General features: G+C 39.0%; 1 protein-coding gene and 1 long non-coding RNA gene across 14 annotated transcripts; both read right to left on the reverse strand.

Moving 5' to 3' along the window:
* Positions 1-12198: 12198 nt before the first annotated feature.
* On the reverse strand, positions 12199-111497 carry lrrfip1a (leucine rich repeat (in FLII) interacting protein 1a). Of its 9 annotated transcripts, XM_066686898.1 has the most exons (19): positions 111024-111497; positions 93140-93226; positions 86782-86799; positions 86087-86143; positions 84087-84125; positions 83719-83778; positions 64846-64968; positions 61669-61794; positions 43000-43071; positions 41946-42116; positions 37838-37930; positions 37582-37674; positions 37129-37221; positions 35601-35700; positions 31115-31164; positions 14027-14147; positions 13721-13800; positions 13531-13635; positions 12199-12457 (listed from the first exon to the last, which is right to left on the reverse strand). In XM_066686898.1, exons 1-19 carry the CDS (start codon positions 111111-111113, stop codon positions 12362-12364), a joined length of 1674 nt encoding a protein of 557 aa, XP_066542995.1. In that variant the 5' UTR covers positions 111114-111497; the 3' UTR covers positions 12199-12361. The 9 variants fall into 9 exon arrangements, with proteins under 9 accessions (XP_066542995.1, XP_066542996.1, XP_066542988.1 ...); XM_066686899.1 differs by lacking the exon at positions 43000-43071; XM_066686891.1 differs by lacking the exons at positions 12199-12457; positions 13531-13635; positions 13721-13800; positions 14027-14147; positions 31115-31164 and adding an exon at positions 32696-34942.
* A 3076-nt stretch (positions 111498-114573) lies between these two features.
* Positions 114574-118076, reverse strand: LOC136710854 (uncharacterized). Of its 5 annotated transcripts, none has more exons than XR_010804672.1 (6): positions 117628-118076; positions 117263-117421; positions 117027-117107; positions 116757-116852; positions 116183-116485; positions 114574-115752 (listed from the first exon to the last, which is right to left on the reverse strand). It is a non-coding gene; the product is annotated as an uncharacterized lncRNA (long non-coding RNA). The 5 variants fall into 5 exon arrangements; XR_010804674.1 differs by having other exon boundaries at positions 114574-115094; positions 115606-115752; positions 116183-116852; XR_010804675.1 differs by having other exon boundaries at positions 116183-116852; positions 117263-117418.
* Positions 118077-142978: the final 24902 nt, after the last annotated feature.

Genomic DNA, 142978 nt, shown 5'->3' on the forward strand with positions numbered 1-142978 from the left:
CAATAGTTATCAAATTGGTGATTGGACCATTATCTCTCTGTATGTTAAGTTTTTTCCCATTTCTTCCGTTCACGAGTCGCCCAACGTGTAGTCGGATTCCAATTAACATGTGTTGACCTCATCACATCATTCCACTTGTTACAGGGTCTAGCCTTATTAGCTGCTTGGTCGGTGTTTTGATTACATTTAGTATTGTCGTCACGAGACCAACACAAATACACCGACTCCCCCTTTTGCCCCAGCTGATTTGTACCACATTTAACCACTTCACATAAGTTCACTGTCCATGCGGTTGTCTCACCCCAATGATAGTCTAATTCTATACCTCCCCAGCGTGTGATGCATTTTGATTTAGGCTGAGAGATGGTTGATCGTTTAGTTCTATTTAGCTGTGATGTCAGGTCTTTAATTGTCGCGTTTGCCGGGCGTACGATTGCTGAAATATTGACAACTGTTCCCTCTACCGTTGTTAATTGTTCCTGTGTGAAAACCATAGCCAGTGTTATTATCATTATACTCAATAGAGTAATTGTTATGGTTACCTGGAGCCATATCGGAATATCAGGAGGAAGTACTGGTTGGTAAATGTTCTCTGTATTTTATCCTGTCACACCCCCTTTTACCATACCAAGCCATCATTAAACAATCAATGTGTTTCCCCACTAAGTTCCCTTCTAATTAAGAAAATATTATCTAGACCCTTATATGTTTAAGTGTTAAATTTACAGGGTGTGTTTTTTTTTTTTTTTTTTTTTTTTTTTTTTTTTTACAATGTGTTTAGAAAGTTCAACCTGCAAAAAAAGGAAAAAATTAACAGTCCAAGCAACCTGTAAAAAGAAGAACAGTCCACGACAACCGGTAAAGAAAATAATAATATGTTCTGGATCTTCAACAGCTTCAGACAGCACTCCGTTGACACCTGTTGTTCGCAGAGTGTCCAGCAGGCACTTGTTACTAATTAGATGCTTGCTACTCCGTCTGGTGCTCCTCTGGTGGCAGTGCTGGCTTGCACTGAGACAGGTGGTACCATGAGCTGCCTTTACCCTTGAGTCGTACCGCGTGGCTGGTTCTCTCTGTCACCTGGTAGGGTCCTGTCCAGCGAGGTTCTAACCACTTTCGCTTGATGGCTCTCAGATACACCCATGGAGCGACGGCCACCTCAGGAGGTATCTCATTCTCCTCGTCTCCTCCTCTGTTTCTCCGTACCTGCACAGATAGTTCCTCACACACTGATTTTAGTTTCAAAAACAGTTGACGATACTCATCTGTGTTTATCCCAGGCGAGCCCACATCAGGACTCAGCCTTGTTTTTGGACCTGGGAATGCTACGCCTCTGACCAGTTCAAATGGGGAGAAGCCTGTGCTTCTATTTATTGAAGTCCGAATACTGATCAGGGCAATTGGTAGGGCATCGAGCCAATTCATGCCCGTGGTCAGTGTAATCTTAGCTAATTTTGATTTCAAATTTTGATTCATCCTCTCCACCTGATCTTGTGAAGCAGGATGATACACACAACCAAAGCTATGGCGCAGCCCCAACGACTGCTCCACCCACTGCAGTGTTTTGCTCGTGAAATGACTCCCGTTATCTGAAAAAATTTTCCTAGGAAACCCATGGTTCGGAATCCAACAATTAATCAGAAACTTACAGACTGATTTTGCATCTTCCCTCAGAGTGGGGACTGCCTCTACCCACCCCGAGAATCTATCTACAACGACCAGGAGATATCTATATCTCCTAATGGAGTCAATCATATCTGTGTAATCCATTTGAATCTCATGTCCATGAGAATCTGGCAATGGAAATCTTCCTGGAGCTAGTTTAAATGCTTTTGCTACGTTCTGCGTGTTACAAATCTGACATTTAGTGATGTGATCAACCACCAATGCTGACATGTATGGGTGCCACCATTGTTTTAAATTTTCCAGTGTCTGTTGTATTCCTACGTGTGCCACGGTGTGTGATTCTTCTAAAACTGCTTCTGCTAGTGACATTGGTAAAACTACTTGTCCTTCTTGTGACGTCCACACCTGACTGTTTGGGCTAGCTCCCTTTGCTAGCCATACTGACTTTTCTTCTGGACTTGCCTGATCCTGTATGTATCTAAGCTCTTGCCCTGTGGGAATCGGTTCCCAGGGTACACTGGAGTCCAAAACAAGCATGTTGTTGGGTTCCGTGTATCCTGCTGCTCTTTTTGCTGCCTCATCTGCAGCCTCATTCCCTCTGTTTATTATTGTTTTGATGTCCTTTACACTTCACAATCGCTACCTTATTTGGTTTGTGTATAGCTGCTTCTAATCGCATCAGTTCTGTCTTGTGTTTGACTGGTTTCCCTGTGCTTGTGACATATCCAACCTGCTTCCAGTGTGGAAGGTCTACGTGCGCAGCGGTGACTACGTACGCTGAGTCACTAAAAATAGTGACGTCCCTTCCTTCTGCCACTTCTAGTGCTGAAATTACTGCTAGCAGTTTTGCCTTCTGCGCCGATGGGTTTTGTTTCACTTCGTCTGCAATAACTGTCTGAAACTCATGCGTTTCCCCCTTCGCTTCCTGAACTACTGCGTATCCTGCTCTGACTTCACCTGTATCTGCCCTGTACCCACACCCATCCGTCCATAAATTCCATGACCCTGGAATGGGTGTGGCTTGTAAGTCTGGTCTTACTTTTCCTTGCCTTTCCACCTGTTCCTCACACTCATGTGGTGGACCTTCCAACATCCCATCTGCCATATTAACTCCTTCGTGTGTGTAGGTGATGTTGGGTGCAGTCAATGCTTTGTGAATGCGTCTCTGTCTCAATGGAGTGAGTGTGAACATCTGTGAGTTTATGTACGCTACTACTTCATGTGTGGTTAGAATGCGCAATGGATATCCTGCTACCAAATGTGCTGTTTTCTGTACTAATTTGGTCAGTCCTGCTACATGTCTTGTGCACTGTGGTTGTCTCCTCTCTATAAGGTCCAATGGGACACTTAAATACATTAGTACTGCTCTACCTTCCCCCTTTTTCTGAAACAGTACACCATTAATCACAGTGTCCGTTTCAGAAACATCCATGTAAAAAGGTAATGAATAGTCAGGTCTGGCTAAGTCAACTGCAACGGATAAGGCTTGTTTAACGTCTATAAACGCCTGTTCCGACTCCACCGTCCAGGTGAGCTTACCAGAAAAATTTCTCATCCCCAGAGATTTCACCATGTCTCTAAGAGGTTGTGTACGTCTGACAAAGTCAGGAATGTATTGTCTGCTGTAGCCAGTCAGTCCTAAAAATGCTAACATGTCTTTCACAGTTTCAGGTTCTGTGTGTCACAGTATAGCGGACCGGTGTGTGGCAGACAAGCCCATGGAACCCTGTGTTACTACTCTCCCTAAGAAAGTAACCCTAGATCTGCAGCACTGTAATTTCTGTTTAGATACCTTGTACCCTGCGTCTGCTAAGCATTGAAGAACCACCTTGGTTGCTTCAAGGCAGATTTCCAGTGTTTTAGCCGCCAAAGCAATATCATCAACATATTGTATCAATAAGGAGCCTTCTGGCAGTTGGCATGAGTCCAGACTCTGCCTCAGGGCCTGATTAAACAATCCTGGAGACAGAGTAAAACCTTGAGGTAATCTAGTGTATCTGTATTGTATACCTTTATGTGTGAATGCACATATATCTCTGCAGTGTTCTGCCAGTGGTATACAGAAAAATGCGTTAGCCAAATCAATGCAAGTGAACCATTTCATGTCTGGACCTAGTTCCGACAGAGCGGTGTACGGGTTAGGAACCGGAACAGTGGCAGTAGCCAAAGCTGCATTCACGGCTCTTAAATCATGTGCCATCCGATATTGGCCAGGCTCCTTTTTCGGAACCGGCAGAACTGGTGTGTTCCAAGCTGATTGACACGGTTCCAGGACTCCGGCCTCCACCAAAGCCTGGACCGTTTTATCCAAAGATTCAACAGCGTCTGGCTTGTGTTTATATTGGGGAATCCAAATTGGTTGTGTAATATTCATACAAAAAGAGACAGGTGTCTGATTAGTGTATCCTACATCATCTGGTCCTGCGGACCACAATGTGTCAGGTAGTGATGCTAATAATGCCTCCGTCTGTGGATGATCAGTGTCCTCACAACCATGATGTCTAGGCAGCAATTGATGGTGCAATGTGACTAGGATGGGTGTCAGTGATGTGATATGTCTGTGTTGACTGTGAAAACATGACACCAGGCAGCTGGGTCCGGACCCAATCCGTGGTCTCATTTGCTCTTTTTACCATGGGGCCCAACTGCTTGGCCTCATGTTTCGGATGGAGAGCTAATGAAATGTGTGGTGCCGCTGTGTCAGACAGTTTGTACCAATTGTGTTGTTGTGGTGTTAGTGAAACAGGAGATGCCACCCCTTCAGGACCCACATAAATCCCTGTGGTGTCAACCGACCACTGTATGCCCTCTAATTCTGTTTGAAAAGATTCATAATAAGTTAAATCTCCCCCTATATCATAAAACAGGGTGACATGGAATGGGTCGGGCGGAGGGACGTAGGGTGCCATGGCTGTAATCCAAGGCGACCACTGGTGGAACAAAGCAATGAGTCGTGGTGACGGGTCCGTCTGTCCAGTCACTAAACCCCAATAAATGTCTACCGACTCATCCTGCTGAGGTCTCATCAGATATATACCATCAGTGTACCCCACCACTGCCACAGTTTTGTGTCCGTCCAACCACGTAAGTGTGATCCCATCTGGTTGGCATAAAATAGTAACTCCCATTTTCATCAACAAGTCTCTACCACAAATGTTCAAAGGTGCTTGTTGTGCAATTAAAAATGAATGTGACACAGTCTGTGTACCAGTACTGACTGGCAAATGTCTTGTTTTTGGCAGTGATGTAGATGTCCCCGAGAAGCCCCTTACTTGCACAGTGTGTTCGCTCATCAGATGTGCAGGTAATACTGTATTGATGGCTGACCATGTGGCTCCCGTGTCTACCAGAAAAAGGATTTCGGAGGCCCCCACAGTTAATGACAGCATGGGTCCTGCCCTGGCCCTGCTGTCCTGGTGCTCCTCTGGGCCCCGTCAATGTCCACCCCACGGCTCCATGCTGTATTGGCCAGCAGGAAGATGTGATGGCTCCGGTTTTGGTGCCGCCTGTGGGTGTGGTGCCTGGTGTGGATAGCTGGTGTCAGTAGAGAGTGGTGCCCTACATTGTGCTGCCCAGTGGTCCAAAGCTCCACATCTTAGACACGCCCTTGTCCGACGGCGGGCCCTTCCCCTCCACCTACCATTACCGCACCCCCTGCCCCATGAGTAGGGCTGATATGAGAAATATTGACTTGATCCATAATTATACGGTGGGTTTTGTGGTGGCCCTGATTGGGTAGGCATGTATGTGTTTGTGTTCATAAATGTTTGTGGTGATTGCATTTTAGGTGATGGTGCAGTCATAGGCATCATGGTATCAGACTTTGTTAGCTTTTTATTATTTTTTACAGATTTCCTGGCTTCTGCTAATTGAACAGTTAGTAGGTCTCTTTGTAACTTAAGTGTCTCCTTGTCTTTGTTATCTAATTTTTCCTTATATTTGTTCATATGGAACAAAACGTGTCTAACCCACAAGTCATGTGGTGCGTCAGGGCCCATATTAGGATCGTCCTCAATTTTATCCTTTATGAGGGCTGGCAAGCCTTTCACAACTGCAGTCCTAAACCAAACCACCTGCTGCCCCCTAGCAGGGTGAACCCCTGTAGTGTTAGTCCAATCCTCAACTGCTTTACCCATATATTCCCTGGGCTAAGCTTTTCATCCCAGGCATATAATGGGATTGTGGACGCTGCTCTGGTTGGCCACATCTCTCTCATAACATCAGTAAGGCGCTGTGAGTGAATGTGGAAAAGATCATAATTAGGTTGAGTAGATGTCTGAGCCTGTCTCTCTATTTCAGCTGCTTCCATGGAAGTAGTCGATCTTTTAATAATGTTTCTAAAATCCCCCAGTGCTAAAGTCATGCCACCTGTCAGACTGTCCAGCTTTCTTATCCAGGCAGCTGCTCCACTACATAAAGGCGGAAGCTGATCGACCAAAGTCTGTGCATCAGTCAGTGATAATGGTACATATTTATATGTTCCAGTACTAGTGGCCACTAATGGAAGCATAGTGTCAACGTTAGTGCTTTGTCTCAAAATGTCCGTGTTGTCTGAAGTTTTCATGTCGCATTCTAAAGTCTGTTTTTTTAAGCCCAATTGTCTCTGTTCTTCTAATATGAGTTTTTCCATGGCACGCAATGTTTTGTTCAAATCAGAAATCTGTCTACCACCACATCGTCCATTCGCACTGTCCTCATCATCTTCTATATGTCCGTCATCCTGATCCGAGTCATCCGTTGTGACATGGCCCTCTAAATCAGCTTTAATCCTGATTTTTTGTTTATTTTTACGTGGCATCGAGTTCTTAAATGGAGTTGTCAGTGTTTGTTTATCGACAAGGCGCGGTTTATCCTGTTCTACATGCTTTCCCGTGTCATCTATAATGTCAGAACAGTCGGTGTTAATATCCGTGTGTGTATTTAAAATTGACTCATGTGGCTTTCACAATTGGAATGGGTCGTCTGTGTGTGCGTTTGTATGTGTGTCACTTTGAGCTGGCTGCTCACAAGCAAAATCCCGGCCTCTTGTGTCTGTCTGTACGCTCACTTTGCCGGAATCAACACTGAAAACAGGGAGGACATTATCAACTGGTGGGACATTATCAACTGGTGTGATGTGACCTATGTTATATGGGGGAGGCGGAGCTGTAGGCTCCTCCCCCTTGTGGTTCATATAGGCAATTTCCACTTCCGGCTTCTCGGCAGTGAGTGATACAGCGCTTGAAGGTGACGGACCTGGTGTTTTCAATACCACGAGCTGCGGAATGAGACTGAGGAACCCCATTTTAAAATTTTGAAGCTCCGCAATGTCCGTTTTGGCTATATTTAAACTTGTGTTCGCCTTAGGTCTTTGGAAAAGGCTAGCCTTAGTAACCTCTGCTTCAGCCTAATATTTCGTCCAACTCTCTTTTTAACTGATTAATACAGGTGATTAAAGAAGTTTTCTCCCCTGTGTGTAATTTAGCCCACATTTCAAATCTCTGGAGCACACTTTTGTGCACAATATCCCGCTTTTTCAAATGTATTTCTCCCAGTTTTAATCCCTCAGTTATTATGTCAATTTGTTGTACAAACGGTTTCCATTCCCAATTCCCCACGCCGTAAATGGCGTTTAATTCATTATGCAAGTCTCTAGGAGTAGCCATAGTGTCTGTAAGAAGCTGATTAAAAAATTGGACCTTACCTGAATGCGTCTTCGTTCTAGTTCACCCTTTAATTGCAAATCAATTATCACCGCTAGGTTTCATCACAATTCAGAGTGAACTAAAACAGTTTCCCAGCACCCACGCAACCTCGGACGATATATAGAAAAGAAGAGAAAAAAATCTAAGTTTTAAAGTCAGGTTCTGAAACACAGCCAATAAAAGCAGGACCACCTCAGCCCTGTGAATAATTTCACAGGTGGATAGAAAACATAAGTTTGTCTTCAAGTAGTCAGAAGCAAATAACACGCCAATATATGAAATAAAATTTGTAGTAAATGGAAAAAGCAAGAAAAGCAGGACTAAAATCTCACAACACAGAATTAAACCAACGACTATATTTTAGGAACAAAAACAAGTTTCCAGACACACTCAACAGTCCACAAGCCACAGTGAAATCACAAAATATATTATAACAAGCGAAAACACACTTTTGAGAACTACTGAAATAGCAAGCAGGTTACAAAATATGTTATGATGAACGAAAAATTCAAACCGAGGCAGAAAATAAAATGGAACACAAACTACCACAGTCAAAAAATGCAAAGTGAACCGGAAAATAAGATTATTAGAACAATAAGCAGGAAACGAAATATTATTTATATTACCACAAGAAGTCAAAGTGACCAATATATGCAAATAAACCCCAAAAAGAAAGAAACTGAATTTTTTAATTTGAGCAGGCGCTCTTATTAAAAAATCAACCAGTTTATGCAATCCTCTATCGCCCTCTAGCGAGCAAAAACATACACGACAGTCATATAACAGCCTCTAAGAATAACACAAGCTCTCAGAACTGACATAAAACATGAATACACAATTAAATTTCATTAAAATACACAACAAACTGTGGCGGGAACAACTTCCGCTCTTTTTATTTTTAATTATTTCGCGGGGACAACTTCCGCTCGCGGGTACAATGTCCGCGAATATTAATATACTTAACCTGCGGGAACAACTTCCGCTCGCGGGTACAACGTCCGCGAATATTAATATACTTAACCTGTGGGAACAACTTCCGCTTATGAATATACTTCAGAGGGAACCACCCCTCTCGGACGGCCTTTCCGACCGGGCAATTAACTCGATACCTCGTCAGGTTCCGAGTGGAGGACGCCACTACTCAGTTTTGAAAGATGGGAAACCAACATCCATCTATTATATTTTAAATTCCATAACCAAGCAACCCCAAATGTATAAACCAATAACAAATTATAAAAACATATTTAAAATAAATTGATTTGCTCAATACTCCACTCTGGACCGCCGTCGGACCTCCTCACCACTTCCAATTTAAAAAGTCCAATATGCAGAATTTGAATAAACAGGGTCTGCGCACCCACCTTATTTCATTGCGGCCGCGAGTGGAAAGGAAATCCGAAGCCGTCCAAAGTCACCAGCTTCCCGCACGTCCGGGGTCACCAATTGAAGATTAAAGATATTATTTTGGACCGTTCTCAAAGTAATTAAAATTTAAACATATCCAAAAGGTCCAAAATACACCCCATACACGTGCTCGTTCCGGGAGCTTTGCAAAAACCAGTCGAGTGAAGTTCAAAGCAAATCAAAGTATTTATTGGATCCAAGAGAACTAATACATGAAAAAGTCTAATAGCCTTCCCATTAGAGTTCTGACTCTTCGCATCTGACTCCACAGTTTTATACCTGACGTATTATGACGTATACCCTGCTGGCAGGGCGTTTCTGGCTGATTAACATATATTAATATGCATAATAAGACATGTTAGTACTCATGTTTCTCGCGTGCAGGTTTCCCATGCACCTGTGACCTCAAAACACTCATCATAGCCTTCTGACACTGTAGGTTTTGTTTCCCACACTCCTTTTCTGTCACCAAGATTCAGAGGAGTCACTAATGGACTTAAGGTCACTGAGATGCCCTAAAGTTCAACTGTCCTAACTAACACTTGTAATTTATACTACAAGCCTTAGTGCAGATCTGTTCAATGTTAGAGGTCTAAGAATTTAGAAAGGTGCTAATACTGAGTCAACATGCCAGTTAGTGTGCAGATTCTAAACTGTTTAAATGCATGGTTAAAATACTGGTTAATCATTCATATGAGTACATATAAGATACAAGTTCTCATACAATGTATATGTAATTATACTTTCTAATTTTAACTAATCATTTAAGGATATTTGTCCACTAACACAAAGTAATAAAATTGTTTTCTACAACAGTATCGATCCTTTTACACGAGTATTGGTCAATATCAATACCAGCGTTGGTATCAATATTATCAATATTTGGATCGATCCGCCCACCTCTAAAAGCCATTAAGAAACAGCCAGCAACAGGAACTCGAAAATCTACAACAGCAATCCTCCTAGAAATACTCTGACCTCCTAAAAAGAACTGGCTCTATCTTAAATATTGGACATTCTGCAGAAAGATAATATTTTTAATTATTTGTTTTATTTTCTGTTTAATTTATTGGTTCGTTCTGCTCCCACGCTACGCCTTGCAAACTTTGTTTGGCCAAACAAGTGAGCACGTCTGAGATTAGTTTATAGATGTTGGCTTTCCCGCAGGAGCAAGCACTTCATTGAGCTGCAGCCCACCATCCAGAGCACCGAAAGACCAACCAGCCCAGACTGAGAACGGTCGGTGGACCCGAAAACGCTCGACCCAGACAGCAAGCATATATCCGCCAACTATCATTAAAAAGCTGGCACACCACTGACTGTAGACCACTGCTGGTCCACCATGGGACCACTCAGATTACTGTCCTGTACAGGATATAACTAATTTTTAATCTCCTCACACAGATTTAAAATTCACAGAGACTTTTACTCTGTAAAAAAACTAATACAAATATTACCAACAACTGTGAGATATAATAATGAGTATAAGCCTGATATAAAATAATTATGCTAAAAATGTTGACACTGTGCTGGATTAAAATTATTTACTAATCTTATTTATAAAGGATAACAAAAGAACCTAATGAAGGAAAAAGTGTAAATTGGACTCAGACTGGAACTTCATCTGGAGCAAACTGATGTGAAAATCTTATCCTTCGGTGGTCCGGTAGGCTCTCGTGTGTGCTTTCAGGGTGAATGCCAGATTCAATTTAACTTTAACGAGGACACACTTCTTTTAGTTACCAGTCATAATTAATCTCTTCATAGTCTCAGTTAACGCACTCTACACATTAATTTTCTTCCCACGCACGTTATTGAAGTGATTGGTTTTCTAATTAGCTCATCTATTAAATTTTGATAATTTGTCCCATGTTGTGACAGCTATTGTTATCTAAATAAACAACGTTTCTATACAATACAAGTGTTCTGTTTTTGTGTTGAATTTGCTCATAAAGGTCAAGTGTAAATCCAGGTCCAAGAACTCACCTAGTCTCAGTAAATTACATATTCATGCTTGAATAAAGTGATATGTTTTACTAGAACAGCGGAAGAACATTTTATTAAAAACGAATAAGTAATTAATTAGCTCATTCGCCTACTACATGCTTTTAATGCTACAAGACTACACTTTCATCAGTTAAATGTAAACACAGTGCTTTCAGTTAGCATCAACGGTAATATCCATGGTAGTAATATAATTTTCTCTGAATCTTTAATTTCCAACCTCAAACTGACTGAGCTAGGGTTGTTTTCAGCCACATGTCCAGTAAGATGAAAGTGCACTCTGAGATATCTAAAAATAAACCTTTGAATGTTATAAAATTAAGAAGTAAATATCTCTAATAGAAATAGGTTTGTAATCACCATATAAAGAGGGTTTTTTGTTACTTTGCAGCAAACAAACAAAACACGAATGCAACACAAAACAAATTTATTTAATTGCTGGAGATTTTGGCTTCATGAAACACAAAAATTCTGTTAAATTATTTTATTCAATGGCTTATTTTTCCAGTATTTGTGTAAGATAAATGATGGACTCAATGTTGAGGAACAAATATGGAACTGATTTGTAATTTTACTTAACTTTGTAATTCTAATACCAGCTCATATCTAAAAATGCAAATTAGTCTGCAGTTAAAAGGGAGTGCTTCCAGACCTTAACAAGTTGCTGGACTTGACTAATTGAAAGAAAATATTAGCCCAAAAATAGAGTTGTCAATCTGAAGCATTAAAACACTCTTTTAAAAGGCCATTTAACTTTGACAGTGGCATAAAATGTTGTTTTTTCCAAGTCAGCTGTGTCTAAAATGTGGTGCAAACATAAACTAAATGGGAAAGTTATAATATTTTTTGTAAACCAAGAAATATTTCAAAGCATATTTATATGTGTAGCAGTATGACTTAAATAGAAAATGAACAAAACAATTTGGAATTAGAATTATGTTACACAAAAACACCTTAAAACCCTAACCTATTAAATGAATGACTGAAGAAAACTCACCTCACTATTCTTCTGGACAGGCTCATCAGTAATCCTGATAATAAATCCGGACTGCAAACTGTCACAACAAATTATCTGTCAACCGCTATTCCAGACAGTTCGAACCAGCTTAATATGGAATATTGTTTTTCATTATGAAGTCCAGGGATTAAAGAACTCAGGCCTTCATAACACCAGGGGAAAGAAAATCAATGAGTTTTTTATGATTTCATGTTTCACTTTTTTTTCAAATATGGGTGTTTGATGTGATCTAGAAAAATTATGCCATTAAAATTTGCTACAAAGTAAAATAAAAACTGAACATCCTCTATAAGATAATTCCATCCTTTGTGTTATTTAGTATTAAAAAATTATAATAAAACAATAAAATAAAAGTAATATTTTGGAGTCTAGAAGTTAGAAACATTCATGTTTCCTCAAAATCTACTACAAAGAGTTGGATGGCTTAGTTATGGTTAAACAAACAATTCTTAAAATGCTTATAATGTTTCAATATACAGATAAATACAAAAATGGCTCTTTATTTTGTGTTTGTGCTTTTTTTCTATTATTTTATTGCTCTTGCTGAATCATGGAGAGAAAGACCATAGAAAAGGTTGCAGTCAACAAGTGAAATAAGGGCACTGGATTTGGGGATGAAATAGCATCAGCTATGAAGATTTGCCTTCATCTTCTCTAGTCGTTTGATCAGGTGGCAGTTGCTTCCTTCTAATTCCTCAATCTTGTCCAGGGCTGACCGGAGCTGCCATTTAAAAAGACACAAATGAACTTATTGTTCCCAAACCCACTTAACTTTAGTGCATAACATTTATCAAATTACATAAAATCAAATCTAGATGTATTTGTATAGTGCTTTTTAGAACTGATGTGTCCCGGTTTAACAGTTCCAAAATCTCCCTATATGGTTTATACTTAGATCTTTATCATTTGTACCGCTTATTCAACCCCCTGTGTTATAGCACAGTTTATAAGGGTTCAGCTGTTGGTAATAAAAGAATCTAATAAACAGTTTATACAGTTCAACACAAAACAATAACAAGTAATTTCTCCAATTTCTCTGTTTTGAGTTTGAAATGAAAAGCAATAAGATGGCAGCATTGAGAATTGTTACATTGCTATGAGCCATCCAGTCTCTGTATAAACAGAGCAGGAGTCTGGTTCGTATGGCTGGCAGTAAGTGTTTTCCAGTCGGACTTGGACTCCGTCAGGGCTGCCCGTTGTCACCGGTTCTGTTCATAACCTTTATGGACAGAATTTATCAGTGTGGCCAAGTGGCGGAAGGTGTCCGGTCCAGTGGTCTCAGGATCCGATGTCTGCTTTTTGTGGATGATATGGTCTTGTTGGCTTCATCGAGCCGGGATCTCCTCTTGCTGGACTAGTTTGCAGCCAAGTGTGAAGTGGCAGGGATGAGAATCAGCACCTCCAAATATGAGTCCATGGTACTTAGCTGGAAAAGGATGGAGTGCTCTCTCCAGGTTGGAAGTGAGCTCCTGCCTCAATTGGAGGAGTTCAAGTATCTCTGGGTCTTTTTCACAAGTCAGGGAAATTCCTGATTTCTGAGGAAAACCCCTGCCATTTATATATAAACATATATTGCAAAAAAAAAACTAAATATTGCAATGCTGTGCAAGACATTTTTGTTGAATTTGGAGAAAACAATTGTCATATTTAAATAGCTCTTGTTTTATTGGTTTATTTCAAACCGCTGAAATCTGTACATTGTGTAAATATATTATTTACAAAAAATAAGCATATAAATCAAAAGATCACAATAAAACTGTATAGACAAAATAAATTTAAATAGATCTGTCAGACCTCTCGTTGCAGTTTCCGTTTCTCAGCTTTAAGTTCATCCTCCTCTTTCTCTGCACTCTCTGCTGCTGATTTGTAACGAGTCACCAGACTTTCCAATCTTGTAACCTGTGAAATTGAATTCAATTCAAATTCTTCAAACCATAGGAGAATGACATAATTGTCATTAAAAAAAAATATAAACATAACTCACATTTTGTTCCAAAGCAGTGACTTCCTGCTCTGATTTGGCCAGCTTATATTTGAGATCACTGATTTGTCTGTTGGTATCTCCTTCAAAAGCATGAATAAATACACTTATTCAAGTGAAGAATATCCAAATGTATGTGTGTGAGTGATATATAATAACTCAGTTATTCCATTATTGTACAGTGTATGGAGCACCCATAACTCTTAGTTTAGTAAGAACCCATTATTTACAAGAGCTTTATACTGTTCCAGTATCAGTATTTGTGTGTGTGTGTGTGTGTGTGTGTGTGTGTGCACATGCAGTTCTTACTCTGTAGGTCCATGACAACAGGGTCAGTGCCATTGTCTATAAACCTTTGATCTGGCTTTGAGCTATCCTCTGTATCATGTTGTCTATTTTTATTATCAAGTTGTCCTTTAAGCTTCTTTACCTAAATAAAAAGATCACTGGTAAATATAAATTACAATTTATTTTTAATTTTTGAAACATGTGAAAAATATTTTGTTGTATTTCATGGTTCTCATAAATGGGATTTCAACAAAGGTGTGAAGGCCTTGTATCCACATTCATATGTCAGTATAATGCTTTCAACTGAACAAAGTCTAGATTTCAGAATTTAATTCACTATTTTTATTAAATTGATTTTTTTACTTTCTCAAAACAGTAATTTTTTTAATGACATATATCCACAAATAAAAATATATAATTTACTATCATATTTAGATTTTTAAGAAATCAGGCATTATTTAAGTCAATATTTGATATTTCAAAGTCAAATAACTCAATACATTTGTCAATAAAAAAAGTCAATACATTTGTCTCAGGCGTAAATTTTAAAACAAAAGAAGCAAATAATCACACCAATCATGTTATAGGATACACTTAAAAGTTAAAAGTGAGTTGGCCTACACAAAGCTATCCAGTTCAACATCAATGCAGCAGCATCGAGTGCCTGCAGGAGTGTATAAGCTGAAAGGATGGACGAAAATCCTAACTTGCTACAGCATCCCTGGCCTTACTGTTTTGCACATTTTTGTGAATTTATACAAGCTTCCATGTTTTGGCTAGTTTGTTTATGGAAAAAGGCCTACAATGCTTAAAGGAGCAATCTGTAAAACTGACACCAAGTGTTTAAAATCTGAACTATAATACAGTTTCAAAAGACTGGAGAGAGCTGTTTGCCTCCTCCCCAGATGTGAAGCTTGACCAGGTTGCCAGTTTGAGGAAAACTGAATGAACAAGCAAGTAACAAATTAAAGAACTTGGGCCATAATCATAACCATAATTTACACAGAAAATATTCATCACTTCACTAAAACTACGCAAAAAAGTGAACATGCGGCTGCCACTTCCCAGCATTTTTTTTAAGCCTTTACTATCCAAATCTACCTGAAATATTGAGAGTAGACAAGGCTGGTGTTACTTTTTTCCACCATAAATGTATTTTAGGAGGCAGATCTTATCCTCAATTTTCGTAGTCAAACATTTCATTCCACATTATGAGACCTTGGTTCTTTGTTCCACCTTAAGAGCTGAAACTAGCGCTATAGTATTGCTGTTACCTGTTGAGGATCAAATTAGCCAGCTCTTGTTCTGTTCTGTAATGTTGCTGCTTGTAAACTGCCTTCACTTTTCAAACACAGGGCCAATATTTCCTCTCATTTTACACTGTCCCTGGCCATGGAGATTTTTAGAAGGGCAATGGGGCTTTTTGGGTCCGGAAAAATATACTAACCGGAATCCAAAAAAGTTGGGACACTAAACAAATTGTGAATAAAAACTGAATGCAATGATGTGGAGATGACAAATGTCAATATTTTATTCGTAATAGAACATAGATGACAGATCAAAAGTTTAATCTGAGTAAATGTAACATTTTAAACGAAAAATACGTTGATTCACAATTTCACAGTGTCAATCCCAAAAAAGTTGGGACAAGTAGCAATAAGTGGCCGGAAAAAGGATATTTCAGAGAGACAATAAACATATAACGAACAACTGGAAGACCAATTAACACTAATCAGGTCAGTTGACAGCATGATTGGGTATAAAAAGAGCTTCTCAGAGTGTCAGTGTCTCTCTGAAGCCAAAATGGTAAGAGGATCACCAATTCCACCATTGTCGCGCAGAAAGATAGTGCAGCAATACCAGAATGGTGTTACCCAGCGTAAAATAACAAAGACTTTTAAGTTATCATCATCAACAGTGCATAACATCATCAAAAGATTCAGAGAATCTGGAACAATTGCTGTGCGTAAGGGTCAAGGCTGTAAAACTCTACTGGATGCTCGTGATCTCCGGGCCCTTAAACGTCACTGCACCTCAAACAGGAATGCCACTGTCAAGGAAATAACAGAATGGGCTCAGGAATACTTTCAGAAAGCATTGTCAGTGAACACAATCCACCGTGCCATCCACCGTTGCCAGCTAAAACTCTAGAGTGCAAAGAGGAAGCAATTTCTAAGCAAGCTCCACAAGCTCAGACATTTGCACTGGGCCAGGGGTCTTTTAAAATGGAGTGTGGGAAAATGGTAGACTGTTCTGTGGCCAGATGAATTACGATTTGAAGTTCTTTATGGAACACTGGGACGCCATGTCATCCGGACCAGAGAGGACAAGGATAACCCAAGTTGTTATCAACGCTCCGTTCAGAAGCCTGCATCACTGATGGTATGGGCTTGCATGAGTGCTTGTGGCATGGGCAGCTTGCATGTCTGAAAAGGCACCATTAATGCAGAGAACTATGTTCAGGTTCTAGAACAACATATGCTCCGATCTAGACATCATCTCTTTCAGGGAAGACCCTGCATTTTTCAACAAGATGCCTGACCACATTCTGCAGCAAATCACAACTTCATGGCTACGTAGGAGAGGGATCCAGGTACTGAAATGGCCAGCCTGCAGTCCAGATCTTTCACCTATAGAGAACATTTGGCGCATCATAAAGAGGAAGGTGCAATAAAGAAGGCCCAAGACGACTGAACAGTTAGAGGCCTGTATTAGACATGAATGGAAGAGCATTCCTATTTCTAAACTTGACAAACTGGTGTCCTCTGTCCCCAGACGTCTGTTGAGTGTTGTAAGAAGAAGGGGGATGCCACACAGTGATAAAAAATGGCCTTGTCCCAACTTTTTTGGGATTTGTTAACCCCATGAAATTTTGAAACAACATATTTTTCCCTTAAAATTATATATTCTCTAAGTTTAAACTTTTGATCTGTGATTTGTTTTCTATTCTGAATAAAATATTAGATGTTGGCACCTCCACATCATTGCATTCAGTTTTTATTCACAATTTGATTAGTGTCCCAACTTTTTTGAAATCCGGTTTGTAACATTAACTATGTTCACTTGGTAATTTCATGGCTGCGAGACACTGTTTGTAGACCTGGCCACACTGTGCACTGCAAAATGATTGGACGGAGGAGTGGGATGACAGGCTGGACCTCGTAGGGCAGGATCTAGGGTTGCCACATCTGAGTAGTGGAGAACCAGGACAGTTTGGGAGGGGAGTAATTGTCATACTACTGACAGGTTAGAGTTTGGACACTATCTAGCTGTCTAGGTAGCGAGTTTTCACTACATTTCCAAACACAGCATACATAACCAATCAAATAAAACTATCCGTCCACTACAGCAACACAGAGACCAGCACGCCCACACCTATGTGGGTGCAGGGTGTGGGGAAGAGAACACTGATGCAACAGCAGAATATATGTTTATTTAAAGGTGAATGAAAATGTGAATGGAAGTGTGTTTTCACAAAAAAACAGGACAATAGGCATCCTAAGAAGGATGATTAATTTTCCGGGACAGACAAAAAATAAAAAGAGAACAATCCCAGGAAAACCAGGACGTGTAGCAACACTAGCAGGATCATATGAGCTCCGTTCCTGACTGGGCACATCTCAAGGAGAACATACTGCTTTAACAATGCTGTGAGAGGCAGCAGTGTTTTAGCTTTGACTGTTTCCTTAATCTATGATCACACAACCTGGACATTTTATGACTAAATACAGTAAATTTCCTACATATTGCTGCTTTAAGTTTTTTTTTTTAGTTTTTTGTTGTTTATTTTTTTTCCACACAGCAATTTAGTTCTACTTAATGCCTTCAATGTATTATACTTTATGATATTTTCATAGACATCAGTGTCAGAATAATTAATAACATCTATCTATCTATCTATCTATCTATCTAACTTTCTACATCATACTGAAATATTGGTTTACCCAGCGTGACTTTTTATCGAAATATTTTTACCTAAAATATAATGTTACATTAGAACCATAATAAATCATGATACTTTTGATTTGATTCTTAAGTACATTTCAAAGCAAATACTTTTGTACTTTTACTCAACTGAAAATCTAAACTGAGGACTTTTACTGGAGTATTTTTTACCCTGGGTATGTGTACTTTAACTCTAGTATATTTAAGGGTTCAAACAAGTGTTTTAAAGGTGATCCTTGGTGTTCTGGTATCTCTGTGAAGATGGCATGTAAAAGGGAGAGGTAGCTGTTGAGTGGGGGACTTTCTGGTCTGCAGAAAGATGAAGGTGGGGCTGGGTCACAGAGAGCACCGAACTCAGTCTGGAATTTCAATGTACTGGTGCACACAAATATTTGAGCATGAACTTGTCCCTGGATTCTCATCCAGTGGTCAGGACTCTCACAGAGCAGATATGATTGAGTAGTGGAGTGAAGTTGCTTTTGGAGTTTTTAAATTCTGTGTCCAATCACTGTTTACACGGTTAAATACACCTACCTTGATGGTCCACCTTGCAGATGTAAAGTAAAAGACAGTAGCTCATCTGTTGCTGCACAGTTTGTGTTGGTCATCCTCTAGTCCTTCATTATTCTAAGTCCAGCACTGAAACCAAGAGGGTTTAACCCTCTGGAATTGGCAATCCTGCTGGCGGGTACATCAAAACTTGCACCAAAACTCTTATGCAAGTGAGCGAGTTTTTGTTCTAGAAAACATAATAAGCATACCGCTAGAAACCTTTATGGTCCTGTTTTTTAATATATGGGGGTTTAAAATATATATATATATATATTTTAGCTTGTTGTTATAGGAAGATAAGTAACAAGAGGTGCGTTTCTCTCTGAGACTTAGACGTTGATGGCCCACCCCATCATATTCATATGATAATAGCATTCTAATTCGGCCACCCCTATTCAAGGATTACAACAGTAACAAAATATGTGAAAATGCCCATTTTAGTCATATTAACAGAAGCACATAGCTATGTTTTCACACTGAGCACAGAGCTTCAACATGGCACAGTAATGCATTCATTTCAGCTACCTCATTATTTTGGGCAACGTGTTGATCCCAAAGAGGACTGTGATGAGTAAGTGAACTATGTATGACTTGTTTTTCTGCAGCATGTTTGGCACAGATTAGCTTCTATGCTAATAGTTCAGTAGTATATTCCAGCGACGGAATTAGTGAAGCTGACGGTAAATGTTTATTAACTGCACAGAGGCACAGAGCTCAGCTGCTTGTGGTAAAGTTTGGATGCTCTCTGTTGCTTTCAAGCAGTCATATTTATGGCTTTGTTGCTCCAAAGCACTCTTTGTAATTGTTAAATAACTAAAATACCACTAATTATAACCAAACGATTCAGTCCAAGCTGTTGGTCTGATGGGGTATGTTTGGGGCTAATGGGCTATTATCTTTGACAGTGGGGAGGGAATAGTCAATGTGTCACACACAGGTATTGAGAAAAACGGTGTCACATCAGGTTTATGGCAATATAGAAGTAAAACTAAATAAAATAAAAAAAGAAGAATTTATAAATGTTCACATGTTTTTTTCCACTATTTATGAGCACATCTGAAAATAGGTTTTTGTCCATGTTTAGAGTTAATTTAAACAAAAATATATGAATGACATACATCCCATCACATTATTGTTGCTTGGTTTCAGCTGAATATTAGATTGTGTAGCTTTTTGGGAAGCTGTGAAGGCATGTCAGATTAACTCAGATGTGGCTGAAAGTCCTCAGATTCCAAAGGGTTAAAACCTCCAACATGCAAATCTTACCTGTTCTCTGAGGGTTCTTTTGGGGCCCTGACCATTGAATAACAGGGTGAAAGGGAGCACTAAAAAGTACCCATGTGAACAGTGGAGCTGAGAGAATGAGCAGTGAGTGTAGGAACAAGGAGGTGGTCATAATGTTATGGTTGATTGATATATATGCAGCATGACTGGGTCTGTGTTCTCTGGGCCTCTATCACTCAGTGTAGAGGGGACAAAAAGGAGGAGTGAATGGCCTCTCAGTCAGCATGTGTGGAGGAGTAGGAATGGGACAGTTGAAGGGAATTCTTCATAACAGACTGTGGTTTGAATGCACTGGTGAGCCCACATATTTTGAGCACAAACTTATCTCTGAAGTATAATCCAAAATGGACATGTATGGTATCACCAGAATCGTAAGAACCAGAACTTTAATAGTTATCAATAAAATGTTGAATTTTCAACACCCTATAAGTCACAGGCTCTTCTTATAAACAGCTGTGCAGCTTGCATTCTATACATCACACAAATACAGCTGTAACTTTGAAATGCTTTTGCCATATGTATTGAAAATGCTCAAGCTCCTTTCCCATGAGCTTCAGAAAATATCTTTCTTATTGCGGTGTTACTGCATTCATAGGTGGCACCATAATCAATAAAAACCTATGCAAATAGTTACTGTACAATTGTAGCACCCCCTTTTATGTGCATTTTGATGTTTTTTTTTTTCTTATAGTGCCCCCCCCCTAGACATTCAATTACATGAAATTATGTAATTATATCCAGTAAATCCTATAGAGATTAAGCATGTGACGTATTGTAACATTTGGGAAAAGAGTTTCTGAGTTAAAGCTGTATTAATCTAATTTTTGGAAAACAAGCTCTACCCCTGTTATTGGGCAGAGTCTGGAAGCCAAACAAGGATGAAATTCCAACATTTTTTAATATTTAATTACTAATGTTCAGGTTCTTAGGATTCTGTTGATATCTCATATGTCCATATTGGGTTAATATCCAGGGACTAGTTTGTGCTCCAAATGTAACATATTATGCAAATGAATTAAAATGTAGGTGAAACTTATAGCTTCTTCAGGCTTTTTTTTGTAGGGTCTGACCTTGAGGAAAGAAAGAAAAAAATGATTTGACGATTCATCAGGGAGAAGGGTGAAACAAGGTATGAAAGAAAAAGGACTTGGGCAGAGAATAAAAGTAAAATAGCCAGCTTCCGTAGATAAAGTAGGGTGGAAATGTATAAAAGATTATTTGAAAGGTAATATTGACTGGTTTGGAGGAATCAGCAGAGAAGGAATTGAATATTTTAGGTATAGTTATTTATGAATATGGAATGGCAAGGTTTGGTAGGTTGCAGAAAACGCAAAGGGGACAAGATATAGTAAAGTCAAGACTGCAAGTAGAAATTGATAAACTAATACAGGACATAAGGGCTCTTAGAAAGCAGTGGAGGTGAGTAGGGGAAGAGGTACTACACAAAGAGCTCAAGGGTAGGTTGGCAGTGTTGAGAAGAGCAGAGAGATTGATGAAAAGGAAGAAAAAGAAGGAACATGCTAGAGCTTTAGGAATCCTTTTAATTTTGTGAAGTCCTTATTTGGTAAGGAGAAGTCTGGGAGCTTACATGTTGGAAAAGGGGAATTAGAGGAGCGTTTCAATGACATGTACATTCATAGGGACAAAGCAAGGGGCTAGAGTTGCCATAAGATATTCCATCACTAGGTGAAATAGAGCGGCAAATAGAGGTTAGCCCACCAAAATGTAGTGAGGTTCAAGATGTGATGCATCATACAAAGGCAGGTTCTGCACCAGGGCCTAATGGTGTGCCTTATCGGGTGTACAAATATGCACCTGATGTCTTGAAGTTTTTGTGGAGGTTAATGGTCATAGTTTGGAAAAAAGGGATCATTCCAAAAGAGTGGACAAGTGCAGGCGGTATACTTATTCCCTAAGGAAAATGGAAAGTATTCTTAATGTGGAGGGTAAGATTTTATTTAGTGTGATAGCGCGGAGCCTTGCTACTTATTTGAAAACAAACAAATTCAACAAATTCAGACAGCAAAGAAGGAGGGTAGAGATCTACATGTTGTTTTCCTAGATTTAGCAAAGGCATTTTGGCTCAGTGCCACATACATTTATGTGGAAAGTTTTTAAATTTTCCAGGTTCCAGATCAGGTTACTAGGCTTGTTACTAGGTTCCAGATCATGTTACTAGGCTTGTTGCTGGGGAAGTTAAATGATAATCTAAGGTTGGCTAGGTTGAAATTAAGTCTGTCAATGTTAAAAAGAATACTTGTACAGAAAATGTTTGGATGAAAGGAGAAATTATTCCTATAGTACTGGAGAGATCAGTGAAGAGTTTAGGTAGATGGTATAGTGCAGCACTAAATGATACCAACCAAGTTGTGGGAGTAAAACTGGATTTTAAGGCTATTAATAGCATTGATATATCATGTCTGCCAGGGAAGTTGAAATTGTGGTGTCTACAGTTTGGCTTACTGCCTCGTATTAGATGGCCGTGGACAGTTTATGATGTTTCAATCCTAGAAGTAGAGAGGATGAAAAGAGTTATGAACAAGGTTATAAGGAAGTGGCTATGGGTGCCACGGTGTTTAACTAATGTGGCATGGTATGGGAGGGGGTACTGGTGCTACCACTCACAAGTTTAGTTGAGGAATTTAAATATGCAAAGGTGAGTCGTAACATGATTTTGTCAGAATCAAAAGATGTAGTGGTGAAGTCTCTAGTTGTAGATTATGTACAGAGGTTGGCACACTGAAGCAAATTCTATCAGCTTGTAAGGTTCGTTTGTCCTTACAAGACATAATCAGGTGCTAAGGGGTTTAGCATGTTTGTTGGACAGTAAACACTTAGAGGTAAACGCATTAACGAGTGGTTGTCAGTAATAAAGTGATTAGATTTGTGTGTGAGGGTGAACGTATTCCAGAGCATACACAGGCTATAAATATTGCATTAACTACACTGAGGCTAGATATGGTGCTGTACCCTGAAAGTAAACGGGTAGTTTATTTTATAGAGTTAACAGTTCCATTTGAGGCTGCAGTAGACGAAGCATTCGAAAGGAAGAAACTGAAGTATGCGGACATGCTTGTGCATTTCGGCATCAGTGCTGGAAACTAAGGGAGCTCTGAAGGAGTTATCAAAAACAGCTGAAAGGTCTAGTCAGTAATTGTGGAAACGGAGAACACAGTCTAGTTGGGGAAATGCATTGTAGAGGGGCTGTTGTGGTGGTTGGTGATCTAGCACGTAAAGATCACATAGAATTTGATTGAATTTAATTGAATTGAAATGCACTTATTGTCACATACAAAGTTATACAAGTACAACTTGTAGCGAAATTACATTTCCGTCTGTCCACTCACCCAAACAGGGGTTAGGTGTGCACAACAGACGCGACGGCAGCAGGTGCCCCGCGCCATCTTACAGTTAGAAGAAACAGCTGGATTACAACAGCGAAGTGGTTGTATGGTAGGACTGTAAACCTAGCTTGGAGGAGTGTGGGTCTGGGACGCCAGTGGTGACAAGTGGTAAAACACTGAAAAGTGGTGCCTACCTAATGACCCCTGTGAAGAGCTAGTGATGCAGTGGGTGGTTTGGGTACTCATGTGATAGGTTCAATGAGTAACCGTAGATGTTAAGGCTTAAGGTTGCTGTGTCATAAATGGCCATGTAGCTGTAGGATTGAAATAATGTAAATTATGTGGCGGCCGGTAGGAAGAAAGAGAGTGTATGTGTGTGTGTGTGTGTGTGTGTGTGTGTCTGTGTGGAGGGGGGGTCCCTATGTGATAGCTCTAATGGATTGGCATAGGATATTTTACATCTTATCTTGTGTATTATTATAATACCTATGCCACATGGGGTAGGAGATATTTGTTATCAACAGAATGTTCTGTGGGTTCAGCTGCAAGTGATGCTTCACATTTTACTTAAATATATCTATTCATTCCTGCCTCTAAATGCAACTAAATGGTAGTGTCCATAGGAATTGTTTTTTCCCCAAAACAACAGGGATCCCAGTAAACAAGGAACGTCAAAGACATATTTTAAACATCAGTGGACATCCAAAATGAATTGAAAACAAATCAGTTATTTCAGGATTAATTGAGAACATCAATGGACGTCCGAAATGCGTTGAAAACAAGTCCGTCATTTCGGGACCAATTGACAACGTCAATGGACGTCAGAAATGCATTGAAAACAAGTCAGTTATTTCGGGACCAATTGATAACGTCAATGGACGTCCGAAATGCGTTGAAACAAGTCAGTTAACCCATTCTGTATAAAAATTCAAAGTAATATTACATTATTAACAGTAATGTTTTTGACATTTATTTCAGCAGGTCTGGGTTGCAGTTAAATGCAAGCCACCTTGCTAACAATGCGAATGTTAACCAAATATCAAAAGAAGTGCTGAGCTGGAAAGTAAAATCAATACCATTTGCGCAGGCCACATTTGTGCTTTTCCAAATATGTGAAAATCATCAGATGAACGGTATTTTATCTGAAGTTGTGTGTAAAATATCAATGTATTGTACTCTTATTACTTTTACTTAGAAAATCAATACATATAATTTTATCAGGTGCACCAAAACATTTACATATGATACAATATTTTGTTAGACTGACAATTTTTTTTCCCACACAGGTATCCAACTAACTTGGAGTATGTTCATGTTCCCAAAGATTTAACTGTGAAATATGAATGTTGTGTGGAACACTAATGCAAGTATGTATTTTATTATATTGTAGAATTAGTAATAATATTTTAAAACTTATAAGCTGTGATCTGATTATTAATGAAAGCATACATGTTTTGAGTCAACTGTCCATCCTCCAGCACACCTTGCATATGTCACTCAAGCAAAAGCTGTAAAATGTGCCACTTTTCAATGTTGCAAAGATCTGAAGCTTTCAGTAATTTTATCAGGCAAGGAAGTCAATGCATCAGCAGCATTGTCACCAAATGCCCAATGCTGGTAGCAAGTGAACCAACATCATATAAGTATTATTGTATCATTTATAATTCTGAAAATACTATATATAATATTTATAATATAATACTATAATATAATACTAGATTTATATTAGTTTTTTACTGTAAGACCATTATTAATATTCTTTTGTGTAATATGGTTTCCTTATTCTAGCTTATTTGTGATACACTATTGTCTTTTTTGATATAATTTATTGGATTATTATAATGAAGCTTTCATCTATTGTGTTCTGCTTTGTTTTTACAGTTGTTTGATGAGGTTGATGGAATCCATACTCTAACAGTGAACAAAATTAACCAGTTCAGCAATGGATTTACAGCTGTACTCCCTAAAATACACATCGCCACACTGACATTGAGATGAGAGAGGACTTCAAAGATTACAGGTTTGATTTAAACATTTGACCTAAATAATAATTTAACAATTATTGCATAAATGTGGCTTCTGTGCTTTCATTCATTCATTGTCTGCTTGTCCAGTTCAAGGTCGTGGTGGGTACAAAATATTTAAAAACTACATGGAGTCACTCTGTGCAAGGTGGGGACACACCTTAGACAGGACACTAGTCTTTCACAGGGCACCACACACCCACAATTTCACTCATGCACTCACACAATGGACACTTTTGAGTAGCCAATCCACCTGCCAATGTATGTTTGGATCATGGGAGGAAACCAGGAGCACACAGAGGAAACCCATACAGACACAGTAAGAAAACACCAAACTCCAGAGGGGGGGCAACAATGTAAATTAATAGTTAATTGGTATGGGATCATTATTAAAGCATTTTTCTTCATGATGTATAGGCATTGACTTCAAGAATAAACTTGTTTTTCTTGACTTACAACTCTGACCCCCTCATTAAATATGATAAAGTAAACTGTTGCCACACCAACTGAAACCATACATTCGCACGGCTTCTCCTATCACTGCTATGCAGATGACACACAGCTCTATTTATCCTTTCCTCCAGGAGACACTTCAGTGGCAACTCGAATCTCTGACTGTCTCTCTGACATATCTACATGGATAAAGGAACATCACCTCCAATTGAATTTATCCAAAACTGAACTACTGGTCCTCCCAGCCAAGCAAGCTATTCTCCACAACATCAGCATTAAGCTAGAGTCCCTATCAGTGGCTCCCACCAAGGTTGTAAGAAACCTAGATGTCATGGTTGATGACCAGCTGACCTTCACAGATCACGTTACCGCTGTAGCTCGATCGTGCCGCTTCTCCCTATTCAACATAAGGAAGATTAGGCCATACCTAACACAACATACAACACAGCTCCTCGTTCAGACGTTAGTAATCTCCCATCTAGACTATTGCAACGCCCTCCTGACAGGTCTTCCGGCCTGTGCTGTGAGACCGCTACAGATGATCCAGAATGCGTCAGCACGCCTGGTCTTCAACCAACCTAAAAGAGCACATGTCACGCCCCTATTAGTTGAGCTGCATTGCCTAGCCTTAGCTGCTCGCATCAAATTTAAATCACTAATGATGGCCTTCAGAGTATTCACTGGTTCTGCTCCCATCTACCTCAATAGACTCTTAAAACCATACGTTAGCGCCAACTAACACGACCAACCCCCCGTAGAGGTCAGTTGAGGTTATTCTCATCTCTGGTACCACACTGGTGGAACGAGCTTCCAAGCACTATCAGAGCAACAGGAACCCTCTCCGCATTCAAGAAATCCTTGAAAACCCAGCTCTTCCGAGAGTATCTTTTGCACTGAATGTCTTTCTTTAATGCACTTATTACTTCCTGGCATATTGCACTTAATGTAAGGTATAATTTTTGTATAATTTGTGCTGTAGTTCGAATGTTAGATCCTCTTTTGTAAGTCGCTTTGGATAAAAGCGTCTGCCAAATGCATAAATGTAAATGTAAATAGTCACAGTCAACAGAAAGTCAGTATTATGTCTTAGTGTGTCATGCCAAGTCTATTTCTGTTTTTCTGTAGGGTGAACCTACAACATTATATCTGATAATTCAGCTGAAAGATCCGGACTGGGAAACTGGTGTTTCCAGAGGAAGCCAGAGGTGGTGAAAGCTGAGTTGACATTTAGGTACATGATTTCAACGTTGAAATAACGGCTTTATAAGGATGTCTTTAATGTGACTTTATTAGTCGTCTTTTCAATGTCTGTATTTGGACATCTTTTCAACTTTCATTTTCAACCTTAAAAAAACGCTGTTTGAACGACATTTAGGTACATTATTTCAATGTTGAAATAACGGCTTTAAAAGGACATCTTTAATGTGACTTTTTTAGTCGTCTTTTCAATGTTTGTGTTTGGACGTCTTTTCAACTTTCATTTTCAACCTTAAAAAAACGCTGATTGAACGACATTTAGGTATGTGATTTCAACATTGAAATAACGGCTTTAAAAGGACGTATTTAATGTGACTTTTTTAGTCGTCTTTTCAACGTTTGTGTTTGGACGTCTTTTCAACTTTCATTTTCAACCTTAAAAAAACGCTGATTGAACGACATTTAGGTATGTGATTTCAACGTTTAAATAACGGCTTTAAAAGGACGTATTTAATGTGACTTTTTTAGTCGTCTTTTCAACGTTTGTGTTTGGATGTCTTTTCAACTTTCATTTTCAACCTTAAGAAAACGTTGATTAGACGACAGTCAAGTACGTTATTTCAACATTGAATCAATGGCTAAATGTTTACTGGGATCTTCCTTAAGTCTTTGTCTTGTCAAGAGTTTTACGTTATTTTATGTGATGTCACTACCAAGGGAGGTTCTGGTCTACAGGAGGCATTCAGTCAGAGGTAGGAGATGCTCCAATCCTCAATCCCTGAGGACCAATCAGGCTTTCAATGCGGGTCTCCTAAAATCTAGTTAAAACCAGTGGCGCAGAATTTGAATACACAGAGTTTTACAGAGTTTGCTCAAGTTAGAGTAGTAAGTTTTTCAGCAAATGCTCCTCTCTTCTGAGTTCAGCTCTAGAGAAACCACTTCAGCTCTCTTGAAGTTTATTCAGAAGCTCTTCAGATCTCTCTTATGGCTCTCTCCTATAACTGGCTTAGGCTCTTCGAGCTGGGTCCAGGCCAGAACATAGAAGGAAAATATAGAGAGATAAGGAAAGAGGAGGGGCAGAATGAAGGAGAAACCCAAAGATGAATCTGCTCCCAGCCCAGAAGCTCAGCTAAGAGAGCCCAGAAATTCCAACCTGAAGTTTTATTTTTATTTCAAGTAGGAAAATCTATAGTTAAGAAAAACTATAATTGAAATCCAGCAACCCTCAAAGTGGTGACAAGAGCTTTAGGATCAGCAACGAAGAAGGCCACATGCTCCCTCAGAATTATCACTTTCTGCGGTGGTGTCTCTGAGCAAAGGCCCAGGCGAGACATGCAGGGACATGGCTCTCACAAGGAGGAAGATCAGCAGCAAAGGAGAATCCCACATGCCCTAAAAATATCAAGAGGTCAAAATGTCCAAGGCTGTGTTTTGACCAAAAGCCAAACAGAAAAAGGGGTGCAATGCTACAAGGCCTGTGTCTGTGAGAAGAAAGCCCAGCACATCTGTGATGTCCTGCAAGCCATCTCCACTCCTCTCCAGGGATACATCATATGGTCACATGGTTTCATTTGTTTCGTAGCTCAGGAGATTGGTGCTTAATGCTTTGCTGGAATAAACTATAGAGTTTAGGGTAATTATCTTAACGAAATTCCCTCATATATTAATCTCACTGCTCCTGCATGTATTGCTGTAATTCATTTCATTTTATGAATGTATAAAAAAAATATTTTATATTACATTTAATAAACCAGTTATGTGATAAAACCAATCATTGGTTATTTGTTTTTGTGTGCACCTTTCTTGTACGAAATTATTACTTTTAGGTCAGATTCAATTTTGGAGCCAAAAACCTACAGCGGTTCAATGGGCATAATAATTAAATCTAGCTAATTCTGCTATAATACATGTAAAGTCATCCAACATGATGACCTACTTGTCCAAGCTAAAATTGGACAGGTAAAGACACTACATATTATTTAATGGCTCCCAAACATGGTGCTTAGAAAAATTAATTAAATGATTAAATATTAATCAAATAATAATTAATTATCACTGATACAGAGGCATTTTTTCCACTTTGTTGCATCACATCCTCTTTATACAACACTCCGTAAGTGTTTGGGAGCTGATTAGACCAAGTGCTATAAGTTTTGAAAGCGAAATATCCCATACTGGCTTTTTAAAGTTTTTAATTTCATCTGCTCAAAAGATCGGGGTCTACATTGTAGTTTTTAATCTGTTGTACGTTCAGAATCCATTGTGTGTTTTGCTTCGTAATGTACCATCTGATTTCAATTGGTGACAAATCTGGACTAGTTTTGCACCATGACTTACTAAGGACATATTCTGTGGTTATGCATGCAGGATATGAATTGGCTTTATCTTACTGAAATAATCAAGGCCTTCCCATAAATAAAAGACAAGTTCTAGATGGCAATATGTTGCTCCAAAACCTGTATATACCTTTACCCTCACTTTTCCACTTCACCTCAGTCAATCCTAAATGACCTCAAGCCCATAAAATGGGGCAGTGCCACTGGATCCTGTTATATATAATAGCTTCTTTGCATTGGTGAGTTTTAACTTGCAGGAGAGAGCGAGGTAAAAATAGATAGTGATACATATAGAAATAGACAAATACACTATGATTAGGGGCAGTGATTACATACAACAGCAGGCCACACTAGTCATCTGTTGAGCATAGGTGCCTTGCTCAAAGGCACCGCACCTTTGAATTTATTGAGGAGACAGCATTGTTCCTTTATGCCCTAAACATTTTTTATGATTCCTGATCATTTCAGCCTATAAAAACATTATTTCACTCAAAAAATACATTAAAAGTGAAATAATATTTCTCAATTTCTCAGGTAGACAAGACGACTGTGAGCATTTCCTCATCTAACTGAATCCTCTTCTCAATAGTTTTAGAACATACATTTCTAAAGATGAAAGTAAAAGTAAAAAAAAATAAAAATCTTTTGTAAAAACTTTGTAAAATTTCATATTACGTTTACTGAATCTGTACTGTTATCTAGAGACACAACACATATAGCAAAAACTACCAAATTTAAGAAAATATCAAATGCTTTTTTAATTTGGCGCAACAGGCAGTGCCATTGTCACACAGCTCCAGCATCCTGGGGTTGTGTGTTCGAGTCCCACTCCAGGTGACTATATGTAGGGAGTTTTGTGTGTTCTCCCCATGTGTGGGTTTCCTCCGGGTGCTCCGGTTTCCTCTCACGGTCCAAAAACACATGTTGGTAGGTGGACTAGCTACTCAAAAGTGTAGTCCATAGGTGTAAACGTGTGAGTGAATGTATGATTTTGTGTCGCCCTGCCATGGACTGGCGCCCCCTTCAGGATGTGTTCCTGCCTTACACCCAGAGATTCCGGGTAGGCTCTGGACCCACCAAAACTCTGAACTGGTTTTATATGAGTTCATGAATTAACAGGCAGTATCTTAAAGGATAGCTTAGCCAATAATGTACAATATGTATAAAAAGATGTTTTTTTTTTGTTTTTCTTTCCTCACATGTGTGAGATAAACTGAAAAGATATGTCAAACTGTTAGAGCAGGTTAACATGGGCACCTCCAAGCTGGAAAATCTGGAAAGTCATATCTCCAGAATATAAGATCAGCAGCATATTAGATACTGGCATTAGGAATAACAATCAACATTTTAATGTTATGTTATTCCAGCTGTTAAGAGCTGGACTCAAATTTCTTACTTATATCCATCAATTAAACTAAATTTTCTTCTTATTTATTGTCTAAATTAAGAAATAGATAAATTAAGACATTTATGTATGTGGTGCTGGGAAACTAATAGAGGGGTGTGATCTTTGAGCAATCTAAAACCTATGTGACTCATCCATTGCTTATTTTGTTTGAAATATAACATTTTTGAATGAATCTTTATTTTTTCTGAACATTTAAATTGAATTTCAAAATATAAAAAAGAGTACAATATTCATTCAATTTAAATGTTAATATTTATTAAGAGCTGTAGTATTTGACAATGTAAGTGCTCCATTTACATGTGGTATTTATGATTTTACAATCCTTAATCTTCTAGAGCTTTTCCTTGTATTTTACAACACATCCTTCAGTTGATATATACATAGCTGTATTATATTACCACTTAATTATTTAACATCAAATAATATCAGTGATACGAAACAATGGGAAAATATACAAACATACATCCTAAAATAAGACAAAAACTGAACAAATCTGAGCTAATATTTAAGATAATAAACCATATGATGACGACCATTTCAGATTTTGGTATATGTTAGACTCTTACCTGTTCTATCAAAATCTCTCGTTCATCTACCAGTTTACGCAGACGGATCTCTGAAAATCAAGCCCAAAGATTTAAATGTAAGATTTAAAATATTTTTAATAATGTGCAAATATCTGGGCATCAGGAAAAAAGGCTATTTAACATAAAAACAAAATACCTGTCTTTAGGCAGCCCATCATTAACTGCAATTATTATAAATGTTTACTTGGTTTTATATAAAAAATCCACTACTCAGCAACAGCAATGCAGTGTTTACTGCCTAAACATATTTGATATGATTTAAACAACTTATTTGCCATTTATCAAAAATGTTGCTTGGTTAAAATTTGTATCGTTGTAGAAGCTTGAAGAAAGGAGCTTAGAGAAACAAACCGCTTATAATTCTTGACAATCACATTTTCAGTTTTTGAAAACAACACCAAAATATAATTCAAGTAAAATAAACACTTACATGGGTGTTAGGAGCAAGGTTTATGGGAGAAGGAAATTCAGGCATGCAAAAGATGTGGGAAGATGTGTAGTGTAAGGACAAAGATGAATAGTGTGGAACAGAGTGAAATAAAGTATCAGAAATGCAACTTCATGCAGCATCACCCTGTTCACAATCATAGCAGCAATCTGAGTTTATTTTTTAAATTGCATTAGGACACACATACACACACACACCAGTGGCGGATGCTGGTCTTTCAAGGTGGGAAATCTCAATTTCGGCCTACATCATAAAACATGTCGGTTTATTTATACATAAATTCTACCCTCCGTTCCTTTTCAAGAAAATGATATGTGACCCTGTCATACCAACAAGGCGTCTTTTCCAGGGACTTGACTAGTGTCCTCTCAATGGCCAGCAGAGCTAGGCTGCTTAAACGGCCTTGGCCCATCTGAAGTGTGTCCGCCTGTTAGTGCTTTGTGACGGTGGAGGGGCTCAGAAAGTCGGAAAGACTGATAGAAGTCAGTCTCCAAACACAAGCAGCTACAAAAAACCCCACCAGAAATAGAAGCTCGATTTGTCGCTAGTCGTTTTTAACAAAGAAAATGCCACTAAGGGGATTAAGAAAGTCTCCGGTTCAACTCAGAACAGAATTGAAATATAATGCTCCCACGGAGCATTACACCAAATTATCGCTGATTCGCTCATTTCACTGTCAATCATAAAAGGATTCAGCCACAGACAGATCATCCAATCATCATGCAGAAGCTGAGCGTCCGGGCCAGCCGAGGCCAGCCCACTGCCCGATAGATCCCCAGAGATGCTGAGCGTCCGATGGGCGGGACAAAGCCCAGCATTTATCCAATGACTCGTCTCGTTTCGCTGCACTTCGCTGCTTCGCTATTAAACTCTGTGGACGCTGTTTAAAGCACTGTGAAACTGCGGGAATGACTGAGGGGAACGCCGCATCTTTACCAGTGATAAGAAGCTGATTCTGAACAAAAGTTGAGCGCGTTGTAGTGCATATTTATTCAATGACATGTACACACAACAGTATATATTTAATCACTTATTTTTTGACATTTTATGGGAAGCTGAGCTTCCCTTGCAGTCTTAGAGCAATCGCCTCTGACACACACACATGCATATACACAACCAGGATAGTTTCATTTACTTTTTTATTTAATAGTGCATACTTTAATTGCAATCAATTAAAATGTGGATAAGAAACACAATTCAAAACACTTATAGAAAACAGCTGAATCATGTAATACAAATTTCTTGAAATAAAAAGCATATATTAGGAGAAAAAAAAGAAAAATATCACTATCAAGAAAAATCACACAATAGTCACATATCCATTCACTCCAAGTTGAATTCATGATTTCATCTTGTTGCTCATAACTATTAATTTTAATGACAATGTATTTACCAGAAATTACAAAATTAAGCAATAAACAAAACATTTTGAATTGAATTGGAAACATAAATGAAAAATTATCCACCAAAAAATATCAAATATTCTGAAAGAAATTTTGGTCTACCATTATGAACAGTATTTAATGAATATTTCACAATTTTAAAGGCAAATATTTTGACCTAGCATAATTTAGAAAATATAACTTTCACTGTTAGGCAAGCTTTCAAAAATAAAGTAAGAAAAAGGAATATCATATGAAATGAAACAAGTATTAAAGTATATATTTGAGTTCTCTTCATTTATTCCACGTATATGTTCTAACCCTAATTTTTCTTTCTCATTGACTTACAAAATCAATTATATCCTCACCTAATTCTACTGAGAAGTGGCTCATTGCGGTTCTGTAAAATGTCTGATGAGTCCTCTGTTAATTGTACATTATGCTCAGTTTCCTTAAGTTGTGAGTGTTTTTGTTATTATTTTCTGATGTCTTGTTGATGCTGATGTACACTGTATTCGTCTTCCGCAGTGATAAGCTGATCATATGTTAAATTGTCACTCTTTATTAAGGCTGTTCATATATTTTGTTGCATTGCATGTTGTTCTGAATCACCCTTGTGTGAATCTGTACATTCCTGTCAGTCATTTGTTTTACCTATATCCTCCTGAGCAGTGGAACATGCAACATCACTTTCCTGCTCTTTCAAGCTCTCGGCTTTTTCTTGTGAATTGTTTTTTGACCCAGTAACTACCATGTCTATTTTAACATGACTGCAATTTGTAATAACATCTGGTAATTCTGCCGCATCAGTTAAAGGATATTCAAGAGTATCTCTGAATTTCACCTCTGTTTTCTCTACTTTCAATTCCAGATCTATACTTGTAGGCATCTGAGGTATGTCATTGCCATGACAGACATCCTCTGGCCCAGTAAGGACTGTTTGTTCTCTCTGAGTTTCCTTTTCAACTTTTAATGATTTTACTGATTCCTCTTTCCTTTCATCAAGATGAATGATGTGGCCATCTATTTCTGCTGAATATTTTTCCACCTGGTTTTGTCCTTTGTCATCTTTAAACTTCAAAGATGTTTCTGTCTTGCTAAAGGAGAGTAAAACATCACAACTACTAATATCAGTTCTTGAGTCAGACCTTAGTAGTTCTGAAGAGTCAAAATCTATGTTCACTGGTAGAATGTTAACATCAGTATTCAAATTAACAGTTGTTTTTTCATTTACAGTCATTTCCTCTGAAGGATCTACAGGCAAATTGTTACAATGTGGCTTTGGCATAATGTTTTGAAATAGACTACCTGCTTTCAGCTTGTTTTTATTTTTCTCCCCAGACCCCCTAATGCTCTCTTTTACATCACAACATTGTTTTTGTTTGCTTTTCTTTTTCTTCTTCTTCTTTTTGCTAGGATTGCTGGTATTGTGTGTCTTTTTGGCATTTAAATCCATTGTTCTTGCCTGTTCTTCAGCCTTTGGATCTTGGCTCTCTACAACTATTTTTTCACTTGGTAGATATTCATGCTCCAGGGATACCAAAGGGGCCTCACATAAATACATTTTTCCCGTCCTCATTTCCTCTGTAACAAAACCCAGGCTCTTATTCTTATCTGCAATCGTGGGTACATCAGGAAGGGGATCATACACCACCTTCCCAACTTCACCTTCTAAATATTCAGATACAACCACATTCTCTTCTTTAACTTTGATCGTTTGTGTGGACATTACAGCCTCATTTTCAACAACATTTTGAGATTGTTCAACAACATTTTGAATTTGTTTTAAGTCTCTATTTAAATCATTCCCAAGATGGCAATCATCTTTCTGTGTTGCCAAAGCGCGCTTCAAAGAACTACCACATGTACGTGGTGAAAGAGAATTCTCTTGAATTCCATGATCCAAATACTTTGGGTTTTCATCTTGGTTTTCGTTGCAGCCACTTACATTTTCATCTCTACCCATCTCTTGAGTGCCTGTGAGATGATTGTGGAGTCAAGAGAAAAAAATCACTAAAATGCATGTTTAAAAGTTATGTGGTTCTAGAAGTTTAATATTTATTTCAGTCTTTAAATATTTCTTTAAATACATCTAGTCTTTTAAATTTCTTGTTCTTTATATTGCAATAGTTTAAAACCATTCTTCATGTTTTCCTTAGTAGGTTGTCAAGTTACATTTGTCTGTAGATTATGTATATACATGTAACATTTATAAATAAACCTATGGTGCTGCTGTAAATATGAAATTTAATAAAAGAAAATTTGAGCATGCAAAACATTGCAAGACTTGCTGGCAGAACTGAGAATTGACAGGGAGGTTGCTGAAAATTTCCCACAGATAGGAGGGAAATCGGTTAATTTAAAAATATTAAATATCCTAAGTTATAAAAAGGACATTTTAGAAGTGCTTCAAGTCAAATTACAGTAATAACACTAACACAGCACCCTGGCAATTCCACTGGAAAAAGTACTGCTTGAAAAATGCAAATAGAAAAGTGAGGTCATTTTTAAAATGTCAACATGCGAGAACAGACAAGCATGCATATGCTCAAAAATTCAGGCAATTTAGTCTCCCACACTGAAACAGCAAATGAGAAACTTTATATGCAACAATTTTTATGCAGTAAAATCTTACCTAGCACACTGTTACCCTGTTCAGTGCAAGGTGATCGATCAGTCACATCTTCAACTTCTCTTCTGGTGCTAAGGTCAGGTCCAAGGACAATGCCATGTTTCTAAATAGGATAATTAGAAATTGTGACACAAATGTTTGAGCTCTACAAATTTAACCTAATATACGAACACTGAGGTGTCACTGCTGACTTGTTAAAAATAATGGAAAAAAAATGTGAAGCTGCTTTGTGACAACGTCAGTTGTAAAAGGCGCTATACAAATAAATTTGATTTGATTTGAATGGGATAATACCATACATTAATGGGTAACCCTTTATTTTAATGTCTGCCTCCTAATAGTTTATTAACTATTAGCAAGTGGTTAATTAATGATTACCAAGCAGTTAATAGTCAATTATTTAAGATTAACATATTTGTAATAGAGCTTAAAAATGTTATACAATGTTTTGAATACTAGCAACTAAAATGACATACATTTTTTAATGCTGATTTGTAACATCATGTTTAGTATAAGACAAATATGATAGGTCTCATGTAACATGCAACACATAATTTATGTAATCGATATGGATTCTGAAATTTCTATGTCATGTGCTTTTTAAGTTGTTTTCTGGACTTGTGACATTTATGCTGCATATCACATCACCACCAAGAGTGGAGCAAGAGCATTAGAACAGATTTTATTGGTGGGCTATATTTATTGGTGGGACATTTTACTGACCATCCTTACAAATTACAACTGAAAGATTTCATTAAACTCTTAAAAGTATGGGGAAAACCTATTGCATTAGATACATGGGAGATTGGGACATGTGCATGACTATGTCCAAATGAAAACTATCTGTTCAAATGTTGTATTAAAGTATGCTTGAGATTTGACTCTGACATCAGTTTTGAAATTAAAAGATCTCATAGTATACACTATAACAGAGACAAAGAAAACTTTGTAGGTAGTTGTCTCAAAGAGTTGAGATCTATTTAGTCACTTCGCCAACACAAATTGAATCACATACTAGACATCCAGTTCCTCAGGGTGGCCGCTATTCAAACCCGTTGGAAGAAAAATCGTGCTTATTTAATTAAGCTGATAATGTTGTGTGTACACAACTTTTCTTTTACATTTAACATAAAAGAATATGGTATATTTGTAATTTAAATAAAATCATATTTGAAAAAATATTCCTACTTGATTAAATATATATTGGAACCAATTATTTAGCCTCACATAAAAATTCAGATAGGACATATTTTGTAAATATTAGTCAAAATATGTGGAATTATTGCAGATTCATTCAATTAAACCTTTTTTTGTTTTTTTAACATTTTTAATTGTTTACTAAAGCAGTTAACTGTTTATTCATTGCTTGTTAATACTAATTTAAGAAAAATATATTTGTTTGAGTTCATATTTTAGGTATAAACTAAAAAATGTATTGTGTTCTAAGCAGCCAGTGTCCCTCTCTACCTTGTAACTAGATTGTATTTCAAAAGATTCAGACAACAATACATTTTGGTACACATTTCAATACCTTAACAATGTCTCTGAGTTGAACCACATCATCCCGGAGCTCATCCCGTTCATTTCTAATCGCATCAGAATAATCCTTCTGCCTTTCTAAAGCCTGAATAACAGATCAATAAAGTGAAGTGAAAGGTAATAAATGTGAAGCATGTAAAGAAAAGTACTAGGGTTGTCGGCATTTAAGTATTTTCTTTGAAGAGTTGGCAATTATTAAACTAATTAACTAACCCATGTTTACTTCTAAGCCAAAATAAGTAAATACATAAAATAAAATAAAATAAAATAAACTAAACAAATGCAATTAGTTCACTAAAAAATTTGTTTTTCAAAATCCTATAATTCCAGAACATAACAGAGACAGCGCTCGAATTGTACAGTTAGTGTTTACAGATATCAAGCAGATCTGAGGCAGATATTTTTAGTGAAGCTTGCATTAGATATACAAGTTTACATAGCTTACCCCAATTTTTTTATTCTTCCATTCAATTGTTTCCTTCAGGTCTGAAACTTCCCTAAGAAAGCCAGCCTCTCTGAGTCGTAATTGATGTATCTCCTAGAATTAGTATAAAATACAGAGACAGAAGTTTGAAAGAAAAAGCAATGAAGAAGCACAGTAAGAAGTGAGAACATGGGGAGTTAGTAAATCAAAGGAAGTTTGGAAGTATTAATGAGTCTGAAACAAGTTCTTTAGTTCTATGACTTAAAATAGTACTCACAGTGTGTAGCTCTTCGCTTTGCTTTACTGTCTTTTCCAATTCATCGAACTTAAACTGTAGTACACTGTGGGCTAACTTCTCTCTCTCCAGATCCTGGATAATGATCTTATGTTTAATTATTTGAATAATGTAACAGTTTCATTAAACATTTCTACAGCCATGCAAAGGTCAGATATACTTTATGTCCAGGTAAAGTATGTAAGAATGTTGGCCAGTCAAAAGTTTAATTATAAAACCAGTGCTTAATTTATTTCAGTCCACACAATACTGGAAATTGAGTTTCTAAATATTCTAAAGACAGTGTTTTTGAAAAGGTTTGATTTCAATGACCTAAATCTGTTTTTAATAGTGTTCATATTTAGATGAAAGCACAGAAAATGCTTTTTAATGTATGTATAAGTTAGCTGACTCTGTGCTAAAATTCTTCTCTCTTACAGCACAACAAGGAAAAGCTTTGATAATGTTAGTGTAAATATTATAAGAACTCTGTGGCAATTAGAGATGGTGGGTGGCTGAGGGGTGAGCATAGTCCACCATGCACTGTGTCTCCCCCTGTTTGTAGTTTGGGGTTATTTTTGGGTTTATTTGTGTTGTTCAGGGAAGGACTGTTATCCTTGATGTCCCTGGTGCAATGCATATCTTAATACACAGGCCTAAATACTGCGTTGTTCACTTCTTTTTTGCACATGCACACTTTTACATTTTTTGTCAATGAGTGTATATAAGGGCCAGGGCAGCAACAGTTTAAGGGAGATAGCAATGGTTTATTTTCAGGCATGACATGAAATTAGACTAAAGTTTTTCTTAAAGTAGGAAAGCAGAACTCTATTTAAGATAATTTAGGTAATTTATGATAATAAGGTAATTTTCTGGCCAAACCTGAGTACTTTTCTTGAAATCGCTATGGAATTTCAGTCTCATTCTTTTACCTGTGTGCTCGGTTGCTGAATATGCCCTGTTTTAGTTAATTAAAACACTTGGAGTCAGTCTGGGCCTGAATAAAGTTGAGTTTACAAGTAGAAATCCAATTAGGATGTATGTTTTTTGGTCAAACTTTTTGGCCCAACTTCAAAGTCCCTCTGGAACCTACAATTTATCTCCTTGGTGCAGTAATTTTGTTTTCCATATAATGTCGAAAAGCACAGCAAAGCACATTTGCAAAATCATAATAAAAAAAACTCATTAAACATGTAATAGTACCACAAGTGTTAACAGTAACACCTTAAATTACAGCCTGCTAATTACTGGGTAAGTGAAGATAAAGTACATGTTTAGTAAGTCGTAAGATAAAACAAAAGTTCTGAGTAAGTAAAGGGTATGATACTAGAAATATTTACCATTTTATTTTACTATTTTTTTATTTAAATAACAGGGACAGTACACATTAATCAACATCATAATTTCATAATGCAAATGTGCCAGATTTAGCCAAATGACTAATTTTAATCCGCAGTCCCTGGGTAGGTTGATGTTTTAAAATATCTCATCAAAAAATAAAAATAAAAATAAAATAATAAACACACAAGTTATATGTAATACAGCATAAAACATAATTAAACATCATGCTGACAAATCTGTGTGCTCAATAACCTTGCCTTCAGACTTTTAGAGAACAAATCAATAGCTGTCAACCCTTTTATTTCATCTGGAAGAGAATTCCAGTGATGTGTCACACAAAAGGAAAAAGCAGTTCAGCCTAAAACACTTTTCCTTAGAGGTATATTGCAGTCACCTCTTGTGGTAGACCTAGTCAACCTATTTGTGGCTATACACACATATTCTTCTAGGACTGGAGGCACCAAACCATTACAATTTTTAAAAACCAGTATTGAATCAGAAAACTTAACCAGATTTTTCCAACTTAAAAAAAATACTACAGTGAACCAAAATTTTACAGTGATGGTGGCAATATGACTTCTAATCTAAAACTTTCAAAGATTGTTTATATACCATCTCAAGTGGCTTATGATTTGTCTTACATGTTTGGCAATAAGAACTATATGGTAAAATCATGATATTCATGTACACTTTTGCTGCTTCTGTAGTTAAATTATTCATTCATTCATTCATTCATTCATTCATTATCTGTAACTGCTTATCCAGTTCAGGGTTGCGGTTGGTCCAGAGCCTACCTGGAATGGGTGCAAGGGGGGGATACCAGGGGGCATCAGTCCTATCCTAACACTCACACCTACGGACACTTTTGAGTTGCCAATCCACCTACCAATGTGTGTTTTTGGACTATGGGAGGAAACCGGAGCAACCGGAGGAACCCATGCTGATAGGGGAACACACCAAACTCCTCACAGACAGTCACCCGGAGCGGGAATCGAACCCACAACCTCCAGGTCCCTGGAATCTAAAATTTCTCAGATTAAATTTCACCCTAGTAACAACTGTCTTTACTTGCTTGATAAAAGACAGTTGTGAATCTAGCACAACACCAAGATATTTGAATTCCGACATGACCTTAAGATTCTGTCCTTGTACTAATGCTTCTATGTCAGAGTTATGTAAAGAACATACAGTTTTTTCAACATTTAAGATGTAGACAAGATTTGCTCAATCAGTCAGTGATATAAACCATAGTATCAGAGAGCTTCTGCGCAGCATGTTGTTTATCATTTGCATGCACATAGATAACTGTATGATCCTCATTCATCTGACAAACAACACAAGTGGGACAAATATCTGGGAGCATGGTAACATATAAACTGAACAACAGTGGACCTAATATTGACCCCTGAGGAACTCCAACCTCATAATCCAGGTATCTGGATGTTAAATTACAGAATCGTACACATTGCTAATTAGAACATTGCACATTAGAATTACTAATGCCAATATATGAGAATTTATCCATTTATTTAGTAAAATATTGATTTTCTGTGTCAAATGCTTTTCTCAAATCAGGGAAAACTGCACCAACCACACCTCCTGTCAATTTTTGCTTTTTCTTAAACAAATAAAAAGCAGTCTGCTGTTTCACTGCTGTTTTCACCTTCTAAATCCAAACTGCAAAGGACGGAATGCTATTATTAATATATGATTATATAATATATGAAGCTGTTTGTCTGCCCATTTTTCTGCAACTTTATACAGGACAGGTAGGATGCTTATGGGTCCATGTTTGTTAAAATCTGCTTGATTCCCTGAGAATAGGTGTAATTACAGCATGCTTCCATATTGTAGGAAAAAACTCCCTGTACAAATGACTGATTAATAACCCTTATTAAGGGACCCAGCAGAATATCTTTATTAGTTTTAAGAAAAAAAGAATCCATTCCATAGATATCTTTAGCCCGGGCATTCCTCAGGGAGTTAATGATCATATCTACTTTTGATTCTGAAATTTATCTAAATGTGAACTTTGGTAACAACATTCATTGACTGTAGTACGTTATATTGCTCCACTAAACTAAAAGTATTGTATCAATGCTGTAGTTTTGAAAGTGAAACGATTTCCCTGATTTTCAGATTTTTCTTGGAGTGTCTGTCATAGTGTTTTCATTTCATTTCATTAAGCAGTCATGCTGTTGCAATACATTGTGTATGTGGATTGGCCTTCTTTTGCTGAAATAAGCAAGGTCTTCCCAGAAAAAACATTGTCATGATGACAGCATTTTGCTCCAAAATGTACACACACGCATTATATATATATATATATATATATATATATATATATATATATTCTATGCCTATAACAAGTTAGATGATCTCTCGACGCTTCAGCCTGGAGGTCATAGCATCCAACATTTCCAAAAAAATATTTCAATTTTTGATTTCTTCAGACTTCCATTCAAAGTGTTTAACTGTGTAACTAGTGATTTCTTCTCTTCCAGAACAACAAAAACATTTCTGTAGGACTGTGGTCAAATGGTCAACACACACACAAACACAAACACACACACACACACAAAAAAAAACACTTTCCAAAACCATTGTCTGTAAAGAGTTTGTCACTTTATCTCCCCCACAGGTAGGATAACAATTTATGAGGCATATGTGGATTTTTATGAAAAACATAAACATGAAAGAACAATTGAAAGAATGAATGAAAGTTAAAAAGTATGTATGTAGCGAATGCTAGAATACTCTCAACACATACCTTAACGTTTTCTTCTAACTCTCTGCGTGTCTCACTTAGAAGCTCTTCCATCTCCGTCAAATTTTCTTTCAGAGTGTCCACCTGATACATCAGAGTGGACTTCTCATTATCTAAATGAGAATTAGACACCATGGCTTTGCGGTACTTCTCCTCCATCTCTGACAGCAAATCCTAAAATCAGCATTGTTTTAATACAGTCAGATTTGTTTACAGAAATAACAAATAACTGACATCCTACAAGCATAAAATATTTTTTGGACCTGTCACAATTTTAACATAATTGTCAAATATTTTGGCTTAATATATACTTAAGCTGATTTAAGCTTAGCATAATTCATTTAAGCTTATTTTTGAGTGCATGTTCAATTTTTTATCATTTTATTCATATATCAATTAATATTTCTTGATTGTGAAATGCCTACCACTGATGGAAATCTATGATTACATGATAGACAGGGAATAATACACCACCAATCACCTATAACCTTAAAACCACCTGCCAAATATTGTGTAGCTCTCCCTGTTTAAACAAACCTGTCAGCACACCCAAGTGTTTTACATTAGGGTGTGTTTGACCAGTCTTAAATCAGACAGAGTAAGACAAACAATGTCCTGCCTCTGTCTATGCAGCTCCACTTCATCTTTTCTCAGATTTTTTTTTTCTCACCAAGAACACATGGCCTGACCCATCTATAGCATAGCTATAGCAGTCCCTTCTGTCCAGCTCCTAGGAGCTCAGCCCTTAGTGCTACACTAGGTCTTTTGTGGTATTGGACCCGATAGACAAGCCTTCACTCCTCACATGCATCAATATTCCTTGTGCTACCCTGACCCTGCTTTACAAGTTTATGATTTCATGGACCACTTTTGTTGGGTACTAAGCACTGAATACCAGGCACACCACACAAGACCTGTTGTCTTATACTGTCATATACTGCCTAATAAAGCATAAGCTAATATAATATCACCATAATAAATCAACCTATTACATAAAGGCCATAAATGTTTTTTTGAGTGTACACATTATACATTAGTTTTCACAGCAGACCAATACCTGAATGTCTTTAAGTCTTTGCATATACTTGGCCTCCACGTCTTGTATCTGATCCTTGAGCTCATGAATCTCCTTAATGATCAGTGTGGGGAAAAAATAATAAAGGAGTTAAGGGAAAATTACATAGTGGGATTTGGATGCATCCAACATATATTTTCAAGAATATGGGCATAAACTATACACGTCCAAACCTTTCTAGTAGAGTTTATTCAACAGTTAAAATGACAGAGCAAGGCCAGTGGATGCTGAGGCACAGTGAGCAGAGGTTGCCAAAGTCAATGGCTACAGACCTCCAAACTTCATATTGGCTTCAGATTAGTTCAAGAACTGTGTGTAGAGCGTATGTACTTAAGCATGTTCTCTGGATAAAAAACAATGCTTCTCCATCAGGGAATCTGATGGACAAGTTTGGGTTTGGTGGTTGCCAGAAGAATGGTACTAGTCTGACTGCTTTGTGCCACATAAAAAGATTAGTTTCACTGCTCCCAACTTTGAGGGAACAGTCTAGGAATGGCCCTTTCCTGTTACAACATGACTGTCCACCAGTGCACAAAGCAAGGTCCATAAAGACATGGATGAGCGAGTTTGGTGTGGAAGAATTTGACTGGCCTGTGTAGAGTCCTGACCTCAACCCAATAGAACATCTTTGGGATGAATTAGAGTGAGACTTTGTGCCAGGCCTTCTCGTCCTACATCAGTGTTTGACCTCACAAATGCACTTCTGGAAAAATGGTCAAACATTCCCATAAACACACTCCTAAACCTTGTCAGTATAAAACATGCCCTATGGTTTTTGATAGAGGGAGAGATGCTAATAATAATTTCAGATTCATTTTGTTATTATTCACATGTACAGTAATAACAATATATGTGCAAATGTGCAATACTCTTACTGCTGTATACAGTATATCTGTATTTATTATTATAGATGTGTACATATTGTAAATTTCCTTTTGTGTTAAATTTTTTAATAGAGTGTTTATTCTTTTACAACTGGTTGCTACTGTAATAATTGCAATTTCCCCCCCGGGATCAATAAAGTATTTTTGATTCTGATTCTTATTCTGATTTTCTAACAATAACATCATTGTGATTTCAGTAATCCTATGGTAACTAAGGACCTAATCTTAATGACTAATGTAAAGCTTATGAAATCAGTTTGGACAGAACAAGGAGCAAAAAACTCGGTCTGCATATGTAGAAACCTCCTCTCCAAAAATGGAAACATTAAAATATCACATCCAGCCATGACAAAATAAAATGACATTTAAATTCACATTAAAATAACCCTAATTAATGTCAATGGGGCATGAACATCATTGTAATCATATTTAGATTTATATTTGACCTTGTGTGTCAGCATAGATAAATATTATTCATCCTCAAACCAGAGTAATCCTAGATTTTTTTTCCTCATTGTATTGTGTTTTACTTATATACATACACATATACAAATATATACAAAAAGAGAAAAAATTACATAAAAAATAAATATATAAAATATATTAATAAATAAATTAATAAATACATTTAAAAATGAAAAACGGAAATGCAGTAGTCTACAAAACTACATGAAGTGTTAACATCAGATTCAGTAAAAAAAAAAATGATATCCAATAAATTCCTAAGTGATTCCTTTTCCAAAAAATATGATAGAATTATCCCCAGATCTCCCAGATTTGACATGGCTTCTTCATTCATTCAATGTCTGTAATCGCTTATACAATTCAGGGTCACGGTGGGTCCAAAGCCAACCCAAAGTCACTGGGCACAAGGCAGGAACAAACTCTAGAGTGGGTGCCAGACCTTTGCAGTGAGACACACACCCAAACATTCACACCTATAGACATTTCCGAGTAGCCAATCTGTCACGCGGGGGACGTGAGGAGAAGACCTTTGCAGTGAGACACACACCCAAACATTCACACCTATAGACATTTCCGAGTAGCCAATCTGTCACGCGGGGGACGTGAGGAGAAGATTTACGGGAGGCGGACACACTCGCTATAACACAGACAGTTTTAATAAAGAGATAACAAAACAAACGACAACGAAAACAAAATGACCGATACCAGGAAGTGAGGGAAGAGGGCTTAAATAACAGAACAAACTAGACACACCTGACACGGATAACGAGGGAAAAGAAGGCGGAACAGAGACAGGACAAAGGTGGAGCTAGAGAGAAACGAGGGCGGAGATAGGAATAACAACAAACAGAGCCACATGGAAGGGGAAAACAAACAAGAAAGTGCCAGGGTGTGACAGACGCCCCCCCCCCCCCAAGACGCGCAACTCCCGGAGCACGAAAAACTAGACTCTCCAGGAGCTGGCGCAGGAGGGGGCCAGAAGAACAAGACAAAAAACGAAACTAGAATACTTATGATAGGACAGGAAATGGAAATGGAGGTAAGAGACTGGACTTAAACGGACATCGAACAGAACTAGAAAGAACAGATGGGGAACGAGAGAAGACAGGAGTAGAGATAGGGGACTGAAAGATAGACTGGACATTTGATTGAACACTAAACGGAAACTGAGACTGGAAAGGAGCAGATACACGTGACGGGACTGGGAACTGGACATGGGTCTGGACAGAGGATTTAAACTGTGACTGAACATGAGACCGGACAGGACTAACAGGGGACTGGACTACTCTGGAAATAGAGGGACAGACACTGGACTGGAACATAGGCTGTACTTGAGGCAAGGGAACTGGGACCAGGACTTTTACAGGGATAGAGACGAACACGGTGACAGGGACCGGAACAGAAACAAAAACAACATAGGGGTGCCCAGGACTGGCAAATGTCTGCGGGGCAGTCCGAGGAACCAGCCTGGGCACAGTTCTGGGGATCGGCCCCGAAGTCCTTGGGGCCGTCTTACGGGTACGACCGGAAGCGGCCGTATCTACAGTCACCGGGGCAGACACGGCCGTAGCAACAGTCTCGGGGGCAGACACGGCCGTAGCCACAGTCTCGGGGGCAGGAGCTGCCGGCTGGGCCGCTTTCACGAGCAGAGGAGCGGCTGGCTGGGACGCTTTCACGAGCAGAGAAGCGGCCGGCTGGGCCGCTTTCACGAGCAGAGGAGCGGCCGACTGGGCCGCTTTCACGAGCAGAGGAGCGGCCGGCTGGGCCGCTTTCATGAGGAGCGACGACGTCCACGGAGGCAGGGGAACCTGCAGCGACGACATCCACGGAGGCAGGGGGCCCTGCAGCGACGACGTCCACAGAGGCAGGGGGCCCTGCAGCGACAACGTCCACGGAGGCAGGGGCTTGTGCTGCTCGTCGGGCTTGTGCTGGAGCTTTAGAGGGTTTAGGGGGTTTGGCGGGCGCACTCTTGAGATCCCCTAGAGGTGCGCCCCTGTTAGCCTCACCTCCGTAGCTCTCAGGTTGGAGGCTAACAGCCCCTACCCTTAACGCCCCCCCCAAAAATCTCCCCGGAACTGAGGGGGTAATCCTCCAGCGAAGGGGAGACTCCAGCCCACTTTCTCCGTCGGCTCCGTCGATTCACGCTGGAGCAGTCCTTTTGTCCATACTTCGGCTCCTCTAAAGTCCTAGACGCTACCATAGCTTGAATTATGGATGCTTGGACCTCTCCTAGCCTCCGAAAATAACTTTCTGCGCTAGCTGCGTCTTTTGTAGGGTCGTTCATTCTGTTAGGGTCGATAAGGGATGAGGGGTGCGGACTGACGGAGGGCGGACGCAAACGCTAAGAACACAGACTTTATTTAACAAAATGCAATGAAACAAACACAACAGGACTGGGGCATGAAACGAGCGTGAAACGAGCAAGAGAAACGAACAAGAGGGACGAAGGCGACTGCAAAGAACACTACGAAGAACACGGCTTAAGGAACAAGGAACAACTCGAACGAAACAAGGAACAAGGTACAGTGAACGAAGACAATAGGTGGGTGGTACCCAGGACTGGCATGTGTCTGTGGAGAAGTCCGAGAAGTCAGCCTGGGCACAGTTCTGGGGATCGACTCCGAAGTCCTTGGGGCCATCCTACGGGTATGACCGGGAGCGGCCGTAGCCCCAGTCTCGGGTGCAGAAACAGCCGTAGCCACAGTCTCAGAGGCAGAAACGGCCGTAGCCACAGTCTCAGGGGCAGAAACGGCCGTAGCCACAGTCTCAGGCTCAAAAGCGGCCGAAGCCAAAGTCACAGGAGTAGGAGTGGCTGAGGGAGCCGCACTCATGGAGACAGGAGGTCCTGCGGCGACGTCCACGGAGACAGGAGGACCTGCGGCGACGTCCACGGAGACAGGAGAACCTGCAGCGACGTCCATGGAGACAGGGGAACCTTCAGTAACGTCCACGGAGACAGGGGAACCTGCAGTAACGTCCACAGAGACAGGGGAACCTGCAGTGACGTCCACGGAGGCAGGCGGAACTGCGACAACGTCCACGGAGGCAGGCGGAACTGCGACGACGTCCACGGAGGCAGGCGGAACTGCGACGACGTCCACGGAGGCAGAGGGATCTGCGACGACGTCCACGGAGGCAGAGGGATCTGCGACGACGTCCACGGAGGCAGAGGGATCTGCGACGTCGTCCACGGAGGCAGAGGGATCTGCGACGTCGTCCACGGAGGCAGAGGGATCTGCGACGTCGTCCACGGAGGCAGAGGAATCTGTGACGACGTCCACGGAGGCAGAGGAATCTGCGACGCCATCCACGGAGACAGAAGAAGCTGTGAGTGTGTTGCCCTGGCACCAGGTGTATTCCCGCCTTCCAGGTAGGCTCTGGACCCAAGAACTCTGCGACCCTAAACTGCATAAGCGGTGACAGATAATGAATGAATGTACTACATGTGTCTTTTCATGTTAACAATGGTTTCCTTATTTCTTACTGTGAACTGTTTGACATGTTTAGAATGTCTTAAATGTGAGCACTAATTTACAGAGCGTTTTATTGTTTTATTGAAGTTTACGTTACATTAGAGTGGAGGTCAGTTATCAGAGATTATTAGCATATTAACACCTTAGCTATTGGCTTGGTAGTGTTAGATTCTTCCCTTCTATGTTTTTCTGGGTTATTCTCCTACTTCATTTGGGAAAGTGGGATTGGGGGGTGGTAGGGGTTGTGTGTAAGTTCTATACATTTTTGAGTTTTTGCTTGTATAAGTTTATGTCAGGGTCTTTTATTTTATTCCTCATTAAAATGTAACATATTTATTCTTTCATGGCATCCAGAAAAATATTGAGACAAAAGGGATCACTATGGTGAGTTGGAATGTGAGAGGATTAGGACACTCTATTAAAAGAGCCAAGGTTTTTGCTCATCTGAAATCCATGCGTTGTGACGTGATGTTCCTTCAGTGAACACATATCAGGCCTTCTGAACAAACTCATCTATGTTGTAATTGGGTAGGACATATATTTCAGTCAACATTTTCAAGTAAAGCTTGTGGTGTGGCAATTATAATTAGGAAGAACATACCCTTTCAGGACTTGCGGACAATATCTGACATTAACCGCAGGTTTCTCATAGTAACTGGTCAGCTTTACTCAAGATATGCTACTCTGGTTAATGTCTATGGACTAAATTTTGATGATGTAGGCTTTTTAATAAAATGTTTGAGAAAATACCAGAGCTTACAAATACTAATCTACTTGTGGCAGAAGATTACAACTTACTACATAAGTACACCTGGCATCAGGATACCCTAGGTCGCATTTCAATGATTGACTTTATAGTCGTATCATTGGACCTGCGGCAATATGTTCAGTACATGCGGTGAAGAGAGGTGCTGAGCTGTCAACTGATCATCACCTAGTGGTGAGTTGGAACAGATGGCGGGGGAGGATTCCAGACAGACCTGGGTTTGCTGGGAATGTTTGGCAGAGGAACCTGTCAGAAAGGTTTTAACTCCCACATCCAGCAGAGCTTCAACTGCATCCCAGGGGAGGCCAGTGACATTGAGTCAGATTGGTCATGTTCCGGACCTCCATTGTCAAGGCAACTGAACAGAGCTGTGGCCACAAGGTTGTTGGTGCCTGCCGTGGTGGCAATCCAAGCAATTGGTGGTGGACACCATGGGTGAGGGAGGCTTTCAAGCTGAAGAAAGTGTCCAATCAAGCCTGGCTGGCTCAAGGGACTCCGGAAGCAACTGACGGGTACCAAAGAGCGAAGCTCTGGGGAGTTGTTGATCTCAACCGGTGATGTCATTAGGTGATGGAAGGAATACTCTGAGGATCTTCTCATAGAGGAAGCAGAGTTTGGGGATCCCGGGGAGGGCTGAGGTAGTTTGAAAACTCCTTGGTGGTAGCGCCCCAGGGAGAGGCTGATAGTTGAACATCGGATTCAGGAGGAACAATGCAGATTCCGCCCCAGTCGTGGAACACAGGACCTGCTCTTTACCCTCACTAAGACCCTGCATGGGAGTTTGCTCAACCAGTCTACATGTGTTTTGTGAATCTGGAAAAGGCATTCAACCATGTCCCTTGGGATATTCTGTGCGGGGTGCTCTGGGGGTATAGGTTAATATGCTCTTTGTTCTGAGCCATTCAGTCCCTGTATAAACAGAGCAGGAGTCTAGTTTGCATGGCTGCCAGTAAGTCAGACTGGTTTCCAGTAGGAGTTGGACTCTGACAGGGCTGCCCATTGTCACTGATTCTGTTCTTAACCTTTATGGACAGAATTTCTCAGTGTAGCCAAGTGGCAGAAGGTGTCCGGTTTGGAAGTCTAAAGATCCCATGTCTGCTTTTTGCGGATGATGTGGTCTTGTTGGCTTCAATGAGCCGGGACCTTGGTTTGCAGCCAAGTGTGAAGCGGCGGGGATGAGAATCAGCACCTCCATATCTGAGTCCTTAAGCAGAGGAGTTCAAGTATCTCAACGTCTTGTTCATGAGTGAGGGAAAAATGGAGCGGGAGATTGACAGGCAGATCAGTGCCACGTCAGCAGTAATGCGGACTCTGTACCAGTCCATTGTAGTGAAGAGAGAGCTGAGCAGAAAAGCAAAGCTCTCGATTTTCCCTGCAATCTACTTCCCAACACCCACCTATGGTCATGAGCTTTGGGTAGTGACCAAAAGAATGAGATTGCGGGTACAAGCAGCTGAAATGAGTTTTCTCCACATGGTGTCTGGACTCTCCTTTAGAGAGCTCGGACATCCAGGAGAGACTAGGAATGGGGCCACTGCTCTTCTACATTGAGAGGAGCCAGTTGAGGTGGTTCAGGCAACTGGTTCAGATGCCTCCCAGACGCCTTCCTGGTGAGGTGTTCTGGGCATGTCCAATGGGGAGGAGAACACGGGGAAGACCCAGAATATGCTGGAGAAACTACATGTCTTGACTGGCCTGGGAACACCTTGGTATCCCCCCGGAAGAGCTAGAAGAAATGGCTTGGGAGAGGGAGGTCTGGGTTTCTTTAGTCTGACTACTTCCCCCGCAACCCAGACCCAGATAAGTGGTGGATAATGGATGGATGGATGGATAACTCTAGAAGAGTACTGAATATTATGCAATATAAATTTCCTCTAGATTTAAAAAAGGGCATGTTATTTTTAGATGTGGAAAAGGCATATGACCAAGTAGAGTGGGGGAATCTGTTTAAAGCCTTGGAGAGGTTTGGTCTTTTGACTCGTTTATTTATTGAGTTCGTTTGGCATATCTAGGTCCAACAGCTTCAGTTGTTACTAATCAGGAAAAGTCACAATCCTTCTCTCCTGGGAGGAGCACTCGTCAAGGTTGCCCCCTCTTCCCCATTACTGTTCGCTCTTGCCATTGAGCCACTGGCAATCAGCATAAGAGAAGATGCACTAATTAGACCAATAACTATTGGTGGAATAGACCATAATTTAAATCTTTATGCAGATGACATTGCCATCTTTGTGTCTGACCCTGAACAATACGTTCCATGCATGGTACAGTGTCTGGATACATAATTAATTGGCAGACCAGACAAGTGATCTTGTATTTCTAAATGCTGAGTTGGATCCCACATTTATCTCTTCCATTCAATTTAATACATCGAAAGTAGTTAAATATTTGGGCATTAAAATGGCTAAACATCCAAAATTACTTTTTGAATATAATTTTATTGAAAGATTGAATGCTTTAAAAAAAGAATATAGAAAAATGGAGAATGTTGCTTCTGTTGCTGATTGGTAGGGTGAACACAATCAAAATGGGTTCGTTACCAAGATTTCTTTACCTGTTCCAGAATATTTACATTCCAGCATTCTGTTCTGAACAATTTGATTCTATTATCTTACCATTCATCTGGGGTTATAGGGCACACAGAATTTCTAAACAACATCTGTACAAACCAAGGGAGTATGGTGGTTTGAACATGCCTTGTTTTTTGCATTATTGGGCTGCCAATGTTAGAATAATGGTGTACTAGCAATTAGCTCAGGGCCATAACCCTTCTACAAACATGCCTCCTTGGATGAAAATTGAGCGGAGTCTGATGCAGAAAATGTCCCTGCAGGCAATTCTCTTTTCATCCCTTAGGCCGTGGTCTTCTCATAAAGAACAAGAATTCACTTTACTCAACTCAGAAAAAAATTTGGCTAAAGATCCGCAATTTTTTTTTTTTTAACTTCCAGACACTTCAGTAAACACCCCAATCTGGCATTATCGTGCTTTTTCCCCTCTTTAGGGAGTGGAGCCATAGAGGTATAATTTCTATGAAAGACCTTTATACTAACCGGATTCCAAAAAAGTTGGGACACTAAACAAATTGTGAATAAAAACTGAATGCTATGATGTGGAGGTGCCAACATCTAATATTATATACAGAACAGAACACAAAACACAGATCAAAAGTTTAAACTTAGAGAATATATCATTTTAAGGGAAAAATATGTTGTTTCAAAAACAAATTCCAAAAAAGTTGGAACAAGGCACGTTTTTTAACACTGTGTGGCATCCCCCCTTCTTCAACAGACGTCTGGGGACAGAGGAGACCAGTTTGTCAAGTTTAGAAATAGGAATGCTCTCCCATTCATGTCTAATACAGGCCTCTAACTGTTCAATCATCTTGGGCCTTCTTTGTCACACCTTCCTCTTTATGATGTGCCAAATGCTCTCTATAGGTGAAAGATCTGGACTGCAGGCTGGCCATTTCAGTACCCAGATCCTTCTCCTATGTAGCCATGATATTGTGATTGCTGCAGAATGTGGTCTGGCATTATCCTGTTGAAAAATGCAGGGTCTTCCCTGAAAAAGATGTCGTCTAGATGGGATGTTGTTATGCATGTTGTTCTAGAACTTGAACATAGTTCTCTGCATTAATGGTGTCTTTCCAGACATGCAAGCTGCCCATGTGACAAGCACTCATGCAACCCCATACCATCAGTGATGCAGGCTTCTGAACGGAGCGTTTCTCAGTGTCTCCGTGTAACTTGGGTTATCCTTGTCCTCTCTGGTCCTGATGACATGAGGACCAGTGTTCCATAAAGAACTTCAAATCGTGACTCATCTGACCACAGAACAGTCTTCCATTTTGCCACACTCCATTTTAAAAGACCCCTGGCCCAATGCAAACATCTGAGCTTGTGGAGCTTGCTTAGAAATGGCTTCCTCTTTGCGCTGTAGAGTTTCAGCTGGCAATGGCGGATGGCACGGTGGATTGTGTTCACTGACAATGCTTTCTGAAAGTATTCCTTAGCCCATTCTGTTATTTCCTTGACAGTGGCATTCCTGTTTGAGGTGCAGTGACGTTTAAGGGCCCAGAGATCATGAGCATCCAGTAGAGTTATACGGCCTTGACCCTTACGCACAGCAATTATTCCAGATTCTCTGAATCTTTTGATGATGTTATGCATGGTTGATGATGATAACTTAAAAGTCTTTGCTATTTTACGCTGGGTAACACCATTATGGTATTGCTGTACTGTCTTTCTGCGCAACAATGGTGGAATTGGTGATCCTCTTACCATCTTGGCTTCAGAGACACTGACACTCTGAGAAGCTCTTTTTATACCCAATCATGTTGTCAATTGACCTAATTAGTGTTAATTGGTCTTCCAGCTGTTCGTTATATGCTCAATTTCCTTTTTCCAGCCACTTATTGCTACTTGTCTCAACTTTTTTGGGATTTGTTGACACTGTGAAATTTTGAATCAACATATTTTTCCTTTAAAATGTTACATTTACAGATTAAACTTTTGATCTGTCATTTTTATTTATTATATTTTACGTATTATATTTTATTACGAATAAAATATTGACATTTGCCATCTCCACATCATTGCGTTCAGTTTTTATTCACAGTTTGTTTAGTGTCCCAACTTTTTTGGAATCCGGTTTGTATTGATTTAAAAAAAATTAAGGAACTACAAAATCTCCCCATGTTTGGCTTCTTGCCAGAGAATAATGCTCTGTATAAGATTTTGTTAGTGTTGTGAAATAATTATACCCCACATTCTGGCAGCATAAATACTACATAGCGGAGTCAATGATAATTAATTTTTATATGATTCATTAATTATTTAATTCATTAAATAATTCAATGCTAGGTGGTATAACCCTTCGCTGATTGGTACCCTTGCTTGTTGTTCTCTGATTGGTTGAATGACAAGCCTTAGAAAAAATGGCTCAGTCTTAGACGGGAACCGGCTCTCATCGTTCACTTACAAGAGCCGGCTCTTTGAACCGGTTTGTTCGCACATCACTTTTAGGTTAGGCTAAAAATTTGATCTCTGCACTAGTTCACATCTTTTCTTTCAAACTCTGTCAACCAGCAATAAAATTTGAACAATTATGTGAGGAAGACTTTAATATGGCGATCCAAGGTGATTTATGGAAACAAGCCCTGAAAAATATCCATTATTGCTCAATCAATCAACACCAGACTTCAGCTGGTACAATTTAAAGTTATACATAGACTACACTATTCCAAGGCCAAGTTAAATAAAATTTTCCCACAAACCTCTCCTACCTGCAATAGATACAGGGATACTCCTAGCACGCTCGCCCACCTTTTGGTCATGCACCAAACTCAGTAGTTTATGAGGTTCAGTCTTTAGGTGGTACTCTGCTCCACTACAGGTAAATTTAGATCCTGACCTTATTATTGCTTTACTTGGTTTCTCCAGCACATTAGGAAGTGTGGTTGTTGCTAAGCGGTGCATTTTGAAACTGTAGAAATCTGACTCGCAACTTCATTTTGAAGCTTGGCTGAGAGAACTAACAGGGGTTCTCCATATAGAAAAACTAAGATATGAGGTATCAGGCAGCCCACAGAAATTTTACAATATATGGAGACCTATTTTGGAGTATTTGAAACTGTAGCTACCCCCCAATTAATAAATAGATAAATAATAGCATATGGATAGCCTATAATTTTGGATAGCCTATAGCCTATGATTTTGAGAAAGAACTTTTGACTGTGACATTTTGTGCCCCATTGTACATGTGTGTTTTGTTTTTGTATAATTACTTTTTAAACTCTTTAATTTGTTTACATTTCCTTAATTACTTTTGCCTGACATTGTGTTTTAAATAACTGTTTTTGAATCCTAGTTTTTATATATTGAGATTTTTTTTTATTGTACTTGTGGTTGTATGCAGGTTAAAGTTCAAAAAACATAAATTAATTAAAAAAAGAAATATCGGAGAAATGGCATAAGCGATGGCCTGACATTGACCAACCATAGCCAGTAGGGGGGACTCTTAACCAGGCTGCAATTAAAATATTGCCGGTGCTTTTGTCTACGTACAATGCTAGACAAGAAAAAAAGAACAAAAGGAACAAAAATAAGTGGAGCTTGGCATTCTCCTGTTATTCGAGCAAGAGGGACAGAAACTGATAAAAGCTGCAAAGATGATAAAGAGAGGTGCAGAAGAAATAGGGAAACATGCAAAGGAAATAGAAAAACAGATGGCAGAAATTAATGTGCCTTTTTCTCACATGGACCCCCACCTTATAAGAAGGAGGTGAAGCTTGAGGAACTTTATCCCCAGCTCCCAGTGATCAGTCAAGAGGGTAATTATCATATCACAGACAAGGATGACCACATAATAGAGTCAGGACAAGCAGATATAAGAATAAAGCAGTAGCCGTGTTCCAAAAGCAAGAAGACAACAATAAAGTGCAGTGTGAAGATGTTGGGTGTATCAATAACTGGCAGAGGTACAGTCACCGCAGAGTAAGTTTATCTTTTTGTTTTATTGGGTGAGATTACCAAAACAAAGAGAAAAAAAAGGAAAAAAAACATCAAAAGAAAACACAAATTTCTTGAGCTATCAGCCTCTCCTCAAGCTGGCCCACTCCAACTCAACTTTCCTCCTTACACCCCATGTTAAATACCTTCCCCTCACACCAAGCACCCAAATACAACACATTTATCATATTATTGAACTGAGAAATTAAAACATGCACAATGTAAATACCACCGTCATGTTAGAGATAAATTACACCCCTCCTTCTAAAACCGATATCTTCCACCCCGGAACCTCCAATAAAGGGGCATTAAGAGCAGCGCGCGTGTTCCAACCCGGTCCCTAATAATGGATGTGGAAGTGGGAAACGCCGGCATCAGTGTGGGTGCAAGTCTTAGCAGCGGTATTTTAAAACATGTCACCATCGTTTAAATGGAGTGTGTGGTAGTGGGTACATCACTAGCCACACGTCCACCTATCAACATACAGAAAACTGTATTATGAAAACAAATGGCCACACGCTGAACGGACACCCGATGTTAATGAAAACTCCGATTCATAGCATGGCGAAAACTGAAGCAACCACGAGACCAACGCGCCCCGTGAGGAACAATGTGAGTTTTAGCAGGCACTTACCCAGATATTCTTAAACAAAGTGACATTTATATATGAAATGTGTGTGTGTAAATAGTGTTTCATCTCTCACAAGCATATGTCCAGGCTCATGGGGCTGTAAGCCAGAGAGAGGGGTTTATTCACCCCTTTCACATGCAGACTAAAGGTGAACTGAGAATGAGGAGCAGGACAGTTGTAAATGAGGATGATCTGAAAGAGTTGAAGGAGATCATGGGTGGATACAACCCTGCAGTCAGAAGGATACTGGCTAAAGCAGAAAAAAGAGGAGACACATCTAGGAGTAAAGAAGACTGAAGAGATTGGATTTTTTTCTGCAACATCCAGTACAAGAATAGAAGTGGACAGATGGAAAGCTTTAAGAGAATTAGAAAGAAGTATAGACCAGTGCCTGTCATACTTTAATGAAGCTACTACTTAGCTCAGAAAGCAAAAAGCACTGGAGAAAAATAATGAAAGAGTTACAGATACAGAAGAATAAATTGATAAAATAAGGCTGTCAAATATCGGTCTCCGCCTTAGCACCTTGGTACGTAGCTCTGCCTTCTCATCAGGGTCTCAACCTGTGTTTCCCTTGTGGTCCTGCCCTTTTGTTTACCCTCCCAGGTGTTCCTTGTCTGTTCTATAGTTTTAAGCCCTGTCCTGAGTCTCAGTGTTGGTCCACCATTTGCCATTCCAGGTCTCTGTATAAGTATCTCTGTCTAGGTCTCTCTTTCCAAGTAGTTCTCCGTGTTTACACTTAGTTTTCTAGGTCTCTCTGTTTAGGTTTTGTCAGGTAATTTAGAGTGTTTATTCAGGTGTGTGTCTAGTTTTTTGCTATGAAGTTTCACATTCTGTTTAGTTGTTTGTAGTTGGTTTATTCTTTGTTTTGTTTCCTTTGTGTCCTTTTCTTGTAATAAACTTCCCTGCATTTACCTCTGTCTCCCTGAATACTTACCGTTACAGAATGGTGGACCTTCACAAAGAGGTAGTGGGAGGTTATCTGAGGCTAGTAGAAGTCCAAGCTTCCATAGGCCAGGCCATAGTTGAGTCAAGGGCTTCATATGAGCAGCACCATATTTCCATAGGACGCCTTAGACTGGTACCTGTTCAGCAGGCGGTTGACTTGGGTTCCAATTTAAAGTGGAAGTCCAAAAGGAGGTCCACAGTGCAGACCAGTCCTGCTCTGCAAGTGAACCAGTTAGTATACTCTTTACAATCTACCATCAAGGAACTGATTGTTTCTGTCCAAAACATTCTTCCTTTGATTGCAACCGGCCAAGAGGAGGGTCTCAAATCATTTATATTTAAATTAACATTTATGGTTAGTCTGTTTGAGGACGAGCTCAGTCCAGCCCAGAGTGCACCCCAGTGTCTAGAGAAAGGCATGTCCCAAAGCACACACCAGTGTTTAGAATCCGCTACACCTGCCCCCCCTGGGTCAAGAGGATCCAGAGCCCCAGGCTGTTCCAGAGGACATCTCCGCAAGGGCTCCCTGCTTCTGCAAGGTTTTCAGTCCCAGTGCAGGCAGCTCCTGTTCCAGTGAACACGGCTCCCACCGCTTCTATTCCTGTGAAGGCGGAGATCCCTGCCATTCCTGTTTCTGTGTTGGCGGCTCCCGCCACTCCTGTTCCCATGGTGGCAACCCCAGCCACATCTGCTCAAGAGACTGTGGCGATCCCTGCCGCTTCTCCTCCAGTGACATCGGTGACCCCCCACCATTTCGATTTCTCTGACTGTTCCAGAGACTCATACCAGTCCTAGGTACTCACCAATGTTTGTTTTTGTTCCTCAGTCCCTGTTTTGGTCCTGTTTCTCTCTGTGTCCCTGTACGTTTGTCTGCATTTCTCTCTGTCCCAGTCCCTGTCACTGTGTTCATGTCTGTCCCTGTTAATGGCTTGGTCCCTGTTCCTATGCCCAGTCCTGTTCTTTCTCAGTTTTCTGTCCCCGCTCCTACCTTGTCCCAAATTCAGTCTCTTGTCCAATCTCATTTCCAATCCAGTGTTTCTTCTCCTCTTTGTTCCTGCTGTCAGTCATTTCTCCCAACTTCATCCCAGTCTGGTGTCATATCTTCTGTCTAGTCGCTTAGTTCTGCTACTGTTTCCACTCCTGTTTTGTCCCCAGTCCAGTCTAATGTTTCTAGTTTTCTCCTGTCCCCTGTCCAGTCACTAAGCGCCACTCCTATTTCCAGTCCTGCCCTGTCTCGAGTCCAGTCCCAGTACTTATCTCGATTCCAGCCCCAGTACTTAATCTCCTGTGATGTCCCCAGTCCAGTCACCTAGTTCCACACCGGTTTCCTCCCCTATTAGTCCCTTCTGTCGTCTATACTGTCTCCATTCCAGGCCAGTGTTCAGTCTCCTGTTTCTGTTTCAGTCTCCTGTTTCTTTCTAGTCTCTTGTCTTGTTTTTCAGGCTCCTTTCCTTCACCAGCTCCAGGGGGGGTCTTTGTCAGCGTACCCAAGGAGTTGTGCATTCAGGTGGGGGTTTCCCTTTGTTATGTGCTTAGGAGCACATGGCTCTTTGTTTTGTTTTGTTCTTGTCTCCACCTGTGTCTCCCTTGTGGTTCTGCCCTCTTGTTTCCCCTCCCAGATGTTCCTTGTCTGTTCTATAATTTATAAGCCCTGTCCTGAATCTCAGTGTTTGTCCATCATTTGACATTCCAGATCTCTGTCTGAGTATCTCTTTATAAATATCTCTGTATATGTTTCTCTGTTTAGGTCTCTCTGTCCAAGGAGTTCTTTGTGTTTAGGTTTAGCTTTAGCTCTCTGTGTTTAGGCTTAGCTTTCTGGGTCTCCCTGTTTAGAGTTCGTCAGGTAATATCTGAGTCTAGTGTTTTGTTATGAAATTTCACATTCTGTTTAGTTGTTTGTAGTTGATTTATTCTTTGTTTTGTTTCCTTTGTGTCTCATTCTTGTAATAAATACCTTCCCTCTGTTTACCTCTGTTTCCCAGAGTACTTACTGTTACAAAAAGGGAAGACACCTGAGAAGATTTGTCCAGTTATAATCCGGGGGGCAGAGTTTGGAGTAAAAACCTTGGCAAAATACAGATATGTTGGATATCCTTGAAAAGTTGCCTACTCTGCAAGCACATTCTTGGATTTCCAAGTTGGAAGAAATTATGGTAGGAATGCAACCTGCTAAAGGAAATATGAAGAGACTTTTATCAAATCTCCTGGTCCAGATCCAGAGCTGTTCAGCTTTGAATGATCCAGAGGTCCATTGAGAGACACATCTCCGACAAATGTACATCCTGATAATATTCTGATTGAGCCATTAGGAGTGGAAGAAAACTTGAGAGCCTATGTGTCAAGAGCCCATCAAGTGTGGAGAATTGTCACAGGAAATGATCCAGACTTAAATCAAATAGAGCAATCAATTTTGCAAGCCAAAATGCAAAAGGTGCTGCCCTTGCCAGCATTTTCTTTGTTAAAAATGACTAGCGACAAATCAAGCTTCTATTTCTGGTGGGGCTTTTTGTTGCTGCTTGTGTTTGGAGACTGGCTTCTATCACTCTTTCTGATTTCTATCGCAGTTTCTGTCCAGCGAGTGTTGCTGAGCCCCTCCACCGCCACAAAGCACTAACAGGCGGACACACTTCACATGGGCCAAGGCCGTTTAAGCAGCCTAGCTCTGCTGGCCATTGAGAGGACACTAGTCAAGTCCCTGGAAAAGAGGCCTTGTTGGTACGACAGGGTCACAGATCATTTTCTTGAAAAGGAATGGAGGGTAGAATTTACGTATAAATAAACCAACACATTTTATGATGTAGGCCGAAATTGAGCTTCCCCTACTTGAAAGACCAGCATCCGCCACTGGAGTGGAGGTACATAACCCTAGCACAGCAACAAGAGACCCTCAGGAAACTGAATCACATACAACATAACAAGAAGAAGGAAAAGAGCCTGCCAAGTGAGCCAGCCATCATTGGAGGTTCCAGTTGTTTCCTGGCCACAGCCAGTTTTTTGGTTAGGTGCAGATTTGGGGAGAAAAAGGAGGAAGGTTTAATTCTAATTTTAAACAGTCTTCAGAAAATTGCTACAATGGTGGACAGTTTGGACACTATTTAAGGTGGAATGAGTGGTTCAAAAGTATTTTTATTTATAAAACCTTGCAATAGCTTTAGCTTCACATAGCTGTTTAAGATGGAAATGAGTATTCAATAATAGCTCTGTTCCACTGCATGAAACCTACACGACGTGACTCAACTCATAACTTTACCTCAAGGTGTTTTGTAAAGTAAATTCAGGGAAAATGGCAGGGGCTCCTTCCTTTTTAGCCTTTCACTTAGGCAAATATTTTGTGACATTATGCACAATTGGTTTGTGTGATTTAAACTGATAAACTAGAATAACTTCAAAAGCTTCAAAATGTTTCGAACATGGAACAGAGAATTAAATGAGACTCGTAAAGGGACACATATAAGGTGGAACAAAATGCTTGACTATGAAAATTGTGAATAAGAAGCAAAGTTCTGCCTCCTAAATGATATTTATGATGGAAGGGATAATCGATAAGTAACACCAGCCTTGTCTAGTCGAAATATTTAAGGTGGATTTGGACAGTAAAGGCTTGTAAATGCAGGGAAATGGCAGCTGCTCATTCACTTTTTTGCCTTTTTCTAGCATAGGTAGGTGTTTTAGTGAAATTATGAACACATTTCTGTGTAAATATGTTGATTATGGCACAATCTTAGCTATTATGGTCCATAGTTCCTAAACTAATTTGTTGTTTGTTCCTTCAGTTTTCCTCAAACTGGCAACCTGGTTGAACTTCATGCCGGGTTATGAGGGGGGGGAGGCATAAGGCTCTTTCCACTGTTTGAAACTGTATTATAGTTCCGATTTTAAACGCTTGGTATCAGTATTACAGATTGCTCCAGCAAAAATAAGTCAGTATTACATGCCAATGGATTAAGAACAGAGTAATAACTTCATCTCAGTTCATGCTTTTGAATGTTTGGAGTTCTCTCCGTTGTCTAAAAAGACAGAAACATTTTCTGTACCATGAACAGAGAGAGAGAAACACATTATACCAGTTTTGAACAGGCAAACAGATGGGAGAGCTAGCAAATGGTGAGGAAACATCTGAAACTGAATCACATACAACATAACAAGAAGAAGGAAAAGAGCCTGCCAAGTGAGCCAGCCATCATTGGAGGTTCCAGTTGTTTCCTGGCCACAGCCAGTTTTTTGGTTAGGTGCAGATTTGGGGAGAAAAAGGAGGAAGGTTTAATTCTAATTTTAAACAGTCTTCAGAAAATTGCTACAATGGTGGACAGTTTGGACACTATTTAAGGTGGAATGAGTGGTTCAAAAGTATTTTTATTTCTGTGTAAATATGTTGATTATGGCACAATCTTAGCTATTATGGTCCATAGTTCCTAAACTAATTTGTTGTTTGTTCCTTCAGTTTTCCTCAAACTGGCAACCTGGTTGAACTTCATGCCGGGTTATGAGGGGGAGGAGGCATAAGGCTCTTTCCTCTGTTTGAAACTGTATTATAGTTCCGATTTTAAACGCTTGGTATCAGTATTACAGATTGCTCCAGCAAAAATAAGTCAGTATTACATGCCAATGGATTAAGAACAGAGTAATAACTTCATCTCAGTTCGTGCTTTTGAATGTTTGGAGTTCTCTCCGTTGTCTAAAAAGACAGAAACATTTTCTGTACCATGAACAGAGAGAGAGAAACACATTATACCAGTTTTGAACAGGCAAACAGATGGGAGAGCTAGCAAATGGTGAGGAAATATCAGGAAACTGAAACTTATAAAAAAGTGTTTTTTCTGTATAATTGTGAACTACTCCTTTAATACATTAATTTTCACAGCACTAATGAAAAAATATTGGGATGGTTTCCCAGACATAATCCCTGTCTGAGCAACCACACATTAATGAGTGGTTTTTGAAAAGATGAATCCCGCAAAAGGAGACAGATGTGTACCTTTATATCTTCTATGGATGCTTGTGTATCTGTAGTGGCAGATGGATCTCCACTTCCTCTATATAAGGAAGTTTCACCCAAAGAAATAAGAGTGGCAGCAGAAGTTGTTGAAGCTTGTGAAGAGCCCTGAAAAAAAAAAAATAATATTATTGACCTCATATGAGAAACTGTTTATTTAGACAAAGTTCTGTTTCAATTTGGAGTATGTTTGCTACATTTTCATGAAACTTTCTCTAAGCTATTAATCAAATTAAGTACAGAAAAATAAGAAGAGATAAAATGAGGTTGTGCAAAATTTGCTGTTAAACATGCCATACCTTCAAAATAAAATGCGTCTGTACACACTAGGCTTTGGGGAGAACAATCTGTATTAAAGGGAATATCAACCACTGTGGCTATGCGGAGGTCTCTCTGGTTGTTTACATTCCGAAGCTAAAAGTCTTTTAAAAAGTGCATGTTTGAGGGGGAAAAACCATCTCTTTTTCATACGTAAATGAAGTTTAGCCTGTCTGTAAGTTTTTATTTACTGTTTGAAATACCGAGTGGCACAGTGGCGCAGCAGGTAGTGTCACAGTCACACAGCTCCAGGGACCTGGAGGTTGTGGGTTCGAGTCCCGCTCCAGGTGACTGTCTGTGAGGAGTTGGTGTGTTCTCCCTGTGTCCGCGTGGGTTTCCTCCGGGTGCTCCGGTTTCCTCCCACAGTCCAAAAACACACGTTGGTAGGTAGATTGGCGACTCAAAAGTGTGTGAGTGAATGTGTGTGTGTCTGTGTTGCCCTGTGAAGGACTGGCTTTTCCCGCCTTGTGCCCAATGATTCCAGGTAGGCTCTGGACCCACCGCGACCCTGAACTAGATAAGCAGTTAAAGATAATGAATGAATGGAATGTTTGAAATACCACAAAAACTCATTTGTAACTCGAGCTGTTTTGTAGCACTTTCGGTAATGCAGTTAGCCGTTTCCTGAATTTGGAGTAATGTCGACCTTAAGTGATCAGAAACAGCTAAATTAAGTCAAAATTACCCACCTATGAGGCAGTCATGAACAATACCCTCATTTTGTTTCATGCTTTTCAATGTTTGGAGTTCTCTATGTTGTCTAAAAATACTCCAGATGCTTTTGCCATGAGCAGAGACAGAGAAAAACTAGCGTACCAGGCTGAGCCAGTCTGTCTTTTCACACCTTTAAAGACACTGGGGTTTGTAAACACATCAGACCGGTTTCCAGCACAAAAACAGATGGGAGAGTTAGTAAATGGTGAGGATACAAACTTTTGAATTTTATAAAGTGTTACAATTTCGAACTACGCCTTTAATATCCCCCAATTGCTTTACATTCATTGATCACAAGGATGTTTCTACATGTGGGTCTGTGAACAAACAGAGTCATTATGAACATTATTATCTTACACATTTCAGTTTTACTTAAGGGACAATACAGGTGCTGGTCATAATATTAGAATATCATAAAGTTGATTTATCAAATCAAATCAAATTGGCATAGCGTTTTTACAACTGATGTTGTCACAAAGCAGCTTCACAAAATTCCGGTAAGACAAAGTTTTGACGTGAAATGTATAAATTTAAAGAATATGTAAATAAACATATGTAAATATGTAAAAATCCCCAGGTGAGCAAGCCAAGGGCAACAGTAGCAAGGAAGAACTCCCTCAGCTGAGGAAGAAACCTTGTAGGCTACACAATCATGGGGAAGACTGCTGACTTGACAGTTGTTCAAAAGACGACCATTGACACCTTAGACAAGCAAGACAAGACACAAAAGGTTATTGCTAAAGAAGCTGACTGTTCACAGAGCTCTGTGTCCAAGCACATTTATAGAGAGGTGAAGGGAAGGAAAAGATGTGGTAGAAAAAGTGTACAAGCAATAGGGATAACCACACCCTGGAGAGGATTGTGAAACAAAACCCATTTAAAAATGTGGGGGAGATTCACAAAGACTGGACTGCAATTGGTGTCAGTGCTTCAGGGCCACCACACACAGACGTATGCAAGACATTGGTTTCAGCTGTCAGAAGTGTTTCACTTCCAAAAAGGACTAGACTGCTGCTGACCGGTCCAAAGTTATATTCTCTAATAAAAGTAAATTTTGCATTTCCTTTGGAAATCAAGTTCCCAGAGTCTGGAGGAAAAGAGAAGAATCCACGTTGCTTGAGGTCCAGTGTAAAGTTTCCACAGTCAGTGATGGTTTGGGTTGCCATGTCATCTGCTGGTGTTGGTCCACTGTGTTTTCTGAGGTCCAAGGTCAACCTACTAGGATGTTTTAGAGCACTTCATGCTTCCTGTTGCTGACTAACTTTATGGTGATGCAGATTTCATTTTCCCACAGAACTTGGCACCTGCACACAGTGCCAAAGCTACCAGTACCTAGTTTAAGGACCATGGTATCCCTGTTCTTAATTGGCCAGCAAATTCGCCTGACCTTAACCCCATAGAAAATCTATGGGGTATTGTGAAGAGGAAGATGCAATACACCAGACCCAACAATGCAGAATAGATGAAGGCCACTATCAGAGCAACCTGGGCTCTCATAACACCTGAGCAGAGACTGTTCCGACTCTATGCCGCATTGCTGCAGTAATTCAGGCAAAAGGAGCCCCAACTAAGTATTGAGTACTGTACATGCTCATACTTTTCATGTTCATACTTTTCAGTTGGCCAGCATTTCTAAAAATCCTTTTTTGTATTGTCTTAAGAAATATTCTAATTTTCTGAGATACTGATTTTGGGGTTTTCATTAGTTGTCAGTTATAATCATCAAATTAAAAGAAATAAACACTTGAAATATATCAGTCCGTATGTAATGAATGAGTATAATATACTCAGTATAGTATAATATACAAAAAGTTTCACTTTTTGAATGGAACTACAGAAATAAATCAACTGTTTCATGATATTCTAATTTTATGACCAGCAACTGTATATATGCGTATGATGAATTTAACACAACTTGTCATGTCCAATAGAAAGTATTTAATACCCTGGAGTAACCTATTCATAAAATGTGTACTACTGATATAGTTAACTTTGAAATGCATTCATGTCATGCTTTTGGACAGTAATCCCTTCCTTAGCACAGATAAACATTTAAAAAAGCAATATGACTGAAATTAGACTGAAATTATTCTTTTTTGTAGTGTCAAATTCAGCATGCTGTCACACCTGAAGCAGTCTCCTACTGCTGTTTGGCAAGTCTGGGATGGTCACATACTGCAGGTCTCTGGATAGGCAACTGCTGCTAGCTGCATCCCCCAGGAAACTGGCTGCTGTGTTACTGGAATTATCCTGAAACCCACCAGGAGTAATCAAACAATCTAACTCTGCGTAGATTATTAAAAATAATTTCTCTACTAAACTATTTCTGCCTGTTCAATACTATTGCTGAAAAAGTGTGAGAGAGAGAATGTGTGAGAGGCAAATACTGAAATTCAAAACTCCAAAAGATTCTTAATTTGCACATACATTTTGCAACATGGAATTCCTACCAGCTCACAAACTGTGAAACATTATAAACCAATTAGTTATTTGGGACTTCCTAAGTCAGAAAGCATAGGATAAAATGTGCCATTCTGATTTTCTCTGATTCTAAACAAAGCATGTAACAGATATTTCATTAAGAAATGTTCAGTTGTGGAAAACGGGTTTAATTTTTGATTAATATTTTATATTTTTTATTAACCCTCCTGTTATGTTGCGGGTCAAATTAACCTGTTTTAAAAAGCACTTTTTTAGTATGAAACTTCTTCTGCTTGCCTTAATTAGTGTAATCAACATATAATATGAAAATGGTTCATCTCACATATTTGCAACCACCTCCTGCATGTTTTTATTACAGAGATACTGTTTGGGTCATTTTGATCCAGCAGTCAAACTGGAAGTAAAAAGGTGTCAGAAATGTCAGAGTATTTCTTTGTTTGTAACTGTGAGACATATTTCAGCCAAATCACACACAAACACACACACACACACAGGTATACAGGTGCAGATGTTATGACTTTTGACATGAACTATTCAGGATCTCGCGGGAAAACTCCATCCACATTCAGTGGATACTCAACAGGAGAGGGGCAAAACATAAAACATTCTCTGCATGGGAGTTCTACCAACATTACACTGTGTCAGGCAGACCTTTACAATATGAGCAGCCGAAGCAAAAGGATGACAGTCCAGGAGGCTCTGGAAGTCATCATTGATCATGACAGTGAAATTGAGGAGCATGTGTCTGAAGACGAAGATTATCTTGATCTAAATTCTGATTCTAATGATTCTGATATCGGGGCAGGAGCAGGTAGTATCACAGTCACACAGCTCCAGGGACCTGGAGGTTGTGTTTGAGTCCCGCTCCGGGTGACTGTCTGTGAGGAATGTGGTGTATTCTCCGTGTCTGTGTGGGTTTCTCTGGGTGACTGTCTGTGAGGAGTGTGGTGTGTTCTTCCTGTGTCAGCGTGGGTTTCCTCCGGGTGACTGTCTGTGAGGAGTGTGGTGTGTTCTCCCAGTGTCTGTGTGGGATTCCTCTGGATGCTCAGGATCCCTCCCACAGTCCAAAAACACACATTGGTAGGTGGATTGGTGATTCAAGTGTCCGAAGGTGTGAATATGTGAGTGTGTGTGTCGCCCTGTGAAGGAATGGCAGTGATTCCGAGTAGGCTCTAGACCCACCGCGACCCTGAATTTGGTAAAGGTTACAGACAATGAATAAATGACAAATTCTCTGGGGTTTCTGGTTTCCTCCCACAGTCCAGAAACATGGATTTTAGGTGAATTGGCTTCTCTCATAACTCTCCTGGTGTGTGAGTGAATGAGTGTGTATGTGAAAGAATGTCTCTTAGTGTGAGTATATTTTTATGTGCCCAGATATTGATCGACCGTCTGTCCTGGGTGAAACCCTAGTGTCCGATGCAGTCCTCCAGGTGGACGGTCGTTCCTGGTTGAGAGTACGGTGCGCGTTTGGCTGCTGCTTCTCGCCAGTGTGTGTGTGGATTGAATGTTGAGTGTTGATTGTAAAGTGTCCTTGGGTTTCTAGAAACGCACTATATAAGTGTAACGTTAAATAAAACACATTTAGATACATATTTGGGGCTCCTCATCCTGGCTGGGGTCTGTAAGTCAAAGGATGAATCGATAGCCAGTCTTTCAAACGTAATATAATGGTGAAAAATTAAAAAAGTTGTATTTTTTTATGTAAAACAAGTGAATTATCATAATTGAACCATTACCTGTTAGAGGTAAGGAACACCACTGCACTAAATATTGATTGAATAATTAGTAATGGAGTTAGTAATGACATATTCACACTGCTGGTTAGGATTTTTTTTGGTTTCAGACATCTTTTGGATATTTAAACATGCACCGGGTCAAATTGATCAGCAAACATCATTGCTGTTCCTGAAAAACGAACATAACAGGAGGGTTAATACCCCTTACAGTTTATGTCCCAGTATACAGTTCCAGTCAAATGTTTAGGTACATCCATTAAATGTTTAGGGTTTTCTTTGTTTTGGTTCTATTTCCATGTAAATGTCAGAAGTTTTTAAATCATCTCATTCATTTTTTTCTTTGGTTTTTGTTTTTGTTTTTTTATTATCTTCTACAATGTAAATGCATACGGAAGACATTAAAATTTATAGAGGAACACATATGGAATTATGTAGTACGCAAAAATGTGTTAAACAAACTAGAATATGTTTTAAACTTTAGATTCTTCAAAGTAGCCACCTTTTGCTTTCATGACAAAGGTTTTGCACAACCTTGGTATTCTCTCAATCAGCTTCATGAGGTCGTCACCTGAAATGTTTTTTCAGTGAACAGCTGTGGCCTCGCCAAGAGTTCATTTGTAGAACTGCTCGAATTCTTAATATGTTTGAGACCATAACTTGGTTTGTGCAGAGATAGGGCTGGTACACAGTTCTATACAGTGAATAGCCCTATTCCACCAACCACTAATGAGATGAGGTGTCCAAACGCTTGTACCATATGTTCATGGTATAGCTACAATACTGGTACTTTATGTTCATGTATAGCTACATAAAATATCCTTAATTCTAATAATGTAAACCCAGCTTTGTTGTCCACACTATTGATATTAAGTGTAGTTCTCACCACTGGGCTTGAACATCTGGAGCTCATTCTGGAAGATGTCCTAGAGCTTGAGCCCCAAAATGCATTGTATTCTGATGACTAAGGATGGGTGGTCAACACATCAAAAAATAAAAAAGGGACAGTGAGAGAGAGAAAAATGGGGCAAAGATGATCAAAGCTAGAGATCATAATATAAATGTGCTCTACACAGTTACTGCATTACATATTTATCCTCTTAAGTTCTGCCAATACTAGAGACTACCTATGTATGGAAGGTTAATTGAACCAAAATTAAAAAAGAAATGAAAACGATAAAATAAACTCATATATCATTTTGTTATTTGTTTATTTTAAAAATATGTGTAAAATTAATGCAACAAAATAACTTCATAGGGCGGTACGGTGGTGCAGCAGGTATTGTCGCAGTCACATAGCTCAGGGACCTGGAGATTGTGGGTTCAATTCCCGCTTCTGGTGACTGTCTGTGAGGAGTAGGTGTGTTGTCCCCGTGTCCAAGTGGGTTTCCTCCGGGTGCTCCGGTTTATTCCCACAGTCCAAAAACACACGTTGGTAGGTGAATTGGCCAAAAGTGTCCATAGTGTGACTGTGTGAGTGTGTGTTGCCCTGTGAAGGACTGGCACCCCATCCAGGGTGTGTTCCCACCTTGTGCCCAATGATTCCAGGTAGGCTCTGGACCCACAGCAACCCTGAACTGGATAAGCAGTTACAGATAATGAATGAAAAATAACTTCATTCATTATCTGTAACCGCTTATCCAGTTCAGGGTCATGGTGTGTCTGGAGCCTACTCGAAATACACCCTGCGCCAGGCGGGAACACACCCTGGAGGGGGCGCCTGTCCTTCACAGGGCGACACACACACACACACCCCTATGGACACTTTTGAGTCGCCTATCCCCCTACCAGTGTGTTTTTTTGGACCATGGGAAGAAATTGGAGCACCCGGAGGAAACCCACACAGACACCAGGAGAACTCCTCACAGACAGTCACCCGGAGTGGGACTAGAACCCACAACCTCCAGGTCCCTGGAGCTGTATGACTGCGACACTACCTGCTGCACCAATAAAAAATAAAACTAAATTTAAAAAAGCTATTGTCACATCTTCTTCAACCATGGTATTTCATGGTTAAATTTAAAATGAAACGCTAACCAGAAAAAGAAAACTCAAATGCCACTTTGCTTTTTTCGCTTTTTCTACATTAACTGCTTTTTAAGTGTCAAAATTAAAATAAAAATGCAATATGAATTTAACTTTTAATTTTCAAATACACTATGTAACATTCATTCATTCATTCATTATCTGTAACCGCTTATCCAATTCAGGGTTGCGGTGGGCCCAGAGCCTACCTGGAATCATTGGGCACAAGGCGGGAATACACCCTGGAGGGGGCGCCAGTCCTTCACAGGGCAACAGACACACACACATTCACTCAAACACTCACACACTATGTAACAGATGGGACAAAATTAAATTGAAAATTAAAAATGGATAATGAAAGTCAAAGCGTTTAAGAGCTGCTAGGCAAATCCATGGCACAGGAACAATAACAGGGCCCTGGTCAGCAGTTAGCCGCGGGGGTCTGCTTCAACCAGTGAGCCACTGTAGTCTGTGAGTGAATGTAAACTCTGCCTTGCACTGTTCCTTCTCTGAGAATCATGGTGTTCATAGGAAGAGAGAGACAGTGCAGAGTAGGGCACAAGGGTCATTCTGTAAACTTAATGTGACAAATGTACTAGAACTATGCCCTACAAACACTGAATGTCTCTCAATTATTTTGTCCAAGTGCATTCAGGGCCGTTCAGGTTACGGGGAAAAAAATAAATAAATTAATGTTGTCCCATCTCTGGCATATTGCAGTTGGAAATGAAAAGCTAAAGAAATACAGTATTTTCATATACATTTTGACTTATTAAGCAGTTCATGAAAAAAAGCAAAGCCAAACTGATGTTTTGAGTTTTTGTGTTTATTCCCATTAGCTTATTAATTTTAGATTTGACCATCAAATACCACACATTAAGAAAAACAAATAGCAAAATATTTTCATTTTCACTGTATTGTTTTCATTTCAATATTAATTTTGGCTGGATTTACCTCCCATAATCTATATGTATAATAACAATTCAAATAAGCAATAATGTCAGCTTATAGACTTTATATCAAAAAAAAAAAAATTTTTAGCAAACATTTACAAAGTTTTCTTGAAGTATATGTGTGTTATTATCATGCTATATGTTATCCAAGAAAAGCAAATTTCATAAAACCTTCAAAATATTTAAAAAGAAATAATTATCCTAATGTTAGTTATAGCATGGCAAACTGTTCATTGCATAATAATAACAACCTACTCCAACTTACTTCACTTGGAGATTTGTTTAAATGAAAGAATTACAAAGAATATATTTCTAATGATTTCACTGACCTGCTGGTTTGGGTTTTGTAAAAATAAACACATTTTAATTGGATGCCTGGTGACACACTACAAAAATATGGGCCAATTTACCACAGTGTTACATAACCTTTCCTATTAATTACACTTTTAATTTTTTTGGGAAAATTCAGAAAATCTTCATAAAAACACAAGCAAGTAACTTTAGAGTAAAGGGACCTTCCAGAAAACTTTCTCCCAGATCTACGTACACTTCATAAATCCTGGATTTATTAGTTAAACATGTGTATGTTAATGAATATTAATGCAAATTGCAAATTGGGAGGGCCTCCATGTTTGTTTACAATTAGCATATAATTACCATAATCTGTGTTATAATCATAAGCTATAATGCAAAATTATTCGCTCATCTGCCTTCACATGCGTGTAAACTTGAGTGACACATTCTTGTTCCACAAGGTTTAGTATGATGTTGGCCCCCCCTTGCCCGCTACAACTGGTTCAGCTCTTCTGGGTGCAGAAGTGCATTTGTGAGGTCAGACACAGTCTTTGCTGTAATTCATCCCAAATGTGTTCTGGACTTCCACACCAAACTTCCATGTCATGTTCATCAATGTCTTTATTGAACTTGTTTGTAGTCTGGTGCACAGTCATTTTGGAACAGGAAGGGGCCATCCCCAAACACGAAATTTTCCAAAATTTCTTGGTATGCTGAAGCATTAAGAATTATTTTCACTGGAATAAATGCAGCTTTTCCACTGCTTGGAACCTACAAAACTTGATTCAAATTGGTTCAACTCTTTTGCTTTTCCACTAGCCAAATCTGGTATCTTGTCCTTGGAACCGGGTACTTTTTAATCCCTGCTCATGCCTGGTACAAATTGAGCTGTATAGGTACTAATTGTGATGTAAAAAATTTGCAGAGAGCTGATAGGCAAGAGAGACCTGTCAATCACCACAAAATGCAGAGTTCCAACACAAACTAGCTGCTTGTAAAATCTCAGTTGTCACATTTTGTTTTATCCGTCTCATAATGGCACGCCATGATATTACCCCATGGTGTTTTGAAGAGGTTCAAATGCTCTTTGGGTCAGCAGCCAATGAAAATCTCCAGCAAAAGCTGGATGTGCAGCAAGAAAAATTGGTTTTCCAAGCCCATGGTTCCCGTTAGAGAAAGGGTCATCAGCTCCATTTCATGGGGGGAGCTGGGATAGTAGAAAAGTGACCATCTAACTGACACAACTGAACTTGTTGTACAGGTGACCTTATAATATCTCTATCATGGTACCATGCTGGAATTCACTACTCTTCATCTTCTGAGTGTGACTCATTCTTTCACAAATGTTTGTAGAAGCATGCCTAGGTGCTTGGTTTTATACACCTGAGGTCATGAAAGCGATCGGAACACATGAATTCAATGATTTGGCTGGGTGAGTGAAGACATTTGGCAATATAATGTATCTCTATGGTTTCTCATAGAGGGATTAATGCCTGTGGAGACGTTCCTGCTTTGCAAAACTCCTTTAAATGCTTCACACACAGTGACAGTGCAAGGGACCAATGTGCGAGGCACAGGCACTGTGAATGCCCAATTGTGGCACACAAACCCTCAAGCTAGCTGTAGTATGAGTATAAACCTAGCTTAAAATTTCTTAGATAATGCTTAGGTGAATGAGGGTTTAGAAATTTCTGTCTGAAACCTCAGATTCCATGGCGCCAAGCCTAAACAGCACATGGGCAGGTATGGGATCTGATGAGTTCCCTTCTTAAAGCTGGCTCTAAATTGATGCACAAATACAAAATAAATCTCTTTTAAATGTCAACAGCAAGTCACCCTGTCAGCTATTACGTCTTTATCATCTCCAAAAACATTAAGGTTACCAGCAGCACAATATCAGCCATTTAGCCACTGCCCAACTTTTTGTTTTGTTCAAAATTAGTTGTTAGTTTTTCAGCCAAAATATGTTTTGCATGTATGTTCTTCAAAGTTCAAGAGAATTAATAATTTACATATTATTGTTTCTGTGAGTGTTTGAGTAAATATATGGGTGTTAGGTACTGCAAAGGACTAGAGCCATAGACATAAATGTTATTCATTTATTCATTAACTACTTTATATTTTTCAGGATCATGGTTTGTCCAGAGCTTAAATGGAATTTTTAGAAGCAAGGCAGGAACACACTTTGGACAGGCTGCCAGTTCATCACAGGGTATCTCTCTCTCAAACACCACACACAGTCATTCACATATATGGGGATTTTGAAAAGCCAATTAACCTACCAACATGTTTTTTTTTGGACTGTAGTAGGGAACATTTCACAGGCAGTGAATAGAGGAAGGTTTTGAACCCGAAAACCCCCAGACACAGGAAGCTGTGTGAATACTCCTATTACCTACATTATTCTAAATGGTTAAGGATGAAATCTATGAAGTATTAGGAGAAAGACTGAAGTATTTTAAAACAGTATTAACAAATAGGTTATGGAGACAATCCTATAGTCAGTGACATTAGAAATGAAATATATACTAAACTTTTTCATGTGCATAATCTCAAGGAGTAAAAAGAATATCCATACACAAATCATGCGGTTACATGTTGTTTTCAAGTACACATGCATTTTGTCACAGGCAACTGACTCCATCATAATAATACATTATGTAATGAGCAAAAGACAGAAAAAAAACAGTCAAAATAGCCATTGGTATTAAATTTACAACAAAATAAACAAAAAAAAACCGAAAGAAAAATAATGGTTAGGAATTTGGAGATTTCAATATTTACATATATATTCCATTTTAAAATAGCACTTATAGTTCTATTCTTTTGCTTTTAGATGCAACCTTCCTGGATTCCCCACAGTCCAAATTTACAAGTCAGTTGCGTTTCCTACTTCTCATGATCAAAATAGTTCAGAATATGTTATGATATGGACTGTGTGGTGAACAGTGCAATGTTCTGAGAACACCTGTATCTTCTTGGTCTAAGGTGAAAATATTTTATTTTCAGATCCATAAAACTGAGTTGTCTTTTCACAGTTTTATCGTGGATAAAACCAACTGTGTTATTCTACATCTGAATCATGTGTGGAGCTTTGTTTTCTGCTTTGTGAAAACAAGAATACATGAAGTATTAAAGCATCATTGTTTATCTAATGATGACAGGTATTGCACTGTAGTTAGAAGTCCCAATTTCCTAATAAATGTATTCTAATAAAATATGTTCATGTACCTAATGGACATTTTGACTGTAAATATCAGTCTTTTTTTTCTCCAAACCAATCAACTAGTGATCAGTAGCCAGCACACAATGTTTGGATTAGTATGTATGAAAAGCATGTGTATGCCATTTTTCTTACAGTACAGTTACTGGAACACCAAGAGGTACTGCGGTTTTTAAACATACCTAATCAGGACAAGAGAGATATAAGCATAATTACAAAACACACAATAACACTTTTTTTCTTTATGATTTCAGTCTTATAGTTATCTGTAGAAATGCATTCAACTGGATGTTTTGAACAGATAACAATTATTGATTATTCAAATAAATATTCAAAGGGTATTAAAATCTTAAAATATTTGTTTACATTTATTTACAAATGTTAAATCTGCTGGTAGAGATACCTGAATTGGCATTCACAATTGTTACATGCAGTAAACCTAACTAATTTGCCTACATCAATGTAAAGCAATGTAAAGCTTATTTCATGAGTTCTACATGCAGCCAGTGATTTAGATAGGGAATCTTTTTTTAAGGTAACACTTGTTTATGTCTTACCAGGGAAGCAAACTAACATGGAAGCATATGCCAGCATGACAGAAAATTGATATATAAATGTAATTTAATATTGTCTTCCTAATAATGTATTCCTCCTGATCATAGAGTAGGTTCACATTATCTGTATTTATTAAAATAAATCTTACTCTAGTTGTTGACTACTTTTAGCAAATCCATGACCTAGCATCATTTTTATTAAAAAAAATATATATATTAAAACTGTCATTACTTCAACATTTCACTACCATCATACACCAATCAACCATAATCTACACTCTCTTCCACTGACCATGCAGGAGCACTTTTTAAACACTGTCCACTCACTGTCCACTCTATTTCATTGGTCCACATTTTTGTGTTTGTGCACAGTTTGTGTTGGTTGACCCCAATCTTTCAACAGTGGACACAGAACGTTGTCCACAGGACACTGATGGCAGTATATTTTTGGTTTGTAGACTGTTCAGTCCAGCAGTGACACCAAGGGCTTTTAAAACTCTGCTCAGCACTGCTGTGTCTGATCTAACACGGACACATCAGTGTCACTGCAGTGCTGAGAATAATCAACCACCCAAACCATACTTACTATGTGGTGGTCCTGTGGTCCTGACATTTTTTATTAAATAGCCAATAAATCCAAGAGATGGATATTTTTGGTGGGAGGGATGTTCTTAGGTAGTGATAATCTAAACACTACTGTATAGGATCCACTCTGTGACAGCAGTTGTTGAATCAAGTAACCCATCTTCATCAAGATTTCTTTTTCAGTGCAAACATAAACATTACAGACATCGATTGTTAAAATTACATTACTCCAGCTCCCCACATAAACCATAATAAAAAAGGTGGTAGGTGGATTGGCTACTCAAAAGTGTCCATAGGTGTGAGTGAGTTGCGTTCCTGCCTTGCACTCAGTGATTCTGGGTAGGCTCCTGACCCACCGTGACCCTGAACTGGATAAGCTGTTTCAGACAGGTAATTCAGACAATATATGGAACATATACTGGGAATACATAGAATTTAAGTCTACTTCCATTGTTTGATCTGTGAATAAATGCTGTGTTTTTTTTAATAGTAACATAAACATAAATGCATTTTAAGTTAATATATTTGTGAACAAAGTGGATTTTATAATACAATTATAAATTCATAGTAATATGATAATTACAAAAACTGACAAACTGTTGGCCCTCTGGGTCATAATGAAAAATTATTCTGACCGAAAGCTTTGATTTGGCAACCTGTTTGGCTTTCCCTGTACCCGTTTAGCAGAAGCTGTTTTGCTCATCCTGGTTTTCCTGTTAATTGTTTATACTGTTATTTCTGTAGTTATTTCTGTTTTTAGCACTTACTAACCATCCATAGATCTATTTTATAGATTATCTCCACAGGATTATTTATTATAGACTAAAACTGCCACTGGTTCTGCAGTAACGCGTCTGATGCAAGTTCCTAAATCAACAAAAAGCGGTAAGTACAATAACAGTCTTTCCCTTAACTCTGGCTGTCCCCTAATTCCGGCCACTGCCATATATGGTGCAATTCCGCTTTCTCTCTTTGTCAATCACATTGGGTAAAGCAATAAAACATAAGTTCACGCCTTAGTAGGGCATTTAAACATCAGTCTTGCAAAATATCCCATATCTAAACAATATTTAAGTATCTCTAACAGTGTTGTAATTATTTGTGTGCAAAACTGCATGTAAAACACAACACGTTTCCATTTCGCGATAGATATTTCCCTCAGTATAAAAGTTAGCTTACTGGTTAGCTTCCTTTTCTCTGAGGGGAAAATCTACCACCATTGTAATCCTTACATGTAGAGTATGGATATCAGCACAGGACAGATGTAATCTCATTGTGAACCTCTCAAACCACTGGATGTGGTAGGAACTGTCTCGTTTGACTGTCACAGGCAGGGAAGGTGACTGAAGTTAGGGGGCACCAATAATCTTAGCACTATTGGTGCCTACTTAAACAAAAGCGTTTTTATCTAAAAGCATATTTTCTTTCAAAGTCAAGCAAGTCTTGGACATTAATCTACACACATATGACTCCTGAAAAATGTTGATTTGAGTGAGTAAAGTACTTATATTTATTTACAGTTAGCTAAGATTTCTAATATTGTATTTACAAGTGGCTGGAAATAGGGGCACATACGCTACCATGGCTACTGATGGTTGTTTTGCCTGCTTAGAGTGTGGCATGTTTAGTTTAACTCCCTTTTCCACATCTAGCTATAATGATAGTGGTTGTGTTTGTGCTAAGTGCCAGCTAGTTAGCTCTCTGGTGGATAAAGTGGACCAGAATGGTTGACATCTCGGCAACATAGTGAGAAAGCTAAGGCTGATGCTAACGCTGAGGCCAAAGCTAGCTCACCAAATATAATAACAAAATACAATTTATAGAAAACCTCCAAGAACTACCAACCCCAGTTCCCACTCCATCAGACCCAATGGAGCTAGATGTACAAACTAACTATTTAGAAAATACCTGTCGATCTACTTTGGAAAATGTGGCACCACTTAAAAGAAAAATAATGAGAAAGAAAAAGCTCACCTTATGGTACAACGACAAAACCTGTACCTAAAACAAACATCACGGAATCTAGAGCAGAATTGGCGATCAATCAAGCTGGAAATGTTCCAATCTGCGTTATAGAATATAGAAATGCCCTCTCTAAGGTTCACTCAGCATATTTGGCCTCGCTGATCTCCAATAATAAAAATAAACCTAGAGTACTGTTTAGTGTGTTTTCCAGAACTACAAACAATCAGGCATTGTCTAATTACAGGCCTATTTCTAATCTGCCATTTCTATCCAAGATCTTAGAAAAAGCTGTGACCCAACAACTTAGTTCATATCTACATAAGAATCATATTTATGAAAAATTCCAATCTGGAATCAATCAACATCATAGCACTGAGACAGCTCTAGTCAAGATAACAAACGATCTTCTTCTTGCCTCTAATCAAGGCCAGATATCCCTGTTGGTGCTTCTTGACCTCAGCGCAGCTTTCGATACGATAGACCACAATATTCTCCTAGAAATGTTAGAAAACATGGTTGTAAATACAGGGATTGTATTGTGTTTGAATCTTACTTAACGGAACGTTATCAATTGGTAAAAGTAAACGGTTTATCTTCTAATTATTCTAAAGTAAGATTTGGAATGCCGCAAGGCTCTATTTTAGGACCGTTATTATTTACAATATACATGTTACCCCTAGGCACAATTATAAGAAACCATAACTTTAACTTTCACTGTTATGTAGACAACACACAATTGTATATTTCAGCCAAGCCCGATGACAAACACAGTGTAAAGAAAACAGAGGACTGTGTAAAAGACGTGAAAGGCTGGATGTTGCATAACTTCCTCCTTCTAAACAGCAACAAAACAGAGGTATTTTGGGTCCAAAGATGGCAAGAAATAAATGTACAGATTTAATTTTAATCCTGCTGACTTTCCAGTTAAACCTGGTTCAGCAGCAAAAAATCTTGGTATCATAATTGACCCAGATTTATCATTTGATCAACACATAGGCAGTATCACTAGGAAAGCTTTTTTACCTCTTTGCAACGTGGCCAAGATTAGAAATGCCTTATCCCTGCAGGACACAGAATCATTAGTACATGCCTTTATTACTTCAAGGCTTGACTATTGTAACACACTACTGTCAGGATTCACCAGCAGTAAACTTCAACTAGTTCAAAATACTGCAGCCAGGGTCCTCACTAAAACTAGAAAATTTGAGCATATTAACCCAGTCCCAGTACTGACTGAATGGAGACCAGAGAGTGAAGACTGGCGCGTGTAGCTGGCACTGCTCTCCGGTTATTTATTTATTTATTTATTTGCCTACTGTCTCCTATCTCTACTTTTTCACCATGTGGATTAATGACTTGGCCGTAAGGTTTGTCTTCGCTTGGGCTGTATTGTCCACAGTATTTCATCCATCTGCAACCTTACACCCGTATTCAGCTGCTGAACTTCTCAAGCTGAGGTTCCACCTGCCCCTTGTGCCGCCAGTACTTCACATCTACCCGGACATCGCCAGGCCTCCTCGACGCAGATTCATCCACCGCGGATCCCGATGGAACTTCCACATTGACGACTCCTTGGCCATAAATACCATCTGGTCTAAATCTCGTCGCCCTTGGAGAAACCCTGACAGGAAAGTGGACCGTGCTGTCTTAGTCAGGATAGCTAGGTCGGCTAACATCATTGAATCCACGGACCATTGTGAAGTTAACGTCGGGCTTCTCAACACTCTGTCCCTCACGGGTAAAAGCCTTCTCCTCCGGGACATCCTCCTCGACCGTAAGCTCGACATTCTCTGTCTTACTGAGACGTGGCAACAACCAGGGGACTTCTCCCAGCTAAATGAGCTAACGCCGGCTGGGTTTGTTTACATCTCTCAGTCGCGTGTTACTGGTCGAGGAGGAGGTATCTCGATACTTTACCGTGAGCAGTTGAAAGCCACCACACTCATTTTACCTGTCTACATCACATTTGAAGTAGTAGCCATACAGCTGCATGGTCCAAAACCAACTGTTCTGGCTACTATATATCGTCCTCCCAAGCCTAATAAAGATTTCATAAATGACTTTTCAGCATTTCTCACATTCCTCTGTTCACATTTTTCCAATATTATTCTGCTTGGTGATTTCAACATACATATGGACAATGTAAACCATACCACTACTAAGGATTTTACATCTTGCCTGGACAGTTTTGGATTACAACAGCATGTCAACTTCCCAACCCACTCTAAAGGACATACCTTGGACCTGGTCCGACCTCCCTGTCTCTGATCATTCTGTTATTTCATTCAAAATCATTATGGCTTTATCTAAAAATAGACCACCACATACCATTACGTATCGTAATATCAAAAATGTTAATCTAACTTCACTTTTATCAGGTATTGACAGTCTTCCTAATCCTAGTAATTCAGCCACTACTGATGATTTGGTTCATCTCCATAACACTGGACTTCACTCTCTACTGGACTCACTCGCTCCTTTAAAAACCCGGACTGTCTTTTTCACCCATTCAGCTCCTTGGTTCACATCTTACCTACGTCAGCTCAAATCTACTGGACGCCAGCTGGAGCACCTCTTCAGGAAAACTGGACTCACAAGGATCTGTATAATAACTATCTCCTTCTATATAAAGACAACCTTCGTACAGCAAAATCCCAATACTTCTCCCAACTAATTAGAGCTGGTGATGGAAACACACGGACCCTGTTTTCTTTGGTCACCTCCACTCTCCGCCCACCAGACTCTTTACCTTCACATTTCTACTCTGCCGACCATTGCAACTTACTAATGTCATTCTTTAATACCAAAATAGATCTGATACACCAACAATTGCTTCCTGACACTCTCTGTTCATTATTTTCTCCAGTTTCAGCCCCTTATATTCACCCATTTACTACATTTCAACTTCCAACTATCTCCAATATCTCTGATCTCATCCATAAATCTAAACCTTCCACTTCTCAACTTGACCCTCTCCCAACACCCCTGGTTAAAGCATGTTTATCTTCATTATTGCCTCTGATAACTGCCATTATTCACTCCTCCCTCACTTCTGGATCTGTCCCTTCATCTTTAAAGTCTGCTGCAGTCACCCCTATTCTAACGAAACCCAGTCTAGATCCTAACAACTTCAATAACCTTCGTCCCATCTCTAACCTACCTTTTCTTTCAAAAATCCTAGAGAAGACAGTTGCCTCTCAGGTTCATTCCCATCTCTCTAATAACCACCTCTATGAGCAGTTTCAATCTGGGTTTCATCCTCATCACAGTACAGAAACAGCTCTCCTCAAAATAACAAATGACCTTCTGACTGCAGCGGACTCGGGTGTTTTATCTATACTCATTCTTCTTGACCTGAGTGCAGCATTTGACACCATCTCCCATTCTATCCTCCTCCATAGACTATCAGCTATCGGTTTTTCCAACACACCACTGGACTGGTTCGCCTCATATCTTTCTGACCGCACTCAGTTTATTCTCTCTCACTTCCGGTGTTCCTCAAGGCTCTGTCCTTGGTCCCATTCTCTTCATGATCTATCTTCTACCCCTTGGTCATATCTTCCGTAAACACAACATCCAGTTTCATTCCTATGCTGACGACACCCAGCTCTACCCTTCTAGCAAACCCACTTCCTCTCTCCCTCCCACCTCCCTATGCAATTGCTTAGAGGAAGTCAAGTCTTGGTTCTCCTCCAATTTTCTCAAACTCAACAGTGATAAAACAGAGGTTCTCCTCATCTTGCAAAAGTAAACAGTTTCTCCATCCCCATTAACAATACTTTTGTTTCCCCCTCCCCTCAGGTAAGGAGTCTGTGTGTCGTCCTTGATAGCACTCTGTTTTTCCAAACCCATATAAATAACATTACTCGCTCTGCATACTTCCATCTTCGTCATATCAACCGCCTCCGTCCTTCCCTCACTCCTGACAACACTGCCATCCTGGTCCACTCCCTGGTCACATCCCGTCTGGACTATTGCAATTCTCTTTTATCTGGTCTCCCCTTCAAGTCCCTTCATAAGTTACAACTGGTTCAGAATGCTGCAGCCCGTATTATCTCTAGAACTCCATCCATTGATCACATCTCCCCTGTTTTTCAACAGCTCCACTGGCTCCCTGTTAAATCTCGCATTGACTTTAAACTCATATTGCTTACTTATAAGGCCATCCATCACCTTGCTCCACCATACCTCACAGAGCTCCTCCACATAAACAGACCCTGCCGGACTCTTAGATCCTCCTCATCCATCAGTCTCACTGTCCCTCCAGCCCGTCTGACCACCATGGGGTCTAGATCTTTTAGCCGCGCCACCCCCCGTCTTTGGAATTCTCTCCCACCGGACATTCGTAATATTGACTCCCTGGACATTTTTAAATCACGCCTCAAGACCCACCTGTTCAGGACAGCTTACAGTCTTTAGCCTAGTCCTTTGATTTTATGTATCTCTTTAATTAGCCTGCTTTGATTAGCTTTGTTTATACCTGTTGTTTTGCTTTGATTTTCTTATGTACAGTGACCTTGAGAGTTTTGAAAGGCGCCAAAAATAAAATGTATTATTATTATTATTATTATTATTATTATTATTATCATCACTTCATTTACTGCCTTTTAAATTCCACATAGATTACAAAATTCTGTTATTAACATATAAAACTCTATATGGGCTCGCTCCTGAATACCTTCAAGATACTATTTCCTATTATGAGCCTCCATGATTACTCAGATGACAGAGAACTGGATTTTTAATAGTTCCCAGAATTCAGAAGGCCTCAGATGGGGAAGAGAGCTATTTTTTATAAACCCCCCCAACTCTGGAATGATCTTCCTGAAAATGTTCAGGACTCAGTCACAATCTTCAAATTTAGGTTAAAAACTCATTTGTTTAGTTTTGCTTTTGGTAGTTAATGCTCCCCCATAGATAAAGTTGGCAGATCCAGGGGGTCCATGGACACAGGGAATTATAATAAACTGAGACGCTGGTGCTGTCGTCCCTCCGCTTCACGCGATCACTCAGGTTTGTTGACAGTGGAGTGTGTCCTTCTGGTTCTCTCCTTTTAGTTAAAGCTGTCATAGTCAGATTTGCCCGTCATTAGCCACACTCTGGAAATGTTCACATTTTCTGCTTTACAAACACCAAACAGTTTAAAACTAGTTCCATCCCTTTACCTTTTTCCAAGTAAACGACCGCCCACCTGTCCGGCTACACACTGATAGATCACTATCGAGCTCCTCCTCCATGCTTCAGACCAGCTACACTGAAGTTTTCACAGACCCCTAACTATTATTACAAGTAGATTGACCAGAGAAGGATAGGTCACCTCTTGTGGCCTTGGTTCATCCCAAGATTACTTCCTCAGCTGAGGGAGATTTCCTTTCCAGTGTCGCCCTTGGCTTGCTCACCTGGGGATTTTTACATTCTTTATATTTTTACTTTTCATGTCAAAAATTTGTCTCACCGGAATTCTGGGAAGCTGCTTTCTGACAACATCAGTTTTAAAAAGCACTATACAAATAAATTTGATTTGATTAGCTAAAATGACAGGCACCCAGTAGCTCCAACACATCATAAGCAAGTGTTTAGAGAAGCTGATTATATACCTTATCTGCTCCTCATTACCTGTCACTCTGGGCCCACTACATTTGCATACAAACAGAACTGATCTACAAATAATGAAATAGCCCTGATTTTGCACTCTGCCCTCTCTAACCTAGACAAGACAGACACAACTGGATACTGATTGTGGACTACAGCTCAGCGTTCAAAACCACCATTCCCCTGAGGCTTGACACCAAACTATGGGATTTGGGTGTTAGCAGGTCTCTGGGCAGCCGAATCCGGAACTTCCTGATGGGCTAACTGCAGGTAGTAAGGATAGGCAGCATTACATCCTCCTCCTGGACTCTCAACACCAGAGACCCTCAGGGCTGTGTGCTCAGTCCCCTCATGTAGCCCCTATACACCCATATCTGCACAGCCAGACACAGCTATAATGTCATCATTAAGTTAGCTGATTACATGGCAATCATGGGCTTCATCTCCAACAATGACAAGGCAACATACAGAGAGGAGGTTAGCTTCCTGACCAACCTGTTTCAGGAAAATAACTTTTCTCTACATGTCAAGGAGACCAAGGAGCTTGACTTCAGGAAGCTGAAGAGTACACACATCCATTTCCATCAATGGAGCCACAGTGGAGAGGGTCAGCAGCTTCAAGTTGCTGTTCACATCACCAAGGATCTAACATGGACAGAACACACCACACAAGTGGTGAAGAAGGCACATCTTCTACCTTAGATGGTTGAGAAGGTTCCATATAAATCCTTGCATTCTAAGGGCATTCTTGACCTGCACTGTGAAGAGCCTCATGTTGGGCTGTATCAGGAAATACACTGCTTCCCCAGGCCATTTGACTGCTGAACAGCAAGTAGCACAATGTATTAGTTCACAGTCTGTCACAATCCAACCCATCATAAAAAAAACAGAACTACACACTGCACTTTACCTTATTCACTGGAAGTCAAACTACGAGCAATTCAGTTCAATTGCTGATTATTTCAGTCTTGCATTGCTTTAACAGTAAAAGTGAATAAAACAATGTGTATATAATGTATAAATCTTCATCAATCTATTTTAATAGGATGGTTTAGGCTTTTGTCAGTTATCAAACAGCTGATTACATAGCTCCCAGGCTTTGTAGGCATTTCTTATTTTAATTAATTCTCGCAACGCAAACTGTAATGTGGTAGCTTGCACAGGGGTGGATTACAACCAGGGACCTTTTGTGCAAGAGGCCAATATTAATTGAGTGAGCTACCAACTGAGTTATTTGTGAATGGATTCAAGTTCATAATAAACAGAAAACTAAAACATACAAAGGACTAAACAGGGAAACCAAAGCTATCACAGGAAGAGTGAACCATTCAAAAGGTGAGAGCAAAAGAAGACTTAAGTAAAGGGGACAGGAAAAAGACCCAGGAGAACACTCGAGGGACTTTACCAAAATTATTAGCCAGGCTTGTATGGCACCCTTGAAAAGAGAAACCTAAGATAGCTGGGAGTGGCCTAGTGGCCCCTGTCTGGACTCTTACACAAACATTTCAACATTTTGTTTACTTCTTAAGCCATAGCTTACCTTTGCACACTCTGGGTAATATGGTACAATAGCATTAACAAATATTTCTACATCCATATCCAAGGCTGGGTAATAAAAATCTGCTACTGACCTGAATGTTGCCCCTGCTCTCAACTGTTGTTCGCTCTTCATCATCTGACATCTCTGATAACTGCAATGAAATAAAAAATGAAAGAAAGGTGTTTCATTTTGTTGTAACCAGCAAAAATATCCCTGGAACATACTATAAATTATGGATGATTCTATAACAATGTATCTGGTCAATAAGATGGAAATGGTTAAAGAAATTTTTCCATTTCAGATTTGTCATAAATGCATTAAAAAAAATTACAACCCATTCTCAGTTCTCAAAATGTTTAAATAGGTGCATAACAAAATCACATATTATGCATGTCTGTAGTGAGAAATAAAAATATAACATGTCGGCAAAGTGAAGAAACAGGGAAAAAACAAACAAACCGGTCTCTGTGATTGGTGTGTACAGCGTTCGCTGTCCTCCTATACAGCCAGATAGAATAATAGAAAAGAGAACATCCAAAGATTACTATCTAATACTCAGAGAGAAAGGGAAAGGCAAGAAAAATATATTCACAGCACACAACTGTCTTTGTTAATTGTTATTAAAAAGGGTTTGAAAACAAATTTTAAAATAAACAGAAGTGCAAAATAACAAAATGCTGGATACCCAGTCAGCAAATTTACTTGTATTTGTTAGAAAAAAAATGCTATTTTCAGTCATGTAAGCCCTGCATAATGACGATTACTATCTATGGAAAAAATATCATATATATATATATATATATATATATATATATATATATATATATATATATATATATATATATATATATATATATTTTTTTTTTTTTTTTTTTTTTTTTAACAAACAAGTAGTCCTTAATTACTACATTTTGTGACTTTTATTGTAAAGTTGAATGCACATTTCCTTATACAGGCTTATAGACGGTCTAATAAATATTAACTAAGCATTACTTAAATATACGTAATCCTTAATAATGTAATAATGTAATGATAGGTAATATTTGTTAAATATTCTGTTTCATTTATTAGAGGAGTATGCAGTCAAATTTACAATAAGGGTCACAAACAACATTAAGTAATTATTAATTATGATTATGTAATACATTAAACAATTAATAGCTGGTGTTTATTGTGGTATATGTATACAGTATTATACTTAATTCATAATAAAAAAAACAAAAACAAAAAAGCAAGCTTCTACATGAATACCATGGAGCCTGAGCCCAAATAAACACAGCACAGCCTCAAGACATAAGTGGACACCTGACCTGCGCATCTTAGTGTCTAATACAAGCACATTAACTCAGGTATAGCTTGTTAATGAGCTGATTAGATTGATCAGGGAAACACCTAAATATATGCAGTGGGAGATGTTTCAATTAGTTAACGATTAACTGAGTCATTAGTTAAAATTTTAATAATAATTAAGATTGTTGTATGTATTGTTAATTAATGTTTAATTAAGACATTATTTATAAGTATAAAAACACTTATTAATGTTTTAACTAGTGTCAATTAGTAATTTAGTAATGCTTATTACTGCCATAAGTATGGTTAGTTAATATATTCTTATGTAAAAAGGTGTTTATTTCTATCATTAGTTAATGATTAACTGAATCATTACATAACACTTTAATAATAGTTAAGAATGTTTTAAGTATTGTTAATTAATGTTTAATTGAGACATTAGGTGTACATTAGGTAGACATTGTTTTAAATAGCACCTGCTAGTAATTAGTTAAAACATTATTTAACCATTTATTAATGTTTATTTCTGCCCTAAGTACTGTTAGTTAATACACCCTTATGTAAAAACTGGTGTTTTAATTTCTATCATTAGAAGTAATAATAATAATGATTAACTGAGGCATTGCTTAACTAATAAAATTAAAAAACAATAACATCTTAACTAGACTATGCAGTAACATTCACTTCTGTCATGAGTACTGTTAATTAATATAGTCTTATTGTATATTGTTACCAATCATTTACTGCACACAACTGCATGGATGTGTCAAGTTAAACCTTTGCATCTTAATATCACGTAACAACCATATTCTGTGATTAAAATGTTCGCAATCTCTGCTGTTCCAAATTCCCTGTGTGGTCACAAAATTCAGAGGGGTTCAGCTATTTACTGCTGCCTACGTCTAGATTTTTTCAAATGTAAGCTACTCTTTGTTTATAAGCATACACCTAAATGCTAACTAATTAAAGTGAGTAATAGTTAATTTGTATTAATTTCATGCACATTTAAATAAAAAATAATAATTAATTTTGTGTTTCATTTTAACAGCTTAATTGCTTACTAGAGTTTTTATGCACCTCAGCACAAAATAATGTCATCAATAATAAATTTGAATTTTAAATCTTCTTTAATTCCATGCCTTCTGTAATCATATTATATCAAATAATACCATCCATTGTTCAATGTTTCCCCATTTGTTGTTCAAGCTATCAAATCCATAGTATTTCTGTGGAAATGAGAGAACATGGAAGATAGAACATAATACAGGAGGAGAGGCAAGAAGGAAAGAATATTGAGTTAAAACAGAAAAAGCTAATTAGCAAAAGATAATTTGTCCAAGCAGTAAATGTGAAGATAAAAAATGCAGTAGTTAAGATTAAACAAAAATGAGATATTAACTCTAAAAAATTACATTAAAACAAAAATATAAGCATGATATAACTTACAACTGTTTCAATATATCAATACCATGCAATTTTTATGCTATTCAAATTAAATAATTTTACTGAAGATTGTGTACTCTTATAAAAATAATAAAAAAATAGCATAATCTGCAAATATTTTATAATTTTTGAAAGTGAAGCAGAAAAAAATGAACAGACCTTTCAGTCTAAATTTCAGTGCATGTTCAAACAAGGTGAAATTCATTATTAAATTATCTGTATAGCAAATTATATTATTGTGTATTTATATTTTCATCAAAAACCACAAAACACTACTAATTATCATGCTCTAATCTTATTCAAGTCAACTCACCAAAACAAATTCTATATTTTGAAAAAACAAATGTATAAAATGTATATAGATCAAACTAACTAACACTGAAAATCTACATATGCAGACAAGCAGAGCAGAACATCCTACCTTCTGGACTTGATAAATCTACAGAAGGGATGGATGGCAGAAATGATGAAAACAGGGAATAGACAAGACAACAGAAAAAGAACAAAGAGAATGAAAATTTACTGAATGTTTTCCTAGACAGATACATAAATGTTCATTTGCAAGTTTTAAAATATCTTTATGGGACAGTTTAATTTAACCTGCAGTATGGACTCAATATTAACTGAATATTCATTGTTAAAAGCTTCACCAAAAAAAAGAAGAAGAAGCAGAAATGTACATATATTTCTATTTAAATGTAACTACATAAAATGGTATTTTATTAAGATTTGTTTTTAATATTTGAATGTTAAAAATGCTGACAACATTAACACATGCAAATAATCAGGGAAATGTGCTTTCCTTTTAACACTAAATTTGACCATTTTACAGTTTTTATTAGCAATTTTTTAAGTGAGCCTCACTACTGTTGAGTTCACAAGGTAGATTGCATTTTATTCATGCTCATATATGTAAAACTCTCAATTGGCTCATAATTCCAATATTGGTCATAAGTTTTTTTTTTCTATTTTTCTGTTATTCAGACACATGATTAAGTAAACTTGTCTATTTATCTATTTAACTATCTGTCTATCAACTTAGCAACATATAACAACCCCATAAGAACCATTTGTTATACCGTAACAACAGCCTAGTGACACCATAGCAGCAAACTTGCAAGCACAACAGAAATGTTAGCAACTGTCTGAGATAACCCAGCAACCAGCACGCAACCACTTAAGGCTGCTTTATTCTTCTGTCATGAAACCACTGAATAGATAATATTGGAGCTGAAAAAAATATGAGGAAATGCATTTCAGATAATCCCAGAGGTCTGCAAATAGATTTAATTATCTGGTCCACCTTCTGCAACAAGTTATTTCACTATAATTTATGTACAACATGACTACAGACATTACTCAGAGAGACTGGCAATTACCCTTCATATTTTAGCTTCAGGTGAAAGCCAAAAGGCTGTAGCAGCTAGCAACATAGTGTTGTTAGGCACAGCATCTTCTAACTGTGTTGAAGGTCTGCAAAGCTTTATGTAAAGCACTGCAGCCAGAGTTTCTTCCCTGCCCAATTTTAAGGTATCGCAGCTCATTTTTTGGTGACTATGGCACTTTACAAACTGCATCATCATCATAGATGAAAAGCATGTAAATATCAAGGCCTCTCGGTATCCCAGGAGTGAATACTATATATACAAGTTTGAACACTGCATTTTCCTGATGGCTACATGAAATGCCATATATTGGTTGTCTATGGTTGATGTAGTGTGATGCAGATGCATGCAAAAAAAATTTTTTATCTCAGTAGGGATGAAACAGATCTACAAATTCTGTCACTCCAGTGCCATACTGAAAACACATTTGGCATTTTGGTGGCAAGGTGGAGAATCCTTGGGCAAACATTTGAAATTCTGCCTGAAAAAGCAGTGCCTTTTTTTGTTGCTCTAAACAGTATTGATTACCTACATTGATCACCACAGCCGGCAAGTGGCGAAGAGTGTTGGAAGGGGGCACTAATCTTTTAGAAACTAGATTTTCCCTACCTCTAAATGTCCCATTCCACCAGAGTTGCTACTGGCACAAGGAATGACCTAACTGCATTCTCTTAGCCACCCCATGGATTAGTGCCATGGCAGAACAACTTTGTGTTCCGTGGTCTAATTAGTCAGTAAATTGCTAGGATGTAATTTAAGTGAGCCTGCAAATAAATGTAACAATTGGAATAAAGACCTGTTACAATTTAGCTATTGGTATTTATTTGTAATACAATATGTAAGAAGATATAGGATGATAAGTGGTATATATAAAAATACAGTGTAGTTATACTATAATAGTTAATACTATATTAAACCTATAAAAATATTTTTAAGCTATAAAATATAGAAATGTATCAAAGACGCAAAAATTAAGGTGCAAATAATAGCGATAGCAAGTGTAGGTATGGTAATTATTTATAAATAGACATCAAAATATTATATTAAAAAACAGAAATGTATAGAGACGGACCTAAGCAAGATTACCTACCTGAACCCTAGGAGTTAAACTGTGACCAATGCTTGAGAGACTGGATAACCATTGCCTCGTTTAAAAATTATTTAGAAAGTGTGTAATCACTCATCACATCCATGTATTTACTGGTCCTCTCAGAGTTCCAGAGTTTCATTTTCTCACGAATATGCATAACTGTGCAAAATGTGTGCTGTGGGTGCTGCAGCCCACCTGGCGCTGAGAGTAAAACTGGAAAATGCATTTAACTCTAAAATACTACTACTTGTAATTATACACAGGATAAGATGTAATAATATGGGCGGCACGGTGGCGCAGCAGGTAGTGTCGCAGTCACACAGCTCCGGGGGCTTGGAGGTTGTGGGTTCAATTCCCGCTCCGGGTGACTATTTGTGAGGAGTTGGTGTGTTGTTCCTGTGGGTTTCCTCCGGGTGCTCCGGTTTCCTCCCACAGTCCAAAAACACACGTTGGTAGGTGGATTGGCGACTCAAAAGTGTGAATGTGTGTGTGTGTGTGTGTGTGTGTGTGTGCGTGTCTGTGTTGCCCTGTGAAGGACTGGCGCCCCCTTCAGTGTGTGTTCCCACCTTGCACCCAATGATTCCAGGTAGGCTCTGGACCCACTGCGACCCTGGATTGGATAAGCGGTTGCAGATAATGAATGAATGAATAAGATGTAATATATCATATTCCAATCCATGAGAGCTTCATATAGGGCCAAACCTGCACTCCTCCTACCTACGACCACATCATTCTTGTAATTACTGATCTGGCCATTTAAATCCTAACCCAAACCAATAAGGTTGTTATGGTCATTTATGATCAGCAACAAGTTACACTATATCTTGTCTAGAGTATTATTAATTTGGCTTGTCAAAGCCAAATTACTGTTCTTCGAAAACTTATCTGTTCTTCTTACTTATTATTATTCTATTCACAAAATATTAAATGCTACTCCTCCTAGGTTTTTCATGCTACAGCCACAAAACTTCACACGTTCATAGATCCTATGCCAACTCGGGTCGCTTGGGCGAAAGCACAATTACGGATTTCAGAATACAAGCTTCCAAAGTTATAGTTTTTCCCATAAGAATGTGTTGGGCAAAATCTCAACCTGCTCTAACTCGGTCAATTTTGGAGCTATGGCCACGAGATTTCATCACTCCGAGACCCATCATGTCAAAAATATTTCACTCATCTGTCCTATTTAATCTCTCCTTCCATATCCATCCATTCACTTGAATGGGGGATGGATAGAGTGCATGATGTCATCGCACTCTAGCTCCTCTTCCCGGAAAGCCTTTTTTTTTTTACCTTTTAGCCAAACATTTCCCCATACTTTCCTTATACTTTCACCTAGAGACTTAAATGTTAAATGGTAGAGAAATTTCCCCTTTCCAGCACCTATAAATTTGAGATCATTTGAAAATGCAGTTCTTGAGTTATGAATTTTTGTTTGGCACTAGGGAGGGTTTTGGCTCCCATAGAGTTCAATGTATTTTCAGAGCAGCTCAGCGTGCAGAGTTTCAAAAATTTGTTCTGTGATTATCTCATCATGACACAATCAATTATTGTTCAAAATTAAATTGGAAAAAATTGAAATTACTGGTGGACGTAGGTAAAAAACTGCAGGTTCACTTCACTGTTGAGCCTTCTGAAGGTGTTGTGGGCTTAATTAATTGAAACACTGACAAGGGGAGGTGGCTACCTGATGACCTCTGTGAAAAGCTAGTGATGCAGTGGGTGGTTTTGGTACTCATGTGATGGACTCAATGATTAACCATATATGTTAAAGGTAGCTGGTTGCTGATCAGATCATAATCGGCCACAGCCACCATAGGGCATAGCCATAGGATTGGAACAATGGAAATTGTGTGGCTGCTGGAAGGAAGAGAGTGGCGTGGGCCCTGTGTGAAGCTCTAATGGATTGGCATAAGATATTTTACATCTTATCTTGTGTCTGATTATTATGTAGTTTTAAATTAAAATATCTTTGTTTTATAACTTGTTAGAATTCCAGAAAACGTTTGTATTTAACTTGACACCAGATCTGAAGAAAGGTTTTCCTTTAAGAAGGAAAACAAGCAAGAGAGAGGAAAATATGCGTTTAATATTTCCATGATCCACATTTAAGCTGATTTATACCAGCATGAATTATATAAAACTAATAAATAAATATTTTTTTTCTTATTTTTTTATTACAATTTATAAGCCACCATGTCCTACTCCTGATTTCCTGCAGGAAATTGATGATTTTCTAAAATATTTAGTCATGGTAACTAAAGCAATAATTGTTTGAGGTTTATAAGTGCCCTGATGAAGCACAAAATCTTTTCTAAGCTCAGTCAAAGTGTCCATTCACTACTACATCCACACCCTTCACTTAAACATTGCTGACAACATCAATAATTCTGTTATCCCATGGAGTAGGGCAGTAGCAGATAATGACTTTATTATTTATTAACAAACTTTATATACAAACTCCATTTCAAGAAATGTTGGGACATTGCTTAAAATCCAAAATATATATATTTAAGAAGCTTTATTTAACTCACAAAAGCACAAAGAGATTCTTCTGCTCCACAGGCATGTCTGTCCTAGGCCACACACTGGGACCTTAAGCTCTTGTTCCACAGCTTTCAGTGTGGAACTTTGTGATAGATTTGCCTGTCTCCCAGGGTTTTACCATGGTATTATCTGTAGTCAATGACTGCCTTCCTCCTTCCAGACAGCAGAGGCCATTTTTCAGCATGTTTTCAGGAATTATGGCATCCCAAGACATATTAACAGACCACAGGTATCACCCCGTTTTAATGTGTTTTAGGTTACCAGTCCTGTTAGCACCCTGGACTGCCACCAACTGAGGTTTGGGGTCAAGTGCACCTTTGTATTGAAAAAGTTCTATGCAGAAACAAAGAATTTGAGGATAGAAAGAGGGGATCTACTCCCTCCTTTCAGCCGTGTGACAGAGTATGGTTATCTACACAAAACATAAGGATGATCAGAGACTGTAAAAAAATTACAAGCTAAATATATTGGCCAATCAAGATGATCCATGAAGATTCCTCTCAATGCTTCCACATTATTGCATATCTAATTCAATTATGTGTCTCTTCTTAAACCTGTTATTAAAGGTCCGCTGAACATGACTGGCATGGAGAGGGTTCCTCTACCTGCCATAGACATGCAAGACTCTCATGTTTATGCCGTCCGTGAGCTCTTGAACTCCCAGAGACGGGCTGGTGGCCTCCAATACCTGGTGGACTGGGAGGGATATGGTCCTGAGGAGAGAATCTGGGTGGCTGCCAGGGACTTCCTAGACTCTGGTCTAAAAGTGAACTTCCATTCATGCTTTTCTGATGGACCTGTCCCCTGAACTTGGGGCCATCCTAGGTCTCTGTTGGCCGCTAGTTCCCTGGAGGTTGCCGCCCAGACTCAGAAGATTATTGGTTCGGTGACTCTTTGATAAGTATTGTTTGTGTTCAGTGTCATTAATTGCTAAGCATCCGTAGTCTATTTCCTATTCTGACCTATAGCCTGACTTTTTCTGATTATGTCTTGGTTTTGCTTTATGTGTATGGTTTGCCTGAACTCTTTCTTTATTTTTTATGACCCTGGACCTGTATCTGACTTCATTAATGTGGTTTTCTTGTTTCCTGCATTCGGCTGCCTCTTTTTCTATACACCGTGACAGTATATCTCTGTTTAGACTTGATGTGAACATGAAACACATATGCTTTGATTAAACACCAATAATTCACATCATTTGGAAAGTCTTTAATACTATTACAAATACAATACATATCTGAATTGGCTTCAGATCTACCATGACCCTGATTTGGGGTGGTTGTGGAATAAATTAATGAATGATATACATGATATTCAGCTTTGACTTGAGCAGAATCGTAATTTTAGAATTATACAAAAGTACATGTAGGATCAGTGCCTGGAAAAGACTCCAGGAGTAGAAACAAATCAGCAAAAATCACATTTTGAATTGTTGTAATTATAATTATCTTCAACCTTAAATATGCATGTCATGGCATGTGTGTTTTAATATAGGTAAGTGGTGTCCACTGATTAAATGCAATCTTTCAGCACTGTGAAAAGCTATTCACAAAGTTTGTGATGACTGAAAGTTTTTTCCCCTTCATCCAAGATAGATTTTGGGTTTAATATTTATTTTTAGGGGTTTAGTAAAGGCAGGTCATTTCTGACCCGTGGAAATTTTACAGATTCATTACATATACCAGTACATATACATGCATACAGAATGTAAGAATGTAAAGAAGGAGATGTGAATATCTGTAATCCTTTTGTTTTACCTCTTTCTGCTGCCTCTCCAGCTCCCTCATGCGGATCTCACGAGCTTCTGCTCTGGCTGCCCTTTTAGCTGCCAGTCGTGTCTCAGCCTGATGGAGAAATTTAACATGTTCATAAGGGATCTCCATAATTTCTCATCCATAATCTCTTCACAGGATATCAATCATTGAGTTCATGTACATATACATGTCTGACCAAGAAAATCTGATTTTAGAAATAATTTTTATTTATTTATTTATTTTTTATAAGTCATCAGTTACTTTGTAATGAAGAGGAATCTAAGTCATTCATTAAACACACACATATATATATATATATATATATATATATATATATATATATATATATATATATATATATACACACACACACACACACACACACACACAGGGGTTGGCCAATGAAACTGAAACACCTGGTTTTAGACCACAATACTTTATTAGTATGGTGTAGAGCCTCCTTTTGCGGCCAATACAGCGTCAATTCGTCTTGGGAATGACATATACAAGTCCTGCAGAGTGGTCAGAGGGATTTTAAGCCATTCTTCTTGCAGGATAGTGGCCAGGTCACTACGTGATGCTGGCGGAGGACTCGCTCCACCAAAACACCCCAAAGTGGCTCAATAATATTTAGATCTGGTGTGCAGGCCATGGGAGATGTTCAATTTCACTTTCATGTTCATCAAACCAATCTTTCACCAGTCTTGCTATATGTATTGGTGCATTGGCATCCTGATACACAGCACCACCTTCAGGATACAATATTTGAACCATTGGATGCACATGGTCTTCCAGAATGGTTCGGTAGTCCTTGGCAGTGACGCGCCCATCTAGCACAAGTATTGGGCCAAGGGAATGCCATGATATGGCAGCCCAAACCATCACTGATCCATCCATATGCTTTACTCTGGGCATTCAACAGTCTGGGTGGTACGCTTCTTTGGGGCTTCTCCACACCGTAACTCTCTCGGATGTGGGGAAAATAGTAAAGGTGGACTCATCAGAGAACAATACATGCGGCCAATATACGGCCGTGTATATTGACCATGTGGAGCTCCCGATGGACAGTTCTGGTGGAAACAGGAGAGTTGAGGTGCACATTTAATTCTGCCGCGATTTGGGCAGCCGTGGTTTTATGTTTTTTGGATATAATCCAGGTTAGCACCTGAACATCCCTTTCAGACAACTTCCTCTTGCGTCCACAGTCAATCCTGTTGGATGTGTTTTGTTCTTCTTGGTGGTATACTCGCATTACCCTGGATACCGTGGCTCTTGATACATCACAAAGACTTGCTGGCTTGGTCACAGGTGCGCCAGCAAGACATGCACCAACAATTTGTCCTCTTTTGAACTCTGGTATGTCACCCATAACGTTGTGTGCATTGCAATATTTTGAGCAAAACTGTGCTCTTACCCTGCTAATTGAACCTTCACACACTGCTCTTACTGGTGCAATGGGCAATTAATGAAGATTGGCCACCACACCGGTCCAATTTAGCCATGAAACCTCCCACACTAAAATGACAGGTGTTTCAGTTTCATTGTCCAACCCCTGTATGTATATATATATATATATATATATATATATATACACACACACACACACACACACACACACGTAACATTTTAAAAGCACTTAATATCAGGAAAATGTTAACATTCATTGGGAAAATTTCATTGGGAAAATTCACTGTGATTTTTCTATTGAAGTATATTTGTTAATCCACCCTACAGCACAATATTTATACAATCAGTACTAGAAATATATGACTCACATTATCAGTTCACATGCAGTTTACTGTTTCTATTTTTAATTCAAATTATTTTGCATCAACTCTGTTTTCATCAGCGAATATGTTTCTTCCACTCCTTATATAAACTATTGAGGCTGTTGAATCTGAATGTGTTACAATAGGCTGGTGATGCGTGTTCACTACACTCCAGTCAACCAATCAAAATAGAAGAGCGACCATCTAACTGACTTGTTGCACATTTTGCACTGAATGTCATACTAGTTTGTAAACACAGTATAAACATGGCAAATTTTAGAAATTTGGGAGTGAACAATGAATACATGAACAGCTAAAATTAAAAAATAACAGCATAAAAATAACAGCATAAATTTAAAGCTTTCCAAAAATATGTTTCAGAAAAATAAAACCCACACTTTAAACGGGACATTTAATGTAAAAAAAAGTACATTTTGAGTGCATTAACACATTTATTTGGGGATCTGGATCTTACCAACCCAAAAAACAGTCAAATAAAGCAATTGTGATCTGCCTGATGAACACAGCAGATATGGCCAAAGACTAAAAATACAATGAATTCTGTTATATCAACTATTAATATTAGTACTCCTAGTGCTGCCCCTCCAAAACAACAGAGGTCACTTGTCTCCAGAGTATTATGCCCAATTTAAATTTGTGTTGAACCTATGCCATAGGTAGAATGGCCTGATGCACACCTCTCCAGAAATGCAACTCGTCGCGTCTATGCAGACAACAACGACCGTGATTGGTCTGCAGTTAGACGAACATGGTTAAAACTGCTTGAGTCTGGAAGTCCACAAATATTTACTTCCCGACATATACACTCCCTAAATAGAGCACTTTAAATATTTGCAAAACTAATACCACTACACCACTACATTGTGTACTACATAGGGTTGAAAAAGATGTTTGAAATTCAGAAATTCAGATGCCAACACACAAGTATAATCTTTCACAATGGCATAGGACACTTATATAAAATTGTTTTTATCTCATTTAGGAACAAAAGGTAAGATTTGGGGTTTTTCTGCTCCCCCTAGTGATTTTTTCTTTTACAGCTAAGTACTGAAATTGGTAGAAAGCTCATGCAGCACTACAAAGTCTACTTGTTAGCTGACAGAGTAGAATAACCCACTGTTGACAAATCAGAGTTGAGGCCAAGCTTCAACAGTAGTGCAAAATAATCATAATAGGAGGAGGTAGGTAGTCCTTTACAGGGCAACAAACACACAAATTCACTCACACCTACGGACACTTTTGAGTCACCAATCCACCTACCAACGTGTGTTTTTGGACTGTGGGAGGAAACTGGAGCAACCGGAGGAAACCCACGCGGAAATGGGGAGAACACACCAAACTCCTCACACACAGTCACCTGGAGCAGGAATGGAACCCACAACCTCCAGGTGCCTGGAGCTGTGTGACTGCAACACTACCTGCACCGCCCCTTATTGAAAGTCTGTTTCCAAAATTAACATAAAATTAGGGAAAAAAAACTACAGTTCATCATCATAACTTAAATACACCATCGCATTCAGTTTCCAACAGCAGCAACTCTTGTCTTAATTTTTTTCTGCTTAAGATCCCTTAAATATTAAACTGTCACTTTTAATGAAATAATGTTTGACCAGAAAACTGATATTTTATGTCTTACGGAGACTTGGATTTAATTTTAAAAAGCCACCCTGTAGGTAGTAATAATGTAAACAGCCTTTTTATCAGGCAAAGTAAGTTGATCGGGGTGGCCAACTTGCAGCTATTTTCCTGCATAAGTGCAGCTCTTTCGTTCATAATAAAAATATAGTTTTAGGATAGATGTACTTTTAGACGATTTTGAAATTGGAAAACAGGATACAACTCATTTCTTATTTGTAAACAGAAAACCGCAATTAGAAAAAACAGCACAATCCTGCTCCATCGGTTTCTGGGGCTTTGGTGACTCAATCCATGTTTGCTTTCATCTTTTCCCACTGATTTGTGTTTTCTGTTGCGCTGCAAGACAGCCTTAGAACCATACCTTAATGCCGTTTTAGACACATCAAAAAAGAAACCACCCACTATATATGCCGGGTTGTTTCGTCTATCACTGGGGCTGAGGTGGCCGAGGTGGTAGGGCCCCGGGGATGGATGAGGTTCGCCCCGGGTTCCTCAAGGCTCTGGATGTTGTGGGGCTGTCCTGGCTGACACGTCTTTGCAACATCGCATGGACATCGGTGGCAGTGCCTCTGGACTGGCAGACTAGGGTGGTGGTTCCCCTTTTTAAAAAGGGGGATAGGAGGTTGTGTTCCAACTATACGGGGATCACACTCCTCAGCCTCCCCGGTAAGGTCTATGCGGGGGTACTGGAGAAGAGAGTCCGACCCCCGATCCCCACCTTCACCTGTCTGCAGACCAGAAATTCCTCCACTCATCCACTATCCCTCCCTCTCACACTCCACCAGACACCACTGAGACACCAGAACACAAAAGAACACATTTAAAAACACTACACTAAAGTGTGGATTCTGTCTCTAGATGGGTCAATTGCTGATGCATTGGGCGTCTTTGAGTGAATATGATGCATGAATGGTGTATCAACATGGTAGGTGCGTCTAACAATGTGGGCAGTTTGTGGACACAGGTTTAAAAATCTCCAGCTGTACTGCTGAGTCTGATCTACTCAAAAGAGTGCAACACACACTGATATACAGAAATCCCAAGTTGCAAAATCACAGGTCAGGGAGGTTCTCCCTGACCTGGACCCTGGGCTAGAAAACCTCACACACCAAAGGAATTGAGAGGGCTAATATGTATATTTGTCACATGAACTTACCATACCATGCCTTTTACAATCATTTAGTCTGCTGTGGGCATTAATGAAATCACTATGGCAAACAGTACAGTGGGCAATACTTTCATTGTTTTTCACTTTTATCAAACGTGTACATTTTTGAGTAGTCAGAGGTGAAATGAGGAAGGTCCTGCCTTTGCTTTCTCTGGCTCTGCCATGATGCTCCTCCTCACTCACTGAACGCATTCCATCTACAAACCGGATTCCAAAAAGTTGGGACACTAAACAAATTGTGAATAAAAACTGAATGCAATGATGTGGAGATGGCAAATGTCAATATTTTATTCGTAACATAGATGACAGATGAAAAGGTTAATCTGAGTAAATTTAACATTATAACGAACAGCTGGAAGACCAATTAACACTAATTAGGTCAATTGACAACATGATTGTGTATAAAAAGAGCTTCTCAGAGTGTCAGTGTCTCTCTGAAGCCAAGATGGTAAGAGGATCACCAATTCCACCATTGTTGCGCAGAAAGGCGTTAGAATGGCGTTACCCAGCGTAAAATAGCAAAGACTTTTAAGTTATCATCATCAACCATACATAACATCATCAAAAAATTCAGAGAATCTGGAACAATTGCCAAGGGCCAAGGTCGTAAAACTCTACTGGATCCTAGTCATCTCCGGGCCCTTAAATGTCACTGCACCTCAAACAGGAATGCCACTGTTAAGGAAATAACAGAACGGACTCAGGAATACTTCCAGAAAGCATTGTCAGTGAACACAATCCACCGTGCCATCCACCGTTGCCAGCTGAAACTCTACAGTGCAAAGAGGAAGCCATTTCTAAGCAAGCTCCACAAGCTCAGACGTTTGCACTGGGCCAGGGGTCTTTTAAAATGGAGTGTGGCGAAATGGAAGACTGTTCTGTGGTCAGATGAGTCACGATTTGAAGTTCTTTATGGAACACTGGGACACCATATCATCCGGACCAGAGAGGACAAGGATAACCCAAGTTATTATCAATGCTCCGTTCAGAAGCCTACATTACTGATGGTATGGGGTTGCATGAGTGCTTGTGGCATGGGCAGCTTGCATGTCTGGAAAGGCACCATTAATGCAGAGAACTATGTTCAAGTTCTAGAACAACATGCATAACAACATCCCATCTGGACGTCATCTCTTTCAGGGAAGACCCTGCATTTTTCAACAAGATAATGCCAGACCACATTCTGCAGCAATCACAACATCATGGCTACGTAGGAGAAGGATCTGGGTACTGAAATGGCCAGCCTGCAGTCCAGATCTTTCACCTATAGAGAACATTTGGCGCATCATAAAGAAGAAGGTGCGACAAAGAAGGCCCAAGACGACTGAACAGTTAGAGGCCTGTATTAGACATGAATGGGAGAGCATTCCTATTTCTAAACTTGACAAACTGGTCTCCTCTGTCCCCAGACGTCTGCTGAGTGTTGTAAGAAGAAGGGGGGATGCCTTGTCCCAACTTTTTGGGGATTTGATGACACCATGAAATTTTGAAACAACATATTTTTTCCCTTAAAATGATACATTCTCTCAATTTAAACTTTTGATCTGTGATTTGTGTTCTATTCTGAATATAATATTAGATGTTGGCACCTCCACATCATTGCATTCAGTTTTTATTCACAATTTTTTTTAGTGTCCCAACTTTTTTGAAAAAAAAAACAAACAAAAAAAAAACAAACAAAAAGAATAAACACTGCCTGCCCACACTAAAAACTGATTGGCTGACTGATGGACTCTTTGCAGAGAACAGGGGCCAGTTGCACAAAACACCTTAAGTTAAGTTTTTCCTTAAGGTCCAAGTTAAGGTTTCCTTAAAATAAAATTGTTTGCAAAAAACATGGTAACCCTTTTCCTTAAGGTTTCCTTAAAATGTTAATTAATGTATTTAAGATTTTTTTATTATCTTTGTCTTATCCCCTTAAGGAACCCCTTAAAGTTTGTTAAACTTTTGCACAAAACACATTAACAACCAAATTAAGGAATGACAGAGAAGGGTGTTCTGCAACCGAGAGAATTGTTTGATCGTTTTGAGTTGGATCACGCTACTTTCTGCAGCTGTGCTCTTCCTGCTGCAATGCAGTTAATGATTGCTCTTAGATTTTTTGCTACGGGATCCTTCTAGTGAGTAATAGGCAAGGTATGTCATGTCAACAAACTCCACAGTGTGCCATTTCATTCACCATTCACAGTTTCAAATGCCCTCGCCTGTCTGCTTTTATTGGATTATTCCAGAAGTATTAGCTTTTCCTCCTCTGACTAATTTGGTTTTCTTCCATTTTTTTTCTGAAATTTGCAGACCAAAAATTCCCCCACTTATCAACTATCCCTCTCAATACAGAGACACCAGAACTCATCAGGGCCACCTTTAAAAACACTACAAAACTACACCAAATATGTCCATATTAGTTTATTATCAAGGTTGCCCTATTTGAGTTTTATCTCAAAAGTGCATTTAAAGCACGGTCTCATAGTCTCTATGCTCTTTACAGAAATAAAAATCTCCCTTTTTTATGAGCTCATGTCTGGAACAGTGGTGGCCTAATTGTTAGACAAGAAAGCTTGACACTGGAAGGTTGCCAGTTAAACCTCCACTACCTGCAGGAAAATGTATGCCAGGGGTGGGAGGTTCCCTTCCTAAGGGAGTTTTCCTTGCCCCTGTTCCCTTTGGCTTGCTCACCTGCATATTTTACACTTCATGTTAAATCTTCTGTCTTTACTGGAATTCTGTGAAGCTGCTTTGTGACAACATCAGCTGCAAAAAGCACTATACAAATAAATTTGATATGATTTCATATTCTGATTTGAATTCATTACTACTTTCCTGTCCAGCCTGACTCTGATGGAAACATACCGTTTGAGTGAACATTAAAATAAAAGCAAATTACTAAGTTCAGTGTAAATATACAGAGAATGCATCCTTATCAGAGAAAGTAGCCACGCTGTGTAATTTGCTCTGCTCAGACCCCTAACTGCTGCTGACAGCCTCCAACAGAATTCTGAACTCGTTTTCATGTCCTCGGTGAGCTATGGTGACCAGCTGAGTGATTCCTCTTCCCTGCAGATGAGGTGTGATTGATGGCACACTGGGAAAGCCAGGTTTTACTGATACTAGCATCTCTCCTTTTCAGGTAAAAGTCTGCTCTCTCCTGCTGCTTTGTGGTGAACTGGCATACTACACAAGGGTGAAGTTAGCACCTTATTAACCAGCATATTTTTTTTTCAGGTCCTCCTTAACACCACTGTTGTTTCATTGTGCTTTAACACTGTAAATTTAGCAGAAAATATAAGACAACAGTGCATTTATGGATATCTGAATGTAACATATTAGGGTATTTAAGGTGGCACTCCCCGCGACCCGAACTGGATAAGCGGTTACAGATAATGAATGAATGAATGAAAGGTAGCACTCCACAGCAACACATGCCTAGCTGACTGCCTTGCAACACATTAGCAACTACCTAGTGTAGCGTAGTATATATATATATATATATATATATATATATATATATATATATATATATATACACTGACGATAATAAATGCTGGGGTTCTTTAATCCCTGGCTCCAAGGCTCTGATTGATCTTTTAGGCTTAATGGGGTCATAAAATTGGGGGTACCACTTAATGTCCAGAAGAAGAAGGGGGTCTTAGTCATCTGGTGGTCATAAAGTTTGAAGAGGACCACTCACTGTCATCCTGGGGGTCACTGAAAAGTGTTCTGCTTAGCCTTCGCTATCAGATATAGGTGTATGCGTGAGTTTGTGTGTGGAATGCAGGTCCCGTCTCCTCCTTTTTATAAAACAGAATGGAGAGTCAGAGTCTTAATTTTTCATTTCTTGATCTGGATCCATACTCCACTACACTAGCATACCACCGCACTACCTAGAAAAATTTCACCAATCAATATTTATACTGTAGTAATAGTCCAGGAACAAACAGCTATATTATCACCTAGAAACAACTTAGCAACTCAGACCTATAACCATAGAAATACCTTAACATTTGCCTCACAAAACCATAGCAACCAACTTAGACACTAAAGCAACTGGCATGCAGCACCTTAGTAAATATCTAGGAGTACCATAACCACTGCCAAGCAGCACCTTAGCAACCAGCTTAGATTCCACAGCAGCTGTTCAGCAATACCCTAGGAAAGACCTGAAATACCATAACAACCACATAGCCTGCATAAGGCTAAATCAGCCTGCCTTTCCCTTCATCTTCTCTCTAAAGTCACCAAATTATTTACAAACCACTGAAACCTCTGTGGCTGCATCCCTTGCATTCTGTATTGTTATACATGTTTATCTGTTTAAAACACACAAACCAATTGTATGTGATGTCACTAGAAATTTACCTACTTAAGTAAAAGGCAAAAATAGAAACGTTTTCCCTGCATTTTCAAGAATGTACTGTCTAATCCACCTTAACCTTTTAGACAATTAATGTCATTTTAGGAGGCAGATCCTTGCATCTTAATCACAATTTTCATATTCAAGCATTTAGTTCCACCTTAAATGAGTCAGTTTAGAGCCTTTTTTGTATTATTCTCCAGCTTCTAACTTATTTCCACATTAAACATCTATGAGAAGCTAAAGCTAGCGCTAAGTTTTATAAACAAAACTAATTTTGAAACTCTACTTATGTTCCATTTTGTCAATTTACAAATACCTGATTAAGTGTACATCATGTCACTAAAACATTTATTTACTAGGGAAACGCTTATATTTGCTGTGTACTACCAAGCTTGATTTCTCTGCCCCACCTTAAATAAGTAAATAGGAGAATATGCAAGGCTTTTCAAACACAATCTTTACTCCTTAATTTGTCTAAAACACCCACACACATATGGAAGCAAATCTGTCTCAGACTTTGAAATATTACCACCTTTGAATTTGTAGCACAGAAATTATGCATCTTCAAGTTAAGTCTTCAGACTTCCACCTCTGAATATTTTGCTTCGCAATTATGCATCTATATAATTGCTCTTGAATTGAACTCATGAATTTTCAAGAACACGTTTCACTGTTATAATTCAAGCTTAAAAAAATCAAAACAATATATTTCGAAGTTGCTCAAATTCGATAGACGAAATTCAGATGCCAAAATACGAGTGAAAATATTCAGAGTACACGTCCAGGGTAGAAAGCATAAGCAATCGATTCATTTGGATTTTTTTTTTGACCTTAAATAGTGAACTTGTTGCATTCTGTCGCTGCTAGATGGCAAAATACGAACACAACTTCCATAAAGTGGAAAAACTACACGTTTAGCATCCTTCCGCGGATATTATATCTTGATTTTTTGACTTGATAAAAAAATTTCTTGATTTCACCTTCTTCGTGTAAAACAGACAAAACACCGTCCTGATATATTTGAAACGTCACTATCCATCACTTTCTGTATACAAAACACACGACCTATGGCGTTTACTCCTTTCAATCTATACATAAGCATTTGTACTTCTGTTTTTCTCCGAAATTATTTGCTGTTAACTGTTCTGTAGTGGGGGCGGCACGGTGGCGCAGCCACACAGCTCCAGGGACCTGGAGGTTGTGGGTTCGATTCCCGCTCCGGGTGACTGTCTGTGAGGAGTTGGTGTGTTCTCCCCGTGTCTGCGTGGGTTTCCTCCTGGTGCTCCAGTTTCCTCCCACAGTCCAAAAACACACGTTGGTAGGTGGATTGGCGACTCAAAAGTGTCCGTAGGTGTGAGTGAATGTGTCTGTGTTGCCCTGTGAAGGACTGGCGCCCCCTCCAGGGTATATTCCTGCCTTACACCCAATGATTCCAGGTAGGCTCTGGACCCACTGTGACCCTAAACTGCATAAGCAGTTACAGATAATGAATGAATTTTCTGTAGTGTTGTTTGTAACCCGCCTCCACAAGGCCAATATTTCCTCTCATTTTACTCAATCTCTGGTCATGGAGATTTTTAGAAGGGCAAAGACGCTTTTTGGGTCCAGTAAAATATAACATTAACTTTTTTGACTTGGACATTTCATGGCTGCACTCTGTTTGTAGACCTGGCAACACTCTGTTTGTAGATCTGGCAATGCTATGGGTTTGAACTGTAAAATGATTGGACAGAGGGTGGGATCTCAGGCAGGCCCTTTGAGAGGGGGATCACAGGAGCTCCACTCCGGACTGGGAGAATATAACGCACCAGCAATGCTATGCGAGGCAGCAGTGATTTAGCTTTGACTGATTCTATAATCTACGAACACACACCTTGGACATTTCTATAAATAGGTACAGTAAATATCTTACATATTGCTCCTTTAACTGCTTTTCCATAACCAGCAATCTCTTATTGCTGGAGGGCAGGACTGTTTCCGTTAACAGCAAGCTGGTTGGCTCTTTATACTTAAGGGTGGGACTTTAATCCACATAGTGCTTGGGATTATCTGGCAACCCGTTTGTTTGAAAAAAAATTGCTTTGCTTGCCCTGGTTTTTCTGTTATTTTTTGTGTCTCCTGTTATTCCTGTTCTTATTTCTATTCGTACCACAGGAGTGGCACAGTGGCACGGCAGGTAGTGTCGCAGTCACACAGCTCTAGGGACCTGCTCCAGGTGACTGTCTGTGAGGAGTTTGGTGTGTTCTCTGGTTGATCTGGTTTCATCCCATAGTCCAAAAACACATGTTGGTAGGTGGATTGGCAGCTCAAAAGTGTCCGTAGGTGTAAGTGAGTGTGTGTGTTGCCCTGTGAAGGACTGGCGCCTCCTCCAGGGGATATTCCTGCCTTGCACCCAATGATTCTGGGTGGGCTCCGGAGACACCATGACCCTGAACTGGATAAGTGGTTACAGACAATGAATGAATGAATCTTCACAGGATTATTTACTACAGAGGCACTTCAACTGCCACCTGCTCCTGCAGCAGTGTTTCTGGTGTTCCTAAATCAACCAAAAGCAATAAAAAATGGCAACTCCTGGCTGTTTTGCTTGCTCAGAGTGTGGCTTGTTTAGTTTAACCCCCTTCCCACCTCTAGCAATAACGATAGTGGATGTGTATGTGCTAAGTGCCAGCTAGTTAGCACTCTGGTGGATAAGGTGGGCCAGCTAGAAGTGCGCATCCGTGGCTTATTATTATTTAAGGATAAACAGTGAGATTCATTGCTAGCAATTCCGGGTGCCTTAGGAAGAGTCAGAACCCCCTTGACTCAAGCGTGAGAGCCCTCCCAGCCCCGCTGAATGGGTGATGTCTCTGCAACATAGCCGGAAACCTAAGGCTAATACTAACGCTGAGATCAAGGCTAGCCCACTGGGACACCACAATCCTCTGATTCACATGTCAAACAGGTTTGCCCCCCTCAGCAAAGCACCCGCTGAGGAGCCCGTTAAAAGTGAACTCTATAACTCTATAGCTAATCCTATGGGGGTGCCAGCAGTAACAGTTAGCTGTTTACTGGGAGCCAGAAACCGACAGCAGATCTTCGGCGTAAAACTACTGGATGTCCAAGTGGTGTTCCGAAAAATCAAGTGGGCTTTATAGACAGGGTGCTGTTCAACTGTATTGAGACTGTGTCTTTCCCCTGAATTAAATGTAAAAGTCAAAAAACAAAATCAGCTCATTTCAACAACATAATCAATATTAAATTATACACATATAATAGCAACACCTCAGAACCCAAATATTGTGTTACTCTGTCACACCTGTCTCTGTGGACGCTTCGCTTCCACCCCTCACTTCACGCCGGATTGCAACTTGAGTCTGTGACTTACTCTGGGGACTTCAGTTCCCATGGTTCAGCAGATGGTCACATGACTCCATCAACCAATGGGAACTCTTTGGTGCGCTCCGGGTCACCTGAGTTTTAAGTCACAGCTGTTTTGTATCTGGACATAATTATTCAGTTAGTATATAAACCCAGGCTTTGGCATCTGCCATTTGCAAAGTATTGCCAACCCTTATGTTACTTACTGAGCGAACCTTGTTTATGAAAGCCATCTCGTGTATGACCCTTTCTTACGTTTCTCTTTACTCTGTCTTTTGGATCCGGACTGCTAGTGTTTGATACTTTGTGTTTTTGACCTCAGCCTGTACATTACAAATCTCTAGATTTCCCTTTTTGGTTGTGACTGTTCTTTCTTTACAGTGTGTTTTGCACTTTAATTTCTGTTAAGTAAAACTGTTCCTGCTAAAAACCCGCAAGCGTCTCTCCTGTTTACATAGCCTCACATACTCAATATAAGATCACTAAACTCAAAAGCAGTCATCGTAAATGATGTTATAAGTGTTAATAAATTTGACATTTTCTGTCTCACAGAAACATGGGTTAGACCAAATGAATATTCAGCACTAAATGAAGCCACACCTGTAGGCTATAATTATGTACATAGCCCAAGATTATCAGGCAAAGGAGGAGGAGTATGTGTAAAGTACCATAATACCCTCAGTCTTAAACAATGTGACACCTTCACTTCTTTTGAGGTGCTCTCCACCATCATTACAAAGCCAGTCACAAAAAAGGATGCATTTTTATTATGTAACATTTAGAGACCAACAGGGCCCTACTCAGAATTTATTAAAGAATTCAGTGATTTCGCTGCAAACCTAGCTGTGTGCAATCATAAAGTTATAATTATAGGAGATTTCAATATCCATTTTGAGAAGGCAGATGACCCACTAAAAAGGCATTTACTTCAATCCTAGACTCTATTGGTATTACTCAAAATGTAACAGGGCCTACACACTACTGTAGTCACACTTTAGACTTAGTTTTGACACTAGGTCTGAACATAGACAAAATTAATATCTTATCACAAACCGTATAATAATAAAACCATCTACCACCCTACAATTTATAGAAAACCTTAAAACAAACATCACAGACACTAGAGCAGAAATGGTGATTAACCAAGCTGGAAGTGTTCCAAACTATCGTTACACTTATATAGCGCCTTTCTAGATACCCAAGGACGCTTTACAATCCACGCTGCTCTGAACGCTCAGAACACTCAATCCACACACACACTGGTGAGAAGTGGCAGCCAAACGCACAAAGCGTGCTCTCAACCAGGAACGACCATCCACCTGGAGGACTGCATCGGGCACTAGGGTTTCGCCCAGGATAGACCACCAATCCATAACTGGGCACACACACAAACAGACATTCATTCACATATACACTCATTCACTCACACACCAGGACGGACAGCCTTGCCGACCTCCAATAATAAAAATAATCCTATAGTCCTGTTTAGTGTGTTTTCCAGAACTACAAAAATTCAGGCAGGTTCTGAACAACCAATTCCGGCAAATTCTCACCAGTAAAGCCTTTATGGACTTTTTTAATAATAAAATTGAGAATATTAGACAACAAACTCAAACCCACAGTAACACATCCGACCTGGCTGCCACCTAATTTGGCTGATATAAAATAATACAATTGTAAAAGAAAGACTTGAATTTTTTTACCCACTCCCACAATTAGAATTAGAGAAGATTATCAACTCCACAAAATATACAACTTGCACACTTGAAGCAAGTCTCACAAAATGACTCAAAGAAGTACTACCAGCTATTATCAATCATCTTTTAACTATAGTAAACTCATCCCTTAATTTGGGCCATGTACCCAAAGCTTTTAAACTAGCAGTTATTAAACCTATAATCAAGAAACCTAATCTTAATTCTAGCACATTGTCTAATTACAGGTCTATTTCTAATCTGCCATTTCTATTCAAGATCTTAGAAAAAGCAGTGGACCAACAACTTAGTTCATATTTACATAGGAATCATATTTATGAAAAATTCCAATCTGGATTCAGGCCACATCAGCACTGATAGCTCTAGTCAAGATAACAAATGATCTTCTTCTTGCTTATGATCAATGGTGATATGATTATGATCGGTTGGTTCTTCTTGATCTCAGTGCAGCTTTCTATACGATAGACCAAAATATTCTCCTAGAAAGATAAGAACACATGGTTGAAATTACAGGGACAGCCCTATTATGGTTCAAATTTTACTTAACGGAACGTTATCAATTGGTAAAAGTAAACAATTTATCTTCAAATTATTCCAAAGTCCGATTTGAAATTCCGCAAAGCTCTATTTTAGGACCATTATTATTTACATGTTACCACTAGGCACAGTTATAAGAAACTATGACATTAACTTTCACTGTTACGCAGACGACACGCATATGTATATTTCAGCCAAGACAGATGACAAAGATTAAAGAAGATAGAGGACTGTGTAAAAGATGTGAAATGCTGGATGTTGTGTAACTTCCTCCTTCTAAACAACAACAAAACAGAGGTCTTGCTTTTGTGTCCAAAGGTGGCCAGAAATAAATGATCAGATTTAATTTAAATCTTGCCTCCTTTCCTGTTAAACCTGGTTTAACAGCAAAAAATCTTGGTGTCATAATTGACCCGAATTTATCATTTGATCAACACAGACAGTATCACTAAGACAGCTTTTTTACATCTTTGCAACATCACCAAGATTAGAAATGTCTTATCCCAGCAGGACACAGAAACATTAGTACATGCCTTCAAGACTCGACTATTGTAACACACTACTGTCAGGAGGCAGAAGCAGAAATTTAAGAAAATTTCAACTAGTTCAAAATGCTGCAGCCAAGGTCCTCACTAAAACTAGAACATTTGAACATATCAGCCCAGTTCTATCTTCACTTCATTGGCTGCCTGTTAAATTCCACATCGATTACAAAATTCTGTTATTAACATAAAGATCTGCATGGGCTCACTCCTGAATACCTTCAGGATACTATTTCCTATTATGAGCCTCCATGATTACTCAGATCACAGAGTACTGGATTTTTAATAATTCCCAGATTTCAGAAGGCCTTAGCTGGGGGATAGAGCTTTTTCTTATAAAGCCCCCCAACTCTGGAATGATTTCAAAACTCATTTGTTTAGTTTTGCTTCTGGTTGTTAAAGCTCCCCCATAGATAAATGCGGCAGATCCAGGGGGAACTGAAACGCTGGTGCTGTCATCCCCCCATTTCACGCGATCACTCAGGTTTGTCGATAGTGGGGTGGAGGTATGACAGTGGGAGTGTTTCAGAATGCTCCCGCATCTGTGTGTCTTTCTGATTCTTTCCTTTTAGTTAAAAGCTGCCATAGTCAGATCTGCTGGAATCATTAGCCACACACTGGAAATGTTCACATTTTCAGCTTTACAAACACCACAGACTGAAACTAATTCTATCTCTTTAGCTTTATCTGTGTAAACGAGTGCCCACCTGTCCGGCTAGACACTGATGGATGACTGTCAAGCTCCTCCTCCACGCTTCAATCCAGCTGCCCACACTCCAGCCACCACCAAGTGCCTTGGAGCTGCACACCCTACACTGAAGTTTTCAGACTTCTAACTATTATTACCAATAGATTGACCAGAGGACAATAGGTCACACCGCGACCCTGAAATGGAAAAGCGGAAAAGAAGATGAGACAATAGGTCACCCCTTGTGAGCCTTGGTTCCTTCCAAGGTTTCTTTTTCAGCTGAGGGAGTTTTGCTTCATCATAATTCATAGTTAAATTTATATTAATTGAGGTCCTGTTCACAGGTCATTCAGTTTAGCAGACTCAGACTCAAACTAGAAGAAAACTCAAATTATTTTTACAGAAAATTTTACTTATTTCTGTCTGCATTATTTGGAGACATTTCCACCTTAAGTGGCTTAGTGGTTAGCACGTTCGCCTCCCAGCGCTGGGATCTTGGGTTCAAGTCCCATCTGGGTGGAGTTTCCATGTTCTCCCCGTGTCTGCATGGGTTCCCTGCTCTGGGGCTCTGGTTTCCTCCCACAGTCCAAAAACATGGAGGGTAAGTGAATTGGCTTCTCTAATAACTGAATGAATGTCTGTATGTGTGAGTGAATGTGTGTGAGCCCTGATATGGATTGGCGCTCTATCCTGGGTTAAACCCTAGTGCCCGATGCAGTCCTCCAGGTGGTCGTTCCTGGTCAAGAGTACGCTGTGCGCGTTTGGCTGCCGCTTCTCACCAGTGTGTGTGTGTGTATGTGGATTGAGTGTTCTGAGCATTCTGAGCAGTGTGGATTGTAAAGCGCCCTTGGGTGTCTAGAAAGGCGCTATATAAGTGTAAAGACACATACATACACCAACTCTCAAGAAACACATACACACAAACTCTGCACAACACACACATACTTCAAAAAGAAAAGGTAGTAAGCAAACACTAACATCATGCAGCACCCCCACTCCAAAAACACTTGCTCGGCCTCACAGCTGATATTTAAAAGATTTCTATTTTTAAAATCCTTGCTACAGAATGAGCTAACTCAGTGGGGGCAACATATCAGCCTGTCAGACTATATCCAGTGGTAACAACACTTAAAGGCACAGCTTTTTATAACCTGTTCAATCTACAGCAAAAATAATGCAATGACATCTTGCTACGATTTTAACTTGACATAAATGAGAACGATCACTTGACCTAAAATATAAAAACAGAAATATCAATCAACTCTTAAGAAACTGTTATTGCTGAAACTGTAACTGAAACGTCCAGCTTAGAAGTCCAATAACAATTTCCTAAAAGTATTAAGAAGCAAATTAATCTAAAATAAGATAAATGAACAACTGTAAACAACCTAATTCTACGCTTACAACATGATGCAAAAAATAAACATTTATAAATATGTTTAAATATTTATTTTAAAAAAATAATAACATAACACATCTGTAAAAATATGCACTTAAATGCAACAAAGGGATATCATGATATTTGGAGCCAAAGGTCAGTGACATAAAGGTTTAAACAATGACAGTAATAAATAAAGTAAAACCATTTTCCCCATGATTACACAAGTAGAAAAGAGAAGATATTGTACCTATACATTTAAAAAATAGACAATAATGTCATTTTTTTGTCACATACAAATGCAAGAATTTTTGTTTAATTACAGCAGGTCTTTTGCTATTTTATGAATTCTACCTCCTGTCACTCACTATCACATGTCAGTACACTGCGATCTTCAAAGGATAGTACCAGTTTGGTCTGAGCAATTTCTTAGAGCTTAAAATCTGTCCCAGTCAGTAATACATTGTCTTTTGACAAATTAACTGAAGCCTAAACTGGAACTATGAAAACTGTAATTTTATAATCACACAGTATTTTATAATGGCTAAATGTCAAGATAATATTAATAATAATAATAATAATAATAATAGTAATAAACATGTTTCAGTAAATTTAAAGGCAGGGTTTGCAATTTTGGTGACTGCGTTCATTAGCAGTAGGTCATCCAGACCTACAATCAAACCGGTAGGTTATAGTAAGATATATTTTTTTAAGTACCTCTCTTGCTATTATATTCAGCGCATCCTCCTCAGCCGTCAGCCCATTTCTGTTCGGCGTTCTTTTTCGTCCTGGCCCTTGAGAACCCATTGGGCTGGAAGACGTGTTGATTATCCGTTCAGTTTAAGGGTGATGTGAGTAATTCTTCAGAGAGCAGTCCCGCTTTCTGTCCTTTACTATGAATTAGGGACGTTCCTCTGATATATCAACACCGCGGAAGTTGCCTTCTAAGTCGATGTTTGCAAGTAAGCCTCTCACAATTTTGTAATCCGGTGGGGGTGGGGGGCATCCGTGTTGCTTTGCTTCCTGGGTTGCCTTTTTAAAACGCCAAAGATAACACGAAAGAAACCTCGAATTTATCCATTCACACATCTAATACGCGTGTTTTATAAAATGCACAGACACCTTTAGATTAACTTAATTGATTTAGCGTCATAATGTAGATTATTCCAGTCTTCTAATGACTCGGTTGCCCATTGCATTTCTGACATGCGCTCAAGTTACATATTTCCTGGTTTAAGTAAATTTCCTGGTTGTTGGTTTAAAGCAGTTTAAAGAGGTCCACGCAGGCCTTGTCTGAGATCACGACAAGAGTTAACTCTGAACATCCGTGGTATTTCTGTTAGGGTGGGTTATCCTGCGCGCTCCACACCCTCATAGTTATTTTTGATGTTGTGAACCGGGTGCTAAAAACAGAAACACTACTGTGCACTCTTTAAATTCGTAATCCTAAACCCATAGTCTTTCTGAATAAACCTGATATTACATCAACATATAACATTGTTCAACTAAGATACTGAAAACTTTAAGTAAATTAAACCAATTCATAATCATTTCAGTATTATATCTGCCAGCATGTTTTGGGTATTTTGTGTGTGCGTGTGTGTGTCAGATATCAAATTGCGGGGACCAAAACCTGTTTACACTCTCATTGTGGGGATTAGTCTTCCTTGTGAGGACCAGCTGGTGTAAATCATTACATTTTAATGTGAAGTCATGTTTTAAGTTTGAGTACTACACAGATAGTAAAATGACAATAATTCAACATTGAATTGCCATCAGGAATAATCATTGAATCAACATTGATTTCTGATGTTGATTCAGCATTGAAACTGCTCGTTATGACCAACACGGAATAAACAATCAACATAAAAATAAAAAAACGCATTCCACATTGAATTACCACCAGGAAAAAGCACTGAATCAACACTGATTTCTGATATTGATTCAGCATTGAAATAGTTTATGTCCGACATAATGTTGAATAAACAACCAAGGCCAATACAAAATCAACTTTTTCAGTCAAAAGTTAAATGCAGTAAAGTGGATAAGTTTAATTTGCAGGTGATTCAATAATGATTCAGGCCATAAAACAACTTCTTCTTCATCTTTCGGCTGCTCCCATCCAGGGTCGCCACAGCAGACCAACCACAATCCGCACACCGATCTGGCAGTTTTTACGCCGAATGCCCTTCCTGAAGCAACCTGCCCTATTTTAACCATAAAACAACTTAATATATAAAAATGCTCTCTCCTCCACAAAATAAAACACAACACACAATTGAGTTCAGTTACATTATTTTACCAACCAAACCAAATTTATTTCATGCAACAAAACACATAAACCTTGGGGTGGTGTGGTGCGGTCCAGAATTTCAGGTGAAAAAATACCCAAAAAACTACTTAAGCAGTTCATAATGTGACAAGCAGTTTTTCAATTTTTCTTCCTTTCTTCTCTTTTGGGTGCATAGTGCAGCCACTTCATGACAACATCTGAAAAAGATCATCAGGGTCAAACATTTATGATGTTGGTGGGCTGCTGAACAGACAATAAAAAAATAACACTTTCAGGATATATTCAAACACAGTCTCTTAATAATTGATTCAAATAGCAAATGGGCACTCAAATAACTACAATGGGCACTACAAAATATGCTGTGAAATTGAATAAAATAAACAGTAGTGACAGAGTATACCAGCACCAGTTTACCAGTATATTTCCTGCAGCTTAAAAAAAACGACATAATATCTTGATCCTTAGTTGTTTTATATGAACGCCACAAGAGTTGCTGGCTCACATGGGGTGTGGAAGGTAAAAAGCTTGACTGTTCTCTGTTCTTCCCCACCTGCTATTCTTAGCCACCAAGGAAGGGTTAAGTGGGAAATTGTTCAAATTTTATATTTCACTGAACCATTCATGTAAAAGATATGGGAGTGGAAATAAGAGAAGATGACAACTGTAAAGACCTACCAAAAACACAGTTTTTTAAGAGGGTGTCTTTAAATGGCCTTTTACATCCTTTCCCAGCCCAATTAAATTGACAGGCCAATTCAAATGTGGCATATTGTTGTCTCTGGTGTTCCACCAGCCACAACAGTAATAGACAGACAGACTCACAGTCTGTGCGCCATGAGTGGGTTGTGAAAGAAGCAGTCAGTGAAGTGAACAAAATTCTTTATTAAACCATCCACACGACATGACGGCCCCGTCAGTGCAGCCCCTGACTGCGATGCATAAGGCGTCCGAGCACGCGATGGAGCCTCGTGGGCACACCGGAGTTCCACTCACTCTGGATATATCATTTTCGTGATCATTAATTGTATCATGTGAAACTACATGCCATGACTTCGTGCATCGATTCAGGGTTCAAATACTAATCACACTGTGGTCCTGATCTGGAAGAGAACTGAGTGTTTATTCCTGAAATCTATACTATAGTATGACTTAAGCAACACACTGCATTCCACAATTGTGTCTGACCCATCCCAGTAAACATTTAGCCGTTGATTCAACGTTGAAATAACGTACTTGACTGTCGTCTAATCAATGTATTCTTAAGGTTGAAAATGAAAGTTGAAAAGACGTCCAAACACAGACGTTGAAAAGACAACTAAAAAAGTCACATTAAAGACGTCCTTTTAAAGCCGTTATTTCAACGCTGAAATCACGTACCTAAATGTCGTTCAATCAGCGTTTTTCTAAGGTTGAAAATGAAATTTGAAAAGACGAATAACAAAGTAACATTAAAGACGTCCTTTTAAAGCCGTTATTTCAACATTGAAATCACGTACCTAAATGTCATTCAATAAACACTGAATTAAAGTTGAAAAGACATCCAAACATAAACTTTGAAAAGATGAGTAACAGAGTCACATTACAAATGTACTTTCAAAGTACAGTAGGTTCCATAAAGAATTTAATGGTTCAGACTGGATTTTAATGGTGTCTACATCTAATAGTTTTCATCATGTAACCCATTAGCACTTAATGGTTCCTAATGGTTCCATTATTTATTTTAATAGTTTCCATTATGTAACACTTCTATTAGTATTTAATTGTACCTGTCAGTTCACAATCCCGGTTGGAAAAAAGCATTACACCCATAGGTAAAAGCAAAATATTTATAAACATATTGGCAAATTTTTGTAATTAGCCCAAAATATGTGACTCAAACATACATGGCATGGCATACATGTATAAATGCATAAATATATATATATATATATATATATATATATATATATATATATATATATAATGTAAATATGAAAAAAATAATATTCTGTATTCAATTACACATGTAAATGAAACAAAAATTTGCATACTAAGATAATGATGTACAGATTTGAACAAAGTACACAGTATAGAGTGTACAAAAGCTTGTCACTGGGGCTGTACCTCTTTTAGGTACAATACAGTACCTTTCAGTATTCTTTTATGTAGTCATGTTTTGTATTAGTTAATGTACTTGGAACCATAAGGGGCTAAAATGTATCATTAACATTAGCTTTATATATACCACCCCAGTGACAAACCATTTTGTACACTGTGGTGACTAAAGTGTACCAGAATTATTAACACAAATATTCATAATGGGTGGCACGGTGGCGCAGCAGTTAGTGTCACAGTCACACAGCTCCAGGGACCTGGAGGTTATGGGTTCGATTCCTGCTCCGGGTGACTGTCTGTGAGGAGTTGGTGTGTTCTCCCCGTGTCCACGTGGGTTTCCTCAGGGTGCTCCGGTTTCCTCCCACAGTCCAAAATCACATGTTGGTAGGTGGATTGGCGACCTTCCATAATCAAGTGTACGAAACAATTACTTACGTAAAAAAGCAAAATCAAAAATATAGAATTTTTTTAATTAATAAAAATCCACCTGAAGAGGAAATACGCAAAACTGACATTTTAATATATACATTAAATTTTACCTTTTTTTTTATCTGTTTAACCCAATACATTTAATTAGTAAAAATATGACAGTGGAAGGAAAATTATTGCTTGTGTTTTCAGTACACATCTTCTGTTAGAATGAAACTTGAAAATAGTGTACTGGCAGTCATATACCACAGGTTGTACTGTACATGTCCACGCACAGGCCAGTGTGTTGTTTGAGTTTGGCAAAGGTAAACCTTCTATGCAGAAATTGTGTGCATTGGTTCAGTGGAGGCATGAAAGGTTTAGTACAGGAGGTTGATCACTCGAGTCACACTCTGCAACTCCATGTTTAAAATGCATCTCTGGAGAAATGTCATGATGTTTTCAAGTGTGCAGGGTATTCAATTTTGAAGTCGTGATACATACAGGTGTTTGTGAAGAAGGCATCATCTACTGCACTATGACAGCAAACCTCAACTCAGCTTTCACCACACTCTGGCTTCCTCTGGAAACACCAGTTTCCCAGTCCTGATCTTTCAGGTGAATTATCAGATATAATGTTGTAGGTTCACCCTACAGAAAAACAGAAATAGACTTGGCATGACACACTAAGACATAATACTGACTTTCCATTGACTGTGACTATTTCAGTTGGTGTGGCAACAGTTTACTTTATCATACTTAATGAGGGGGTCAGAGTTGTAAGTCAAGAAAAACAAGTTTATTCTTGAAGTCAATGCCTATACATCATGAAGAAAAATGCTTTAATAATGATCCCATACCTATTAACTATTCATTTATATTGGTGCCCCCCTCTGGAGTTTGGTGTTTTCTTACTGTGTCTGTATGACACTGTGTGCTCCTGGTTTCCTCCCATGATCCAAACACATATTGGCAGGTGGATTGGCTACTCAAAAGTGTCCATTGTGTGAGTGTGTGAGTGAAATTGTGGGTGTGTGGTGCCCTGTGAAGGACTAGTGCCCTGTCTAGGGTGTGTTCCCACCTTGCGCAGAGTGACTCCAGGTAGTATGTAAATATTTTGTACCCACCACAACCTTGAACTGGACAAGCAGACAATGAATGAATACATGAATGAATGAAAGCACAAAAGCCACATTGATGCAATACTTGTTAAATTATTATTTAGGTCAAATGTTTAAATCAAATCTGTAAGCTTTGAAGTCTTCTCTCATCTCAACGTCAGTGTGGAGATGTGTATTTTAGGGAGTACAGCTGTAAATCCATTGCTGAACTGATGAATTTTGTTCACTGTTAGAGTATGGATTCCATCAACCTCATCAGACAACTGTAAAAACAAAGCAGAACACAATAGATGAAAGCTTTGTTATAATAATCCAATAAATTATATCAATAAAGACAATAGTGTAGAGGCAAATAAGATAGAATAAGGAAACAATATTAGACAAATATTAATAGAATAGAATATTAATAATGGTCTTACAGTAAAAGACTAATATAAATCTAGTATTATATTATAGTATTATATTATAAATATTATAATAATATTATACATATTATATATAATATTTTCAGAATTAAAAAAGATACAATAATACTTATATGATGTTGGTTCACTTGCCACCAGCACTGGGCATTTGGTGACAATGCTGTTGACTTCCTTGCCTGATAAAATTACCGAAACCTTCAGATCTCTGCAACATTGAAAAGTGGCACATTTTCTAGCTTTTGCTTGAGTGACATATGCAAGGTGTGCTGGAGGATGGACAGTATTGACTCAAAACATGTATGCTTTCATTAATAATCAGACCACAGCAAATACGTTTTAAAATATTATTACTAATTCTACAATATAATAAAATACATACTTGCATTAGTGTTCCCCACAACATTTATATTTCACAGTTAAACCTTTGGGAACATGAACATACTCCAAGTTAGTTGGATGCCTGAGCGGGAAAAAAATTGTCAATCTAACAAAATATTGTATCATATGTAAATGTTTTGGTGCACCTGATAAAATTATATGTATTGATTTTCTAAGTAAAAGTAATAACAGAGTACAATACATCAATATTTTACACACAACTTCAGATAAAAGTACCGTTCATCTGATGATTTTCACATATTTGGAAAAGCACAAATGTGGCCTGCGCAAATGGTATTGTATGATTTTACTTTCCAGCCCAGCACTTCTTTTGATATTTGGTTAACATTCACATTGTTAGCAAGGTGGCTTGCATGTAACTGCAACCCAGACCTGCTGAAATAAATGTCAAAAACATTACTGTTAATAATGTAATATTACTTTGTATTTTTTATACAGAATGGGTTAACTAATTATCCTCATCTACGTCTTCACTGAGATGCTAACCTAGCATAGCTGTTGCTTTGCTAGAGCTCTTTAAATACTTATACTTTACCAGAATGAGTGAAACTAAAGTTTTATTAAGATTGAATATCACTTACCTCTGAATATACAAGCCTCCTCCTCTGTTTTAGTAATGCCTGCTTCCACAAACCGTTGAAAAATCATCCACTGAAACTTATTTTGAAGCTGTATTCAAACTCAGAGTAACCGTTATCTGAAGGGGAGGGGCTCTCTCTCTCAAACACACACAGACATTCTCTCTCTCTCTCTCTTAAAACGCTTTCCGGACGTCCACTGACAATATTAATTTGTCCCAAAATAACAGACACATTTTGGACGTCCACTGACGTTAACTGGTCCTGAAGTAACTGACTTGTTTAAAACGCATTTTAGATGTCCACTGATGTTATCAGTTCGTCCCAATATAACTGACTTGTTTTAAACGCCTTTCGGACGTCCACTGACGTTAGCAATTGGTCCCGAAATAACTGACTTGTTTTCAATGCATTTTGGACGTCCATTGACGTTGTCAATTGGTCCAGAAATAACTAACCTGTTTTCAACGCATTTAGGACGTCCATTGACTTTGTCAATTGGTCCCGAAATAACTGACTTGTTTTCAATGCATTTTGGACGTCCATTGACGTTATCAATTGGTCCCGAAATAACTGACCTGTTTTCAACGCATTTCGGACGTCCATTGACGTTGTCAATTAGTCCCAAAATGACGGACTTGTTTTCAATTAATTTTGGACGTCCACTGACGTTTAAAATATGTCCTTATACCTTATACCTTAATGTGTTTAAGCAGTTTTATTTCTAATACTGAGGTATGCGGTTCTGTGTGACATAAAAACCCACAGAAAAAAAATGCTCACATCGTCTTGTAAAATACGCCATCAAACCTCATAATTACTCAAATTAAAATACTCATGTATGAGTGATTGTCATGTCATTTAAATGTTTTCTATGTCAGAGGAAAATAAGAGCTAGCTAAACAGGTTAACTAAAATGTGTCAAAAAAAAAAAACGGTTCAATATTAGGTATGTAACATATAGCAGTTGATAGAATAACGTACATAACATTAACGATGTTAACTACGTTTGGGCGATACCAAAATACATATGTATCCAAAAATATAAGGTTAACTTGAAATACTTACGGGATGAAGCAGTTCCCTGAGGCTGGTGAGAAGCTGCTCGCTCGTCGCGGTCACAGAAAAGAGCGTGAATCTTCATCGTCTTTTTCTGTGTTTTTACAGCGGTTCACTTCTGCCACCTCCCGTTTTCTCATTCAGAGCTGTCGTTCCAGTTCAGTCGGAGATAATCTTTTAAACACTTCTCAGCTTCTGCCTCAGTTGGCATGGGCCGCACTGGGTTCTTCATCTCGACGGCTGTATGTGAAAAATATAGATTATTATAATAGTAAAAAAAAAACAAGTACTTTAAGTACTACACTTATACTGGCTACATTGAATTGGATGAGTAAAGTTAAATGAAATAAATAAAATGTATTCAGGGTTTACTCTTTAAAAATAACGTTGCTGTGAGAGTTATAATTTGCATGATAATTTGTAAGATTAAAATGGAAACATAACTGTCATTATGGGTTAATTTTTATTTAATTTGTTTTATGTAAATATTCCTGAAACTGATCCCCTTTTAAGTAAAAACGATTTTGTAAAAATCAAACAAATTATTTTGACAACACGCGAATACCACATGAGCAATAGGTGGCAGTAAAAGGCTTATAAGGTCTATGAGGCCTAAAGAGCCTACCTTGAAGAGGATTACACGTGTTAGAGACCAGCTTTCAAAACTGCACTTGCCATTGGATAAAGGTAAGTTTGTATTTTATTATACTTTGTGTAATAAATACAAATGAAAAATATAAATGTTTTTATTATAAAATGTTATTACGTGAATGCAGTTTGAGCGTGTTTGTGAGATTTTTTAATGTAAGCTAGGTGTACTGTGGTACTAGAAATAAAAAGGCATTTAAAAAAGTTGTTTAGCACAGCGGACATACAACTACTGTACCAAATACACTGTGAGATGCAGCCCATGTCAGCGTGCAAGCGCCTTTTGATTTTAAAAAGATAAGTCCATGTTTTACTGAGGAGACGAGATATTAGCGAGCAAAATAATATGTTAATTTCAGTCAACAATAAAGTCAATCACCTTTTCACAGAGTAAAAACAGCCTAAAAAGATATTGATGTCCACCATTTAATTTGCTAATATAATACTCAGGTCAGAGCAATCCATAATGTTTCTATTTCAGAATACCAAATAGAGAAATCATTACATGTTATGAATAAATATTTGTTGAACATTCAAAATATTATTAGCCAGCCAGTCAAGTGAACTGAGTATTGACTATTGTTATTATAATGTTATTGAATTTTATCACATATCACAATTTTATATATATAAAAAACTGAACAAACCCGACAGATGACTTTAAAATCCAGTTATACCAAATACCATAGTGGGAAAAATGCACTGATCTGGGAAAGTGTTATGTATTGGAGTCTGCAGAAAACTATACGGTTTAATAAATGAATTGAATTTTAGATAATTTAACAAATGCCTAATTTAAAGGATTTATCATCTCAAAATTCACAGTTGCTACAGTTTGAAAACATGTCCCATGAGTTTTTGGTTTTTGAGTTTTTGAGTCAATACATACTGTAAGGCCTTTACAGAAACTGTTTATTAAAAGTGTGTAGCATCATGTTGCTCTAAACAAAATATTAGGCTCAACATAAACATTGTGATTGTTTATTCCAATAGACATTGATCATCTTGACTTACCAATAATAACTTGTCCACGTGCTGTCTGTTTCAGACCTCTCTTGTCTCCTCTGCCACACCAGTTAAGGCTTTTTGTGAGGTTGGGGTGAAAACCTTGATGGTAATCCTCCAAATGGTCTTTTTTATGGTATGTCCACCACTAAGTGACAGCATCTCACTCACTCATTATCTGTAACCGCTTATCCAATTCATGGTCGCGATGGGTCCAGAGCCTACCTGGAATCATTGGGCGCAAGGCGGGAATACACCCTGGAGGGGGCGCCAGTCCTTCACAGGGCTAAGTGACAGCATGTCAATCTGAAATAATGCACAGTAATAGTAATGTATAAGCAGTACTCACAAACATTATATATTTTATTTTACAATTAAATATGTGCACTTTATGTTATATATTTAATTTAGCATCCCTGTATACACTTTATGATCACTGGATTAGGGACAGCTCCAGCAGCACTGCTGTGTCTGATCCCCTCATATCAGCACAATACATACTTACACACCATCACCATGCTAGTGTACTGCAACACTGAGAATGATTGATGATGTTGTAGAACTACAAAATATTCATGTATGGTCTGTGAACCTGATAAAATAGACAATGATTGTGGATACAAGGTAATTGTTCTTAATTCAGTCACCGTTTAGTGTTTAACAGTTGTGTTCCATATGCTTCTTTTTTGTTATTTATTTGTTTGTTTGTTTATATTTCTACATTTGTTTTATATTTTTGCAGTTAAAGATTTCATATCAGATATGCTTAAATATATTCCCAAATCAGAAAAAGCTGGTAAATGCTTTAAAATCCTAACTTTTTGCAGGCCTGATATGCAGGAGTGGATGTATTTTAAGAAATGAAATTAAGTCAATCAGATGAAAATTTATTTTTATTTGCCTTTACTTTGCCTTTAACGTTTTCTGATTGTTTTTGTATCCAAACAACAGGAAATATTTGTGGACAACTATGCTTTACCATCCTCTGCTTCAGTACACTTGTCTTTCTTCTAAATTTTCTAGGGCTTCCTGTGAGTTTAGAGGGAGGATATTGAGTTCTTCATCTTGAAGCTATTGTGGAGGCAAAATTCTAGAAATGCTGGCCAATTGAAAAGTATGAACATGAAAAGTATGAGCATGTACAACACTCAATACTTAGTTGTGACTCCTTTTGCCTGAATTACTGCAGCAGTGTGGCGTGGCATGGAGTCGGATCAGTCTGTGGCACTGCTCAGGTGTTATGAGAGCCCAGGTTGCTCTGATAGTGGCCTCCAGCTCTTCTGCATTGTTGGGTCTGGCGTACTGCATCTTCCTCTTCACAATAACCCATAGATTTTTTATGAGAATAAGGTCAGGTGAGATTTCTGGCCAATTAAGAACAGGAATACCATAGTGCTTAAAACAGGTACTGGTAGCTTTGTCACTGCGTGCAGGTGCCAAGTCTTGTTGGAAAATGAAATCTGCATCTCCATGAAGTTGGTCAGCAGCAGGAAGCATGAAGTGCTCTAAAACTTCAAAGTAGATGGCTGCGTTGACCTTGGACCTCAGAAAACACAGTGGACCAACACCAGCAGATGACATGGCACCCCAAACCATCACTGACTGTGAAAACTTTACACTGGACCTCAAGCAATGTGGATTCTGTGCCTCTCCTCTATTCATCCAGACTCTGGGACCTTGATTTCTAAAGGAAATGCTAAATTTCTTCCCCATGATTGTGTAGCCTACAGAACTAGACTGAGAGACCATTTAAAGGCCTTTGCAAGTGTTTTGAGTTAATTAGCTGATTAGAGATTGGCACCAGGTGTCTTCAGTATTGAACCTATATTGAACCAATATTCATTCATTCATTATCTGTAACACACCAACTCCTCACAGTCACCTGGAGCGGGAATTGAACCCACAACCTCCAGGTCCCTGGAGCTGTGTGACTGCGACACTACCTGCTGCGCCACTGTGCCGCTTGAACCAATATTGAGACACTGAATTTGGAGTTTTCATTAGTTGTCAGTTATAAACATCAAATTAAAAGAAATAAACACTTAAAATATAAGTCTGTGTGTAATGAATGAGTATAATATACAAGTTTCACTTTTTGAACGGAATTACTGAAATAAATCAACTTTTTCATGATATATTTTATGACCAGAACCTGTATATACAGAGGTACACCGATCAACAATATCATTATGACCACATCCTTGTGTTTACACTAATGCTACACAGACTTTGTAGTTCTACTGTCTGTGAATATAGTAAATCTATTGCTCTACATAAATTTAATAGACACCTATCGCCCTGTCCCTCAATGGGCAGGTATGATGTGGTGGTGTTAGTGTGTGTTGCCCTGATAGGAGTTTATCAGGCACAGCAGTGCTGCTTGATTTTTTAAACACCCCAGTGTCACTGCTGGCCTGAAAATTAACCAAAACCAAAATTACCTTACCAACAGTGTCCTGTGTCCACTGATGGACTAAAGGATGGTCAACACGCTGCAGCTACAGATCAGCTACTGTCTCAGACTACATCTACAAGGTGGACGAGCTGGCGGCGTGCGCATCAGCACACGTGCAGCGGCCGCTCCGGAACTCCGGAAATCGCTGGATAATAAACTGGACTATATCAAACTTCAGCGAACTACACGGCAAGAATACAGAGACTGCTGTGTTTTTGTTTTTACGGAGACATGGCTCAGCGACAGTATTCCCGACGCCGCCATTCAGCTAGATGGGCTAGCCGCATTTTGAGCCAACACAGACCCAGCGCTATGCAGTAAGACTCGCAGTGGTGGATTATGTGTCTATATCAACACTGAATGGTGTAAGAACTCTGTGCTGGTCTCTTATATTGTTTATTACTGCTTATTGTTCACCGTTAGTGGAGTTTGTGGCTGTGAGATGTAGACCTTTTTATTTACCTCAAGAATTCTCAGTTATTTACTTAATCGCAATCTATATCCCTCCCGATGCAAACACAAAACAAGCGCTGTGGGAATTATACGAAGCCATAAGTGACTTCCAAAACACACACCCGGATGGACTGTTTATTGTTGTTGGAGATTTTAATCATGCAAATCTCAAGAAAGTGTTCCCTAAATTCCACCAGTATGTGAACTTTGCTACTAGAGGAGCGAACACGCTGGATCTTGTTTACACAAACGTTCCAGACGCGTACAGGGCAGAGCCCCGCCCCCACCTCGGACACTCAGATCACATGTCTGTTATGCTAATTCCTGCATACAGACCCATCATCAGGCGATCGAAACCTGTCCTGAAAGAGGTGAAAATCTGGCCATCAGAAGCGATCTCTACTCTTCAGGACTGTTTCGAGTGCACTGACTGGGACATGTTCAGAGAGGCTGCAACTTACAGCAACACAATCAACCTGGAGGAGTACGCATCATCAGTGACTAACTACATAGAGAAGTGCATCGATGATGTGACCATCTCCAAGAACATCACCATCCGCTCCAACCAGAAGCCATGGATGAATGCAGAGGTGCATGCGCTGCTGAAGGCTAGAGACATTGCTTTCAAATCAGGCGATAAGGCAGCCCTGAGAACAGCGAGGGCCAAACTCTCCAGAGCTATCAGAGAGGCAAAGCATGCACACGGCCAGATCATTCACAGCCACTTCCAGAGCAGTAGAGACACTCGGCGCATGTGGCAGGGCATCCAGAGCATCACCAGCTACAAGGCTACACCACCTGCTTGTGACGGAGATGCTTCCCTGCCAGACGTGCTGAACCATTTCTACGCACGGTTTGAGGCACAGAACAACGTAATGGCGAGAAAGTCCACCCCTTTTCCCAGCGACCAGGTGCTGTCTTTTACTGCAGCCAACGTGAGGAAAACTCTATGCAGAGTCGACCCGTGGAAAACTGCTGGACCAGACAATATTCCTGGCAGAGTGCTCAGAGAATGTGCAGACCAGCTTGCTGATGTCTTCACTGATATCTTCAACATCTCTCTTAGCAGCGCCGTTGTTCCAACATGCTTCAAGAACACCACCATCATCCTGGTGCCTAAGAATTTTTCTGTGTCCTGCCTCAATGACTATCGTCCCGTTGCACTCACACCTGTCATCACAAAGTGCTTTGAGAGGCTCGTCATGAACCCTACTTCCCCCCACACTGGACCCTCTACAGTTCGCGTATCGTTCTAACCGTTCAACGGACGATGCCATATCCACCACTCTCCACCTGGCACTCACCCACCTGGACAAGAAAGACTCATATGCCCGAATGCTGTTCATAGACTTCAGCTCAGCATTCAACACCATCATTCCTCAGCACCTGATCGGGAAGCTGAATATACTGGGCCTTAATTTCTCTCTGCAACTGGATCCTGGACTTCCTGACTGGGAGACCTCAGTCAGTCCGGATCGGTAGGAACACCTCCAGCACCATCACACTGAACACTGGAGCCCCACAGGGCTGCGTGCTCAGTCCACTGCTGTACACATTGCTGACCCATGACTGTGCAGCGATGCACAGCTCAAATCATATCATCAAGTTCGCTGATGACACAACTGTGGTGGGTCTCATCAGTAAGAACGACGAGTCAGCATACAGAGAGGAGGTGCAGCAGCTAACTGACTGGTGTGAAGTCAACAACCTGTCTCTGAATGTGGACAAAACCAAAGAGATGGTTGTAGACTTCAAAAAAAACAAGGGGTGAGCACTCGCCGCTGAACATCGACAACGACTGTCAGGAATACCAAATTCCTTGGTGCTCACCTAGCGGATGATCTCACCTGGTCCACTAACACCAGTAACATCAAAAAGAAAGCCCAGCAACGCCTCTACTTTCTGCGAAGGCTGAAGAAGGCTCATCCCCCCCCCTCCAATTCTCACCACTTTCTACAGAGGAGTCATCGAGAGCATCATGACCAGCTGCATCACTGTCTGGTTTGGAAACTGCACTGTGGCAGATCGCAAGTCCCTCCAGCGGATCGTGAGGACAGCTGAGAAGATTATTGGTGTGTCTCTTCCCTCCATTACAGACATCTAGACCACTCGCTGCACCCGCAAAACACTCAGCATTGTGGGAGATCACACACACCCTTCACACACACTCCTCAACCTACTGCCGTCTGGAAAAAGGTATCGAAGCATTTGAGCCCTCACATCCAGACTCCATAGCAGCTTCTTCCCACATGCTATCAGACTCCTGAACACCTAGAGACTGAGACTGGACTGAAGAAGCTGTAGTGGATATGATGATTGTGTATTAATTTCTAATAAGAAATTTTGACTTTCTGAAGATGTGATTTTAAATACACAAGCTTTCGCTAGTTTTGAGAGACATCTCCAACAAAGATTGGAATGTAAGATTAGCATCCAGAGCAGGCTCGTAAAACCTCACTCCAGGACGTTTACGACCCAAGGTCCCAGGTTCAAGAGGAGAATCTCAGCAAAGTGCAGAGAGACAAAAAGACTCAAATTTGATTAAAACTGTTCTCTCACACCTTTTGAAAGATTGTTAAACAAAACCATCACAAACATTAATTCCCATTGTTTAATTTATTAAACAATTAAATTATTGAAGTTACTAATAATTTGAAGTTACATATGTGCACAACTGTTAGGGATTAATCCTGTTTTGACAATCAAAATAGGTGGAACTAATTTACATGTATTTAAAGTCATTTTTGTTTTATATGAATTTATGTAGAACCAAGGTAGCCCCATACTATGTGTTTAGTTGGTTAATAATTATACAGAACATGTTTGTCTTTTTCTTAATGATATTATTTTGTGTTAACACACAATCTTTTATATTGCAAAGTATTCACTCAGGGATGGTCAAGTCTTTGTCTTGTCAAGTGTCATAAATTCTATGTGATGCCACTCCCAAGGTACAGGAAATAGCCAATCAGGAGCAAGAAATGCTCTAGTTCTCCCTCATTGAGGACGAATCAGGTACTCGGGGCGGGTTTTCTAAACTCTGGTTAAAAACCTGTGGCGCCAAATGACACAAGCTTTTCTGAGATTTTCGAGCTTTTTGAGCTTTTTGGGCTTCTGCCCCTTTTTCTCCGATGTTCGACTCTTCACTTCAAGGCTCCAGACACTTGGGGCGTTGTCTCTTTTAGCTTTTTCAAGGCTAAAAGAGTAAAATGACCTGAGTTTTGGAAATGAATCTGCAGGCGTCAGACTCATGGCTTTCTTAAACAGTCGTGGACCTTTAAAGCGTGGTCCATATAGAAACTACAGATTAAGAAAAGCTATAGTTTAACCCTCGCAAAATTTCAACGCCACACCCAGAGCATGAAGGAAACCTTAGACCTCTGACCCTCCAAACGACGACAACGCCACGAAGAGGACTGCTGCACGCACCCTCAGAATGATCTTCTGAGATGCGGAAACCTGCCCAGGAGAGACCTGCATGGACATGTCTCTCTCTCACAAGGCGGCAGATCAGCAATGACGAAGAATCCCCACAGAGACCTTCAGAACACCACCAGCTCCGACGGCTGCGTCTGAAAGCCTTGGGAGAAAATGAACGCCCGCGGTTGCAACCTACAAGGCAATTCTCCAGGAAGTCGTGCCGGAAGGCACCATCAGCAACCTGCTCCCCGTTCATCTCCGGATACGTAAGGTCACATGGTTTCATGTCTCTCATGGCTCATGGGTTGGTACTGAAAGTTTGCTGGGATAAACAATAGCCTTTCTTAGAACTTAGGACAATAATTATCATAGAGAATTTCCTTCATATATTAATCTCCCTGTTCCCTCATCTATCTCTGTGATCCATTTTATTTTATGAACGTCTAATTAATATTCATTATTTGATATTACAGTTAATAAACCAGTTGTGTGATAAAACCAATCCTTGGTTATTTGTTTGTGTGTGCACCTTTCTTGTATGGAATTATAATTTCTAGTTCAGATTCCATTTCAGAGTCAAGAACCCACCGTGGGTCAATGAGCATAATTCATTAATAATAGTTAATTCTAGCTAATTCTGCTGTATAATATGTGAAGATGACCTACTTGTCTAAGCTAAAATTAAGACTGGTAAGGACACTACATATTAGTTAATGGCTCCCAAACATGGAGGTTAGCAAAATGAATTAAATAATTAATTATTAATAAAATAATAATTAATTATCATTGACTCCACTATGTAGTGCAAATGCCACCGTGCATACAACTTCCACTACAAAGCACACACACATACACACACACACTTCTTCACGCAAACACTGGTCTGTTGGACTGAAAGTGAGTCTACTGTTTACACATATCCTGTTTACGTCATGGTTACATCCAGTTACCGTTTACAGCACAAATACACTTTAAATTCCAGTGTCTCTCTCCCTCACCCCCTCCGTACTTATGGTTTTGCATTGTCTTGTATTGCATTGCTTTGTATTGTACTGTATGGACATTGTTTTGTATTTTCTTAGCCATATCTTTTGCACTTTAATGTGTATGCACTGTTTTATGTTGCACTAGCTTTGTGCTAGTTGCACTTTAATGTTGTGTATTGTTTTATGTTCTATGTCTTTTGCACTTTAATGTGTGTGCACTCTTTTATGTTTGCACTAGCTTTGCACTAGTTGCACTTTAATGTTGTGTATATATATATATATATATATATATATATATACAAGCACCCCTTGCATCCATTTTGCCATCTTACAGGCAGACATCATTAAGCACATGTACAGGAGTATAAGTCTCCAATCTGTAGCTGCATGCCGTCTCATCAGAGAAAACGGTATGAATTATTTTCTCTTCTTCAGCTCTCACTATTTGTTACTGATTGCTCTTTGTAACCTAAATTCAATAATCTGCTGTCATAAACGACTGAGTTGATAGTTCTAACACTAGAAAACAAGCGTTATTTAGCTTCTTATTTCGCATATTGGTCGGCGGTGCCTATAAAAAAATCACTTATTGTTATATCCACCAGTATATCTCAAGTACTACAGTTCCAAAGTTGACAGTTAATGTACCAAATTAAAGCTTAAAGTCACTGATTTTCATTTATTTAATCATTATATATAATTCCACTCTATAAATAAGTATTTTTGCTGTTATTGGAAATTGTTATGAAAAAATATTAATGACAGTACAGATTTTCAGACTTCTTTTACTAGTTACATTTCCCCCACTGAGGACATTTAAATGCAGCAGGGGTGTGGGGGAGGTTGCCCTGCTCTACAGCCACTGAGGAAAGTAAAGCAAAATCAAGTTTATTATTAAATCAATTAAAGGATGCAATTTTGTCCCTGGAAAACTAAGTAACCTAGCTGACAAAAGGATAAATTAATTTATTTCATTCTATTACATCAGCTAACAAACATTTTATATTTTACATTTATCAGCTTATTATCCATAATTATGTTAAAGTGTAAATGTGTAAAAAAAAAAAAAAAAAGAAAACTAATATTTCTAAGGTTAAACTGTTGATATGGAAGCCCGTTTTGGCCACATTAAAAAAGGCACAATTTTTTCATTAATATGTAAGTTGCTGTCTCAGTATTACTCATAATAATAAAATAGTAAGTCAACATCTCTGTTGAATGAGAGTCGAAATATCGAGACAGCAAACATATTAATGGAAAATGTGTCTTTTTTTACTTTGTATGGCAGAAATGGCCTTACATATTAAAATGACTTGTTTGAGACCATCAGAAGCTCCACTGCTCTCCCTCAGCCGGATGGAGGGGCTGATATTCCCAGACTGCTAAAGAGAATGTGCTGCTCATAGTTAGTCACTTTTATTAGGCCAATCTGCAGTCAGAGCTAGCTGTCCAACATTTAGTGCAGCCAGTGGTGTCACAGTCCCACAGGGGTTAGTTTTGGTTTGGCGCTGAGAGCAAAAGGTAGAAGTTTTTGAAAGTAATCATATATACATAAAAATTAGTGATCGACCGATATATATCGGCTTGCCGATTTTTGGCATTTTTTACATAGTCAGCATCGGCCGATATATTAGCGCAAGAGGCTGATATTTACACAATGCACACAGGCAATGCTGTGGGCAGCTCCGTCATTCTGGCTGTTAGAGCACCCCTTGCATCCATTTTGCCATCTTACAGGCAGACATCATTAAGCACATGTACAGGAGTATAAGTCTCCAATCTGTAGCTGCATGCCGTCTCATCAGAGAAAACGGTATGAATTATTTTCTCTTCTTCAGCTCTCACTATTTGTTACTGATTGCTCTTTGTAACCTAAATTCAATAATCTGCTGTCATAAACGACTGAGTTGATAGTTCTAACACTAGAAAACAAGTGTTATTTAGCTTCTTATTTCGCATATTGGTCGGCGGTGCCTATAAAAAAATCACTCATTGTTATATCCACCAGTATATCTCAAGTACTACAGTTCCAAAGTTGACAGTTAATGTACCAAATTAAAGCTTAAAGTCACTGATTTTCATTTATTTAATCATTATATATAATTCCACTCTATAAATAAGTATTTTTGCTGTTATTGGAAATTGTTATGAAAAAATATTAATGACAGTACAGATTTTCAGACTTCTTTTACTAGTTACATTTCCCCCACTGAGGACATTTAAATGCAGCAGGGGTGTGGGGGAGGTTGCCCTGCTCTACAGCCACTGAGGAAAGTAAAGCAAAATCAAGTTTATTATTAAATCAATTAAAGGATGCAATTTTGTCCCTGGAAAACTAAGTAACCTAGCTGACAAAAGGATAAATTAATTTATTTCATTCTATTACATCAGCTAACAAACATTTTATATTTTACATTTATCAGCTTATTATCCATAATTATGTTAAAGTGTAAATGTGTAAAAAAAAAAAAAAAAGAAAACTAATATTTCTAAGGTTAGACTGTTGATATGGAAGCCCGTTTTGGCCACATTAAAAAAGGCACAATTTTTTCATTAATATGTAAGTTGCTGTCTCAGTATTACTCATAATAATAAAATAGTAAGTCAACATCTCTGTTGAATGAGAGTCGAAATATCGAGACAGCAAACATATTAATGGAAAATGTGTCTTTTTTTACTTTGTATGGCAGAAATGGCCTTACATATTAAAATGACTTGTTTGAGACCATCAGAAGCTCCACTGCTCTCCCTCAGCCGGATGGAGGGGCTGATATTCCCAGACTGCTAAAGAGAATGTGCTGCTCATAGTTAGTCACTTTTATTAGGCCAATCTGCAGTCAGAGCTAGCTGTCCAACATTTAGTGCAGCCAGTGGTGTCACAGTCCCACAGGGGTTAGTTTTGGTTTGGCGCTGAGAGCAACAGGTAGAAGTTTTTGAAAGTAATCATATATACATAAAAATTAGTGATCGACCGATATATATCGGCTTGCCGATTTTTGGCATTTTTTACATAGTCAGCATCGGCCGATATATTAGCGCAAGAGGCTGATATTTACACAATGCACACAGGCAATGCTGTGGGCAGCTCCGTCATTCTGGCTGTTAGAGCACCCCTTGCATCCATTTTGCCATCTTACAGGCAGACATCATTAAGCACATGTACAGGAGTATAAGTCTCCAATCTGTAGCTGCATGCCGTCTCATCAGAGAAAACGGTATGAATTATTTTCTCTTCTTCAGCTCTCACTATTTGTTACTGATTGCTCTTTGTAACCTAAATTCAATAATCTGCTGTCATAAACGACTGAGTTGATAGTTCTAACACTAGAAAACAAGCGTTATTTAGCTTCTTATTTCGCATATTGGTCGGCGGTGCCTATAAAAAAAATTACTCATTGTTATATCCACCAGTATATCTCAAGTACTACAGTTCCAAAGTTGACAGTTAATGTACCAAATTAAAGCTTAAAGTCACTGATTTTCATTTATTTAATCATTATATATAATTCCACTCTATAAATAAGTATTTTTGCTGTTATTGGAAATTGTTATGAAAAAATATTAATGACAGTACAGATTTTCAGACTTCTTTTACTAGTTACATTTCCCCCACTGAGGACATTTAAATCAGCAGGGGTGTGGGGGAGGTTGCCCTGCTCTACAGCCAATCAGAGTGCAGCTCTCGCCTTTTAACACGTCAGTAGTTTAAAGGAACACTGTGCTCGGTGAGAAACAAGCGTAAACATCAGAAATAAACTCAGTATTAGAATAAAACACACCATAACTAAGGTTTTTTACTGTTTGGTGAGGGGTAAATGGCCACTTGGTGAGGGACAGGAGACGAGTTTCATATAGAAAGTAAAGAAAAACACTAAGATGTTGACATTAGGTCTAAACAAGATATATACACTTTTTTTTGCAGTAAAATTGATCATTTTCCTTATGGAGAGCTTGGGGTCTAAAGAGCCACTTGGAGAGGCCATCTGCCCACTGTCTGCTCCAGCTTGAATAACTTCAAATCAGTAGGAGGTATCAACTTCTATTTACCTGATGAAAGTAGACCCCTGGAAACACAAATTTAAAAAGAAAAAAGTAATGGGAAACTCTTCAATTAATAGTAACTATCATTTTTTTGTTTTCATAAGCTTTTGACCACTTCATATATATTTCAGGACCTCTAAATGGTTTCTTTTACAAATTTGAAGGGTTTTCTGTAAAAATAAATCATGATAATGTCTCTAGTTTATTCACTGCCTGAGGAATGGGAATATCGACTTTACATATTGGCCATCGGCCACTACTGCTGTCTAAAAATCGGCAATCAAAAAACCCAAATGCAACATTTTTTATATAGATTGAAATATGGCAATTAAAAAAGGATGGCTTTTCAATCAATCAATCAATCAATCAAATTTTATTTATATAGCGCTTTTCACAACAAAAAGTCGTCACAAAGCAGCTTTACAGAGATCTGGGTCCAAGCCTCCTATGAGCAAGCCAGGGGCAACAGTGGCAAGGAAAAACTTCCTCAGCACACGAGGAAGAAACCTTGGAAGGAACCAAGACTCATACGGGGAACCCATCCTCCTCTGGTCGACACCGGAGAAACAACAGAGAACAGAAGTAAAAGTGAAATGATGACCGATGAAGGGGTTATAGTAATATAAATGTAGTATATTAGTGATGATGGAGAAGCAGAAAAGAAAATGATGAGGATGATGATATTAGTGATGTATGAGTCTGATGAAGGAGGAGGTGATAAGGGATTCTGTGAGAGTTAAAATTAGGTGCAGAGTTAATCTGAGATAAAACAGCATGGCCAAGCATGATAGTGTAGATGAGACAAGGCCAGGATCTTGTACAGGACACGGGCTGGATCAGGGCAACACCTGGAGAGCAGCAGGACATCTCAAAGCATGAGAGAGAGACAGGAGAAAGAAAGCCAGACAAAGGGAACAAATAAAAATACAGAGGTTAGTAGGGTCATGGTAAAGAACGGGCAAATTTGTCCTGCGAAAAAAGCTTCCACTGGTCAGGCAAGAGAACCCAGCGACAGACAGTGGGTTGGCGGTTACTACAAAGCTAACTAAGAATGCTGTAGCTATGGTGATATGACAGGGTTAATACAGAACAGTGATAATATGAAAACCAGCCCGAACACCAATATAGAAGGAGTAACCTGAAAGTGAGTGATTAACCAAAAGCTTGTTTGAAAAGGTAGGTTTTTAATTTAGATTTAAAAATTGAGAGTGTGTCTGAGCCCCGAACAGTAACCGGAAGGCTATTCCAGAGTTGAGGAGCTTTGTGAGAAAAGGCTCTTCCTCCTGCTGTGTTTTTCTTAAAGCGAGGAACAAAGAGTAGATGGGCATCCTGTGAACGAAGTGTACGTGATTTGCGATAAGGTATGAGAAGTTCAGTAAGATACTGCGGGCCTAAACCATTTAGAGATTTATAAGCTAAGAGGAGTATTTTATAGTCAATGCGAAATTTTACAGGTAGCCAGTGTAGGGACGAGAGAACTGGGGTGATATGTTCGAATTTTCTAGCTCTAGTGAGCACCCTGGCTGCTGAATTTTGAACTAACCGGAGCTTGTGTAACGCTTTGCATGAGCTCCCTGCCAGGAGCGCATTGCAGTAGTCTAGACGTGAAGTTATAAAAGCATGCACTAGTTTCTCTGCATCTTTTAATGATAAAATATGCCGAATTTTGGCAATATTGCGTAGGTGGAAGAAGGCGGTTTTGACTGTATTGGATATGTGGGTATCAAATGTGAGAGTCGAATCAAAGGCTACCCCTAAGTTTTTAATGATGGCATTGTGTTTTACTGTTGAATTATCAAGGTTAATAGCAGCATTTCTGAGTGAATGTATCTGAGTATCTGTACCTAGTAACAAGACCTCAGTTTTATCAGAATTTAACATGAGAAAATTTTGCATCATCCAGTCTTTAATTTCAGTTAGACATTCTGTTATTTTATGTAGACAAGCAACATCATTGGGTTTGGCTGATATATACAGTTGTATGTCATCAGCATAACAGTGGAATTGAATCCCATGCTTACGGATTAGTCGACCCAGTGGCAGCATGTACAGTGTGAACAATACAAGGCCAAGCTCTGATCTTTGTGGAACACCATATTTAACTAAAATATGATTAGAGGATTTATTATTCAGATAAACAAATTGATAACGATCGGATAAATAAGATCTGAATCAAGAGAGGGCAGATCCTTTTATTCCTACCAGATTTTCCAGCCTATCAAGAAGCATCACATGATCTATGGTATCAAATGCTGCACTAAGGTCAAGCAGCACCAGAATAGAGATATAGCCCTTATCATGTGAAAGGAGTAAGTCATTAGTTACTCTTGTTAGAGCCGTTTCTGTGCTGTGATTTGGTCTAAATCCAGACTGAAAAATGTCATGAATGTCATTGTTTTGTAGATAAGAGCACAACTGCTGTGACACGACTTTTTCTAGAACCTTAGCAATAAAAGGGAGGTTTGATGTTGGCCTGTAGTTTGCGAGTACAAGAGGGTCAACATTGGGTTTTTTAATAATTGGTTTGATTACCGCTAGTTTCAGAGGTTTTGGTACATATCCAATGTTGAGGGATGGGTTTATTATTGTGAGCAATGGTCTAATGACTTTAGGTAAAATTTGTTTAAATAATTGTGTTGGTACAGGATCCAGTAAGTATGAAGTTGATTTAGATGAGCTAATTAAACTAAGAAAGTCATTTTCATCGACAGAATTCAAGTAGTCTAAGTGCACCTCAGAGCTGGCGGGGGGTTCATCTACGAGAGCCGATGTGACTTTGGACTGATTTTGGATTTTGAGGTGAATGCAATCAATTTTATCATTAAAAAAACCTCATAAAGTCATTGCTACAGAAATCAGAGGGGACAATGGGGTTGATTTCCTTTTTGTTTCCAATTAGATTTGATACAGTGCTAAAAAGGAATCTAGGGTTGTCTTTGTTGTTTTCTATAAGGGAAGAGATGTACTGTGATTTGGCTTTAGATAAGGCATGTTTGTAGTCCGTGAGGCTGTGCTGCCATGCAATTCGGAAACATTCTAGTTTTGTGTGTCTCCATTTACGTTCATGGTTACGAGCAGCCAGTTTTAATGCATGCGTGCTGTCACTGTACCATGGAGCAAGCCTTTTCTCTCTAAATTGTTTGGTCTTGACTGGTGCAACACTATCTAGGTTTGTACACAATAAGTGTTGTAGGTTGTTTGTAATGAGCTCAAGGTCATTTGGGTGAGTTGGAAAAGAAATGGTGGTAAGGTCTGGAAGGTTGTTGATAAAATCACTAACTGTTGAGGATGTTATAGTGCGCTTTCTAATATAGCGTGGTTGTGGACAATTATCAAAGTTTAACGCAATTTCATACGTGATTAGATGGTGATCAGAGATGGTCTCATGTAGCGAGAGATTGGATAGATGCTTTATCTCAATGCCCCGTGTTAACATTAGGTCCAATGTGTGTTTGCATTGATGAGTGGGCCCAGTAACATTCTGAGTGAACCCTAGCGCATCCAAAATTGATTCAAATGCAATTTTAAGTGGATCATGGTCCTTCTCAAAGTGAATATTGAAATCACCAACAATTAAGGCCTTTTCTGATACGATAACTACACTTGAGAGAAAATCAGCAAATTCACAAAGAAATTCTGTATAAGGGCCAGGAGGACGATAGATTGTAATGAGCATAAACGAGTGCTGCCTTTTTGATGCAGTGACTTTAAGAGTAAGTACTTCAAAGGATTTAGTATCATAACTAGATTTTTGTGTTGTGTCAATGGTACAGTCATAAATTGTGGCTACACCACCACCACGACCAGATGTTCGTGGGCAACTGTAATAGCTGAAGCCAGGGGGAGTGGACTCATTTAGGGCAATGTATTCATTGGGTTTAGCCCATGTTTCGCAAAGACATAATGCATAGAGTTTGTTATCAGTAATAATATCACAGACAGTGAGTGCTTTGGATGTTAGAGATCGTATATTTAAAAGCCCTAATTTAATGCTGGAAGTGCTGAAATATTGCGTTCGCTGCAGTACCTTGGTGTTAATTCTAATTAGGTTGTTAAAACTGATTTTTGGGCATTTGTGATAACAAGCTTTGCGGGGAACAGACACAGTCTCAATGCTGAAAAATTTATTAGCGTTAATCAGAGTGGGTGATATGGACATGCTACTCATCATACTAGCAGTAGAGAGATGGTCAGGAGGAACATTAGGAATTTTAATATTACTTACCTGCTCGCTATCCATTCCACCTACCTGACTGATGTGACTGGGAATGACCAGTCAGTTCCGGTGCAGAACCACCTCAATGTTCTCAGAGAGAACTACGGATCCTAGACGGCTCGGATGAAGCCCATCCCAACAATACAGGGCCGGACGCTCACGAGAGCACTCCCAGTTGTCGACGTAGTCCACGCCGACAGTGCCGCACCAATCCAGGAGCCAGGAGTGGAGCCCGAAGAGCCTGCTAAACGCCTCGCATCCTCGATGGTAGGTGGGCAGGGGGCCAGAGACGATGATCCTAGCATCCGTCTTCTTCCGAGCGGTGCTGGAGCTCCGTCTGCTTCTCCAAGAGACGCTGAATCCGGCGACTGAGCTGCTCGAGCTCCGCGCCGAGCTCAGAAAGGGCTCGTTCCTTGGCAGGCGCCATGAAGAGAGAAAAATAAACAATGAGAAATAATATGTATGAAAAAAATGAAGTTAAGAAGGGGAACCAAGGCTCACAAGGTGGGGTGACCTATCCTCCTCTGGTCAATCTACTGGTAATAATAATTAGGATAAAAATGTTCTTTGGACCGTTCTCAGAGTATTTAAAATTTACCTCTCATGAGAAAATAACAAAAAGGTCCAAAATACACCCTCCCTCTTCGGGGGAGGCGTGTCCGTCACGAGAGAGTCGCAGACACCAGTCGAGTGAAGTTCAAAGCAAATCAAAGTATTTATTTAACAATACTGGATCCAGGAGAACTAACACATTGAGAACAGTGATACCCCTCCCAAGTGAAGCTCTGACTTCACATGATCTGACTCCAACAGTTATACCCCAGATGACGTATAGCCTGGTGGTGAGGCGTTTCTGGCTGATTAGCGTATATTTATATGCATAATTTCACGTGTTAGTACTCAGCTCTTCACCTGCAATATTCAGGTGCCTATTGTGACCCTGAAGACATTCATTATCTGGCCAGGCTGACAATGGGCCTCTCTTCCCAGCCCTCTTTTCCAGAGAAACTAAAATTTAGGGAGTCAGAAATGCATTTCAAGGCCACAAACAGAAGCTACAGATCAGCGCCTCTGTGACCAACACTATGATGTCAGTGTGTTACAATCCTGGAGTGCACATCTGTTCAAGGTTAGACGTTAAGAATTAAAAATGTGTAAATACCAAGTTATCATGCCATATAGTGAAGTTAGCTTATAATATGTCTTTAGGAGTAATTATCATATGAGTTAGTAGTGCAGAATCAAGCAAAAATGTTTAACTACATGTGTAAGTAATTCATAATGTAAATGCTGGTTAGTCATTCATATAAATGCATATAGGGTACAGGATTTCACACAATGAGTATGTAGTTATAAATGCTAATTTAACTAATCATCATTTAAGGATATTTGTCAACAAACACAAAGTAATAAAATTATTTCCCATGACAGCAGCTCCAAGGCAATTGGTGGTGGCTGGAGCGTGGGCAGCAGGTCTGAAGCGCAGAGCAGGAGCTCGACAGTCAGTCATCCATCAGTGTCCAACCGGACAGGTGGGCAGTTGTTTACATGGAAAAAGGTAAAGGGATGGAATTAATTTTAATCTGTTTGGGTGTATGTAAAGCAAAAAATATGAACAGAGGATGGCTAATGACTCCGGCAGATCGGAGTATGACAGCTTTAACTAAAAGGAGAGAACCAGAAGGACACACAGACACAGGAGCACCCTGAAACACTGACATTCTCTGCTCCACCGTCAACAAATTTGAGTGATCGCATGAAGCGGCGGGACGACAACACCAGCGTCTCAGTTTACTATAACTCCCTGAGTCCATGGACCCCTGGATCTGCTGCCTTTATTTATCGGGGAGCATTAACTACCAAAATTTAAACTAAACAAATGATTTAGTTAAATCTAGATTTTAGCCTAGATAAATAACCTTGAAGTAATAAAGGCATGTGCTAATGTTTCTGTGTCATGCAGGGATAAGGCATTTCTAATCTTGGTGATGTTGCAAATATGTAAAACAGCTGTCCTAGTGATACTGCCTATGTGTTGATTGAATGATAAATTCAGGTCAATTATGACACCTAGATTTTTTGCTGCTAAACCAGGTTTAACTGGAAAGTCAGCAAGATTTAAAATTAAATCTGATCATTTATTTCTTGCCACCTTTGGACCCAAAAGCAGGACCTCTGTTTGTTGTTGTTTAGAAGGAGGAAGTTACGCAACATCCAGCCTTTCACGTCTTTTACAGCCTTTCACAGTCCTCTATTTTCTTTAATCTGTGTTTGTCATCGGGTTTGGCTGATATGTACAATTGTGTGTCATCTGTGTAACAGTGAAAGTTAATGTTTCTTATAACTGTGCCTAGCAGTAACATGTATAATCTTAATAATAATGGTCCTAAAATAGAGCCTTGCAGAATTCCAAATCTTATTTTAGAATAATTGGAAGATAAGTCATTTACTTTCACAAACGGATAATGTTTCGTTAGGTAAGATTTGATCCATGATAGGGCTGTCCCTGTGATTCTAACCATGTTTTCTAAAGTTTCTAGGAGAGTACTGTGGTCTATCGTATCGAAACCTGCACTGAGGTCAACAATGACCAACAGGGATACGTGGCCTTGATCAGAGGCAAGGAGAAGATCATGTGTTATCTGGACTAGAGCTGTCTCAGAGATATGATGTGGCTGGGACACAGCTTTTTCTAAGATCTTGGATATAAATGGTAGATTAGAAATAGGCCTGTAATAAGACAATATGCTAGCATCAAGATTTGGTTTCTTGATCATAGGTTTATTAACTGCTAGTTTAAAAGCTTTGGGTACATGGCCCTGGCTTATATATAATAGTAACAATAATAACAATAATAATAATAATAATAATTATTATTATTATTATTATTATTATTATTATTATTATTGTCATTGCTCTTTTTCCAATATGTAATTAATGAATTGTGCGCTCTTTGGAAATGCGCCATTGTCAGAGAATGTGCAGTTCAGGAAAAGAAAAAAAAAACCTAATGAAGCCTGTTTATTCGTCTTTTGTGCACTTCATGCAGGAAGAAGAAATAAATACCCCTTCATGTTAGCTGGTGTGTTGGTTTCCATTATCCTTTATCTTTAAACAATGCAGAAGTAAATCCGTTACACATACTACCTACTTCCAATTTCTTTTTCATTTCCACTTTGCTTTTTCATTTTCAGGCTGAAAAACATGCAAATATATGCAGATTCACAGTGGGATGTGTGGGAGGGGCTACCTTCCCTGCTTCTCGCATGATAGAGCATGGTCACAGCAGTCAGCCTCGAGGGTCTGCCTCGAGGCAGCCACGTTAAGTGTTTCGGAATGTCCCTAGTGCAATACTCTGCACACTCTCTTGTGTGCAAAGGAGACAACGCAAAGTAGAGTTTGCTCGCTAGGTGAAGCAGACCCCCGCGCAGGGTTGCCAACCGTTCCGTAAAATACGGAATCGTCCCGTTTGTGGACGATAAAAGGCGTGTTCCGTATTGAGCTGATACAGGACACGTTTTGTTCTGTGTTTCTGAGGTTAGACTTTTAAGATATATTTGTTTTAGAAAATGCGCTTCTCTTTGGTTGTTAGTCATTACACACCTGGTTATTGATATCAGTCACTTTTATTAAGCCAATGAGCAGCCAGAGTTATCTGTCAATCATTCAGTGCGGCAGTCATTGGAGTCAATGTTCCTCCTACAGGGGGTTGTTTTGCAGCAGCTTGAGAGCAGCAGGTCAGAACTGAAACACCGGGAATTTACAGCTCTGTTTTCAGACAAAACTATTGTCAGCACTGTGTCCTGGTAGAACATTAGTTCAACCAACTAGGTACCAATGAGAAGCACATTCTCTGTTTGGAAGCCGTGAATTACCCAACAAATACGATTATGTTGTGACAACGTTTTAACAACCAATTTTTTTGGTGCACAATTTCCCAGGTCAACAACCTCCCAGAAAGTTGTCAGACAACATTGTCACAACCTTCTGAAGAATACATCTCAACATTGTCACAATGTAACTGTGTTTGCTGTACAGCTGGTGTGAAGTGTAAAGAAATAAGAGACATTAGTTTTTAAAAGGAACAAACTTGGTTTTATTAATCTCACAGCCTTAGCCAATGAAAAAAAAAAAAAGAAAATTAAACAATTGCAGGAACCAGCATATCACACTCATAGATGAGCTATTGGCACAAAAAGAAAACACCACCTATTCTATATGGCATTTAGAAAAGTGAAAATAAAAAGTTTTGATTTTATATATATATATATATATATATATATATATATATATATATATATATATATAAGAGCTACCCTGCCAACTTGTTTATCAACAATCCTTTAATTCCACTATCAAGAGGAGATTGCAAATTATTAGCGGGACTATGTGATTAGTAACACATAAATACATAATGCCATATATAATTACTGTAAGCTTATTTCACATCTGAACACTTGTTTTCACTGATATCCAACAGCTTGAAAAGAAAATGAACAAATGATACATTATTTCTGAATTTACAGCCAATACAAATCAGATATTTTGGGTTGCAACACTGTAAACCAAATCAATCTACATTTTAAGCTGCTGAATTTTCTAATTCCAAACTAGTGGACTAGTATTTTAAAAACTAGTATTTTGTACACTTTAGTCCAGATCTGAACATATTTCAATCAGTTAAAAAACCTTTAAAGTTAACAATAATATACAACAAATGGATTAAAAAACATTAACTAAACACATGCCTAGCTGTTGCCGAATTTACCACCAATTCCTTGCTTTGGAGTGGTATAAGCAGCACAGCCAGGCAATGTACCTGCATTGTTTTCGAAAGTGCTGAATTTAAGTGCGGTTCCAAAGTTGTAAAGCTAGTTCTCTACAATAAAGACTGAATTCTTGAAGAGGGAAGTCACAGTCATAAATATGAATAAAATGACCCAAACCTTAACTTTCAAACAGGCGACATACCATCTAGGGCTTGAAGAGTTTGGTCTATAGGGACTTAATTTTTTATTTTTGATATCAAATGTACTTACAGAAAAATTCAGGCAAACATTTTCAAAATCAGAGACCACTGTTTTATTGTTATTAATTTGGAAAAATTTCAAAACACCCAACACCTGTGTAATAGTCATGCTGTATAATCAGCATCTTAATATGCCACACCTGTGAGGTGGATGGATTATCTCAGCAAAGGAGAAATGCTCACTAACACAGATTTAGACAAATGGTCTTTTATGCTCTGGGCGTGGTATTGAGCTTTGCTAGATTTAACCTATAGCTTTTCTTAAACTATAGTTTTTCTACTAGAAATAAAAATAAATCTTCTCTGTGGAAGTTCTGGGCTCTCCTAGCTGAGCTTCTGGGCTGGAAATGAATTCTCTTTCATTCCACATCTCCTCTTTCCTTCTCTCTCTACATTTTCTTTCTATGTTCTGGGTTTGTTCTGTCTGGAGCCCAAGACTGTTTAAGAGAGAACCATAAGAGAGTCTGGAGGGCTTCTGAAGAAGCCTGAAGAGAGCTGAAGAGTGTCCTGAAGAGCTGAACTCAGAAGTGCTGTGCTAAACTCTGAACTGAGAGTTCTTGAGAAAACCGGGACTCTCCCTTACCTGAGAATTCTCTCAGTCTAACTGACTGAACTCACTCCCTGACTATTGAAATTCGGCACCAATGGTTTTTAACCATATTTTAGGAAACCCGCCTTTAATGCCTGATTGGTCCTCAGGGATTGAGGATTGGAGCATCTCTTGCTCCTGATTGGAAGTTTCCTGTATCCAATTTATGGCACTTGACAAGGCAAAGACATAAGGACAGTTCCTGCTGAATGAGTAGCCAAGAGTTCTGAATCATACTTTTGCAATAAAAAGTAAAATGTGATTTTCAACACTGTTTAAACTGTTTAAATAGACTGTTTAAATATAATTAATTTCACACAGTGGTACACATATGTAACTTGTTCATTAGGTAAGAACTTAGGAATTAAGAAATGTTTGATTCTTTTAGTTTTAACAGTCTTTAAGATGTGAGAGAACACTGAATCAAGGTTAACAAATCCCAAATTTGGGACAAGGCCATTTTTTTTTATCACTGTGTGGCATCCCCCCTTCTTCTTACAACACTCAACAGACGTCCGGGGACAGAGGACACCAGTTTATCAAGTTTAGAAATTGGAATGCTCTTCCATTCATGTCTAATACAGGCCTCTAACTGTTCAATCGTCTTGGGCCTTCTTTATTGCATCTTCCTCTTTATGATGCACCAAATGTTCTCTATAGGTGAAAGATCTGGACTGCAGGCTGGCCATTTCAGTACCCAGATCCTTCTCCTACGTAGCCATGATGTTGTGATTGCTGCAGAATGTGGTCTGGCATATTCTTGTTGAAAAATGCAGGGTCTTCCCTGAAAGAGATAACGTCTAGATGGGAGCATATGTTGTTCTAGAACCTGAACATAGTTCTCTGCATTAATGGTGCCTTTCCAGACATGCAAGCTGCCCATGCCACAAGCACTCATGTAACCCCATACCATCAGTGATGCAGGCTTCTGAACGGAGCGTTGATAACAACTTGGGTTATCCTTGTCCTCTCTGGTCCGGATGACATGGTGTCCCAGTGTTCCATAAAGAACTTCAAATCATGACTCATCTGACCACAGAACAGTCTTCCAATTTGCCACACTCCATTTTAAAAGACCCCTGGCCCAGGGCAAATGTCTGAGCTTGTGGAGCTTGCTTAGAAATGGCTTCCTCTTTGCACTGTAGAGTTGCGGATGGCATGGTGGATTGTGTTCAGTGACAGTGCTTTCTGGAAGTATTCCTGAGCCCATTCTGTTATTTCCTTGACAGTGGCATTCCTGTTTGAGGTGCAGTGACGTTTAAGGGCCCGGAGATCATGAGCATCCAGTAGAGTTTTACGGCCTTGACCCTTACGCACAGCAATTATTCCAGATTCTCTGAATCTTTTGATGATGTTATGCAGGGTTGATGATGATAACTTAAAAGTCTTTGCTATTTTACGCTGGGTAAAACCATTCTGGTATTGCTGTACTATCTTTCTGTGCAACAATGGT

Source organism: Hoplias malabaricus, chromosome 12, assembly GCF_029633855.1.
Source record: "Hoplias malabaricus isolate fHopMal1 chromosome 12, fHopMal1.hap1, whole genome shotgun sequence".
NCBI lineage: Eukaryota > Metazoa > Chordata > Actinopteri > Characiformes > Erythrinidae > Hoplias > Hoplias malabaricus.

What these genes read in the sequence shown, in the direction of transcription:
- lrrfip1a (XM_066686891.1), bottom strand. Translation starts at nt 111,113, where the DNA reads ATGGGTTCTCAAGGGCCAGGACGAAAAAGAACGCCGAACAGAAATGGG. An exon ending in GCAGTAGGAGACTGCTTCAG is followed by an intron (nt 61,795 to 64,845) that starts GTGTGACAGCAT and finishes TTTTTTTTTCAG; the next exon opens with GGCTCTTCACAAGCTTCAAC. An exon ending in AACTCAGAGACATTGTTAAG is followed by an intron (nt 35,701 to 37,128) that starts GTATTGAAATGT and finishes TATCCTATTTAG; the next exon opens with AAACATGGCATTGTCCTTGG.